General features: G+C 42.6%; 2 protein-coding genes, 1 long non-coding RNA gene, 2 other non-coding genes and 2 pseudogenes across 12 annotated transcripts; 5 read left to right on the forward strand and 2 right to left on the reverse strand.

The window, feature by feature from the left end:
* Window positions 1-3,533: 3,533 nt before the first annotated feature.
* WDR37 (WD repeat domain 37) lies at window positions 3,534-93,544 on the reverse strand. Of its 6 annotated transcripts, none has more exons than XM_066233286.1 (14): window positions 92,671-92,864; window positions 74,548-74,725; window positions 67,482-67,578; window positions 52,797-52,892; window positions 52,388-52,452; window positions 49,238-49,373; window positions 47,889-47,960; window positions 46,335-46,379; window positions 44,947-45,023; window positions 37,668-37,902; window positions 35,891-36,032; window positions 18,096-18,230; window positions 17,363-17,477; window positions 3,534-4,044 (listed from the first exon to the last, which is right to left on the reverse strand). In XM_066233286.1, the coding sequence occupies exons 2-14, from the start codon at window positions 74,683-74,685 to the stop codon at window positions 3,955-3,957; spliced, it is 1,443 nt and encodes a 480-aa protein (XP_066089383.1). In that variant the 5' UTR covers window positions 74,686-74,725; window positions 92,671-92,864; the 3' UTR covers window positions 3,534-3,954. The 6 variants fall into 6 exon arrangements, with proteins under 6 accessions (XP_066089383.1, XP_066089380.1, XP_066089382.1 ...); XM_066233283.1 differs by lacking the exons at window positions 3,534-4,044; window positions 92,671-92,864 and adding exons at window positions 7,809-15,103; window positions 93,301-93,544; XM_066233285.1 differs by lacking the exons at window positions 3,534-4,044; window positions 92,671-92,864 and adding exons at window positions 7,809-15,103; window positions 92,927-92,946.
* LOC136306757 (tetratricopeptide repeat protein 21B pseudogene) lies at window positions 9,277-13,112 on the forward strand (annotated as a pseudogene).
* TRNAF-AAA (transfer RNA phenylalanine (anticodon AAA)) lies at window positions 60,228-60,303 on the forward strand. Its single transcript has one exon. It is a non-coding gene; the product is annotated as a tRNA-Phe (tRNA).
* On the forward strand, window positions 61,294-64,242 carry LOC136338007 (F-actin-capping protein subunit alpha-1-like; annotated as a pseudogene).
* Window positions 93,545-98,342: 4,798 nt separating the features above from the next.
* Window positions 98,343-98,418, forward strand: TRNAS-GGA (transfer RNA serine (anticodon GGA)). Its single transcript has one exon. It is a non-coding gene; the product is annotated as a tRNA-Ser (tRNA).
* Window positions 98,419-113,560: 15,142 nt separating this feature from the next.
* Window positions 113,561-115,432, reverse strand: LOC136337493 (uncharacterized). The gene is made up of 3 exons (XR_010731840.1): window positions 115,351-115,432; window positions 114,947-114,998; window positions 113,561-113,661 (listed from the first exon to the last, which is right to left on the reverse strand). It is a non-coding gene; the product is annotated as an uncharacterized lncRNA (long non-coding RNA).
* Window positions 115,433-121,459: 6,027 nt separating this feature from the next.
* Window positions 121,460-129,807, forward strand: LOC136338518 (isopentenyl-diphosphate Delta-isomerase 1). Of its 3 annotated transcripts, none has more exons than XM_066280973.1 (5): window positions 121,460-121,805; window positions 122,896-123,068; window positions 123,693-123,785; window positions 125,813-125,943; window positions 128,354-129,807. In XM_066280973.1, the coding sequence occupies exons 1-5, from the start codon at window positions 121,684-121,686 to the stop codon at window positions 128,669-128,671; spliced, it is 837 nt and encodes a 278-aa protein (XP_066137070.1). In that variant the 5' UTR covers window positions 121,460-121,683; the 3' UTR covers window positions 128,672-129,807. The 3 variants fall into 3 exon arrangements, with proteins under 3 accessions (XP_066137070.1, XP_066137072.1, XP_066137071.1); XM_066280975.1 differs by lacking the exon at window positions 121,460-121,805 and adding an exon at window positions 121,827-122,079; XM_066280974.1 differs by lacking the exon at window positions 121,460-121,805 and adding an exon at window positions 121,827-121,995.
* Window positions 129,808-144,179: the final 14,372 nt, after the last annotated feature.

Below are 144,179 nucleotides of genomic sequence, written 5' to 3' on the forward strand. Positions count from 1 at the left end.
AAAGAATATCTGAAGTGAATAAAACATAGCTTATATACTGATAAGTTTGTAGTCAAAAATATTACTGTAAACCCCCCTTTTATCAGCACTCACTCTATCCACCTTTAGAATAACACATACTTTCTCTTTAGAATCGTGTATATTACTCTTTTAATGATATAAGATAGTAAGGATAAGAAGTATGACCACTGGAACAGATCTGTGTATACTCATCATCCAAATGAAGAATCGGGCGTGGCTAGTTCTGGGCTCTTACTGATCCCGCCCTCTGCCTGTCGCTTCCCACCCTTTGCTCCTGGCCAAGACAACGCCCCGCTGAACTTTGGGTTTTCATCCCCTTATCCCAAAATACATGAACATAATCAGACATGCATGGTTGGGCTTGCATGTGTTTCATAAAAACAGTTTCACACTGTGCATACTCTCAGAAGCTTTTGTCTTCACTCAACACTGTGTTCCTAAGATCAACCCTTGCTCACAGCTGTGTGTCTTGTCCATTTTGCTGGTATGCAATGCTCCTTGTGTGGATGTACCATAGTTTATGGACCAGTCCCAGTCAATGTACTCAGGTTATCTCCAGTTTGACAGCATGACCATTGCTGTGTCCCCTGTGAACATGTGCAAAAGAGTCCTCAGACAGCAGCTCTCCAACTGGACAGCAGATGACCTGTGGGAACTTGTCTGCAATGTAGATTCTTGCGTCCTATCAAAAGATGCTGGGCCAGCAGCAATGAGGTCAGACCCAGGAACCTTCATTTTAACAGGCTTGCAAGGTCTCGAGACACCACACTTTAATAAGCCATGTTCTAACTGTACCTTTAGTATTCACAGGAGCAGGAAGCACACACATGTCCAGACTTACAAACAGCACTTTCCAAATTTGCTGTATTATTTTATATCCAAACCAATATTACATATAAATGTTCCAACAGACTATATCAGCAATTTTCAACTTTTTTTTCCTCATGGCACACACATAATTACTAAGGGAAAAGAGGTCAGTGTCCTTCTTTTCCCTTAGTAACTGCATGCTTTAAAAGTTCTTGGTGTGCACACTGGCTGAAAATCACTTGTCTATATGCTTGACAGAACTTCTCCCAATCTAATAGTTCTCAGATTTTGGCCTTAATTTTCATTTTCTTAATTTCTATATTTATTTATTGATTATTCAGTTTTCTCTTTTGTGACATACCTACTCATATCAGTCCTATTTTCCTAGAGACATGTACGATTTTGTTTTACTACCCTGAATATTAATCTTTTGTGGATTATATATGTTGCAACTATAATTTGTGGTTTATTATTTCACCCTAAGGTGTCCAATATATTTTAATTTTAATATGCTGGAACACATCAATCTTTTCTAGTATGTTACTTCAGTTTTAGATAGCTGTTTAATAAACTCAAAGTCAGGCCTGACCTGTGGTGGTGCAGTGGATAAAGCGTCGACCTGGAAATGCTGAGGTTGCCAGTTCGAAACCCTGGGCTTGCCTGGTCAAGGCACATATGGGAGTTGATGCTTCCAGCTCCTCCCCTCCTTCTCTCTCTCTGTTTCTCCTCTCTTTCTCTCTCTCTCTCTCTGTCTCTCCCTCTCCTCTTTAAAATGAATAAATAAATTTAAAAAAATAAAAATAAATAAACTCAAAGTCACAAAAATAGTTTTTAAAAATATTAATATTTTTTTCTTCAACAGATGTGGAATTTTCTTTTGGTGTGAGGTAGGCAATCCAAGTTCTTTTTTATTTTTTTCTCCCAGATGGATAACCAGTAGCACTAGAACCATTACTTAAATAGGCCACTTTCTTCTAATGATCTGTGATTATATGAATGGAAATATTTCAAGTTACACATTTGCAAGAATCAACTTGGTTCTCTGTCCCACTGGTTAATTCTTCCATTCCCAGAGCCAATACCACACTTTATGGAACACAGCCCTGCCGGGCCTAAGGTAAATCTACAGTGTGTCCGTAAAGTCATGGTGCACTTTTGACCAGTCACATCAACACAACACAAGACAATAAAAATGTGAAATCTGCACCAAATAAAAGGAAAACCCTCCCAGTTTCTATAGGATGATGTGGCAGCATGTGCGCATGTGCAGATGATGACATAACACCGTGTATACAGCAGAGCAGCCCACGGCCATGCCAGTCGAGAGGTGGACGGTACAGAGGAAAGTCCAGTGTGTTCTGTGGCTCGCTTAATTTGAATCCGTGACCAAAGTGCAATGTGAATATCGGCGCGTTTATAATGAAGCGCCACCACATAGGAATAACATTACTCGGTGGGATAAGCAGTTGAAGAAAACTGGCAGTTTGGTGGAGAAACCCCGTTCTGGTAGGCCATCAGTCAGTGACGGGTCTGTAGAGGTTATATGGGATAGCTACCTAAGGAGCCCTAAAAAGTCTGTGCATGAGCCCCATCGAACTGCACTGAATAGATATGAAACTGGGAGAGTTTTCCTTTTATTTGGTGCAGATTTCACATTTCTATCGTGTTTTGTTGCTTTCCTGTGACCGGTCAAAAGTGCATATGACGCCCTGGCCGGTTGGCTCAGTGGTAGAGCGTCAGCCTGGCGTGCAGGAGTCCCGGGTTCGATTCCCAGCCAGGGCACACAGGCGAAGCGACCATCTGCTTCTCCACACCTCCCCCTCTCCTTCCTCTCTGTCTCTCTCTTCCCCTCCCGCAGCCGAGGCTCCACTGGAGCAAAAGTTTGCCCAGGCGCTGAGGATGGCTCTGTGGCTTCTGCCTCAGGCACTAGAATGGCTCTGATTGTGGCAGAGCGCCCGTCCCAGATGGCGTGCCGGGTGGATCCCGGTCGGGTGCATGCGGGAGTCTGTCTGACTGCCTCCCTGTTTCCAACTTCAGAAAAATACCAAAAAAAAAAAAAAAAAAGTGCACATGACTTTACAGACACACTGTATATTCCCACGGCCTTTCCCTTTGACAGCTAGCTGTTCCCCACCAGGTACCTTATGTTTTTGCAACTAGCCTAAAATGGGAACTTTTCAGATATTGGGTAATGCATTTCAATAGTTCTAAAATTAAAAAAACTACAAGAGATGCACTAAAAAAAGTCACTTCTGCCCAGTTCTTATTTATATTTTGCAACCGCTTTGCATTAGCCACTTTTAATCTTTTTTATCTTTCCAAGGTGTTTCTCTTCTTTCTGGTTACCCTCGAAATTTTACTATAAATATATTTGATAACTTAAAGGACTAAAATGACTCATTTTACTCCCCTGGCCAAACAAAAATAGAAATTTAAACCACTAACCCCAAGCATGCACAGATTAGAGAACTTTGACCTGCAGCTCAACTCAGAACCAAAGTTATCAGTGGCCCCTCCCCGCCCTGCCGACACACACACCCAAAGGACCAGGACATAACCAAAACTTGAACACCAGAACCCTTTTACAAGGCAAGAGGGTCTTTGTCCAGGAAGAGCCGGAGCCAATGCCCCTTAACATAAATGGACAATTTCTAGGGTCTTCCACTTAAAATTGCCCCACCAGCACTTCCACATAAGTGTTTCCCCTAAACTCTTAAAAATCTTAGTCCAATGAGCAGGGTACATTTGAGAAGCACTATTAGGTCTGCCATCTCCTCGACTGGTGCCTTCTCAATCAAGAAACTTCCTCACTTCAACATAAACCACTAACTCCAGTCAGACACTATTTTATATGGCTCTCTGCTGGCAAGAGAGAATATAAAAGGGGTTGTCTATTTTGAAACCATTCCTTCACGATTTGTTCTCCTTAGGGTATCTCAAGAAGCTCTGTCAGCAAACACATACTGGTGAAAACTTGATCCCCACGTTATCTACACTCAACACATTCTTGAAAGGCAGATGCTGAGCACACAGTTCGAGTTATTTTCTCTTAGTCCATCTGCATTATTTTCACTCATACAAAGCTATTGGAGACTGACTTTCTCAGTTCTAGTTCCAAAATTTTCAGATGAGGATCTTGAAGGTCCAGTTGGGTTGGATGGAGCAAAAAATACCGTATTTCCCCATGTATAAGATGCACCTTAATTTTGGGGCCTGAAAATGAAAAAAAAAATTAGTTACTAAACTCAAGTTTTAGTCATCATAAAATTCATACAACTCCTCTTCACTGTGAAAACTCCCATCCATTAGCTTGTACTCATCTGTGTCTGATGACAGTCTTCAACAATGAGCGCAAAAACCAGCATGAAAAAGTAGTAAATGCAAGTAAAAATATCTACAACCACTGTATAAGACGCACCCAGTTTTAAGACCCCAAATTTGATGGGAAAAGGTGCATCTTATACATGGGGAAATATGGTAACCACTAACTCAGAACCCACTTGAGGGGCAGGCATGGCACCCAGAGTGTGTGTGTCATGGTGGTGACAAAATGCCCAGCAGTCAGGAAGTAAACAAATTTAGCTATGGTAACTTAAACCCAAATGTTTCTAATTAGTGATTAACATTTCCTACCACATCCAATTGCCATTTTTGGTGTTTTTTTTTAATCCTTCTCATACATTCTTGGTTGTGCTTGAAACATCCTTTAGGTGCCAAGGAGTGTCTGAGGTCAAAGCTGTGCACTCCCAGTGACGGCAATTTCTATACTACCTGAGTTGTAGAATAAACGGGCCCAAATTCCAGCAGAACTGCCTGGTCTCCTTTCAAGTCAAACCTTAAGACCATGCTCTTCCTCCACCATGCTGCCACCAGCACACCCTACGATGACATGATCCATCTGCATGACTCCTCGTGACCCCTCCGGGCGTCCCAAGTCGGTGAGCGCCTATGGGGGCAACCTGCTCTCCTCAAGGCTGCCGCATGACTCAGGGCCCCACCCTCACCCGCCTCACCCAATGTCCTCCCCCACTCTGAACACCACCACACTTTGTGTGGCATTCCCTTGCTCCTCTTGTATGCCTTCAATTCCTGACACCCCTGCCAACCTTTCAGCTTGGATTAAACCTCATCTCTTTAGAGATGCCTCCTGGACCTAACTAAGGTAGCTCCCCTGTTGCTCTCAACCCTAGGCCACAAATCAAATGGACATCACTTGTCAATCATAGACAAGAGTTCCAAAGATGTTTCTTTTTTTTTTCTTTTTTTTTTTTGTATTTTTCCGAAGCCGGAAATGGGGAGGCAGTCAGACAGACTCCCGCATGCACCCGACCGGGATCCACCCGGCATGCCCACCAGGGGGCGATGCTCTGCCCATCTGGGGCCTTGCTCTGCCACAAGCAGAGCCATTCTAGCGCCTGAGGCAGAAGCCACAGAGCCATCCTCAGTGCCCGGGCAAACTTTGCTCCAGTGAAGCCCCAGCTGTGGGAGGGGAAGAGAGAGACAGAGAGGAAGGAGGGGGGGGGGGTGGAGAAGCAGATGGTCGCTTCTCCTGTGTGCCCTGGCCGGGAATCGAACACAGGACTCCCGCATGCCAGGCCGACGCTCCACCACTGAGCCAACCGGCCAGGGCCCAAAGATGTTTCTTCTATTGTTAACCAGAAGCTGCTTAACGATGTTTAATTAGAATTTTTAAATTACACACTTTTATCTTATTTCATTTTTAGCTTCTTCTCTCCAAAATATGGACTATCTAGTTGCATATAATAACTGAGGTGTTACCAATTTTTGAAGTAATTTAACTTCTAATTTCTTAAAGGAAAACAAAATCTATGGACAGTGAGGAGACACTAGAACAGGGGTCCCCAAACTATAGCCCGCGGGCCACATGTGGCCCCCTGAGGCCATTTATCCGGCCCCTGCCGCACTTCCAGAAGGGGCACCTCTTTCATTGGTGGTCAGTGAGAGGAGCATAGTTCCCACTGAAATACTGGTCAGTTTGTTGATTTAAATTGACTTGTTCTTTATTTTAAATATTGTATTTGTTCCCGTCTTGTTTTTTTACTTTAAAATAAGATATGTGCAGTGTGCATAGGGACTTATTCATAGTTTTTTTTATAGTCCAGCCCTCCAACGGTCTGAGGGACAGTGAACTGGCCCCCTGTGTAAAAAGTTTGGGGACTCCTGCACTAGAAAGTGGCATGTTGATGATATTACAGCAATACTAGTCTTGCCTTCCTTGATTCTTTATAATAGGTAAACTTGAAATGTAACTATGAAATTTCAACAATCACCACATTTCTGAAGAGTAAGGTAGAGAGTTAAGTAAGTAGTGAATTTCAGTCCTTTGGGGACTGAATGTACCCCCAATGCCTGTGCAATGAGGGCAGAGCCTCCCATCTCAATAAAGGGCCACTGGCAGGCAGTGGACCCCGCAGTGTTACCACCTCCTGCAGTTCCTGCAACCAGCACATTTGACTCACGTGGGTAAGGACAGGAGGGAGAGCAGGCAGCAACTGCAGATCGTGGTTTGCACTTTCCCACAGAACATGTGGTCAACTTTCTACAAGTGCAATTTTTAAAACTTTCAAACAAGCTAGCCTATGATAAGAACCAGACAAGCATCTTATGAGACTTTGAGGAACTTTGAAAAAATGCTTGAGCCTGACCTGTGGTGGCGCAGTGGATAAAGCGTCAACCTGGAAACACTGAGGTTGCCGGTTCAAAACCCTGGCTTGCCTGTTCAAGGCACATATGGGAGTTGATGCTTTCTGCTCCTCCCCCTTCTCTCTCTCTCTTTCTCAAGGAGGAAGGGAGGGAGGGAGGGAGGGAGGGAGGGAGGGAGGGAGGGAGGGAGGGAGGAAGGAAGGAAGGAAGGAAGGAAGGAAGGAAGGAAGGAAGGAAGGAAGGAAGGAAGGAAGGAAAATGCTTGAATTATATCAACTTGTTTACTCCCTTCAGAAATTTTTGGGCTGGGGATGCAGGAATGGAGAAGCATAATTATGTAGCACTTAGTAGTAGCCTAACAGGTATAACACAATTGATCTTTCTGGTCAAAATAAAAAAATTTTGAAGTGGGCAATACTACAGTTAGAAACTTGTTCAATTCCTACATCATTGTGGTGTTCTGTAATTATCAAACAAGTTGCACCAACACAAAACAAAAAAGATAATACTAACAAAAAAAGAGACTCCTAACAAAACTTTTATAATGGCAATTATGGACTTTTTAATGAATTTCATATTGCAATGAAGACACTGAACACTTGAAAACAATTACATTAATACAATAAAAACACTTGCTTTTCTACACACCACTTACAAATGCATACTTTCTCCAAAAGAAACATGTTTTTCACAGATTTAAGCAACAAATAATTTTACATAGGATTCTTCAGATTGCAAAATATGTACAGAATCTTTGACTCTATAGAAATGGATGTGCAGTGTTGAAAAAAGTGTTGCTTTGTCCAACAATGTATCTCATATGAAATTCTCTATTAAGACACATTTTTCAGTAACCAGGCATTCTCCTTCCATTATTAAGTGAAATTCTGGACATGTCAGCATATAGATCAAAACAACTCCCATTTCAAAATACTATTTCAGATGAGATCATTGTGGCTAATCAAATGACAATTTTAGCCACACACATACATGCATGCAAATTTGCACACACGCACATTCAGGCTCACACACACTATCCCCAATCTCCTTCATGACCCCTGAAATCACCAGCACTATGACCAGAGCAGCTGGAGGTATCCCATCAGAACATGCAGCAGCTAGCAGGAGCATGCCCTGCTCCTGGGAACCCGCTCCAGCACCATGAAGCCTTGCGCCCTCAAGGAGAGGAGTGAGGCTAGCCCCTCCACTTGGTAAGGTGAGCAGCTGCCAGCCATGAAGGGTGCTGGTCTACACACAATTAAGTGGACATCACAAATATATATTTAAAAGCTTCAAATTTTTTAATCTGGCAGAGATTTGGTTCTTTAGTTTGATTTAGCTATCTGTATACATTTTTCAATGTTCCTAATGGTGATTCTAAGACACCCAGATGTTCAAATTAAAACACAAGAGAAACACAAGAGTATGGTTATGCAGCTTATTAAGAACTCATCCTGCTCATGCCTTTGGGGCTGTGGTGCAGCACAGAGGGCACGGCCATCAGACTGTAAGACCACTCAGGAGAGCAGGGCCGGAACCTGACACTCAGGCCCACAGTGACAAGCAGATTTTGTTCTCAAACAGTGCGCTCAGGGCAAATGTTACACTCTAAAAATACAACCCATTACTGAGCTTTAAAAATAGTCACTCTAAAACATTTGTCCCTTAGTTAGCAACCTCAACTCTATACTGTAATTAATGGATTTTCCTGGTCCCTCTTCCCTTCCAAACTCTAAATCATTTCAGAATCACCAATGAGTCAGGGCTGAAGTTTCGAAGATTAGCTACAGCAGGACCTGAGCCTTGGGCCCTCCACCCAAGGGTAACCTGCATAGTCACACTGCATTGCACCAAACGGCAATGCAGCCTGTGTTGCTACAAAACAGGAGACACAAGGAATGGGGTCACCCATGGTCATTTTCAACATTACCCTCTTGTACCTCTCCAAAGGGCCAGTCTCCAAGTGGACAAAGGATTAAAAATATAAGGAGCAGGCAAACACAGTCCAGAGGCCCGCGGCCCAGGGCGGGGAGCCATGGACTCGCAGGGGCTGAAGTACTCACAGGGTCTACAGACTACTCAGCAGGCTGTGCAAAAGACTGAAAGGCGCTTCCATCAATGCCAGGAAATCTGGTACATCCCTTCTAACCTGGGGACTCAGTCTCGGTAAAGAAGTACACCACCCAAGGACTGACTTCCACATGGATGAGTCCACACACCGTGATCCTGACCACTCCCACTGCTGCCAAGGTAGAAGGTATACCTGCCTGGGTCCACCACAGCTGTTGAAGCCTGCAGTCCCAGCAGAAACACCCTCGTGGACAGCAGAGACTGACCCCGCCAACCCTTACTTTGATTAATTAATATTGTCAGGAGAGGTATTTCCATCATGTGTCACTCGCCAGTAAAGGAATGAAGAGGTACAGTAGTGACCCAGTCTTCAGGTTTTACCAGACCTGTGGTATATTAATGGAAGGTAAAACTCAAGATACACTTCAAGAATTTGAGGCTATAAAAAATAAACCAGGCCCTGGCCGGTTGGCTCAGTGGTGGAGCGTCGGCCTGGCATGCAGGAGTCCCACGTTCGAGTCCCAGCCAGGGCACACAGGAGAAGCGCCCATCTGCTTCTCCACCCCTCCCCCTCTCCTTCCTCTCTCTCTCTCTTCCCCTCCCGCAGCCGAGGCTCCATTGGAGCAAAGATGGCCCGGGCGCTGAGGATGATTCCATGGCCTCTGCCTCAGGTGCTAGAATGGCTCTAGTGGCAACGGGGCAGCGCCCCAGATGGGCAGAGCATCACCCCCTGGTGGGCGTGCCGGGTGGATCCCGGTCGGGCACATGCAGGAGTCTGACTGCCTCCCCGTTTCCAGCTTCAGAAAAATACAAAAAATAAAAAATAAAAAAATAAACCAGACATTTCACTGTTCTCTGCTTGCACTGATACATGCCCATAAAATGAGCCCTAATCAGATAAAGAAGCTATTCTGGAATCGGATGCCAAAGTGAAGGAGCTGCGTAAAGCAGCAGAACAGAAAGCTTTGTACCACGCAGGCTTATTCTTATGGCACATTGGCTATCACGCTAAGGCGAGAGAGTACACTGACAGAATGATCAAAATGTCAAATGGTAGTAAGGTGGGACAGGTTTTGAGAGCATGGCTTGATATTATAATACAAGAGGAAAAGAATCTTATACAAAAAAAGCACTGAGATCTTTTGAAGAGGGATTAGAAAATGGAAATGATATTTTTGCTTTGCTGGGTAAGGCACAATGCCTTGAGATGCGCCAGAATTATTTAGGTGCTCTGGAGACAGTAAACCAGATAATTGTGACCTTGCCAAGTTTCCTTCCTGCTTTTGTACAGAAAATGAAACTACAACTAGCCTTGCAAGATTGGGACCAGACGACTGAGACTGCACAGAGGTTAATGCTTCAAGATGAACCGAATGTGGAAGCACTAGGAATGCTGGTTCTTCACTATTTGTTCCGGGAAGGGGACACAGAGAAGGCTGCAGCCACTCTGGAAAACTTAGCAAATGCACTGGATGCCATGGAATCACAGAATGCTCAACTTTTTTTGTAAGATCACAAGAGCTTTCAGCAGAACTTGTGGACGTAATCAACTCATCCTTCAGAAAATTCAAACTTTACTAGAAAGAGCTTTCAGTTTAACTCCTCAGCAATCAGAATATGCTACAGAACTTGGATACCAAATGCTTTTACAAGAAAAAGTTAAAGATGCAAAAAAGTGGTATAATATTGCCTTAAATCTTGAAGAAACTAACATCACTACTTTGATTGGATTTATCCAATATCACTTAATAGAAGGGCAGCTGCAGGGTGCAGGTCATCAGCTAGAATCCCTTAGTGAAGTTCAGCAGTCTTTTGGAAAATATGCGGAACTAACCTATTTACATGCAGTTCTTGCTATGAAGAAAAATAAACAAGAAGAAATTATTAACTTGTTAAATGATGTCCTGGACATTCATTTTTAACAATTACAAGATTTACCTGTTGGCATAGAGCATTTTGAAAAGTTAAGTCCTGATTTCTTGCTAGAAATTATTATAGAATATCTGAATTTCTGTTCAATGCAGCCTGCAAGTCCTGGGAAACCTCTTTCTCCATTTCTCAGACATCGTACCACAGTCCTGGAGACTACAGTAAGAACTGCACTAGGTCTCTCGCAAGCTCTCTTCCTAAGAGCAACAGTGAAATATTTGTCAGGTAATACTGAAGCAGTTTAAAATATCCTGCAACATTGCCTAGAGCATAATTCTTCTTATGCAGATGCTTATCTCCTGATGGCTCAGGGTTGTCTCCGGAAAAATTTAAATTGTGTTCTCCGTCTCCTGAACTTTGAGCTATCATTTTAAGCTAAGAGAAAATCCTGTGTATCATTTGATAAAACCTCAGTCACAAAAGAAAATGGGAGAAACAGAAACAATTAAAACTCTGCACATGGCAATGAGTTTATCAGGAATGAGAAAAACTGGAACTTCCTCGAAATCAAAATTCAAAACACTGAAGCCAATGCAAGCCATCGTTTATCAATCTTTCTTGAGTTGGCTGAAGTTCACCGCTTAAATGGAGAACAGCATGAGGCAGCAGAAGTGTTACAAGATGCCATCCATGAATTTTCTTGGACATTTAAAGAATTGCATGTTACTATTGCTAATGCAGACCTCGATCTATCTCCAAGGAGCTACTGAGCAGGCTCGAAACATGCTTCGGAATGTTACATCCGAACAGCCTTATTTCATAGAGGCCAAAGAGAAAATGGCAGATATATACCTGAATCATAGAAAAGAGAAAATGTTATATATCACTTGTTATAGAGAAGTTGCTGAAACAATGCCCAGTACGTGTTCTCATCTTCTCCTTGGAGATGCATTTATGAATATTCAAGAGCCCGAAGAAGCTATAGTAGCATATGAGCAAGCATTAAATCAAAACCCAAAAGATGAAACACTGGCAAGCAAAACTGGGAAAGCACTTGTGAAAACTCAGAACTATTCAAAGGCAATCATTTACTATGAAGCCGCACTGAAAAGTGGACAAATTACCTTTGCTATGACCTGGCTGAGCTTTTATAAAAAATGCAATGCTATGACAAAGCAGAAAAAGTTCTCAACATGTGCTGGCTCATGAACCTGTAAGTGAACTGTCACCTCTAATGGAAGACGGACGTTCTCAAGTTCTTCTAGCAGAAGTTCATAGTAAAATGGAAAGACCTGGTGATCCAGTCACTTCATTACAACAGGCTCGAGAATTACAAGCTCGGGTACAAAAACGTGTTCAGATGGAACAACCAGATGCAGTTCCTGCACAGAAACAGCAGCTGAAATTTGTACAGAGATGGCAAAACATTCTGTTGCTCAGAGAGACTATGAAAAAGCAATTAAGTTTTATAGAGAAGTGCTTGTTCATTGTGAAACAGATAATATTGGAGCTGGCACGACTGTACCTGGCACGTGATGACGACACCTTCCTGCGTCACTGTACTCTACTTCTCCAGACTGACCAGGACAATGAAGCTGCCACCACGATGGCAGCAGATATCATGTTCAGGAAGAATATGAACAAGCAGCGTTTCATTTACAACAGCTTTTAGAACACAAACCAGATAATTATATGACATTATCTCATTTAAGTGATTTCCTAAGAAGATGTGGAAAACTTGAGGATGTTCCAAGATTTTTCTTATTGGCTAAGAAACATAACTTCAGAGCAAAACTGGAGCCAGGATATCAACATGTATCTTTGGTATACGGGAGAACCAAATGATGCCCTTCGACATTTTAATAAAGCTCGGAAAGACAGTGAATGGGGCCAAGATGCCCTTTATAATATGACAGAAATCTGTTTGAATCCAGATAATGAAACTGTTGGAGGTGAAGTATTTGAATATCAGGATGGAGACGTAGGTAATTCAACTGAGAAGCAAGAGTCTGTGCAATCAGCATGAGAACTGCAAAAAATTCCTTAGAGAACTAAAACCTCAGACTGTTGAGGGTCATGTGCAGCTTCGCATACTGGGAAACTATTGCCTCATGTCTACCAAACAGAAATCGAATGTTGAGCAAGCATTGAACACCTTCACCAAAATAGCAACCTCTGAGAAGGATCATATTCCAGCACTTCTGGGGATGGCAACAGCTTATATGATCTTGAAACAGACTCCAAGAGCCAGAAACCAGCTGAAGCGGATTGCAAAAATGAACTGGAACCCTATTGATGCTGAAGCCTTTGAGAGGAGTTGGCTGCTACTTGCTGATATTTATATTCAATCAGCCAAATATGACACGGCAGAAGAACTGCTAAAACGGTTCAGATGGAACATAATAGGTCTTGCTGCAAAGCTTATAAATATATGGACTACATTATGGAAAAAGAACAAGCATATACAGATACTGCCTTAAACTATGAGATGGCATGGATACATGGCAGTCAGGAAAATCCAGCAGTGGGGTACAAACTGGCATTTAATTACCTAAAAGCAAAAGGATATGTGAATGCAATTGACATGTCACCAGGCTCTACAAGCACATCTAGATTATCCAAAACTCAAGAAGGATATACTTGATAGGGCTCTCGCAGCTGTAAGACCTTGGAAATAATTTTAACTTAGTTTTCTGGTAAAGCGGGAAATGAATCTGAGTTCTTCCAGTTCCATAGGTTTGAACTAATCCTTTGTAATACAAGCATACTTTTCTCCAGCAGAGGCCGCTGTTGTATATAAACTGAAATGCTGTAGCAAATGGTTGTTTTCAAAACGAGAGCTGGTTTCCTTGACTCCTGATTAGATGCAGATTTGGTGTCTCTGTGGTCAAGATTATAACCCATTTATGTTAAGAATATTTTGTTGAAATCTAGGTAATTAAGTATCCTATATCTTTCCTAAGGAATATGAGTTCTTTATTTCAGAAAATATATTTAAAATGCAACTGTTCTCTGTTAAAATTTTTGTAACATAATTTATTGTTACAGAGATCTGAACAATTTTTTTTGTAAATAACAGGGACAAGAAAATGTATATTTTAATAAATATTTTAGATATGTATAGTTTGTATCCTCTTAAAACTCAAAAGACATGGTTTTACAAAATTAGGGTAAACTTTTAATATAGTCTGAAATGTTAATGTGTAGTATTGCAGAAAATGTGACTTTCCTGTAAATAAATCTTTTTGGAATAAAAAAAAGTATATATATATATATATATATATATAAGGAGCAGTACAATGAGATGTCTCTATCAAAACTGTAACTCAACAATAACACAAACTCACAGACATCAGAAACAGTAACTGCTAAGAAGGCAAGAGTGACGGGCCCACTCTGGCAGTGGGAGGGTTGGCACTGAGAGGTGTCCCAGCAGCTGAGACAGAAGCATCTTGTCACCTGTGCACGATGGCTGCGGCTGCCACCCTGGAAGCTAAAGGATGTGCCCTTCATCTTCAGGATATATTTGCTGATTGTCTTTCTTGCCTTCTGAACTGAATTTTGTCAGTATTCCAGCTAACAGCTGAAGTGCTTGGTTAGCTAGGCACAGTGAGACACCAAGTTTTCCAAACATTTATTTTTGAGGTAGTGCTCATTTATTTGCATTGTTGGCTCTCAAATACCACCAAGGAAGTGAACCCATGCAGAAATATGCAAACCAAAGGTGTAAAAAATAAATAAGGTTTTGTCTTCAGGTAGCACAGCCTTCTTAAAAAGGTCAAGTCACATTCAATGGATAAGTCATTTGAAACTTCTAAAAACTGTTTATAACCATAGCTATAAACTAAAGTGCTTTAAATTTTCCTTACAATCTGAAATTGGTGATTAGAATCATTTTATTTTAGAATTTGCTAATGAGACCTCAGGATATTAAAATGATTTTCTATAAAAAAGAAGAGAAATGTTTTCTTTTCAAAAGAAACTCTATGAATGTTGCAAACCCAACATTCGACCCTACTTTTTTAACTTCTAAGATCCAGGTAAATTTCACAGACCAGTAACAGAGTAAGAGCTGAAGCTGAATTACACGACAGTACACGCTACAGCTTCACACAGAAGTAAACACATTTCCCAACTCTGCCATTCCTCCACCAATGCAAATGCAGCTCTGCAGTCTCCCCAGGACAAGGCAGATAAGTAGGGTTATTCCAGAAATGCCACAGACCTATGCTCACAGTACGTACACAGGTTCACATTGAATTCATACAAGTGTGATGCCCTCCTGTCATCTGTCAAATGCCACGTGCTACAGGGAGGGGCTCATTCCCACTGACCAGAGGATGCCAGCACAGACATGACAGAAAAAAACATAACCACAGTCTGTACACTTCATGCAAGCTGGGTACAGTGTGAAAAGGACACATACAAACCACCCTTCTCAGGGTCCAGCTCTCACAAAAATGGCTAATCAGTATGAGAAAAGCCTGCTCCAGTCACAGGTCCATGGCAAACTACGAAACGAAGGAATGCCAGCGCCTTATTTTTCTTGTAATAACGCAGGGATGTTGATGTTCCAGCCTATGGCCTGCCTGTCGAACCCACAGGTGAACAGATTGCATGTGGGGTGGTCCTCGCTCCACGCCGAGCAGCACACCATTCTTCTGTGGCCCTAGTACCAATCACACAAACCAGAATTAGTGCATCATTCCTCAAGCATAAGAGGTATAAAACCTCACCCAAGTTAACAACTACACCACTGAAAGTAACTGAATTGAGAGGGAAAAAATTAACACACAAGATCCAAAGTGAGCCAAAAATACTGTGTACGGCAATGGGCTTCCAGGGATGAGTGCTGATGGAAAAGCCAGGATGAAAGACTGAGGTCAGGCGTAACATGAATTTAGTGAGAAGCACGCCAAAAGCACTTACGATTCTTCAAGAAATGAGTAAGATTACAGTCAGAAAGGGGAAAGAAAATCAATTTGAAATGTTTTAATGACTAAATGAGGCTAGGTAAATTTGGGAATAAATTCAATGAGACTCAATCAAATATCATTTTAACAAATAACTTGGTTCAGGTTAAAGCAACTATAGAAAAACATTTGCTGCCTTAAAATAAAAAAAGGGAAAATAAGTGGTCTTTCAAGTATATTCCTGCTAGCTTTAGGAATTCCAGTTCAATACCAGAATGTTGGAATAAATTACTGCAAAGCTTATGCAAAGGTGATAGTGTGACGTCTGGTGTACACATGCGAGACACAAGCAATGCCTTACAATAGTCATACACCACTCTAGGACATGGCTGCTACTATATCATACAATAAGTACAAGAGGCAGGATTGGGAACAGCTAACAGAAGTTTAATCCTTTGAGTAGTCAGTTTTTTTCATGCTTGCTGACCCCCAGGAGTGAGTATTTTTCAAAAAATAAAGTAAGTTCCAGTTACAGTTTTATTAACTTAAAATCATGTTTGATAACCAATTTATGCCAACAAGAACATACACTTGCCTTTTTTTAACATTGCCTTACACATTTTTTAAATAAATCGATCATACTCTGGGTGGTCAGGAGGCACAAGGAAATACATGAACGTTCGTTCGTACAGCTCAAAGGGTTAAGGAAGTAAAAGAAACCCTTAAAAGAATGGCACAAAAGTTCCCTGTAGAAAGCATTCGCATATGAATACTGCCAGCTACATTTTAGGAGACAGGCCACAAAATGAAAGCACAGCAGGAAAGGAGAAAAGGGTTAGGAAAGCAATCTTCTACACTTTTGTTAGGATCCTGAGAAGAGAGAATGAAAAAGCACTCATTAGTTGGTAGTAAAAATCAAGCCTCAGGAAAGAACTAAAGCTGATAAACTCAAGGCATTCACTGGACAATGAAATCAGGTTCTACTGACTGGGTGAGGGAAAAGACCTGGCAGCATGTACGAATGTGAGTCTAATCCAGGAGCAAGGTCCAGACTGAGCTGGAAGCCCACACTACATGAGTCACCCTTTCATCTCACATACGATTAAGTGGCTGTATGAGGGGGCTCATTTAGGCACAAAGACTGAAGGGGGGAATGTAGGCTGGCTGTTATTAACTCCACCTACATCCATTTCCCCCAGGGAAGGAGCTAGTACGTCACTCACTCTGGAACTCTCCCTCAAACTTGGAATCACCCAGGGAATGAATCTGAACAGAGGTTTCTGGGCACCCCTTGGAGATCAAGTCAGCAGGTCTGAGCTAGTACCGCAGCCCAGGTGACTGTGACAGGTGGTGCAAGCACCTCAGTATTGGACCCAATGCCCTTACACTGCATGCACCATTTGAGCTGAATGCAAGCAGTCCTAGGCTCCCAAAAAAAGTCACATCTACAATGAAGTCTGTCCTGGCAAACGCCATGGAAAGGAATTTCCTGGCTGAGGTTGGAGGGTCCTTTCTTAAGGAGCTTCTACAATCCACAGCCACCACTCCTGCTTGACCACACAAATACATATCCTTTAATATTTCCAATTTGTGTAAGTGCAAATGCAAATATCTAAAACTGTGCTTTCCAGTACGGCAGCCACTAACCCATGTGCAAATGAGCTCCAGAATGTGGCTGGTTACACTGAGGAAGTGAAGGCTGGATTTCACTTAAGTTAAACTTTAAAACTATCAATAATACTCTATTCAGGCATTGGGAAACATTTTCCATGATAAATTTTAGGAATTCTAAATACAGATCAAGTACTTCCAATTAAAATCTAGCACCCAAAGATTTAGTAGGAAGGTAAAGAGTATAAATTCGCTAATATTTTTAAATTGATGGCATGTTCAAATAGTATTATTCTGGGGGCTATTAGGAAACTGAAAACACATGTGCAGCTCACAGTGTTTCCATCAGCTGCTGATGACCTACAAAGCCTGAGACTCAGAACGCGTGTCACCAGCACAGTTACCTGACGACTGCTGCGAGGGAGCCGCGCCAGCCGCACGCCGGACATATCAAACAATCTTACTTGTCGATTGTCATGGGGGAGGGCAATGATTTTTTGGCCAACACATACATTGATTCTGCAAGTAAGAGACAAAATAGGTTTCGTATAAAACAGTGACAGCACCAGTGTCTGAGTTTACAGATTACAATGCATTAGGGCAGTGGTCCCCAACCTTTTTTGGGTCACGGACCAGTTTAATATCAGAAAATATTTTCACGGACCGGCCTTTAAGGTGGGACAGATAAATGTATCACGTGACAGAGACAAGCATCAAGAGTGAGTCTTAGGCGGATGTAACAGAGGAAATCTGGTCATTTTTTAAAAATAAAACATCGTTCAGACTTCAATATAAATAAAACGGAAATAATGTAAGTTGGGGGTTGGGGACCACTGCAGTAGGGTATTCTATGCTATTTACTCCATGGCAAACACAACAGTGAATGCAAGCATTACACATTGACAGCTTTAGGATGCAGAGACCAGGTCACTTATATGTAACCCACATGTACAGCATGGTCACTGAAACAGAAGTGCTATGACATTAGGCCATGCCATAACTGCCTCATGCTGATTCTCAAGGCCCACTACACTAATCTGATTCTATACTTAGTGTTTGTCACATAGACAAGACACTGCACTACAATCAACCTTTTCAAGTCAAGCAAACATCTAAGCAAAGAGAAGCTTCCTTTACCTGTTGATGGCAGAGTCCGTACGAATGGTCGCAATGGGGGACCTCATGTTCTTTAAATCCCAAACCTTCACGGTGCGGTCATCACTGCCTGAAACAACGTTATCTCCCACAGTGAACACAGCAGAGGTCACAGTGCTACAAGTAAAGGACATAGAGTCAGAACCTCATCTAGAATACAGGATGGTGACTGTAGTTCATATTGTACTATGTATCTGAAACCTGCTGGAAGATTGGATCTTAAGCACTCTCACCACAGACACAGAAAAAGGTAACCATGCCAGGTGATGAATATGCTAATTAGCTTGACTGATCACTTCAGTGGATATGTATATTGATACATTATATACCTTAAATATACTCAATTTTTATTAGTCAATTATACCTCAATAAGGAAAATATTTTAAAGAAAGGGTAGAGGAAATAATCTCACCATTCCTGACAACTATGGCCCTGACAGCCCCCCAGAATAAATGAGCCATATTTTTTTCAGAGGTATAAAAATTAAATACAAATAAATAACACATTATACATGTACAACCATATTATTTCTCACAATTTCAAACTACATTTCACTTAAGAGTCTAAAACAAGAGATAAACTTCTCAAGTTCAAAAAAACCAGGTCCAAACCAGATTTAGACCTAAAACTGCTCCATCATGTTAAATCCGTACTGAGCTCCTGCGAGGTGGGTCTCAACCCAGCAGTGCCAGCATCCGGGCGACCACTGCCCTGTACACCTAGGCTGAGCACTCCCTGCCTCTGCCCACCTGGCATCAGGCCTGTCGCGCCCCCCCCCCCCCACGTCCCCATTGTGCTACACCCAGGACGCCTGTGTGACACCAGCCAAAGGGGGAAATGGGGGAAACCTGGAGCATCGGCCCAGTGACCCATCTGAATTCCCTATTTAAAAAACAGCACAAGGGCCTGACTAAAACAAGGTGTTGCTCCTCATCCATGCAGAGGTCATAGCAAGGTTTAAAGAATCCAACTGCTGGCAGAACTCTGGGAGCAGCTCACAATACCAGGCTGCTCTGCAGAGTCTAGTCTCTAGGAGTTTGGGCCAAGTTAAATTTCAGTTAACGTTCTGTTAAATTAATGGAAAAAGTCTCCACAAAAGACCATCGAACCCTATGTTAATGAAATGCTGAAAGACATTAGGTTTTTAATAAATCACAGTCCTGACAGGTATTGTGGGCCATCAAAGGGAAAAACTGGCACAGAGGCAGTCGTCTGACGGCACCCTCAACTTGGGTCCCACGGGGAGCAGGGCGCCACGCCGCATGCTGGAAAAGCTCAGACTCTGCCAGACTCCAGTAGACTCATTTATCTTGTCGCCGCGAGCAGCCGAGCATGTGCTTCCAGCTGACAGCGCGGTACCTCCTCACCGCACACCACTGCCTGATCTGGAACATTCCGTTCCCTCCGAGGGTCTCAATCAATGGAAAGACAGTAATGCTAGCACTCCTCATTAGGACTAACAGCTGTCTTCCCAGTCACACAGAGACACAAAACTGTTTTGCATAACAATCTGCCGGAATTTCATGGCTAAGAAAAAAAATATATGATGTGGAAAACGCTGGCCCATGAAATGCTGAAGCAGGGTGCTTTCCTGGCTCCACGTCAGAAACCAACTGCAGGCACCCATTTCTTACTGTAAGGTGTAGTTTCCTACAAAACACAGTCATCCTGCTACATCTGGGAACAGACCAGAGGGCAAGCACTCCACTCTGGGAACAGAAAGGGCAGGGCACCCTTCCCTACAACACAGGCTGCGTCTCAGGTCCACGGAGTCATCTGTGAAAAGCTATCAAGAAGCAACTAGTGTCACCTTCTCGACAGCCACCCACCTGTTCAGGTGTGCTACAGTGTTCATGTAAATACACAGGTCCAAGACCTGTGTGTGCAGCACAGGCTGATGTAACAAATGGACCACAGCCCTCCCTATCACCTAAGGCAGAGCTCTCACACACCGGTAAATGCCACCTGACCCTGTCATGACCACAGCCTCTGTGTACAAAGCCATCGTCACTACAATCCTTCCCAGGTCATTACCACTTCCCAAACTGTTTTAGAAACTAAGTGTCTAACAGATGACACTGCCTTCAGGAGAAACGGCAGGGTCCTGGAGAGGATGATGTCCTGGGCCTTCCTTTCATGTGCATTTGGCAGAATTTAAGTCACTCATGTCAGCCTGTACTGTACAACCTCAGATGTCTCAAAGAGGAACAGGAAACTTCAACTCCAAATAAATATATTTCTAAATATCATATGATGGCTAACCCCCCCCAAAAACAGATAAAAAACATATCCCCTACGATAAAAAACATTCAAAGGAAATCAAACTTGTATCACACATGATTTTTCAAGATTGAAAATTCTACTGTTCGCCTGACCTGTGGTGGTGCAGTGGATAAAGCGTCAACCTGGAACGCTGAGCTCACCGGTTCAAAACCCTACACTTGTCTGGTTAAGGGCCATATGGGAGTTGATGCTTCCTGCTCCTCCTCCTCCTCCTCCTCCTCCTCCTCCTCCTCCTCCTCCTCCTCCTCCTCCTCCTCCTCCTCCTCCCTCCCTCCCTCCCTCCCTCCCTCCCTCCCTCCTTTCTTTCTTTCTTTCTTTCTTTTCTTTCTTACTTTCTTTCTTTCTTTCTCTCTCTCTCTCTTTCTTTCTCTCTCTCTCTCTTTCTTTCTCTCTTTCTCTCTCTCTCTCTCTTTCTCTCTCTCTCTCTTTCTCTCTCTCTCTCTTTCTCTCTTTCTCTCTTTCTCTCTCTCTTTCTCTCTCTCTTTCTCTCTCTCTCTCTCTCTCTCTCTTTCTCTCTTTCTCTCTCTCTTTCTCTCTCTCTTTCTCTCTCTCTCTCTCTCCCTCCCTCCCTCCCTCCCTCCCTCCCTCCCTCCCTCCCTTCCTTCCTCCTTCCTTCCTTCCTTCCTTCCTTCCTTCTTTCTTTCCTTCCTTCCTCCCTCCCTCCCTCCCTCCCTCCCTCCCTCCCTCCCTCCCTCCCTCCTTCCTTCCTTCCTTCCTTTCTTTCTCTTTCTTTCTTTCTTTCTCTCTTTCTCTCTCTCTTTCTCTCTCTCTTTCTTTCTTTCTTTCTCTCTCTCTCTCTCTCTCCTCTCTAAAAAATTAATAAATAAATTTAAAAAAAAATTCTGCTGTTCCTTTGAAAAAAGATGTTAAGGCACGTACCATGTACCAGCTACTCAACAGTCTCACTTGGCTGCTCTCCTCTCCACACCTCCCTCTTCAGGACAATGGAGAGCTTTCCTTTCTAAATTACTGACAGAACTGAGCTACCAAACTGTCCATTTGACAAAGATTTGTGAGCACTACTGTGTGCCAGGCCCTGCTTTGTGTGAGAGAATCCCCAACAGCAAGGGGGTAAGAACCACTCCTGGTGATGCGTCCATTCTAGTGAAGATGGCAGCGGTCACAGCTTGGATGAACTGCACTGCAGTTTGAGGGCATACAGTCTATTTCCAGTGGCTGGAACTGCTGCTATACTTCTCTCAAAAAGCCCCTACAGTTACCAGCCTCACCACTGGCCAGAGAGAAAGGCTCCAAAAGTAGCTTTAAGAGTGTCACAACAGCACGTTCAGTTAACCTGGCTAAATTCTCTTCCTTCACATTCTATTTAAGAAATCTTTTCCCACAGATTATTCAAAGATGCCAGTCAGTTCCACGCAACCTGCTTTAAAATTACTACAGAGAAGTTAAAATGACTAAGATCCAAACACTGACTTCCTGCTTGCAATATCAAAGACTCAGACTTCCTTTCTGTGAAACTTGGTCCTTGTTTCATTCTTACTGAACAATGTAACAGTCCACCACAAGTAAGTTTTGAATATTTGTAATGACTGAAATAACTTTACAGAAATTTGAGGGGGGTGCATTCTATTTAAATTAGGTGAGGGCCCTAGCCAGATAACTCAGCTGGTTGGAGCATCAACCCGAAACATGGAAGTTGCCAGTTCAATCCCTGGTCAGGGCACATACAGTAACAGATCGATGTTCCTGACTCTTTCTCTCTCTCTCTTACTTTGCCTTCCTCTCTCTCTAAAATCAACCAATAAAAAAAAAATTTTTTTAATAAATTAGGTGAGAGATGATCTCTCTCTGGTTTTTTTTTTGTTTTTGTTTTTGTTTTTCCATTTTTCTGAAGCTGGAAACAGGGAGAGACAGTCAGACAGACTCCCGCATGCGCCCGACCGGGATCCACCCGGCACGCCCACCAGGGGCCACGCTCTGCCCACCAGGGGGCGATGCTCTGCCCATCCTGGGCGTCGCCATGTTGCGACCAGAGCCACTCTAGCGCCTGAGGCAGAGGCCACAGAGCCATCCCCAGCGCCCGGGCCATCTTTGCTCCAATGGAGCCTTGGCTGCGGGAGGGGACGAGAGAGACAGAGAGGAAAGCGCGGCGGAGGGGTGGAGAAGCAAATGGGCGCTTCTCCTGTGTGCCCTGGCCGGGAATCGAACCCGGGTCCTCCGCACGCTAGGCCGACGCTCTACCGCTGAGCCAACCGGCCAGGGCCTCTCTCTGGTTTTAATCACCTGACTTTCTAATCCCATATTTTCTGAATCCATGACTGCTTGTTACATGCTCATCAATTAACAACAAAACCATGTTTCAACATCACCATAAAGTGACTCTGTGTATAAAAACTGGGAAGGCGGTCCTGGCCAGTTAGCTCAGTTAGAGCATCATCCTGAAACGACAAGGTTGCAGGTTCTATCCCCAGTCAGGACACACACGGGAAACAACCAATGAATACACAACTGAGTGGAACAACAAATGAATGCTTCCTTCCCCCTCCCCTCTCTTTCCCTTCCTTCCTCTCTCTGTCTCTCTAAAAATCAATCATTCTATAAAAAAATTAAGTCCTGGCCAGATGCTTGGTTGGCTGAAACATCATCCAGAAATGCAGAGGTTGCTGGTTCAATCCCCGGTCAGGGCACATATAGGAACAGCTCAATGTTCCTGTCTCTCTCTCCCGGCCTCTCTCTAAATAAAAATAACAATAAAATGAAATTAAAAGTAAAAGTAAACAAATAAATAAAAACTAGGAAGGCAAGAACTTCAAAGGTTTCATTTTTTTTAAGTCTTCCAAAAGGAAAAAATGTTTGTATCAGCTTTCAAGCTAATGTGATACAGACAAGCCCTATTCATCAGAATAGTTAGTTGAGGAAGGTCACTATTGCTTTAAAAGGTAAGAGAGATGTCTCATGAAGCCGCATACCCAACCTTGGGTGTTCAGTGACCCCTCAAAGGAGAACCTTTCCTTCACTGGTAACAGAAGGAACTGAACCTGACGTGTTGCTCAGACTCGAATATGGGATGACCACCTAACACTGCACTTCCAGAGGCTAAGGACCCGTACAGCCCAAGATTGTGTGCAAATGTGCTCCAAAACTGTATGTGAGCATATCCATCAGAAATTACTCAGGCTACATGAAACATGACACATATATATGTGTGTGTAAGCATGCCCACAAGAAAAGGCACAGGCTACAAAGAATGCAACACGCATGCAGATAGGTATATACGTGTGTAAGGGTGCTCATCAGAAGTGACATGGGCTACACGAATTGTGATGTACGTACAGATATGTATATGTGTGTGAACATGCCCATCAGAAGTGGCACTGGCTACATGGAACGTGAAATGTATGCCATAAAAGCACATACATACGTGTATAAAACAGCGTAACTGACCTCCCAGTGACACAGAAGCGACTGCTACTCAGTAACAGAGTTGCTCAGAAACAACTGTTTCACAAATCAAGCTATAGGACTTGCTCACTGAAAGAGACTAAAAGGGGCAGAGTCATGTGGCCCGGGAAGCATTCTTGGGTTCCACAGGTAAGCTGGGAAGGTAAATGAAAGTCAAATTTCACTTTAAAAAGTTCAGAATTATTATCATCACAGCCCTTCAACACTGTGTTTTATTCATTTAGGAGAAGTGCCCGAGTAGTAGCTGTATGGTGTTTTCCTAGCTCCTGTGGTTCACACATTTTACATGTTGGTCATCTGAGGACTGACTTTCAAGGGGCCCCGCATGGTGTCAGTCAGAACCCTGCCGCACCCACGCGTGGCTGAGCAGGAGCAAGCACAGACGCCGACCAGGTGAGACAAGCCCGCTCAGCTCTGAGAGTGCCGGCCCTGAGCACACAGACTAAGAGCACCCCATCCTTCCAAAGAGAAGCTTCACCTCTGGCAGCTGCTTCCTTCCCCACTCTGTTCACTGCACAGCGCAGCTCAGTGGTTTCTGCCAACACATGGAACCTGGTCCAGACACAGCTCATGTTTGTCTTCATGAGTCTGGAACAATACAGTTAGCAAGGTTTTAGTCTGTTAATAACCTGACAGTTCTTTTCTAGCTCATGTCAATGACAGAAAAGCAACCTGATAGCTCCCAATAAAGCTGAGGAGTAATTTAATCGCATTGATTTTCCTAAAGTACTTATTTTATGAGGTTCTAATCAGCCCTTCTTAAAAGAGAAAGTTTCAAAGAATAAATGAAGTATTAAACTTCCTCATATTTTATAAGTTATACTCTGAGTTGGAAACAACTTTTAAAAGTATCAACAGGGAAAGGGGGGGAGGCTGACCAGGTGGCTCGGTGGATTAAGGGTCAAGTCAGCATGCCAGAAGTCACGGATTCAACCCCCCCGTCAGGACACATACGAGAAGCAATCAATGAGTGTACACTAAATGGAACTAAGTAAAATGAGTTGATACTTCTCATTCTGTCTCCCTCCCCCCTTTCCTCTCTCTCAAATCGATAGAAAAATTAAAAGCATCATCAGAGGATTAAGTAAATTACTGTAGTCTAAACCACAGGCTCCCTGAAGCAGACATGGAGGGAATGAGGCGGCTCCAAGGGAGAGACCAGAAGGACCTCAGCCCTCTCTCAGTGAAAAACAATGAGACCCACAAAGTGATCTCATTTACAGAAAATCACCATTGTGTCCACGTATGTGAGGTGCAAATGCACAGTCCAGCAGATGAAGCTGTACACTATGTCTCCTTACTCATCTCCACGATGACAAGACAAATGTCCATTAATTAATCCAGAGCGAACTTCCTTACCACAACCACCTCAGTTAGTCACATTTCTGCCAGCACCGCTGCCATTCCTCTAAGAACCTGGGTGGTGCGTTTATACTCATGAAGCTGGGAAAACCTGAAATGGGGCCACACTGGGGTTTGCTCTATCAACCTAAGTCCTTGGTTTTATAACCTTAGATACCAACCAATGCCAAAAACTATGTAAGCCTCTAAACTTTCTCAAATAAAATGATCCCAACTAAAAAGAAGATAAAACCAGACTTCCAGGTATATGGGTAAGGGGACAGGAAACTGGACGGGCTTTAGGTTCTGTATAGTTTTGAGGCCTGCATTCCTACAGGTCCTTTTCTTTCTCAGGCAGTAATTTCCACCCCTGGGACACTTCTGAAGCCGTCCTCCAGGGCCTGCAAGAAACCTCATACTACAATACCGTACTCCTCCCACAAGCATGGGCTTAAAAATGATGACCAAGAGTAATGGGTTTACAAACACAGTGCAGTCTACCAAAAATCTTAAAAGTCAGTAAGAAACTATAAGGATTGCTTTAAAGTTATGACATTTTCATATGCTTTAATTGCTAAATACCCAGGGGTAATATTTAGTACTAAGTACAAAACCTCTTGAGGTGGTGTGCCCATACACAACCTGACTCACTGACCAAGCACAGAACTCAATACAGTGAAAAATCAACCACCACCTGCCTATAAATATCATGCTGTCAAAATACATTTTCTCTTTAAAAGCATACAAAAGACTTAATTAGTACAATACAAAATTCAAAATACATGATCTAAACTTTATTATTTAGTATTAAATATCTCTCCTGGCTATTTGGCAATAAAAGCATATGTTATCATTTTAAAGCAACTATTTAAATTTTAACTGATTTTTTAAACTGTTGTCTTGTTAGATGTGTTTTGTTTTCTTCAGAAGAAAGTGCTGCCCTGGTGGGTTGGCTCAGTGGTAGACCGTCAGCCCAGTGTGTGGATGGATGTCCTGGGTTCAATTCCCGGTCAGCGCACACAGAAGTGTCCATCTGATTCTCCACCTCTCTCCCTCTTCTCTCTCTTTCTCTTTCTCTCTCTCTCTCTCTCCCTCCCTCCCTCCCTCCTTCTGCAGCCATAGCTCAATTGGAGCAAATTGGCCCTGGGTGCTGAGGATGGATCCTCCTCAGGCAATAAGAACAGCTTGGTTGCTGAGCAACTGAGAAATGCCCCAGATGGGCAAAGCATTGCCCCCTAGTGGGCTGGGTGGATCTCAGTCGGGCACATTCAGGAGTCTGTCTCTCTGGCTCCTCTCACAGGGAAAAAAAAAAAGTGCTGAAGTTCGTATGGGAATGATATAAAATTACAAGCATGTGGAAAGAACTGAAGAGAAATAACTTGGCATTCTCAAATATTTTACCCACGTTGAGCTAATTTCAGATTTTTCTTAATGCCACAGTTTGTTCACACTTGTAAATATCATTGGTTGGATATAAACTAGAGTCATCAGCCACTCGTAGGGGAAGCTTAATGACCCAGTGACAGTCTCAACTGTCTGTCACTCTTTTATAGTGATTCAGATAACACAAAACTGAACTAAAAGAAGGGGTGAGGGGGACACTCTACCAAGCTCCACAGTGAAGATGGTGCTTCCGAGAGGCAGGAATCTGGGTCCTCCTATTAGAAAACAATCTTAACGGGCATTTCTCCTTTCAAAGGACCGTAACTGGATATAACCTAAAAATAAATTTTATTACATTAAGAGGTTCTTGTAGAAATGCCATGTATCCACAGCCCGCAGGGCAACAGTCCTGGAATGACCTGTGCATGGAGTACCACCCCAAAAGACTGCACCAACATGCAGCAAGGGGGCAGAAAGGCTACCTGACTACACTCCTTCAAATAGTCGGCAACATACTGAACAATGGTATCAAGTGAAAGCAATGACTATATGAGGGTTTGGCTTATTTCAGATGAAACCACTAGATTTCAGTCCCAGCTCTTAAAGATAAAGACAGAAACATATGAGAAATTAGCTACCAACAACTGAAGAACTCCAGGAATCTATGACATTCCAACATTTCCCAATTAAACATTTCTATTATCTCCAAGAACAGTACATGTTACAATTTCTCATTCCTATTATGGAAGCCGTTATATAAAGTATCTAAAGTTACTTTTCATATAAACTGGTAATTCTTGGGCCACTAAACAGCTAGTCAAATAATAATAGCCACAGTTACACAAGTAAATCCTATTATGGTAAAATTCCCATTATAATAAAGAAATATCACAATACAAAATAAAAATAAATGTAACACATCAAAGAAGAATGAGACATGTTTGTGCTTTCTAACAATCTACCATGAAAGCCTAAACAGAGCTTAATCAAGGAGCTTCCATCTCTGTCCAGCAAAAACGACGTAGTGCGGATTTCCAGGGGACCTGCTTAACAACAGATTTTCATCTTAAACCAAAGTGTTAAGTCTCAAACCCTACTTTTCAAAAAAACCCATAAAATCCATGTAAAAGTACAGAGAGAACAGTGAAAATGAAGGCAAAAATCACCTCCCGCCCAGCTCCTAGAGAAACTATAATGCTCACAAAAATTGGGGGATATTTCAAAATATATAAATATGAAGCGATTAAAATATTCCCTAATTTTAGTGAGCAGTATAATTATAAAACTAGGCCAGAACCTGACCTGTGGTGGCACAGTGGACAGAGCGCCAACCTAGAATGCTAAGGCCGCCAGTTTGAAACCCTGGGCTTGCCAGGTCAAAGCACATATGACAAGCAAGCAATGAACAACTAAAATGACACAACTATGAGTTGATACTTCTCCCTCCCCGTACCTCCTCTCCTTATAACATCAATAAATAAAATCTTTAAAAAAAACAAAACACCTAGGCCAGTAATGTTGAAACCTGTCCAACTGCATCTTGCCTTATGAGAACCCAACACACAGAAATCCAAATGAATTAAACAGTTTATTGAATTACATCATGAAAGAAATAAGATTTCTTACATACATCATTAAGGAACTTGTGCTAAGTTCCTGGAAATTAAAATATGCACAGATAAAGTTTTCCAAAGTATGTTCTACATCAAGTTAACATGAAATACATGGTCACATAATTTTAAGAAATACTGCCTGTTTAAGCAACGGTCCACTAAAAAAACAATCCACATGAAGCTTTTCAGGACAATACCAACATGAACAGCAAAGCCCTAAGAACTGGACATTTGAGTTTCAAGTTTAATACTCAGCAAAGAATCAGGTTAGGAGTCAGGAAAATCACCCAGGAATGCAAGAGTCCACCTAAACGAGGAGGCTGAACCCCCGAGAGAAGGACCAACTTGCTCCCTGCAGTGGAAATGCGACAGTACAGTTCAGCCCAGCCCAGCCCTGGGGAGGGGGGAGGGTTGGTAGTACAGTGACCTGGCTGGTGAGCGTTCTCCGAGACAGAGAGAGACCCACAGGCCTGAGAGGAACTAGAAGATCCTGGGAGGGCTGCCTAGAGAAGCCACACTCAGATTGTCAGAGATGAGTGTTGAAGCTGAACACGTATTCAAGATCAGCCACTCCTCTGTTCCCGTGAGAATTAGGCTCTCGTGTTTGGTTTTAAGAAAAGTGTGCTCTTCCCCTGAAGACACAAACAACAAACCGGTATATGAAAAAATCCTCCTTTTTACTAGCTATTAGGGAAATGCAAATCAAAACTACAATGAGATACCGCCTCATACCTGAGAGATCGGCTATTATCAACAAGACAGGTATTAACAAGTGTTAGAAAGGCTGTGGAGATAAAGGAACCCTCATTCACTATTAGTGGGAATGTAAATTGGTACAGACATTGTGAAAAATAGTATGGAGGTGCCTCAAAATATTAAGAATAGTTACCTACCGTATCACCCAGCAATCTGTCTACTGGATATCTACCCGAAAAACTCGAAAACATTTGTCCACAAGGCACATGCACTCCCATGTTCACAGCAGCATTACTCACAATAGCCAAACAGGAAAACAACCAAAGTGTCCCTTGGCAGAGGACTGGGTAGAGACGATGTGGTACAGCCTGACTAGGTGGTGACGCAATGGACAGAGCGTCAGCCTGGGAGGCTGAGAACTAAGGTTCAAAACGCTGAGGTCACCAGCTTAAGCACAGGGTCACCACCTTGAGTGTGATATCATAGACATGACACTATGGTTGCTGGCCTGAGTGAGGGGTCACTGGCTCAGTGGTCAAGGCACATATGAGAAAACAATCAATTTACAACTAAGGTACCACAATAAAGAATTAGTGTTTCTCATTTCTTTCCCTGTCTCTCTCCCCACCCCACTTTAAAAAAAAATGAAAATGTGGTAGATATATACAATGGGATAGTACTCAGCCATAAGAAATGATGACATAGTATCACTGATGACAACATGGATGGTGAGAATATCATGCTAAGTGAAATAAGTCAGTCAGAAAAAGCTATGAACTATATGATTTCACTCATCTGTGGGACATAAAACTGATACTCATAGACAATGACAAAAGTAATCATTACTGGGCAGGGGGTTAGTGAGGGTAAAAGAGGCCAAGCATACAGTGACAGAAGGTGGTCTGACTCTGAGTGAAATGTGTAACTCATGTGCCATGGAGATGAATACCTGAAACCTATGTAATCCTACAGACCAATGTCACCCATTAAATTTAATTTCTAAATTAAAAAAAGAAAGAAAAGCGTGCCTTTACATGGGGACACATATCCATTTGTAAAGGTAATGAATTCTTTAGGTTTTATTGGTCACATGGGCACAAACCTACAGAAACCATGCCAGAGATAAAAAAAGCAATGGTTACGGACTGAGTCCTCAGTAGAATGTCTTACTTCTTGCTTTTCCAAACTGCAGTTATTTCTGGAGGCTTACTGCTGACAGAACACAGGAAGGTGCCTTAGTTGGGATAAAGCAGCCTGCAGCCTCACCTACTGACCATGAAGTGTGTAGTCTCACAAGGCAAAGGCCCTGGCAGAGAGGGCAGGCAGCCACCCTTGTGGTCCTGGTACATCTGTGGATGGGTGAGCAGAGCAGAGACAAAGCAAACCAGCCCCTAGCCAATCCCTGCCGATTCTCAAAGGCTTATAAAAAGAACCCTGACACACTGCAGTAAATTAGTGCCAAAATTTTTTTTTAACTTATTTCTGTACTTACACATGCTAGTTCATCCTAATGCGAGTAAGAGAAAATGTAAATAATCTGAATAACACTGCTGTTAATGCAACATCAGCTTATATCTTGGGAGACTCGGATGGCAGAAGCCCCTGGAACAGACTCAGCTCCACATCTACTGTGAGCAAGTCCTGATTCCATCAAAGAAACAAACCTAAGAAACTGCTACAGGTCCATGTTAGGAATAGGAACTCCTTTGCAACCAGTTATATTCCTCACAAGCATCTCTCTCCAAAAGCAGCCATTATTTCCTATATGCACCAAGTGCAAAAATATGCCACAAATTACACAGATATTTTAAAAACGACATCAATATCACCTATACTCCATATTCAGAGACAGATGAACACACAACCTGTTAAAATACTTTTAAAGTTAAAACTGGCACTTCCATCAACTTCCAGTGACATACATAATAAATTCTTGTCTCTCTGAGCACAAAAAGATAAATAAAATCTTTCAGACAAATAAAGCAAGTGAAAACAAAATGTGACTAAATGGTTCCTTAAATAATACCCAGAAAGACTCCTCTGGAATCACACCTAGTCAAGCCCCACCTAGGACCCAGGCAATCTTCAGGAAGTTATCTGATCTCCCTGTGCCTCAGAATAGGGACAGATTTGCTGTGAGAATTAAACAAGTCAAACCCAGTTTTCACTGAGCCTGGTGCACAACAAGGACTCAATAAAAGCAGCTGCCATCATTCTCTCTTCATTCTTGCCTCCCTTTCCAGACACAACTCCAGTCCTCTCTGGTTCTCCACCCACAAGTCTTTCTGTTGCCTATCCATGCTGCACAGATGGTCAGGTCAACGCAGCAGAGTACTGACTGCCCTATCTCTACACCCAACACTCTTCTCCACAGTCCTCAGACCTCTGTCCACATCTGGCTTGGTGCAGTACTGGAGAGCAGTTTAGTGAGAAGACTGCAGGCACTTTCCATATTGGGTAGAAAAATGCACAGTGAGGCTAGGACAGCCTACTACTGTACCAAAGCCAGTGCATAACAAAAATGAGAGGATCCCGTTGAAAAGGAAGAAGCCACGAGAGGGTGTACTCGGCAGCTGAATCTAGAACTTGAGCATTAGATACACTTATAACAAAAGCTTAATAATCATTGAAATAAAAATGTCCTCAAATCTATACTAATCATCAACTACAATAATAAAGAATGCCAGGTAATGAGTATAGAAAGATAACAGAATTACCAACATCACCCTTTTGCAACACTCAGTAGTATAATAACTGATTCAGGCAGGGATCACTGATGATGTTAGACACTTCACTGGATGAAAAGTGCTGGGAAAAAAAGACATTTATATATCACAAAGTGTCACTTCACGCATTTCAAAGTGGAAAAACACACTTCTGGGGGGGAGGGGGAAGCCATGAGAAAAAATCAGCATTTTGTGGGCATTCCACAAAACAGGCTTGGATTCTTCACGAAAAAAATTCAATGTCATAGACCCTGGCCAGGTTGCTCAGCCGGTTAGAGCATCATCCTGATATGCAAAGGTTGCAGGTTTGATCCCTAGTCAGGGGACATACAGGAACAAGATCGATGTTTCTGTCTCTCTTTAAAGTCAGTAAATAACATTAAAAAAAAAAAAAAATGCCATAAAAAATAACATCAGATGAATGAAGGATTGTCTTAGATTAAAAGAGACCAAAGAGCCTGACCAGGCGGTGGCACAGTGGATAGAGCATCGGACTGGGATGTAGAGGACCCAGGTTCGAGACCCCGAGGTCACCAGCTTGAGTGTGGGCTCATCTGGTTTGAGCAGAGCTCACCAGCTTGGACCCAAGGTTGCTGGCTCAAGCAAGGGGTTACTCAGTCTGCTGTAGCCCCATGGTCAAGGCACATGTGAGAAAGCAATCAATGAACAACTAAGGTGTCACAACAAAAAACTAATGATTGATGCTTCTCATCTCTCTCCGTTCCTGTCTGTCTGTCCATATCTGTCCCTCTCTCTGTTTCTGTATTAAAAAAAAAAAAAACAGACCAAAGAACTTTTCAACAAGTCTATAATATATATGTCTTAATATTATTTTTATAATTTAAACTACTTAAAAATCAGTAGTAAAATTTAGAAATATAAAAAAGAGAAATAAAGGGGTAAAAAAGAGACCAAAGAATATAGTATCTAAATGTAATTAATGACTCTTGATCAAATCTTTTAAAAGTATCAAAGATTGACACGCTCTCCCTTCCAGGAGGGGAGCAGGCCTACGCCTTTCCCTTCCTTTCTCCTCTTCTTCGCCCAGGCACCTATTCCTTGGCCCCCTCTTTCTCTTAGACTCCAAGGGATCCCATGAGACTTGCAACCAAAGGAGCAGTGGGCAGAGGCAGCTAGCTCATCCTGGCCTAATTCTCTGAACCTGTCTCCAAGATCCCCTCTTCCCTTTCTTCCTATACAGTCAATAAATTGTTCCTTAACTTGATGCAAAAAAAAAAAAAAAAAGCATCAAAGACATTTGGAGACAAGATAAAAATTGATATGAGACAGACCTCAGGTGGTATTACAGAATTTTTAAAAATGTTCTTAGGTGAATAATGGAACCGTGGTTATTTCAGAGAGCATGTTTATTCTGAAAAGATGCATCTGAAATATCAGGGCAAAGTGTGATAACATGGACACTTCCTTTCCAAGGACTCAGCCAAAGAAAGTGTATATATGTACTGTACATTCATACAATAACATGCGTACCTGTATGTATACAAACAGAAGTGTGCATAGGCTGTGAATATACCCATCTACAGAGACAGAAGTGCATGTGTGTGCTGTGCAGTCACACATATCTGTAGATACAAGTGTGTGTGCTGTATATTCATGCACAGGTATCTAGAAGCACACACACATGCTAAATATTCATACATGTACACAAACCTAAAGAGATACGTATGCACAAGTGCTCTGCATTTGTACAATACATGGGCACAGGTATCTACAGACAGAATTGCATGTGGGTACTATATATTCATACAGTACATATGTATACATCTAGACAGAAGTACGCGTACTGTGTGTATCATCCAATACACATGTACCAGTACCTATACAGAAACAGACATATATGGTTAAATAAAAACAACTGTGCTTCTACAAGGGTCAGTGGGTTTGCTGCACTCTTTATTTCAACTTTTATATAAGCCTGAAACTTTTCACAATAAAAACTTGGAAGGCCTGATCAGGCGGTGGTACAATGGATAGAGCATCAGCCTGAGATGCAGAGGACCCAGGTTCGAAACCCTCAGGTTGCCAGTTTGTACATGGGCTCACCAGCTTGAGTGTGGAGTCACTGGCTTAAGCCAAAGATCGCTGGCTTGAGCAAGGGGTCACAGGCTTGGCTGGAGCCCCCTGGTCAAGGCACATACAAGAAAGCAATCAATGAACAACTAAGGTGCCGCAAAAAGGAACTGATGCCTCCATCTCTCTTCCCGTCTCTCTCAAGCTTTAAAAAAAAAAAAAAGCAAACTTGGAAGAAAAAATGTGCAGATTACAGGATAAGGATGTATAGGGATCCTGTTCACCTTGCCTATAGGATGGGGCAAATGTAAGTTTGCGTATACAAACTAAGAGGTCATTCCTGTATTATTATTTGTTAATTACTGTATTATTTTCCATATGAACAACAGTAAACCCACTTTTATCTCACCCTGTATGGCCCGTATGGTAGGCACAAATGGTTCCTTCTGCTCTAGGCCTTAGTGACTCTACCCTAAAAGCAAATGAAGAAGAGCTGTTGGCCCATCCATGGCCCCCTTCCCAGTGTGCTCATCTGGGCTGGCCCAGTTAGAAGCTGTCCCTTCCATGATCTCCAGAGTAACTACCATTACTAGACCAACAGGGACACAGGAGAACACATGGGCCCTGCTTAGTCCCTGGTACCATATGAACCCTAAGAATCGGGCATTTTCTGTTTTGGGACTATAGGTACCTAGATGGTGAAGAAATGCTTCCTTTGTCAGAACGAAGGAATTTCTCATGTGGATATTCTCAAGACAGAGCCAGCAGTATGCTAAGATCTCAATATATTCTGGCTGCTGCTTATTCCTAACCGTTCCGTGCACCTCAAGTGCAAGATGCCAACTTGTTCTCCAATCTCAAGCTCCTTAAAAAAATCAGTCCTAGTTCTTTTTTATATACTTTATGGATTTTGAACATTAAAGCTAAAACTTAGTATATAACATTAAACACATAAAACAAATCTGTTTGCTGTATCACATGATGGAATAAATGAAATCCTTATTTTGGAGCAGCCAAATAAGCAAAAACTCATTCATAAAAAAGTGTTTACTGAGCACTAATTATTGCCTGCAGGGATTTTTCTAGAATTGCAGAACACACATTGCCATCTAGGAGAGAGACGGGGGATGTTGCGAGCCTGAAGAGCAGGTGACAGGTACATTAGTAGGTATTACTAGACAGGAGACGCCTGCTCAGGTCTGAATGGGAGGTTTGTGGGACAAGTAACTGGAAAGATGGTCACATCACATATTGGGAAGGGTCAGACTGGGAGAACAATTTGGTGAAAAGAACCAAGTTCTATAAAGATAAGATTACATGCCTGACCTGTGGTGACACAGTGGACAGAGCATCGACCTGGGACACTAAGGTTGCCGGTTCTAAACCCTGGGCCTGCCCGGTCAAGCCACATCCAACAAGCAATCAAAGCAATGAACAACTAAAGTGAAGCAACTATGAGTTGATACTTCTTGCTCACTATCACTCTCATTCCTCTCTCTGTAAAAACCAATAAATAAAATACTGGGGGGGAAAAGGAGAAAAAAAAACATGGATACAGTTACACCCGAGCTGCTCAACAGAGGGCCAGACAGAGAAAGGTGAGAGAGTATGTCAGTGTGCAGAGTGCCTTCTCCCGGAACAGACCCTGCAAAATATATGTAGTATCAAAAGCAGATGGCCTCAGTGCAAGGACTTAGGAGTGGCTGTAAACAGATCCCTTCACACTAACAATGCTGAAGCCCTTCCTGTTTCCTCTCAAATCCTTTCTTCCACTGTTCCATTCTGTCCCCATCCAATTTCTTGAGAGAACTCAGTGACTTCTCTTAGTATCCAAAGTTCTTTGAACTCTCCAAAATGAAATTAAATGTTTAGCAAAAGAGTAGCCATTTTGAAGGACAGTGGAGTTGAAAATTATGAATAAAATTTTCGGACCTGGCCAGTTGGCTCAGCACTAGAGCGTCCTCCCCCCCCTCTCTCTCTCTCTCTCTCTCTCTTTCTCTCTCTTTCTCTCCACCCCCCCTTTCCCGCAGCCAAGGCTCAAATAGTTTGAGTAAGTTGGCCCCAGACCAGGCACTGAGGATGGCTCTATGGCCTCGCCTCAGACGTTAAAATAGCTTAGTTGGGCTTGCCGGGTGTATCCCGGTCAGGGCGCATGCAGGAGTCTGTCTCTCTGCCTCCCGCCACTCACTGAATAAAAATTGAAAAAATAAAAATTTCATAACTGCCCACAAAACCTTTTCCATTAACAGTTAAAAAAAAAGACATATGAACAATTGCAACTCACTCTGTATGGCCCTGGAAAACATTCACAGAATGGATGGACGGGTCCCTGAAATCCCACAGACGGAAAGTCGTGTCACGGGAGGAAGTCACCACGAGCCGCTGGGTGGGGTGTGTGCAACAGTGTGTGAGCTCCTGGTCATGCCCTACAATACAACCAAAGACAACAAAAGCACAAGGTCACCCGCCTGCAGATACAGTTACAGTTACAGTGAAGCTTTCTTAAAAATACTAGAATCAAAAAACGTTCTTTGTAGTCTCTGCTGCTAATAAAAGAAAACACAAGGAATCAATAATAGCACCTGTGGTCACAGTGGGACCAGGAACTGAAAGTCCTTTCACTTGTAAATTTAAAAGGAGCATGACAATGATTGTGAGTGTAACCTACTTCCTGACCCTAACAATTAAAATGTCTAGCAAATTTAACAGGTACAGCATGTGAACAAATTCATTCTGAGTTCTTCACTTCCAGAATAACCTCTAACAATGTCATCATATGTGGAGCCTTCAGTAAAATATAGTCTTTAACAATCAATCAGGAAATATACTTACAAATTTGCAAAAACACTTGTGGTAGACACAATTTTAAAATGGCCTGGAGACCCTCAATCTGGTATACACACCGTGTCTGATACCTTCCCTTGAATTTGGGCAGAACATACAAATGTGATGAGCTACCACTCTGGTACTCTCAGTATGTTATAAGGCAAAACAAATTTTGCAGCTGTACCGAAGGCCCCCAAATGAGCTGGCTTTGAGTTCATCAAAGGAAAGAATGTCCTGGGTGAGCCTGACCTAATCAGATGGGCCCTTGAAAAGGGCCCAGACAGAGTTGCTCTCTTGCTGGTACTGGTCTGGAAGAAATCCAACAGCCATGGGGAATATGGCTCTAGATCAGGGGTCCCCAAACTACGGCCCATGGGCCGCATGCGGCCCCCGGAGGCCATTTATCCGGGCCCCGTCGCACTTCCGGAAGGGGCACCTCTTTCATTGGTGGTCAGTGAGAGGAGCACATTGACCATCTCATTAGCCAAAAGTAGGCCCATAGTTCCCATTGAAATACTGGTCAGTTTGTTGATTTAAATTTACTTGTTCTTTATTTTAAATTTTGTATTTGTTGTTTTTTTACTTTAAAATAAGATACCTGTAGTGTGCACAGGGATTTGTTCAGTTTTTTTTATAGTCCGTCCCTCCAACGATCTGAGGAACAGCGAACTGGCCCCCTGTGTAAAAAGTTTGGGGACCCCTGCTCTAGATGGAGCTACTAGGGACACAATGGCATGCTAGATGCTAAAAGCAGTCCCCCGATGACAGCTAGAAATAAAATGGGGACCACAGTCATTCACCACAAGGAAATCAATCCTTCCAACAGTAAAAAAGAGGACCTCAAGCCTCAGATGAACCCACACTCCAGGCAACACCTTGAGGCCCTGAGCAGAGGGCCAGTAAGCACGTGCCCAAAATTCCTGACCCAGAGAAGCCGTTAAGTTACAAACTCATGTTATTTTAAGACATCAAGTTTGTGGAAATTTGTTACAAAGCAATAGAAAACTAATAAACCAGCCTATTTCAAATATCTAGGTACTATATGCTATGATTAAATTCCCTAAAGATAAAATTAGCTACCAATCATTCTAATTAGAAAGGACCTCTGAAAAATCACAACCTGAACGCCCAGAGTGCACTAAAAATAATTCTGGACAGAAAGGAATTTTCAAGGTGAGACATAAACACATGCACATAAGTCACAAGCACACACTGGGAGACCAGGGCTTAAGTACCTGTCAGAGAGTGAACGAGCTCCGCCGTCTCCACATCGTACAGGTTTGCTGTTCGGTCCCAGGAGGCCGTCACCGCCTGCTTCCCCCCAACCAGCCAGTCAGCAGCTATAACCACTCCCTGGTGACTCTTAAGAGAAGTTAACGGTACCCGGATGGTCGGACAGTCACTGGACATGTCCCCGTCCACATCAGGCTCATCCTTATCGGAGCACTCAACTTCGTCCTCACCACATATCTGTCGAAGGTGAGAGCAGAAAAGAACTCCTGAGAATCATGGGTCTTTTCTGACACAGCTACACAATCAGACTGTTGTCACTTGCCTTTCTAAACTCTGATCATTGTTATGACCAATACTGGTGCAGTACCTGGTACATAATTGGTGTGCAATATATGTATCACCTTTGTAATTATGTGCTTGGCTAAAACCAAGGGCCAAATATAGCCTGACCAGGAGGTGGCGCAGTGGACAGAGCGTCGGACTGGGATACAGAAGGGCCAAATATAAGTAGAAAATAAAAATTAAGGCCACTATAACATCAAATAGGCTTACTCTCCATTTCCACTAACCAATAAAATGGAAAATAACATGATTTTCTATATTTTCAGTTTTTACCATGTATTAGAAATATAAAAGTTAAACAAATACAACTGAAAGTAAATATTTATAATTTATTTCAATATAAAAGGAACATTCCTATTCTCAAGAACCTGCTGAAGATACACTTAGAATTCTATTGCTGTAACAATTGACATGACTTTATTTTCCTACAAATCAATACGCCTTTGTCAAAAGCTAAAGATAAAACAAAAAACATAACTAAGTCACCATAGGCTTCAGCTCTTTAAGAAAGTATGTATGCACCCTGGCCAGCTGACTCAGCAGTAGAGCATCAGCCCAGCGTGTGGAAGTCCCAGGTTCGATCCCCGGTCAGGGAACACAGAAAAAGCACCCATTTGCTTCTCTGCCCTTCCCCCTCTCCTTCCTCTCTATCTCTCTCTTCCCCTCCCATAGCCAAGGCTCCATTTGAGCAAAGTTGGCCTGGGCACTGAGGGCAACTCCATGGCCTCTTGCCTCAGGCACTAGAATGACTCCAGTTGCAGCAGAGCATCGCCCCCTGGTGGGCATGCCGGGTGGATCCCAGCAGGGTGCATGCAGAAGTCAGTCTGACTGCCTCACCATTTCTTACTTTGGAAAAATACCAAAAAAAAAAAATGTGTGTGTGTGCGCGCACGCGCAGGCATATATATTCATTCATCAGGTATTTACACAGTGCCAAACCAAAGGCTGGCCATGGCAAAGAAGGAGAGACAAACTCTGACATGTACACAAGGAACAATACACAGCAAGGTGAGGAGAGCAATGAAGCCAGAGACTGCCTAAGCCCCCACCTCGGGAAGTTTACATGCTAGTAAGGAGGGCAAACCAAATACACACAATATGGGAATATGTCATAATGCAACACACTGGTATGGAAACATATGTTGTATAAATATACACACACAAGTGTACATACATTCATAAGTAATGGGATGTCACAGGTACATACTCATAGTACAGGAATATGTGTCACATGTACAACATAGTATAGGGATATCTGTCACGTGCACATACTCATAGTATAAGGATATGTGTCGTATAAATACACAGATTCAGGCAGTAAATGCTAAAAAGAAAATCAAAGCAGGACAGTTGTGAGGGCTACTCTTTCATACAGAATTATCAGGGAAAAATTCTCTGCTAAAGTAACATCTGACTCGGTATGCGAAGAAAACAAGGGGGGAAGGCACGCAAACATTTAGGGGACCAGTGTTCCCAGCCAAGAGAGCAGGATACAAGAAGGCCCGAGAAGGGAGAGGTGAGCTACAGGGGAGGAGGGCGCAGAGGTGGATTCAGAGGCGTCACACTGGTGTAACTCACGTAAAACCTGGAGAAATGGCAAGGACTCTGAATTTTATTATGTGTACTAGGAAATCACCAGAGGGTTTTGAGTAATGGAGAGTCTGACTCATGCTTTAAAGAACCACTGTTTTGTGTGAACATTTCAGAGGTTTAAACTATGTCCCCCAAAATTTATGCTGAATCCTCAAACCCCCAGTACTTCAGAATGTGACTGTACATGGAGATGAGGTGTCTAAAGAGGTAATTAAGATAAAATGGGGCCACTGAGGTAGGCCTTAATCCAGTATGACTGGTATCCCTAAAAGAGGAGATGAGGACAGACACACAGAGGAACAACATGTGAGGACATGGGAAGACAGCTGTTCACATGCCAAGGACCAGGCCGCAGGAGAAACCAGCCATTCTGCCAAGTGGACCTGGAACTTCCAGCCTCAAGGACCACGAAACAAGAAACACCTGATGTTTAAGCCACCCCCTCTGTGGTGCTTTGGTACAACAACCTAAGCACATTGAACACCAAGACCGACAGAGGCGATCATCGAGAACAGGTAGAAGGGAACCTGGACTCAGGTAGCCGGAAAGATGAGAAGAAAGGCTAAATTAAGATATCCTTTAAGACAGTTTAGGATCTGCCAATATCCAGATGGGTGAGAGAAAATCTTGAATGATTTAACAGGTATTTAGTCTAAACAAAAAGGAAAAGGGTAAAGGATAAAGGCTGAGACAAGGAACAAACCAGAGCTCAATTTCAGACACGTTAGTTTTACAGTGTCTATAAGACATCCAAATAGAAACTAATTAGTTAGGCGTCTACAGAAGTCTGGAATTAAATTCGGGGACAGGATGTAAACTTGAGGCCAGCAGCAAGGGATGGTCCTTAAAACTGTGGGTCTGAGATCGCTAGGAAGTACTGTGGGAGGGGAACAGGTGAGAAGGTGGAGGTGACCCACACACGGGCGTGAGGGTAAAGTGTCAAGAGACTGAGGAGTCATTGGGAAGAGGAGGTGACCCACCCAGTGAAACTCAAGAAAAGAAAGAAAATAAGACAACACATAATATGTGAGAAGGAGAGAGGGCCACACTGTGATAGCAAGTTAGGAGGAGCCTAAGGAGCAACTTAAAGTGTCTGCTGGGTGGACAACACAGATGGGATGCTGACAGAGCTGCCTCTAAAGAGAAAAAAGTGTGGGAGATAAATCTGAGGTCTACGTAGGAAAACCAATGCTACATGGCTCCAGGTGGGACAGAAGGCTCAGCTGGGTTAGGGGAACTAGTACTGCAACATGTCTGCATACTGCTGAGAATGACACAGAAAGGCGGCAGGTGGATATCTGCAGAAGGGAGAGTGTGAGGACGTCACTCAGAAATGTGGCATAGTCACAGCCTGGGGAAGTGTGGGAGGGAGTATCACAATCCAGAGTCACCTAATGGTGAGGCCAGTCACAGGGCACTAACTGACTGGTAAGTGCAGAAGGGACAGAGGAAATGCCACATGTAACCACAGGTGGATTTGTACAGATAGAAGACTCAAAGTCTAGTGGAAAAGTTAAACATAGATAATTACACAGAATTATTTCATATGATGCTAAATGCTACAAAGCAAGTGCTAGATGCTCTGAGAGCAGGGCAGGCAGCCTCCAACACAGAGAGGCACCTGCAAGATGAGGAGTGGAGTGAGGGGCTACATCCCGGAGAAGACCAGCAGGGAGGGCGACAGTAGTGAGTCAGGGCAGCAAACTCATCCAGGGGCTGGAGCAGGGAGTGAACGCAAACCACGACTAAAAGTTTGCAAGGGCTCACTGAGGTGACTCACTGCCATATGATTTCATAGAGAGGTTAGACATGACCAGTCAGATCTGAGACAGGGAAACTAATCAGGAAACTAGTTAGTGATCTGGATTTGGGATGGTGACAGCGAACAGGACTGGTCTGTGTCCCACGGAATGCAACCTGCTCGAAGTAAATCATCCCACCTGGTAAACAGCATCTAGACAGGAAAAACAACACAATCACTATACATTCCTGATGGAAATACTGCCACCCGAGCTCTCCTTCAGGGCACATGAGTTCCCGGTGCACAGGGATTCTCAGCACCTTTGCTCTGTACTGAGCCAGCAAATGGGGGGTCTGGAAGGCTCTGTGGAAGGTGCAGAACAGGGCGCCAGTGGGGACACTAAGCAGAGACCTCAGGGTGGTTGTTATAAAAGGGGTGCCACACAGGGAGACAAAAGTGGATTCAAGAATTATTTAGGAACAGAATCAGGAAGATGTCATGTGTTAACTAGAAGTGGAGGAAGGGAGATGACAGGAGGAAAGAGTCAAAGATAAGTGACATTTCTGTTCACCATTACACCCAGACCGGCAACAGGGAGCCTAATGGGCTCTTTGCTAACTATTCTAATGGAAGAAGTGACAGATGGGCACAGAAAGCAGCAATTTCTACCAGGGAACTGGGGCAGTCTGGGTGAGGCGTGTGCACAGGGGACCGTGCACTGGAGAACCTTGCTGTGGGAAGAATGCAGGAGCACAGAAGAATGGCCTGCAGCTCCTTTGTAAAAAAGCCCCAGTTACCAGGAGCCACATTTGAAAGGTCAAATAGAGTCACACATTTACAGAAGTCATTTTAGAAAACTACACAAGAAGTTAAAAGATATTTAAAACACAAATGTAGTAAGTCACATTAAAGGATAATTGCAAAATCTTAACCCTAAGTTGGCAAACAGCAGGAGGTAGAAGGGTGAGAATTGTTTGTGGGTTTTGCCACTGTCTTCATTAACCTACTTAATTTGAGTTATTTTTACTGCCAACAACGTTTGAACAGAAACATCCAAGAAGTGCCGAATTTCTACCAAGTAAGTACCTACTGAACACCAGTTGTCCACAGAACCCCAAGTCCCAGATCACATTCTCATGCAGGAAGGACCACTGGAAGCATATACGTAATTCTTTTTGATTTTCACTTACAAATGAAGAAAATTCACCCCACTAAGTTAAAGGAATTACTCAACATCATACAACTAACATGGTACAATGATCGAACAGGCAATCTAAAACTGTTTACACAATATCCTCTAAATATTTCTTTATCAACATGGTGAATGCTAAATTAAAAGGAGAAAACATCTGTCCAAAAGCTGTACTGATTCAAAAAGAACAAGATCTTATCAGACTACAGTTTATTTCAGAATCCAGGAAAACTGCTAAGAAATTCAATAGACGCTTAAGAACACAAGTGGCCAGCGCCTGAAAAGCCTCCTGTGCACTGGGTGGACCTACAGAGGGGAACAACAAGGCCTCACGAGGAAGACCACAAAGAACCCTGTTTGGCAGAGCACTTGAAGCAGTTGTAGTCACAAACTGTGATGAAGGCTCCTCTCTAATTCAGCGTGGGCTTCCCTCAGGTGACCCAAACCTAAGGCAGCACCTTCCAAGTGTAAAAAGTCCCTGTGCCAAATGCAAGCAAAATCATAAAGAAGAAAAACTCAACTTAATATTTTAAGTAAACTATCAAGTTTTTTAAATGTCAGTACTATATACATAATTTCCCCTCTAACAAGATGGGTGTTTTCTTACTTATTTAGGGGGAAAAAAGCCCACAGTGTTACCTCACTTTCTGACCTTTCTAAGCATTAATCTCACCCTTGTCTCTGCCTTGTCCTCCATCAGAGCCCAGTGCTTGTCTCTTGAATGAATGAGCCTGTTAAGTATGGCACATAATACACAGTTTGGTAGCTTCACATGGGAACTGTTAAAAGTACATAATACGCTCAATAAATACGAGCTGTTTAATAAGATCTCTTAACTAAAGAAAACTCACTCACTAGAATTTATTCCTTAACCAATCTTCAAATAGAACAATATTATTAAAACAGAGAAAGTAAAGGAATATTCAGAAGCAGAAACATCAAAACCAGAGAGTTGCCATCATCCAACAATTATGACCAAATTTAGACACTTCATGTTTATGGTGACTGCGTAACATCACTGAATTCTCTCTCCCTGGTACCACCTCCACCTGCTTCCACAGGCAGGGAACGGGCTTACCACATGTGAGGATAAGACAGCAAAAAACTAGATCATTTCACTCAAATGGACAATTAAGATCTCTGCGTGATTATAAAGGTAGTCAATATTACAAGACAAACTAACTGAAGAATTTACATTTTAAATCTATCGATTCATTCCTCTTTTCAATATGCAAACTCTTTTGTTACTTAGAAGTTTACCCACATAAAAATGTTACACATGCCACTGATTTTAGAAAGCTGTCTAAAATAAAATATGCAAAACATTAAGAAATGCAACCTAATCATAAGTATTTTTTTAAAAAGTATAAGGTCTACCGGAAAGTTCTGTCCGTTTTTATCACAAGTTTCGACACATAAGCACGTTTATTTGGCGCATGTGTGCCTCTCTATTTTAATCACTTAACGTATACATACTGACGTAGCAAATTAACTAAAACAAAGTTGATTCATGTTAGTCTTATGTGTGAAGCGATAGTGTACCCATGGCTACTAATAAAGTTCATTTACACCACTGTAATTTTTACGAATTTCAACAAGGAAGAAATGCTACAGAAGCATGTCTGTCGCATCCACCATATTCCCTGGACTTAGCACCCTATCACTTGTTTTTGTCCTTACAAAATTTTTTGAAGGGCAAAAAATTCAAAAATGAAGAAGATATCAAACAAGCACTGGTTCAATTTTTCGTATCAAAAGATAAAACATTTTTCAAAATGGGATATACAAATTTCCCTCACGCTGGCAAGAAATCATTAATAATAATGGCAATTATATTATTTAATAAAGTTTATTGACGGTAAGAAAACTTTGTATTTTGTTTTATTCCAAAAACGGACAGAACTTTCCGGTAGACCTTATATTTATTATCTGTGGAAAGGGAGGTTAAAGCAAGCACATGAATATATAAATAAAGGTAATTCTTCTTAGACACCACCTGGTCTACTTAGGTTGCCAAGATGAAGCACCAAGACTAGTGGCCAAAATCAAGGGGTGAAAGATACAATTTCTGGAGGGCTTTCCTCCTAGCGTGCAGGCCTCTCATTACACTCTCACATGGCCTCTCCCAGGCGCATTTGGGGAAAGAACTCTTTGGTTCTCTTCTTGTAAGGGGACTAATCCTGTAGGACTGGGACCATGAGGTAGGCCCCCACTTAACCTTAATTTCTTCCTTAGAGGCCCTATCTCCAAATACAGCCACACCTGGGGTTACAGCTTCATTCCCTGAATGTTCAGGGGACACAAACATTCAGTCCATAAAATATTAAAAAGTTATTCTCAAATTTGCAGACATCTATAATCCCACCAACATAACCCAGGTTGCATTTTCAGGGTAAGTAAATGTGCTGCTTACACTAGTGTCAGCCACAGGCTGAGGTGCTGGCAGCTGAACCGCGTATCTCCAGATGTGAGCAGTCTGATCTCCAGAAGCTGAAGAGAGAAATTGGGGGAAAATTACCCAAAGTGCAAGCTATATGTAAAGAGTGCCTTTGACGAGGCTCTGAGCATCATCAGACGTTATAACTTAGTGATCTTTAATGAGATGAATGTACTTCACTCAAAGTAGCTATTTCTGAAACCACATAATGCTGAGAATAGGGTAAATGCAAAAATTTAAGGTAATTACTTATAACAGATTTTATTCTCCAGCTACCTAACCTAAGTAAAGTGAAACCCAAATATACTCTAACTTGTGCCTATAATAGGTGTTAAGGTATTTCAGAAAAGTAAGTAACACAAAAATACATAGCTCCACCCACCCCACACTGATAGACCTCACAATCTGCCAGGTACCCATGAATCCTAAGACCTCACTCTTTCCAGCCATGTCTGCAAGCTGATACAAAATGACTCTCAAAATGACCTTCCCACCGTATTCCACTCACATGTAAAAGCACCCTATTAGAAGAACTACTTTTGTTTTTAATCCCTGGGTCAGCAAAATTGTGCCCAGGGACCACATCCAGGCAGCTACCCATTTTGTAAATGTTTGCTGCACAGAGCCATGTCCACTCCTCTGTATACATACATCTCCGCCTCTTTCCCACTAGCACAGATAAGTAGTTATGACACAGACCCTACGGCCATCAAAGATAAACACATTTACCTCTGGTCCTTTACAGACAAAGCCTGCTGACCTCTGGTCCAGCCAAACACTTACCCTTCAAGATTACTGTCAGTGCCCCCAAACACCACAGGGGTCTACAGCTGTTGGACATTTTATAGGAAAACTTCTCATTATAATAATAATTGTTTTTAAAACTTCTATAAATTATGACAAACCCAAGCCACCACAGCTTAGGAGAACTACCTACAAAAAAGAAGCATTCGGACTGTCATGATCTGGAACTAGTGTTTTTCTCATTTTGGTATTTGAGGTGCAGATAGAATTAGGAACTCAGCAGTAATAACAGGTCACAGTCTGCAGAGAATCGCCACGTTGCAAGCAGGGGAAGTGAGCAACCATGCATTTCTTCATAAAAGACTCCGAGAAGAACACGGATTGATGTTAATCTCATAATAAAGTCAAGCTCAAGTAATTCACAATCCACTACTGGTTAAAAGAAATACTATTCAATGTATTTTTCTTTACTGATTTCTAACATAATTCATAAAACATCTACTAAAAACTAACTTTTGTACAAGACATGGATAATCCTGAGGTTACTGATAAAGAGAATGATTACAGCTGTTTTAAGATTATCAATAACTTTGTTCAATAAAGAAAATAAATCAACATACCAGTGAGAGCCAACTGCTCTGATGGATGAAATTTTATAGAATTTACTGCAAAACAAAAATATTATACACACAGGTTTAAAATAAAACATCATCAATATCTATTATATATGCTACAGCACATATTGCAAAGTTAAATTTAAAAACTAAAGGAACTATGATAGTTTAATGTTAGATCTTCCCATTCAGTTAAACTGTGGATAAATGTGTACGTTACAGAGAACCAAGATACAATACCCACATCAGCTAGCAAACAAATTGCTGAAGCACAGGACATAAGGAAAAAGAATAATAATAACCCATTTCTTTTTATCCATAGGTAAGGCATCTGAAGTTAAAGATAATATGCAAAGTCTAGTGGGCCACAGTACTGACCACTCAGGTGCCCCTAGGCTCTCAGAACCCCACTGTCCAGTCACCCAGGGAAGCCAGCCCTCACTCACACCGGAAAGGACATGTGGGGCCCACACATGAAATGTACGAAAATATTATTCTTCAACAAGTTCTCTCCTGCAGTGAGATTCAGTTGGCTACACCATTAGAATAATATTTTTCTAAGGCACTGAAAAATGCTCAAAGATGCTTTTTTACTGTTTAGACGACAGGCAATTGTGGGAGGAGCTGGTAAAACAATGAACTGTATGCCTAGATCATCACCACACTCCTGATAAATAGTATAAACGTTCCCCATTTCAGTAAGGCCCTCCCCTGGAGAGAAGAATGTGGAGCAGCCAGAACTTGCCTGCACTGCTGGTGGAATGGAAGCAAAGTGTGGAAACACTCGGGAACTGTCTGGGGCTGTGTGCTCGTGTGCTCATGCTGACCACCATGACCTGCCCACATGGATACGTGCACCACACAGAATGACCACCCATGTGAGCAGCCTGGGCCCCACGGGCAGCACTCAACAGAAGCTCAATGGATGCCAGGCCCCTCCTGCCCTCACCTTCACCTCCTCACTCCAGCAGAAGACAGGCTCACTTTCTTGACAGGTCGGTAGCTATGGACACTTCTAACTCTAGAAGCGAAAGGCAGATGCAATCTAGAAGTTTGTCTACAAGGGTTCAGGAGGTGGCGATGACTGGTTAGGGGCAATGTACCCGGAGTCCACCTGACAGAACACTAGAGATGATGCATTCGAGATGGAAGGACCCCACGAAGAGAGTAGGACAAGACTGGGTGAAACTCAGTCAGAACATCTGAAGACGCAGGGTACACAGAAAAGGCAGGGAAGAACTGCTAAGAGCAGGTAAGGGCCCAGGATACACAGGGGCCTGCACTGGGCCCGGACACAGGAAAGTGAATCTCTAGAGTGAATATATAGTTTTTGATAAATAATGCACACATTTCAGTTTCAAAACTGTCTATGAGTGCCTTTACGTACAACACTAAATAAAATACAGACAACTCCTATCTGACACTTTAAAACTCAGCTTTCCCTTTTTGAACCTCATACTAAAAGGCATAGTGTCTTTCTCTCTATGAAAATATCCCACTGTCCCAACACTGACTCAGCAAACCTCCTGTCTGGAGACCTGTCCATGTTATGGCACTCACCTGACCCCACATGGCCCATGTATTTGACTAGGCACCTCCCTGTCTCGATACTCCAGAGCAAAGCCGTGTGGTCTGCAAATTGAAACAGACAAGAGGAAGTGAGCCAAGGTTGACTGCATGGTCTTTTTAATAAAAGAGTAAGATAAATATTTTAAAACTGAAAAGTTACATTACTGCTACTGTCTCTTACAACTCTGATTATACTACTCTGTAATTCAACCAGTCAATAAAAAAACTTCCAAAAAAATGGGAGAAGCCAATGACTTGTCAGAAGTCATTTATGTGCAAGTCGAAAACCAGGGTCCTAAGGTCCTGGCTCACTGTTACATTGACAGCACACCACTGGAGACTTAAACACAGAGGCCACTTACATCCTGGGTTCATTTTTTTTGGTGAAATATTAAAATTTTCAGAACTTCATGTGATATTCAAATGCAAATAACAACCAAATACAATCCTAAATTATTTGAGATATAATAAATATTCCTCTGGACCTTTCCACTTATGGGCATAACAAAAAGATAAAAAGATTTATTGGAAAATCTGAAAAACAAATGCCAACTACCCAAATGAGATTTCAGAGACAGAAAAGGACCTTTTTATTCTCCCTTATTAGTTGTAATTTCCATAAAAACAATCTGGAGGTACTCATGTATGAACAGAGTTTTAGACAAGAGAAAAAACTTTCTTCATCATTCCATCCAATTTTATATTTTCTATTTTCATTTGAAAAGGCAGAATCTAATGAGTAAATTCTCTCAGTGGGAAAAGTCATTTCCAACAAGTGAACATCATTTTTAATTTAAGCAATTTTATTCTGAAGCAGTATTAATTAGATAGCTTTCTAAAAATGCCTTACCCTTAGTGAGAACACAGGGGTTCCTCTAATACCCACCCTTTGAATCTCAAAGGCAAAATCAGGTGGCCACTACCCTAAACCCCGGGACATTGCCCCTCCTTCAGCAGTCACAGAGCACTACTTCCCTCAGCCACACCTCACAAGTGGGAAAAATATGTGACTTGTAATTGCAAAAGCAGATACATAGTTAGCTATGAATAACAAGAAAGCCAATCAAAAAAATACCTAATATGTCTAAAAGACATTTCACCTTCTGCTGACTCAAATAGTAATTCCTTAACACAGCTGGCGTGGAGACAGATGTGGCATCACACCCAGGGGCTGCAGAAGGCCCGACAGGAGCATCAGAACTAGTGCTCTGTCAAGGCTCAGCACTTTGTTTGAATGACTGCTCAGACACATATCTGCTCCCAACACCTGAAGGTCAGTCATTCGCACCAGCTGTTGAGCAGTCGTGCGTGACAAGCAGTGGGGCTAGCTTTGGACTCACCAGCAGATGCGGTCCCCAGCACCACAGGCTGTGTTCTCGCCACACTGACATCCCAGATGCCGTCTCTGTGGCCAATATACTCCCTCACAAGCTGGCACACAGCCCTCGATGTGGTGGCCTTGAAGCTGGAGACAATCTAAAATTGTGACAGGAACGAGTATTGTAGATGAATGACTAAGTGAACATTTTCAAGTTAAAAAGGATGTCTTAAAAATGCATAAATCATTGAACCGAATATATTTAAAACATTAAAAGAATATAACATAGGTGCAAACAGTGGCACTCATCCAGCTGAATATCATAAAGCAGGAATGAAGTCCTTACTAAGGCCCCGGAAGATGCCCCAGTCCCCTACTTCCAATAAGCATGCCCTATGATGAAAAAAAAGCGCCTATTTATGCGTTGCAAGTCAATCCTGCAAAAATCCAAATTATCTCACAAAATTTTCAAATTCTGGAAGGTATACCCTAACCCAGGGGTCCCCAAACTTTTTACACAGGGGACCAGTTCACTGTCCCTCAGACCATTGGAGGGCCGCCACATACAGTGCTCCTCTCACTGACCACCAAAAAAAGAGGTGCCCCTTCTGGAAGTGTGGTGGGGGGCCGGATAAACAGCCTCAGGGGGCCGCATGTGGCCCGCGGGCCGTAGTTTGGGGAAGCCTACCCTAACCCCTTTAACACTAATTATTATTAGGGATTTTTGTTCGTTTGTTTTTGATAACTGACGCCAATTTCATGTTAACAGAAAAACAAACCAAGATAGGGAAAAATCAAAAGATGTTCCCTCTGAACAAGTGAGATTTCTCCAACACTGCTTGTTGAACACGTGCTCGATAAGCACACCACGCCTAGGAGGTGGCACAGGGCAGCAAGAGCAGCCTGGGCACGAGCAGCACACAGTGTAATGGAGACAAACCCAAGCACCACACAGGCCACAGGATGGTGCAGCAGGATGGTGCAGCATCATCTAGTATGACATACACAGCAAACAACTCTCCCTTTACTTGCAACGGAAAGTAGAAAGTACATGAGAATGACACTAATTAAACACAAGAACGCTTCAGAGTTTGGCTTTTAAAATGTTCTCAGATATTAAGAAGGTTTTAAGTAAACCGGAATAATATATCACAAGACTAAAACTGTAAAATCAAGTGAAAAAGAAAATTGGTGGTATTATATAGCTGTTTTAAAACTCTGATTTAGCCCTGGCCGGTTGGCTCAGCGGTAGAGCGTCGGCCTAGCGTGCGGAGGACCCGGGTTCGATTCCCGGCCAGGGCACACAGGAGAAGCGCCCATTTGCTTCTCCACCCCTCCGCCGCGCTTTCCTCTCTGTCTCTCTCTTCCCCTCCCGCAGCCAAGGCTCCATTGGAGCAAAGATGGCCCGGGCGCTGGGGATGGCTCTGTGGCCTCTGCCTCAGGCGCTAGAGTGGCTCTGGTCGCAACATGGCGACGCCCAGGATGGGCAGAGCATCGCCCCCTGGTGGGCAGAGCGTCGCCCCTGGTGGGCGTGCCGGGTGGATCCCGGTCGGGCGCATGCGGGAGTCTGTCTGACTGTCTCTCCCTGTTTCCAGCTTCAGAAAAATGAAAAAAAAAAATTAAAAAAAAAAAAAAAAAACTCTGATTTAGCAAAACCTGGTGACTGAACACATGCGTGAGGAGATCGCCTCTCACCAGCACTGTAGCCAGGCTCTGTCTGGACTAAGCTTAAGTATACATGGAATTACAAAAGGACCTGGACACCTCAAACCCATCATCACCTTCCTCTTTTTGAAAGTTCATACCCTAATCAACCATGTGCCACAAAGGGGTTCCACCCAGCAACACCATCTGGGGCCAATGCTCAAATCAACAAAGCTATCATCAGTGCCTGAGGCCAACGCTCAGACCAGGGGTCCCCAATCTACGGCCCATGGGCCACATGCGGCCCCGAGGCCATTTATCAGGCCCTCGCAGCACTTCCGGAATGGGCACCTCTTTCATTGGTGGTCAGTGAGAGGAGCATAGTTCCCATTGAAATACTGGTCAGTTTGTTGATTTAAATTTACTTGTTCTTTATTTTAAATATTGTATTTGTTCCCGTTTTGTTTTTTACTTTAAAATAAGATATGTGCAGTGTGCATAGGGATTTGTTCATAGTGGTTTTTTTTATAGTCCGGCCCTCCAACGGTCTGAGGGACAATGAACTGGCCCCCTGTGTAAAAAGTTTGGGGACCCCTGGCTCAGATCAACCGACCAAGCTATCCTCAGTGCCCAGGGCTGATGCTCAAACCAATCGAGCCACAGGCTGCAAGGAAGAGAGAGAGAAGGAGGAGAGGGAAGGAAAGAGAAGCAGGTGGTCGCTTCTCATGTGTGCTCTGACTGGGGATCAAATCCGGGACATCCAAATGCTGGGCCAACACTCTATCCACTGAGCAAACTGGCCAGGGCCTTAAGTAGAAATTTAACAATAACTATTTATGCCTTCAGAGCAGACTCACCATAAACTTAAACTTTCCCTTGGTTTTAGAAAAGGAATGTACATTCGTTAAAGTAGGTAATTAATTCACCTTTTGTATCTTCAAAATACTCTGAAGCAAAGATACACATAAATTACCTCAAAATATTACTTCATAATAGTACTCCCTGGTAGATAAACTAATTTCCAAATGAAATCCTTCCAAACGATTAATTCCAAACTTTACGGTCAGAACAATTTAAGAAAAAGTAAAATACATACTGCAACTGTCCTTTTTGCCTTGGACATAGACCTTCATTTCCTAACCATACTTGGAAAATTAGAGGTGAACTAAAATGTAACTATAGCTCCGAACATAATTTTCATTGCTTTATACTCACTTATTAGCTTTCTCTGAATACAGAGTCTCTATATATCAAGCCAAGTAATAATACAAAATGTTATTTCCTCAGAAAAAGACCTATTTACTGACATATAATGTATTAATCTCAACAAGTATTAATATCTAGGTCTCTATATATTGTGGCCATTTAACAAATCTATAATATTCCTTCTAAAACTTGAATTGTCCTAAACACCAGAAGTTTATTTTTTTCTATCATACATTTTCAATTGAAAAATATGCAACTTAGAGTACACATCTGCACACCTTAAGTACCACATGGCTGGCCCACAAGCCAGTGCCTTGCATACCTTGCTGGTAGAGGCCTTGTAAGTGGTCTTCAGCTTCTGAGAAAGCTGGCTGGTACTGTGACTGGCTGCCACGACAGAGAATTGACAATCAGTATAGTCATACAGCCAACAAGCCACAAACTTTCAGAGCGGGGACAGACTGCAGACATTAACGCAACTGTCCATTTCACATGGGAAGATGGTGCAACTGAGAGGGTTTGTGTGTCCGCACGGACACGGGGACAACAGCAGGGCTGGAACAGAAGCCCAAGCTTGGGGTGCTTCCTTTTTCCCCTCTGTGCCCACACCTAAGTTATGGATTCAAGTAATGCTGACCACAAATATCAAGTAAACTGTGTCCTGCATTAAATTCCCAGTTTCCTCCCCATGTGATCTGTGAGCACCCTTCATGAGCATCCATCCCCCTTACCTTTAGTTTTCAGCTGACCCTTACTCAGCTCAGCCCCATCGATCACTTGTCCTTCAGCAGCTAAACGCTCATTAAGAGTCTCAATTTCTCTACGCACTGGAAATAAAAATTTTTCAAAAGGGTAAAATATGTAATTTTATGTTTAAATATATTCACCACTTTCAAAGCTGAGCAAATAAAAATATTACATACTGGTATTGTCTAAACAAAGACATAAATGATATTCTATCATTTATCAACAATATCACAGTTTATAAAATTCTCAAAAACCTCAAGACATCATTCCAGAAACAGACATTCCAATGCTCTTCCTACACAGAAAAGACATAATGCTAATCAGTTCTTAACAAGCAGAGCTCTTGGATTTCAATTAGTTCCTTTCCTTTGTACTTTATTCTACTATCTATTTATATTATCTTAACACTGTCCAAAACTCAATGTAATATTTACAGTCTAGCTAAGAACACTGAAATCAAGGGGGGGAAAAAAACACAGCTATTGTTACATGACACCAGAGTGCCCAGTAAAGATTATATATAAGAAAGATTAAGCCTGACCAGGCAGTGGCGCAGTGGATAGAGCGTCGGACTGGGATGCGGAAGACCCAGGTTCGAGACCCTGAGGTCGCCAGCTTGAGCCCAAGGTCGCTGGCTCCAGCAAGGGGTTACTCGGTCTGCTGAAGGCCCATGGTCAAGGCATGTATGGGAGAGCAGTCAATGAACAATTAAGGTGTCGCAATGCACAACGAAAAACTAATGATTGATGCCTCTCATCTCTCTGTTCCTGTCTGTCTCTCCTTGTCTATCCCTCTCTCTGACTCTCTCTCTGTCTCTGTGTAAAAAAAAAATTAAAATTAAAAAAAATAAAAAATAAAAAAAAAGAAAGATTAAAACTGAAAGTTAAGAAAAATGAATAGAAGTAGAGGTGTATGGGTACTGGGTACTGTAATGAATGAAGAGGAAGGACATTAGCTATAAAAAACAGAATGAGGCCCTGGTCAGGTAGCTCAGGTTAGAAAATCATCCCAATGCACTATGGTTGCAGGTTCAATCCCGAGTCGGGACACATCCAAGAATCAACCAATGAATGCATAAATAAGTGGAACAACAAACCGATGTTTCTCTTTCTCTACCTTCCTCTCTCTAAAATAAGTAAATAAGAGAATAAGCAGAGATACTGAAGGGAGGAAGAAGACATGGCTATGCTTTAGACAGATGCTGGTATCCACCCTACACAGATGAGAAAAAAGGTCAGTTGGGGGAATGGACTAATCCAAGGCCACAACCTCCTACAGCCATGCAGCTGGTCCCCACATGACACAGATTCACCCAGCACTAAGGCTATGTACCTGCCACGCTGCCACCCAGATCTGGACAAGATCTGTTCAGGCTACAGTGAAGCCAAGCATCTGAGTGAAAGTACAAATGAAATCAATTAGAAAGAAGGCCTAGGGCCCTGGTCGGTTGGCTCAGCAGTAGAGCATCAGCCCGGCATGTGGAAATTCCAGGTTCGATTCCTAGTCGGGTACACTGGAGAAGTGACCATCAGCTTCTCCAACCCTCCCCTATCTCCCTATCTCCCTGTCTCTCTCTTTCTGTCTGTCTTTCTCTCTCTCTCCCCTCCTCCTACAGTCATGGCTCAAATGGTTTGAGCAAAGTTATTAGCCTCCGGGGCTGAGGATGGCTCCATGGCCTCGCCTCAAACAAATAGCTCAGTTGCTGAGCAACAGAGCAAGCAGTCCAGACAGGTAGAGCATAGATAGCCTGGTAGGGGGATGCCAGGTGGATCCTGGTCTGGACACATGCAGGAGTCTGTCTCTGCCTCCCCACCTCTCAATAATTAAAAAAATAAAAAAGGAAAGAAAGAGAAAGAAAGCCAAGTACAAAAGGTTCTGAACAGACCAGTCTGAGCAATTCTGACTAATGGGCAGCAGAAAGCCACTGAATCTCCAGCTGTAATCCTACAGTATTCCTCCCTTCCTTCCTCCTTTTCTCTCTCTCTTTCTTTTTAATTATCTCCCTGGGAGCAACCAAGAGAGACTTTTTTAATTTATTGATTGTAGGCTGCACATCAAGGATTGTAGAGACAGGAAGAGGAAGAGAGAAAGACAAAATCATCGATCTGTTCCTGTATGTGTCCTGACCCGTGGGGGGGAGGGGGGGACACGACGACAAACCAGCAACCTCCACGCTTCGGGATGCAGCTCTAACCAACTGAGCTATCCAGTCAGGGCCCTACAGTTTTTCTTGAACAAATTACACGAAATCATAAAACACAAGGCCTTAGATCACAATGGAAACTCAATAATACTTGGGTCCATACAACTTTAATACTTAAAAAAAAAGTGCTTAAAATTCGATGCAGTACACAGTACCTAGTTTTTATTCTATAAAAAGTTGGAATAAGCCCTTAGCTGGATAGCTTGGTTGCTTAGAGCAGTGGTCCCTAACCCCCGGGCCGCGGACCGGTAGCAGTCCGTGGGCCATTTGGTACTGGTCCGCAGAGAAAGAATAAATAACTTACATTATTTCCGTTTTATTTATATTTAAGTCTGAATGATATTTTATTTTTTTTAAATGACCAGATGCCCTCTGTTACATCTGTCTAAGACTCACTCTTGACGCTTGTCTCGGTCACGTGATACATTCATTCATCCCACCCTAAAGGCCGGTCCGTGAAAATATTTTCTGATATTAAACCGATCCGTGGCCCAAAAAGGTCGGGGACCATTGGCTTAGAGCAGGGGTCCCCAAACTTTTTACACAGGGGGCCAGTTCACTGTCCCTCAGACCATTGGAGGGCTAGACTATAAAAAAAACTATAAACAAATCCCTATGCACACTGCACATATCTTATTTTAAAGTAAAAAAACAAAACAGGAACAAATACAATATTTAAAGTAAAAAACAAGTAAAAAAAATTTTTTTTTTTTTGTATTTTTCTGAAGCTGGAAACGGGGAGAGACAGTTAGACAGACTCTCGCATGCGCCCAACCAGGATCCACCCGGCGCGCCCAACCAGGATCCACCCGGCGCGCCCAACCAGGATCCACCCGGCACGCCCACCAGGGGCAACGCTCTGCCCACCAGGAGGCGATGCTCTGCCCCTCCGGGGCGTCGCTCTGCCGCGACCAGAGCCACTCTAGCGCCTGGGGCAGAGGCCAAGGAGCCATCCCCAGCGCCCGGGCCATCTTTGCTCCAATGGAGCCTTGGCTGCGGGAGGGGAAGAGAGAGACAGAGAGGAAGGAGGAGGAGGGGTGGAGAAGCAAATGGGCGCTTCTCCTATGTGCCCTGGCCGGGAATCGAACCCGGGTCCCCCGCACACCAGGCCGACGCTCTACTGCTGAGCCAACCAGCCAGGGCCAAGAACTAGTAAATTTAAATCAATAAACTGACCAGTATTTCAATGGGAACTACGGGCCTGCTTTTGGCTAATGAGATGGTCAATGTCCAGTTCCATATTTGTCACTGCTAGATGTAACAAGTGATGTGACGTGCTTCCGGAGCCATGAGGCGTGCATCCCACGTCACTGGAAGTAGTACTGTATGTGAGCGATGCCATGCTTTGCGTCTCTCACTGACCACCAATGAAAGAGGTACCCCTTCCGGAAGTGCGGCGGGGGCCAGATAAATGGCCTCAGGGGTCCGCATATGGCCCGCAGGCCGTAGTTTGGGGACCCCTGGCTTAGAGCATCACCCCAATACACAAAGGTTGCCAGTTTGATCTCCAGTCAGAACACATACAGAAATAGACTAATGTTTCTGTCTCTCTCTCTCTGAGATGAATAAATTAAAATATTTTTTAAAAGTTGGAGTAATTTCTCCCTCTGTAAATTTATAAGGAAAATACAATATCAAAATATTACATTTGCCAATAGCAAAGTTTAAACAACACAGGATTACATTCTCTTCACTACTGATCCAACCACACCACTTAGTTCTAAAGTGAAAATATTTAATAATGCAAAAGCTGTTTATTAGTATTCAGTTTTTATAATCAACTTATAAGGCATGAAAGGCCCAGTTATGGTTAAAATTTTTATAAATACAAATACTATAAAATAACAGAAACTGGAAATGGAGCAAGGATAAAGTCATCTCCTAACACTTCACAGCAAAGTATGACAACATGTTGCCTAAAGTTGACAGAGTGAAAAACAGAAGTAGATTTAAGTTTTTAAAAATAAACACTAGAAGAACTAAAAGCAAACAATGCAGCAAAATGTTTCCTTTGCAGAAAGGAATGGGTCAACATGTGGGATGATAACAGGTATCTTTCCTTTTTATATTGCTTGATTCTTTAAAGCAGCTATTTTGAAGTGGTGTGCCACAAGAGGCACACTATTGGTGCCACAAGAATTCTTAAAACATGCAATGCCTGATATTTAGTCAGGGGCACTGACCACTTTTCCCCTAGATTGTCAAACTGAAAAATGACAATAGCCAACACAATAGCCGCCTAGTGTGAATGAATCAAATTCATACCTATTTTTCTGTCAGACTGGCAAAAAAAAATTTTTTTTGTTTTGCCACAGAATTTAGTAATTAGTTTATATGCACCATGAGACAAAAAAAGGTTGAAAACCATTACTTTAACACATTGTGGACCAGTAGTTTTATTGCTAGCTTTACCCAGTGGCCAGGTAAGCTTCTGTTGAACAAGTACAAAAACATTTTACATACATGTTAAAGGCACGCTTTAAAATTAAACACCCGCCCTGGCCGGTTGGCTCAGCGGTAGAGCGTCGGCCTGGCGTGCGGGGGACCCGGGTTCGATTTCCGGCCAGGGCACATAGGAGAAGCACCCATTTGCTTCTCCACCCCCACCCCCCTCCTTCCTCTCTGTCTCTCTCTTCCCCTCCCGCAGCAAAGGCTCCATTGGAGCAAAGATGGCCCAGGCGCTGGGGATGGCTCCTTGGCCTCTGCCCCAGGCGCTAGAGTGGCTCTGGTCGCGGCAAAGCGACGCCCCAGAGGGGCAGAGCATCGCCCCCTGGTGGGCAGAGCGTCGCCCCTGGTGGGCGTGCCGGGTGGATCCCGGTCGGGCGCATGCGGGAGTCTGTCTGACTGTCTCTCCGTTTCCAGCTTCAGAAAAATACAAAAAAAAAAAAAAAAAAAAATTAAACACCCATTGCATTTTGAAGTTATTTATTACATGTTCTTACAAGCTAATATCTTAAAAGAAAGTCTTTGTATTTTACTTGGCTTTCTGGATTGAGCGTTTGATAAATTCTGAATGAACTGAATAGTCCACAATTAATCAGGTAAAGCACTACTTTCTCCGTCCATTTATTGTTTTTCTAAGGATACTACATGTTGAAAGATACTGGTCGGCAAGATCAACACCTTGTATATAGTTATTACACCGCACAATGGAAACTGGCTTCTTTATTTCCTCTCCAGTATGCCAATTTGTCTTTTCTGTTTCACAAGAGGAAGCATCATGGATAAGTTCAGTTGAAATAACTCGAACTTCTCTTTTATCCTTCCAAATCAATAAAACGTCACCTTTTCTACAGAAGGCTATTTCACCTCTTTTAAGCGTAGATGCTTCTTCATCTTTCAAAAATTTTGCCAAGCCTCGGCCCTGGCTGGTTTGCTCAGTGGTAGAGCCTCAGCCTGGTGTGTGGAAGTTCCAGGTTTGATTCCCAGCCAGGGCACACAGGAGACGCGCCCATCTGCTTCTCCACCCTTCCCCTTCTCCTTCCTCTCTCTCTCTTCCCCTCCCGCAGCCAGGGTTCCACTGGAGCAAAGTTGGCCCGGGCGCTGAGGATGGCTCCATGGCCTCCTCCTCAGGCACTTGAATGGCTCCATTTGCAATGGAGCAATGCCCCAGACAGCCAGAGCATCGCCCCCTAGTGGGCTTGCCGGGTGGATCCTGGTCGGGCACATGTGGGAGTCTCTCTGTCTCCCAGCTTCTCACTTCAGAAAAATAAAAAAAAATAAAAAAAATTTTTGGCAAGCCTCTATTTGTTTGAATTGTTTCGCAAACTCTTTGTTTTATGTAGTACCAAGGTTTCTGCAATTGAAACACTATTGTAATAGTTATCTTGGTATATGTGATGCCCCAATTCCAGATACAGCAGTAGTAGTGACAGGTTAGAGTCATTCATTTCCTTCACCTGCATAAATTTCCATATTGCAAATGCAATCTTGCTCCCACGTCATTCTTATAGGTAAACCATATTTAATAATTTTAGCTGGGTTGTAAGTTTGAAATAGAAGATGTCCCCTTCAGGGAATCATGCCTTCATCTAATGATAATTCTCACATAGGTTTATATATTGTTTGAAATGTACTAATAAAGTGGTCAAATACAGACTGAATTTTAATAGCCTGGGTGATTTTGTCATGTTTGCATTGTCATTGAAATGTCAGTAAGTTTAGATTTGTTCAAAAGCGATTTTGACTCAACATCTGAGAAAATATTGGAACAGCTAGAACTGGATTTGTAGACCAATATTCTTTCCAAGTATCCTTTCGAGTATGCCCCATTAGCACTATTTAAGTCCTAATAATTTTTTCATATCTGTTGGCCTAACAGGAGACCACTTTATTGTTTTTGAAATTTTGTGCATTCTCAAATCTTGGTTATAATATATTGATAAGAAAATAGTCCCAAAAGAGTATTGTCAAAAATCAAGTTGGTGACTTCAGTGATGTTCTTAGAATCAAGACAGTATAACTGTAACCCCAAAATTATCTTCAAATTTTTCCAAATTAGAGCCCTGGCCGGTTGGCTCAGCGGTAGAGCGTCGGCCTAGCGTGCGGAGGACCCGGGTTCGATTCCCGGCCAGGGCACACAGGAGAAGCGCCCATTTGCTTCTCCACCCCTCCGCCGCGCTTTCCTCTCTCTCTCTCTCTTCCCCTCCCGCAGCCAAGGCTCCATTGGAGCAAAGATGGCCCGGGCGCTGAGGATGGCTCTGTGGCCTCTGCCTCAGGCGCTAGAGTGGCTCTGGTCGCAACATGGCGACACCCAGGATGGGCAGAGCATCGCCCCCTGGTGGGCAGAGCGTCGCCCCTGGTGGGCGTGCCGGGTGGATCCCGGTTGGGCGCATGCGGGAGTCTGTCTGACTGTCTCTCCCTGTTTCCAGCTTCAGAAAAGTGAAAAAAAAAAAAAAGAAAGAAAGAAAAAAAAAAAAAAAATTTTTCCAAATTAGGCTGAAAGTCCTCTTTTAAACAATCATTATCTCAGCAACAAGACACAAATTACACCTAAAATTATTTGTGAAATAGTTCACATTTTCAGGTTTGGAATCACTTGAAATTACTAATTTTTACCTTTTTCAAGGAATAACTATATCACTGCCACTGTTTAAGCTTTCATCAGTTTCACTTGGAATATCTGATAAATTGTTAGCAAATTATCTAGAATTTTATCATGTTCTTCATCACTATCCATGATTATTGAGCACTTTAAAAATATCAAATTGCGGCCCTGGCCAGTTGGCTCAGTGGTAGAGCCTCGGCCCAAACTGTGGAAGTCCTGGGTTCGATTCCCAGCCAGGGCACACAGAGAAACACCCATCTGCTTCTCCACTCTTCCCCTTCTCCTTTCTCAGTATCTCTCTCTTCCTGTCCTGCAGCCAAAGCTCCACTGGAGCAAAGTTGGCCCAGGTGCTGAGGATGGCCTCTGCCTCAGGCACTAGAATGGCTCCTGCCATAACAGAGCAACGCCCCAGATGGGCAGAGCATCGCCCCTGGTGGGCATGCCGGGTGGATCCCGGTCGGGTGCGTGTGAGAGTCCATCTCACTGTTTCCTTGCTTCTCACTTCAGAAAAATACAAAAGTATATATATATATATATATATCAAGTTAATAAAAAAGGTTATTTTATTATTAATGACAAGAAACTAATCACTTTTCATTCCTTTTGTAATTTTTAACTTCGGCGAATGCATTTTCTGTTACAAAATTTCTCTCTAAATGATTCAATGAAAAGCGGAGAATTCTCATGACTGGCCACAAGCCTTAGAACAGAACACACCAGAATTCTTGTGATCCATCTACAATGTGTTGAAGAAAATGAAGGCATTGTTTCTAAAATAAATTTATTTTTTAACTAGTGGCTCAGTCTGGTTAAATGGAAAAGAGAAAGCACACGTTTCCAGTATGTTTAATTTCACAATGCTTGTGGGGATAAATATTTTTTGTAGTTCCACTGCCTGTGCAGATATAGAGATTGTCTGCTTTGCCGACTCTAGAACACGCAACATGTAATTGTCCATGTGAGAAGCAATCTGTGTCTAGATCTAAACTGCACAATTCTAAAGATTGGCCCTGAGCTTTGTTGATGGAGATTGCAAACGCCAATCGAATTGGGAACTGCAATCTCTTAAATCGAAATGGCATATCCGTTGGAATCATAGGGATGCGAGGAATGAGGACATCTTCACCTTTGAAAGGTCCTGTCAAGATTGTTGCTTCTACAACGTTGCTCATTAATTTTTTTTACTGCAAGCCGTGTGCTGTTGCAAAGCGGCTGGTTGATATTTCGCAACATGATAATTGGCACGCCAATTTTCAACTGCAGTACGTGCCGTGGCATCCCTGGCAGATAGAATGAATTCAAAAATTCTGTTGGATAATTAACTGTTTTATCTGCTTCCACAACAGTGTCGACAGACTTGTATGTGACTGCCTCGCTTTGAGTGTTAGACTGAATAATATTGTTAAGTCTGTAGATGTCTTTGTTCTTGGCCACAAGAATAGCTCGTTCACTAAGCCAATCATGATTCTTATAATTGGTTTGAATATTGGGAAATACTTTTTCAACCAATTCTTCTTTTGACGTCACTAAGTTGCAGAAGTTTATAAGGCAATGAAATTCATCCTGAGGTGAGATCAACCGGCACCTTTCTGTTCTCAATTTCCAGCAATTGATGTGAGAATATCTCAGTTAATCAATCGTTTTGCAGCTGGACACACATATTTGTAGTTAATTTTAATGTCTTTATGTGTCGCCACAAAGTAGAGTATTTCAGGCAAGCATTTATTTAATTGGCTGGTGTCGATCAAGGAATTATAGGTAATGTTTGCCTGAAATCTCCTGTAAGCAATATTAATGCGTTCCCAAATGGTCTGATGTTTCCACGCAAATCTTGCAATGATCGATCAAGAGCCTCGAGCCATTTTTTGTGTGCCATTGTGCATTCATCCCAAACAATAAGTATGCATTTCTGCAATACTTTTCCCATGCCGGATACTTTGGAAATGTTGCACGTGGCAGTTTCAATGAATTGCATGTTCAATGGCAATTTCAAAGTGGAATGAGCAGTTCTTCCACCTGGTAGCAATGTTGCAGCTATCCCAGACTACTCAAGAGCTAAGGCTATGTCATTTTGGGATAAAAACACGCGTATTCAAATGCAACGTTTTGTCAAAATTTCAAAGCAATCAGTGAAGAACTTTCAGAGATTTAAGATTTTGTACAAACATTTACACTTTTATTTATATATAGTCTTAAATTTTTTTTTCAATTCAGTTTACAGTCAATATTATTTTGTATTAATTCCTGGTGAATAAAATTTTTTTTAAAAATAACTAAAAACAAAGCCCTAGCCAGGTGGCTCAGTGGATAAAGCACTGACCTGGTATTCCAGAGGTCATGGGTTCAATCACCAGTCAGGGCACTTATGAAAAGCAATCAATGAGTACACAACTAAACAGAACTAAGTAAAACAAGTTGGTGCTTCTCTATTTCTATTTCTCTTTCTCTCTCTCAAATCAATAGGAAAAAAATTGTTTTCTTTAGTGAGAGGAAGGGAGAGAGTTGAGAAGCATCAACTTATAGTTGCATCACTATAGTTGTTCACTGATTGCTTCTCAAACGTGACTTGAAGCAGGGGCATTGAGCTGAGCCAGTGACCATGGCCTAGCTCAAGCCAGTGATCTCGGGGTTTCAAATCTGGGACCTCAGCGTCCTAAATCAGTTCAATGCTGTATTCACTACATCACCACCAGTCAGGCATAGAAAAAACTTTTTAATTAAAAAAAAGAAACAATTAAAAACTAAAGACAAGATGACTGACTTTAGATCAAGTGTTGGATAAGGAAAAGGTACACCCAGCTGCTAAATTCATCATTCGTGCAACCCCAGGAAAATTTAATGAAATATTCAACAATGTCTGCTTACAGCTTAATAATAGCAATTTCCTCAAGGAAGGGGCAGGCTATGCATTTGCCCAGTATAACATGGATCAGTTCATGTCTGTGAAGATAGAAGGGCATGCAGTTCTAACCCGTGATGGTGCAGCAGATACAGCATCAACCTGGGACACTGAGGACCCAGGCTCAAAACCCCAAGATCGTCAGCTTGAGCACAGGCTTACCAGCTTGAGCATGAGATCATTGACATGATCTGATGGTCGCTGGCTTGAATCCAAGGTCACTGACTCAAGTAAGGGGTCATGGCTTGGCTAAAGCCCCCACTCAAGGCACATATGAGTAACCATCAATAAACAACTAAAAAAGCACAACTACAGGTTGATACTTCTCATCTCTCTCCCCCCTTCCTGTCTTTCTCTCTCTCTCAAACATAAATTAATTAAAATTAAAAGTACAAAAGGAAAAAAAGAATATGAAAATTAGATCTTACATTACAGAACATGGCTAATAGCATATGTGTTTTGATTCAAGAGACAAAATTTCCTTTAAGCTTGATCACTTATGAAAAGAAGCAAGTTGCCCCTAGTCAGAGGAAACAGATGAAGATATAAAGTCTTGAAGAGAATCCTGTGACAGCACTTTAAGGACCTATGTGAAAGTTCATTATTCCAATGGCTTCTGTACTGCTTATGCTAAAACTATAGACGAGCAACAGACCATTGTTGCATGTACTGAAAACCACCAATTTCAGCCTAAAAACGTCTGGAATGGCTGCTGGAGATCAGAATGGAACTTCACCACACCACCTAGAGCTGTGGTTGGCAAACTCATTAGTCAACAGAGCCAAATATCAACAGTACAACTGAAATTTCTTTTGAGAGCCAAATTTTTTAAACTTAAACTATATAGGTAGGTACATTTCTTATCGAGGTAGCACCAACACGTGGTATTTTGTGGAAGAGCCACACTCAGGGGGCCAAAGAGCCACATGTGACTCACAAGCCGCGTTTTGCCGACCACTGGCCTAGAGCTCAGGTAGTTGGAGGACTTAATACTCAAGATGCAGATTCACTATTAGAAAGATGGATGACAATGTTCAACTGGTTAGTCATAAAGACTTACAGGATTCAGTAACTGTTTTGAACTAAGTCCAAACTTCCAAGTTTATTAAAATCACAGAGCATGCAGAAAATGAGTATCAGATAGCAATTAGTGAAAACTATGAAACACTATCAGACACTAGATTCAAAGCCTTGTGCCTGCAGCTTCTGGTTACCCAAAACAAAATCAACTGGAACAAGATACTCAGCTACAATACTGGCAAAAAAATGCAGAATGCTTAAAGGCTGAATGTAGGATTCTTCAGTATGTGGAAAGAAAGGTTTCAATGTATGGTCGTATGATAAGTGATTTATAAATAGGAGTGACATCTTGCTAGGGCTTTCAAATTTAACAGGTTTTCTAGCCTCATGGAACACTGTTGAACTTATAACATTATCTTGATACTTTTATATTCTCTGCCTTGTAGTTTTTTATTTTTATATATCTACTTGTAAATCTTTTTTCTTCAATTCTGCCACTTTAATGATAGAGAAAGATCTATTGTGGAGTCATTTTACTGCCTAGACAATTTTCTTAACCATGAAGCCTTGTTACTGATTTCGATGGGTAATATGTTCATTGGCTTTCTACCCCTGTCCTTCAAAACACTCCTGGTATCCCCATGGTTTATAATGATCCGCCAACAGTCAGGGGCTGTGCTACCAACTGTAGCTGAATGGAAGACACATTCATCCTTCTCCTGCCGACTGCTTTGATCATTTATTGCACTGCCTAACTGTAGTTCTCAAAAGTTTGGATTATGGTTTTTAAGGTCCTTTTCTTGGGCAAAGGAAGTTTTCTGGAAATTCTAGTATAGCCAGCTTCTCTGAGGAAGTTTTGACATCTGAAGACTTGAACTACACTCTCTGTACATGAACATGTTTGCTTATTCCCTTCCCTCATTATCTCCTTCCCATCTAGGACCATTATTGTTATAGACGTCTGCATTTTTAGCACTTTTACCCATTTATTATTACTTTTTTACTATTCAAGAACTGCTGACATATGAGGTATGTAGCCGAGTATCAGACTTGAAACATGCAGATGTTGAAGAAATAACAGCTATCTTGTGCTCTAATACATTGTGGCAGGATTGTACTATAAGCAAATGAATCAATCAACTATGTAGATAGCAAACAAAACCTAAAAATGAACCAAAGTGAAAAGAATACTTTCCAGGCAGTATTTTTATTATTTTTTAAGTGAAAGCAAGAAAGAGAAAGATAGACAGGAAGGGAGAGAGATGAGAAGCATCAACGCATAGTTGTGGCACTTTTTAGTTGACTGCTTCTCATACATGCCTTGACTGGGGGGTTCAAGCCAAGCCAGTGACCCCTTTCTTAAGCCAGAAACCTTAGGCTCAAGCCAGCGACCTTCGGGCTCAAGCCAGCAACCATGGGATCATGTTGATGATCTCACACTAAAGCCTACAACCCAGCGCTCAAGCTGGTGTGTGCGCACAGCCGGAAGAGCCCACACTCAAGCCAGTGACCTTGGGTTTCGAACCTAGGACCTCAGCGTCCCAGATCGAAACTCTAGTCACTGCACCACCCACTGGACAGGACAGGCAGTATCTTTCTATTGTAACCTATTATTTAAGGTAATACTAGTGATTTGTTCTAAGTAGAATACAAAACTTAGTTCCCAAGTTCTTTTCCTCAGTTCTGCCAGCCAAGAATTTAAATGTAACTGTGATATAGCACCTCTTCCCAGGAATAATGGCATGTATATGTGTGATCTCAAAATACACAAGTGACATATATGACAACTGAAATTATGGATTCATTTACATTATTTACACTCCTATGACCAGACCTTAAGGAAAGGTCAGTTTTATAAAAACCAAATAGTGTTTTCTGACGTATCTCCATATACATGTCAAAAAAAGGGGTATTTGTGTTTCAGCTTTGGTTTTGTTCAGTAATACAATCAAGTAAGATTTTGTTTTCCAAGTGACCTGATGAGCTAAGTATTTTTATTTCAAATAAATATATATATTTATATTATACCAAAAAAAAACAGAAATAAAACACTAAAGACAAGCTAATTAAAAAATTCTTTTGACCGCTTTAACTAATAAGTCAAAGAGATGATACATTTCAGGAAATCCTCAAAATATGGTACATTTTAAAGAAAAACCTGAATCAATATTTTTATCATTTATAGCATACTTTGTGTAAGATGCATTTATTTTTCATAAAATTGTAATTCAAATCAGAAGGTGTGGTTGGCAGAATACTGCCCACTCCAAAGATAACCTGTCAAGGTGTGACCTAAGGCAAAGGGGCCCTGCAGGTAGGACTAAGGTGAAGAACCATTAATGGGAAATCAACCTGCATGACCCAGGTGTCCCTTCCTTCCCACATGCCCTTTGAGTGGTCAGAGAGGTATTAGGAGGTCTCCACGCACTGACCAAGGAGGGAGGAAAGGCTTCAAGCCAAGGCGCACAGCAGGCTCTAGACCAGGGGTCCCCAAATTTTTTACACAGAGGGCCAGTTCACTGTCCCTCTGACCGTTGGAGGGCCAGACTATTAAAAAAAACTATGAACAAATCCCTATGCACTCTGCACATATAAAGTAAAAAAACAAAACGGGAAAAAATACAATATTTAAAATAAAGAACAAGGGCCCTGGCCAGTTGGCTCGGTGGTAGAGCGCCGGCCTGGTGTGCAGAAGTCCCGGGTTCGATTCCCGGCCAGGGCACACAGGAGAGGCGCCCATCTGCTTCTCCATCCCTCCCCCTCTCCTTCCTCTCTGTCTCTCTCTCCCCCTCCCGCAGCCGAGGCTCCACTGGAGCAAAAGATGGCCTGGGCGCTGGGGATGGCTCCTTGGCCTCTGCCCCAGGCGCTAGAGTGGCTCTGGTCGCAATAGAGCGATGCCCCGGATGGGCAGAGCATCGCCCCCTGGTGGGCATGCCAGGTGGATCCCGGTCGGGCGCATGCAGGAGTCTGACTGCCTCCCCGTTTCCAGCTTCAGAAAAATACAAAAAAAAATAAAAATAAAATAAATAAAATAAAATAAAGAACAAGTAAATTTAAGTCAACAAAATGACCAGTGTTTCAATGGGAACTATGCTCCTCTCACTGACCACCAATGAAAGAGGTGTCCCTTCCGGAAGTGCGGTGGGGGCCTGATAAATGGCCTTGGGGGCCGCATGCGGCCCACGGGCCGTAGTTTGGGGACCTCTGCTCTAGACACTGGGAATGCCAGTAAGATGGTGGAAACCTCTGAGCTCACTTCAAGTAAGTGAAATCTGCCACAATCCAAACAAGCAGGAGAGTTCTTCTCAGTTCTCCAAAAGGAACACAGCTCTGCCCACACCTGATTTTAGTCTGCAGAGCTGTAAGATAATAAATTGTAGCCACAAATTTAATAGAGCAGAAAAGAAAACAAATATAGTGTTGAATGTCCACCCACAAACTGACTCTCAAAGATTTTTAAGTGAAAATTATAAAAGCATATTAACACAAGAGATACTCACATTCTAAGTTTTCAATATAAAGGTTTTCAAATTCTCTCTCTATTTGACCAAACAGTTCCAAAAGTGTACTGCGAACTGAGGAAGGCAGTTTAGAATCCTGTAGAAAAGGAAGATTTTTGTTTACAATGCATGAATGAGAAACTCTGATACCAACATACTTTTTACAAAGTGAATTACTTTTCATCATAAACTCATTTTATCTTTACATGTTTTATTTCTTAAAATGTGTAAAGAACTTTAAAGCTTCAAATTTCTGCCCTGGCTATATAGCTCAGTTGGTTGGAACACTGTCCTAATGCGCAAAAGGCTGCCAGTTTGATCCCCAGTCAGGGCATATGCAAGAACAGATCGGTATTCCTGTTTCTCTCTCTCCCTTACTCTCTCTCTAAAATCAATCAATAAAAAAATATAAATTTTTTTGGTTTGTTTCACATTTCTATCAATAAAACTAAAATCAAATTGTACAAATCGTTAACCAGGACAACATGAAATTCAAGAATAAGCACTTCTTCAAAACAACATAACTTTTCTTTTTATAAGGGAGAAAATAAGCCTATCTTATTTTAAAACTTCATAATCTGTAGAGAAGGTGTGTATTTCTCATAAATAAAACTATTATAAATACCCTGTAAGCTCTATAATAGTATTATAAATTAATTTTAATAAGTTAAATACTAATAGAAAATGTGCCTTCTAGCAGTGGTTTTCAACCTTCTTATACTTGGAGACTGGTGAGAATAGAAGAATTATTTCGGGGACTGCTAAGGCAGAAATCACCCTGAGCATAAATGAATTCAATTAAAATTATTGGGTCTAAAATATATATATTATATATTTTTATATATATTATATATATTATATAATTTATATTTATTATCTAATTTATATTAATATATAATATATATTTTTATATATATATAATTATATATATATATATATATAAATAATTGGGTCTATAATTTTCAAACAACATCAGGGAAGTTAACTAACTCTTTCACAGACCAGCACAAAATTTCTGGCAGACCAGTCTGTGGACTAGCAGTTGAAAACCACTGCCTTATAGAGACCTCATGTCCACAGTGCTTCAAGCAAAATATTTCCTGTAACTCTACATAACATGTAAAAGATTATCATGGAGAAAAAAATTTTTTTCACCTGTAAAAACAAAATATGTGTCAGTTAAAAGAAAGCACTGCCACATTAAGTTCCCAGTAAGCTCCTGGTGACTGCATGCCTCACATACTCCGCACACCCCCAGTCCCATCTAAACCTTACAGGAAGTCGATAGAAAGAAGCAACATTTCAGTTAAAATTTTAGGTGTAGTCATAAAAGTAAGAGATGTCCCAGGCACCAACTGTTCACAAGCATTTACCTTCCAGACATTACTAACAGGGAGACTAACACAGTCTACATTCTAATCTCCTGAGGACGTGGCCTATATACACTGTGTCCGTAAAGTCATGGTGCACTTTTGACCGGCCACAGGAAAGCAACAAAAGACGATAGAAATGTGAAATCTGCACCAAATAAAAGGACAACTCTCCCAGTTTCTTACCTATTCAGTACAGTTCGATGGAGCTCACGCACAGATTTTTTAGGGCTCCCTAGGTAGCTATTCCGTATAGCCTCTACAGACCCGTCACTGACTGATGGCCTACCAGAACGGGGTTTCTCCACCAAACTGCTGGTTTCCTTAAACTGCTTAGCCCACCGAGTAATGTTATTCCTATGTGGTGGCACTTTTGTTATAAACGCGCTGATATTCACATTGCACTTTGGTCACGGATTCGAATTTAGAAAGCCACAGAACACACTGAACTTCCCTCTGTGCTGTCCACATCTCGACTGGCATGGCCGTGGGCTGCTCCACTGTATTCACGGTGTTACATCATCATCTGCGCATGCGCACATGCTGCCACATCATCCTACAGAACCTGGGAGGGTTTTCCTTTTATTTGGTGCAGATTTCACATTTCTATCGTCTTTTGTTGCTTTCCTGTGACCGGTCAAAAGTGCACCATGACTTTACGGACACATGTAGTGTAGTATTTTCTGTGTGACTCCCTTCCAGAACTTATTTTCAAACAAAATTCTTAACAACTATTTCTAAAATAATGATTTAATACTTAACTGCCATCAGTGCAATTTTCTAAGTGACTTGTCAAATTTATATGCAGCACAAACTTTTTGATGTTTAAATAGTTACAAATAAAAAGATATATATAATGTTTATTTTATTCCTCTCAGATTAACTTCTTAAGTAGACAGGAATTTTAGGCAAAATCATCTCTAATGACATAAGTATTTTAGCAGTATGTTTTGAAGTAATCACAGAATGTTCAAGTAAAGTTTACAAGCTACTTGAAAATATATGTGAAGTCACTTGTTTACAATCTGGAGGAACCAAATCACCCAGCCTCTCTCAATACCCTTCTAAAATACCAATTAAAAACATGAAAAAAAGAATGAAAAGCTTAAAAGTAACAATAAAATATAAATTGAACCATCACAAGTAAAGTTTAACACACTGTTCGCCCCACCTTAAAGCCTTTGCCTAGTCCAGGGGTCCCCAAACTTTTTACAGAGGGGGCCAGTTCACTGTCCCTCAGACCGTTGGAGGGCCGGACTATAAAAAAAACTATGAACAAATCCCTATGCACACTGCACATACCTCATTTTAAAGTAAAAAAACAAAACGGGAACAAATAGAGTATTTAAAATAAAGAACAAGTAAATTTAAATCAACAAACTGACCAGTATTTCACTGGGAACTATGGGCCTGCTTTTGGCTAATGCGATGGTCAATGTCTGGTTCCATATTTGTCACTGCTAGCCATATCAAGTGATATGATGCGCTTCCAGAGCCGTGAGGCGTGCGTCCTGCATCACCGAAAGTAGTACTGTACGTGAGTGACGCCGTGCTTTGCGGCGCCACCACAAACAGTACTCCAGGATCCTGTGCTCCTCTCACTGACCACCAATGAAAGAGGTGCCCCTTCCAGAAGTGTGGCGGGGGCAAGATAAATGGCTTCACGGGGCCGCATGTGGCCCGCGGGCCGTAGTTTGGGGACCCCTGGCCTAGTCTCTTCGCTTCCATGCCATGTTCTTCCTGAACCCCTTATTCAGTTAACCGTTCTCACCATATGTGTCACTTGTTGGAAGCTTTTCTGACTCCCAAGGCCAAATCTCCTCTTATGTTTATCAATTCCAACTCACCTACACCCATGTTTAAGATCCTTATTCAGCCACTGAAATGTTATATTTACTTAAATAGTAACACTTCTTAGTCTAAAATGCAAGTGTAATGGGAGACAAAACTGAGATGTCACTTGATAAAATAAAGCCAATCAAGAAACAATATGCAACTTGACCAGTGGTGGTGCACTGGATAGAGCGTCGACCTGGGACACTGAGGACTCGGGTTCAAAACCTCAAGGTCACCAGCTTGAGCACAGGCTCCTCCGGCTTGAGCACGGGATTGCCAGCTTGAGTGCAGGATCACAGACATGACTCCATGGTCGCTGGCTTGAGCCCAAGGTCACTGGCTCAGCTGGAGCGTCCCCTTCAAGGCACATATGAGAAAGCAATCAATGAACAACTAAGGTGCGGCAACAAAGAATTGATGCTTCTCATTTCTCTCCATTCCTGTCTGTCTGTCCCTCTCTTTCTGTATGTATATAAAAAGAAGAGAAAAGAGACAATGTGCAGTGAAATGAGAACTCTTCCTCTAGAGCAGGGGTCTCAAACTCAACTCAGCATGTGGGCCGCAGAGCAAGATCACAGCCGTTCAGCGGGCCGCACTAGGTCTACAAAAGGCAACTGTTACGCAACACTTTTCTCACTGCAGTTGAAAACAAAAAAAAATCAGTACAACAAGCACAATCGTACATGCAGTTTACTCAATGTCACAAAACGACCAGAAACTGTAGTTCGCATCACAAGTGCTATTAACTAAGCTAATATCTAGCTAGGATGCTAGAGAATGAAAAATACAAGTAGGCCCCTAGGCTTACTTAATTTTATCCAAAATATTTTGAACTTCGTGGATTAGTCTGCGGGCGGCCCGCCCGCGAGTTTGAGACCCCTGCTCTAGAGGGCAAGTGAGCACTCCTGACAGAGCTCCCCCGACCTTTCCTAACAGCTCTCCTAAGTGCCATTTAACTTCAAAGCCCCTGAATTGACAAGCTGAATTTCTAGTACCACTTGAGAAAACTTGTAACAGAAAAGCTACTATGATTCCATAAAGATTATAAAGAGATTTGCATTTTACCAGAGCTGCATGTAGCCAGATACAGGACCATCAGCACTCCATGCACAGTTTCAGTATACCTCTGCAACTGCAGACTTCCCATCCCTGCACTAAGCACTGTTTCCTAAACTACTTCCAACTCATGAATCTAAATGGTAACTTAGTATATAGTTCCTTTACAATAATCTTCACTGTTGATACCATTCCCCAACAACTCAAAGAACATGACCAACCTAGGGAGTGATGACCTATTCCACTCAAACCTACCGGTAATCAACCACCTGTACTCTCAAATCCAGGGGCCCCCAAAGTGCGGCCCCCCGAGGCCATTTATCCGGCCCCCACCGCACTTCCAGAAGGGGCACCTCTTTCATTGGTGGTCGGTGAGAGGAGCATAGTTCCCATTGAAATACTGGTCAGTTTGTTGATTTAAATATACTTGTTCTTTAAATATTGTATTTGTTCTCATTTTGTTTTTTTACTTTAAAATAAGATATGTGCAGTGTGCATAGGGATTTGTTCATAGTTTTTTTTATAGTCTGGCCCTCCAACGGTCTGAGGGACAGTGAACTGGCCCCCTGTGTAAAAAGTTTGGGGACCTCTGCTCAAATCCCTCTGCTTACACCCACCATTCCAACTGCTTGCACCCACACTATCACTACCATCCTCCCGCTGCCGAACTAGGCAAAGCACCTCACACCAGTCCTCCAGGATGCTGAACTCACTGACAGGTAGCACCACCAAGGAACGCTGGAAACACCATGACGAGAGCCGAGGAGCAGTGCTAGGCTGTGCAGCTCAGAGGACTCTATATAGCCTTCATAAAGGGTACCCTGAGATGTAATTAATTACCCACTTGTGCTACATCACAATGGAGGGCAGGTGCTCAGAAGCCAAGAGAAAAACACATGTACCTCACATGCAAGCTCATGCTAGGAGATGCTAGTCAAGGTTGTAGAATTTTCACTGCTAAAAATATAAGTAAATGTAACAAAAAAAATCTTAGACTGTTTACCTATACTGTCCAATATGGTAGCAAATAGACACATTTGACTATTTAAATTAAGTTAATTAATTTTTTTAAATTCCTCACACAAAACACACGAGGCTTGTGGCTTCCAGATCTGATAGCACAGACCTAGAAAACTCCATCACAAAAGGTCCACTGTAGAGAACTGATTCAAACATTCACTTTCCTGAGTTGTGTTCCCCACAGTCATATGTGGAAGTCCTTACCCCTACCTCAGAATGTGACTATATTTGGAACCACAGTGATTAAAGTAAAATAGGGTCACAGGGGTGGCCCTAATCCAATCAGACTGGTACCCTTATAAGCAATGAGGATACAGTCACACACAGAGGGACAACCATGTGAAGACACAAGTAGGAAACCATCTACAAGCCAATTAGAGAGGCCTCAGGAAAAACCAGCCCTGCCCATACCTTGATCTCCAACTTTCTGCCTCCAGGACTGTGGGAGAATAAAGTCCTGTTAAGTTCCCCCATTCCATGTCTTCCTTTGTTACAAACACTCAAGCTCTTTTACACACTAAGAATATCAAAGCCATTTTGGAGGCTCCTTAAAACCTATGGTTTTATTTCCAATATTAAGTTAAAATGTAATTCCTTTTAGAAAGCAGAACCAAGTCTTCATCCACTCAATGGGGTTCTGACTGAATATTTACTACATGCCAGCCAGCAACTGCAGTAGGTTCTGAGTGTGCCCTGCTGCCCTCCTACAAGCTACGTCCCAGAGGCCCAGAGAACAGAGTCCCAGGCACAGTTCTAACAAGATCCAGTATTCCAATTAGCCTATTTCTCAAATTTCAGCCTTACTTTCCTGTAACATTATGACTGATGAATTAGTTGTAACTGTGAAGGAATCATCATTAAACTATATGTATTTATGAAGTTTCTATAATCTAATATGAACATATATTAGATATGTCTATAATTTACTTTATCAAATACACTTTTATTTAGTTTTTTCAATTTTTTTTTTTTTACAGAGACAGAAAGAGTCAGAGAGAGGGACAGATAGGGACAGACAGACAGAAATGGAGAGAGATGAGAAGCATCAATCAACAGTTTTTCATTGTGACACCTTAGTTGTTCACTGATTGCTTTCTCATATGTGCCTTGACCGCAGACCGAGTGACCCCTTGCTCGAGCCAGCGACCTTGGGTCCACGCTGGTGAGCTTTGCTCAAGCCAGATGAGCCTGCGCTCAAGCTGGCAACCTCGGGGTCTCGAACCTGGGCCCTCTAGATCCCAGTCCGAGGCTCTATCCACTGCGCCACCGCCTGGTCAGGCGCAATATTCTTTCAAACTAACACACAATAAAGGAAAGAGAAAAAGTGAAAAAAACTTATCTTTATCAATAAAATATTAATTCATCTTACCATAGGGAACATTAAATTATCAGAAAGACATATAATGTGACAAACAACAGATGACACATCCACTATAGCCAACTCAGGATAAAGCCAAGAAAATTTACTGAAAAATCTAATTCTAGATACTCTCCAGAGAACAGAAAAATCACTGAAATGATATCTGGTTCTCCTTTTCCTGAAACTATTAGACAACCAAACTGCACTGCAGAATGGCACAACAAATAAAAACTGACCCAAACTGTCACACCCAGTTTTTTTTATTATTATGTATTATAAAAACATTAACCTGCAGATTGAATCCTGTCACTGTGTAGGCTGCTGTATTTGACAGTAATTTTATTGGGGACCTTTTCTCTACTTTGGAGACCTATGTATATTTGGCTATTCCTGTAACATTACAAACATGCTCAGCATAACTTACCTGTCCTTCTAACATTTCTCTTGGCATACCCGTCCTCTCCTGCTCTGAGCTGTTAGTTCTTCGTATAGAAAGGCTATGAGATTTGCGTTTCTGTTTTGCTTGGCGAGCAGTTGAACAACTCCCGCTTTCTGTGGGCATTACTTCTACAAGATGTTATCCTGGTCACTCCTGCAATAAGCTAGACAAAAGCAGGAAAAACAAGTACTTTATGTCTGATTATAGCAAACTGAAATGATGGAAAAGTAGTGGACAGCACAAAGATTACTTTTAGTTCCAAACTTCCTTACTGTAATTAAAATTTACTATGTAATTTAGAATATGAAAAATTAACATATTTTCAGGTAGAGACCACAGCCTTTGTTAAAGAGGGTATTTTTAAACAAATTTCATTAACATGTTTTAAAGATCAAATAGCAATAAACAGCTTTTAAAATACAGAACCCGCCCTTAATCAACTTTCCCCAGGCACAGCCTACTACCTAGGGAAACCAATTCTAACAGCATATCCTAGATTATAATTATAGAGTCTAGAGCAGCGGTTCTCAACCTGTGGATCGCAACCCGTGTTTTGGTCGCAACCCACAGGTTGAGAACTGCTGGTCTAGAGGAATACAATGCAAGCCACACATTTAACTGCAAATTTTCTAGTATCTACATTTTTAAAAAGTAAAAACAGGTGAAATTATTTTCAATGACTTATTTAACCCAATATATCTAAAATATCATTTTCATCAATGCAAAAAACACTAATGGGATATTTCAGTTTGAATGCCTCAAACTTCAATGTGTATTTGAGATTCACAACACGCCTCAACTGGAATCAGCCATGTTCCAAGTACTTGTGTGTGGTCACAGCTGCCACAGCTTTTCATTTACCCAATTTGGGTATTATCTACTCATTTCATGCTACTATCAATTCTTCCTCCCAATGCAACCACATCACTGTTAGTTAATATGATTTTAAGTAACATACACATGGTACTATTTTCTTCTTCAACTACAGATTCACTTTTCGGACATTTTTTGCTCTTACTGATCCTTCCTTCTCCCAATATATGTTAGTTCATATGATTTTAAGGAATACACTTACCTACCTTCCTTCTTCAATTAATAACAGTATCTTCTGATCCTCTCCATTCCCCACTTCACTTTGTATGTAAGGTTGTAAGAATCCCACCTTTTCTTGAGCTCTGCCCTCCCCCATGGGCACCCATCTCCCAACTTTTGCTCTATCATTTGAGAATGTTATATCAATATGAACACAGAATGTCTTTCTTACTCATCTGAGAGAGAGGAGGGGTGAGGAGGAAGCACTGAGGGGGACAATGACGGGGGCGGGGCATTTATTTGCTGTTCCCTAGTTATGCATTCACTGGTCACTTCCCCTATGTGCCCTGATGAGGAAATAGTATTATTTCTTCTTTCTGATCTGTATGCTAGTATTTCCTTTTATCTCACTTATCTGGCTAGAAATTCCAGTACAATGTTGAATTAAAATAGTGACATCAAACATCCTTGCTCTGTTCTGATCTCCAGGTAAAAATATTCAGCCTTTCACAATTAAGTATGATGCTAGTTGCAAGTTATTTCGTAAATATTGTTTATCAAGTTGAAAAAGTTCCCCTCTATGGTTTGTTTTCTCAGCATTTGAGGAATGAGTACTGAATTTTGTCATGTTTTTTCTGTATCAATATAATCACATGGTTTTTCCTTTTTACCTAATAAGTCAATTATACTGATATGATGGAATATAACTTGATATGTAAAATCAGTTTATCCTCTGAGGAAACCCACTTGATCATGGTGCACAATTCACTGTTTGTTTTCTCATTTTGTTTTATTTTTCCTACCTCCTTGTCAATTACCCGAACATTTTTTAAAATATCACTTTGATTTATTTATAGTATAGTTTGAGTATATCTCACTGTTACAAATTTTTCTAGTAATTGTTCTAGGTACTACATTATATTTTCACAATGTATCACAGTCTACTGGTTATCAACATTTTACTAGTTCATGATCAAGTGTAGAAACCTTACTTTCCTTTATGTCCCTCTGCCCTAGCCCCATTTCCAACATAAGCATCTTAAATTCGTCCTCTATATACAAAAAAAAAAAAAAAAAATCAGAAAGTTATGTTTCAATCTTCAAACATAACGTAAAGAGGGGTGTCTGTTGATTTTACCAGCATGTTTCTCTTTCCATTGTTAGTTCTTCCTGTTATTCCCACATTCTTTACGTGATTTTTCTGTTTAGAGAACTTCCTCTACCTATTACATTAGGGTCCATCTACTGGAACAAATCATGTGAAGGATGTTTTCCCTTGACATATTATTCTAAGTTGAGAGTTCTTTTCCTTTCAGGACTTGGAAAATGTGCCACTTCATTTATCCATCCATATTTCTGATGAGAAATCCACTATAGGCTCTGGACGGTTAGCTCTGTGGATAGTGTTAGCCTGGTGTGCAGACATCCTGGGTTTGATCCCCAGTCAGGGCACACATGAGAAGCAGCCATCTACTTCTCTTCCTCTCCCTCTCCCCCTTCTCTCTCATCCCCTCACTGCAGTCAGTGGCTGACTGGTTCGAGGGTCAGCCTCAGGCACTGAGTAGCTCGGTTGGTCTGAGCTTCGGCATCAGGCACAGAGGACAGCTTAGTGGATTAGAGCATAGGCCCCAGATGGGTGTTACCCAGGGATCCTGGTCGGGGCACATGCAGGAGTTTGTCTCACCCTCTCCCCTTCTCAGTTTAAAAAAAAAAAAAAGTTACCTCCTCGAAAAGGCTTTCCTTGACTACCACTCTTTCCTTGACTACCAATCTTCATAACTCATCACAGCACTTCATGATCTTTGCCACATTTGTACTTATGGTTTTCTCACTCAATAACTGCTTCCCTCCTATGCTACCAATAACATGAGGGCTGGGATATGGCTATTTGGGTTCACTACTGTATTTGTAGGGATTACTATGTTGTCTGACATAAATATATCTTCAAATAGTTGATGAATGAATATGTAGTTTTTTGTTTGTTTGTTTGTTTTTGCCACAGAGATAGAGAGAGAGGGAAAGGAACAGACAGACAGGAAGGGAAGGAGATGAGAAGTATCAACTCATTGTTATGGCACCTTAGTTGTTCATTGATTGCTTTCTCATATGTGCCTTGATGGGGAAGAGAGGGGAGGAATCTAGTCAAGCCAACAACCCGTTAAGCCAGCAACCTTGGACTCAAGCCAGTGACCATGAGGTCACATCTATGATCCCTGCACTCAAGCTGGTGCATCAGCGCTCTATCTGGATGAGCCCATACTTAAGCCAGCAACCTTAGGGTTTCAAACCTGGATCCTCAGCATCCCAGGCTGACACTGTCCACTGCCTGGTCAGGCTAGTTTAGTCATCTTTAAAACAAGAATGATAACAGCACTTATTTCATTAATTCATCAAATTTTATTTGTTTGTTTCAAAGTAAAAGTGGTTTTATTTTTTATTTTTTTACAGAGAGAGAGAGTCAGAGCGTTGCGACACTTTAGTTGTTCATTGATTGCTTTCTCATATGTGCCTTGACTGTGAGGCCACAGCAGACCGAGTAACCCCTCGCTCGAGCCAGCGACCTTAGGTCCAAGCTGGTGAGCCTTGCTCAAACCAGATGAGCCCACGCTCAAGCTGGCGACCTCGAGGTCTCGAACCTGGGTCATCCGCATCCCAGTCCAATGCTCTATCCACTGCGCCACCACCTGGTCAGGCTCAAATTTTTATTAAGTTTGCACATGCGCTAAGTACTAGAAATACTATAATGAACAAAATAACTTGGTTTCTACTTTCAGATTGCATAGAGTTGGGTTTTGGGCCAGACATTAAACACAGAATCTCATTAACTTATTACAGAAATTATGATGACTACTATCAAAGAGATATACAAATATCATGAAGAGGCCAGATATTAACTAGTTAAGAAGGTCATTCTGGCCCTGACTAGTTGGCTCAGCGGTAGAGCATCAGCCCAGCGTGTGGAAGTCCCAGTTAGATTTCTAGTCAGGGCACATAGGAGAAGCAACCATCTGCTTCTCCACCTCCTCCCCTTCTTCTCCCACAGCCATGGCTCAAATGGTTCAAGCAAGTTGGTCCTGGGTATTGAGGATGGCTCCATGGCCTCACCTCAGGTGCTAAAATAGCTCGGTTGCCAAACAACAGAGCAGTGGCCCCAGATGAGCCCCATCGTCCAGTGGTGGGGGCGGGGGGTACATGCAGGAGTTTGTCTCTGCCTCTCAGTTAAAAAAAAAGTTATTCTGAGATACTTTATTTAAATTGAGACTGAACAATTAGTAACAGTTAACCAAGTGGACAGGGAACAGTGCATACAAATGCCCAAAGCTGGAAATGAGACTAAATATAGGCAATTTGGCTACAACATGGTAAACAATGGAGGGAATGGTGCAAGGTAAGTGGGAGAGATAGGCTTAGATTCTGTTCTTTACTTAGATTTTATCCTAAAATAAAAAGACACTTACAGGTTTTAAGCAAAGAAGTGACACTAGACTTGCATTAAAAATCAATCTAGTCTGACCTGTGGTGGCGCAGTGGATAAAGTGTCGACTTGGAATGCTGAGGTTGCCAGTTTGAAACCCTGGGATTGCCTGGTCAAGACACATATAGGAGTTGATGCTTCCTGCTCCTCCCCCTCTTCTCTCTCTCTCTGTCTCTCTCTCTCTCTCTTTCCTCTCTCTCTCTCCAATAAAAATGAATAAATAAAATTTTAAAAAAAATCAATTTAGTTGCAGTGTGAAAATACATGGGAAGAATAGGTGACTAGGAATGAGGAAGCTACTCAGGAAGTTACTGAAGTAGTCTAGATGATAAATGATAACAGTTTAGATCAGAGGGCAGATTGGCTGGTTAGATCAGTCAGGTAAGAGGGTTGTCTGAAATGACAAGGATGCAGGTTTGATCCCCCCAGTCAAGGCCCACACGGGAAGCAACCAAAGAATGCACAACTACAAATGAATGTTCTCTTTCCCCTCCCCTGTCTCTCTAAAAATCAATAATAATAAAAAAAAAAATTAATATTAAAAATAAAAAAGATTATGGGGCAAATGAACAATTTGGGGGGAAGGGAGCGGGTGAGGAAGAAGAGAGAGGATATCAAGGAGCACCCTCATTTCTGAGGCAAGAAGTAGGTGAAATGTAATCAAGGCAACTAAGATCAGGCCACAGATTTGGAGAAGAAATAAAGAACTAGTCTTACTTTGCCTGGCCTATGGTGGCACAGTGAATAGAGCCATCGACCTGGACCACTAAGGTTCAAAACCCTAGCCTTGACCGTTCAAGCCATGTACAACAAACAACAAGCAAGCAATGAACAACTAAAGTGAAGTACCTGAGTTGATACTTCTTGTCTTCCCCTCATAAAAATCAATAAATAAAACATTAAAAAAACCTAAATATTGAATATATCATGCTTGCAATACCATTGAAGATCTAATATACAAGGAGGCAGAAGGTATACAGATCTACACATAAAAAGAGAACTGAACTGTATTTACAAATCTGGCAGAGGTCTACAGTAAAGAGGGGCATTTTTGACACCATCATGATGCTAGATCCAATGTCTGGCCATACCACTTTCTTTTCTTTTCTTTTATTTACTGTTTCTTAAGAGAGAAAGAGAAAGGAACAGAGACAGAGAGATAAAGAAAAGAGAGATCGATTTACTGTTCTACAAATGATGTCATTTATGCCATCACTGGTTGATTCTTGTCTGTGCCCTGTCCAAGAGTCGAACCTACAATCTCGGCATGTTGGGATGACACTCTAACCCAGTGGTCCCCAACCTCCGGGCCACGGACTGGTACCGGTCCGTGGGCCATTTGGTACCGGTCCACAGAGAAAGAATAAATAACATGAAAAGTTGTCAGAATAACAAATTTAAATACAGCCTGAATAATGAGGACATGCTCGTTCCTCCTTTAACTTAGCCCAATAAATACCGTAAGTTCAACAATTATATTTTAAAATAACACAATTTTTACGCCGGTCACATAATTTTATTTTGAGCATTTATCCGTCCCACCCTAAAGGCCAGTCCTTGAAAATATTTTCTGATTAAACCGGTCCATAGCCCAAAAAAGGTTGGGGACCACTGCTCCAACCAACTGAGCTACCCAGCTAGGGCCTGGCCATATTATTTTCACTGCAAGAAGCATAAAATGCATATTACTGGTGAAATAGGTAACACAAAATAAAACTGACAGTTCTTTAAATGACTTACAGAAACATTCTTTTTTACTGAAATATGACAGAATAAATCTTTTAATGAAATTTAGACCTGAATATTTTTGAGCTATCGAAATTAGAGATGGTCAAAATAAAAGCATAAAGAAAAACACACAATGGCAGAATATGTACTTGTAGAATTTTATATAGAAAATAAAAGATTCTATTGATACTGCCCTGGCCAAAGAGCTCAGTTGGTTGCAGTGGTCAGCAAACTCATTAGTCAATAGAGACAAACATCAACAGTAAAATGATTTAAATTTCTTTTGAGAGCCAAATTTTTTAAACTTAAACTATACAGGTAGGTACATTCCTTATCGAGGTAGAGCCCGCATGTGGTATTTTGTGGAAGAGCCACACGCAAGGGGCCAAAGAGCCGCGTGTGGCTCGCGAGCCGCAGTTTGCCGGCCAGGGGGTTAAAGCATTGTCCCGAAGCGCAGAGATTGCCAGTTCAATCCCAGGTCAGGGCACATACAAGAACAAGTGTTCCTAACTCTCTTTTGTGCTCTCCTTTCCTCTCTCTAAAATCAATAAAATAAACATTAAAAAAGATTCTACTGGCCTGACCTGTGGTGGCGCAGTGGATAAAAGCGTCAATCTGGAAATGCTGAGGTTGCCGGTTCAAAACCCTGGGCTTGCCTGGTCAAGGCACATATGGGAGTTGATGCTTCCTGCTCCTCCCTCCCCCTTCTCTCTCTCTCTCTCTCTCTCTCACTCTCTCTCCTCTCTAAAAATTAATAAAAAATAAAAAGATTCTACTGATATTTAATTCAAAAAATTGAATCTAACAAAACTATATTGTGAAATAATTCATATGACCCCTACCAATGAAACATTTAGAACTATTCAACTGTGCCATATATAAAAGTTGGCCAAGAGGAGGGGTACACAGCACAATCAAATGTCAAAATAATCTAGAGATGTTTTCTCTCAACATATGTACCCTGATTTATCAATGTCACTGCATTAAATTTAATAAATTTTTTTAAAAAGGCACTACAAAAAAAATTGGCCAAGAAATTAAACTAACTTTATGAAATCTCCGGAGATTACATTCTTCATGAAAATATAGGAAGATGTCTACTATTCTCTTCTTCAGTGATTACACACATTAATAAAACCATAAAGCATCTCAGTTTCCAAAATCATTAACAGCGATTTACAAGTTACCTTGAAGTTTATAAGTTATGTTTTGTAAGGAATGAAAATAATGAAACTGTATGAAAGCTATCCTGATAGGGCCTGAAAGGAAAAAAAGAAACTTTACATTTAGAAATTTAAATCAAGAGTGACGTCACGGAAATGGCGCCGTGAGAAGCGCGTCCGACAGCTCTCCCCTAAATCACAACAAATTTATCAACTAGAAACAGAAAAATTTATCCTCGGAGCATTCCGGAGTTCCACACAAACTGAAAGCAAAAGGACTGTTATCACTTGAATCTGAGAGACGAGGGTGTGGAGGAAGCTACCACAGCGACGCTCATTCAAGCCGCCAGGGAGTGCGCGTGCTATCAATAAGACTACCCTCAGATGCCGATAAGAAAGAGGAAATCGAATATTATGGATACAGAAGAAAGAGAGGTAACACAAATAGATGTGGAAAAATCAATGGAGAAAAGACTTAACATATTGGAAGCCTTGGAGCTAAATGACAGAGAATTTAAAATAGAAATCTTAAAAATACTCAGAGATATACAAGAAAACACAGAAAGGCAATATAGGGAGATCAGAAAACAACTCAATGAACACAAAGAATATATTACCAAGGAAATTGAAACTATAAAAACAAATCAAACAGAAATGAAAAACTCAATTCACGAGCTGAAAAACGAGGTAACAAGCTTAGCTAACAGAACAGCCCAGATTGAAGATAGGATTAGTGAAATAGAAGACAAACAACTTGAGGCACAACAGAGAGAAGAAGAAAGAGACTCAAAAATAATAAAAAATGAGAAAGCTCTACAGGAATTGTCTGACTCCATCAGAAAGAATAACATAAGAATAATAGGTATATCAGAGGGAGAAGAGAAAGAAAATGGAATGGAGAATATACTCAAACAAATAATAGACGAGAACTTCCCAAGCCTGTGGAAGGAACTAAAGCCTCAAATTCAAGAAGCAAACAGAACACCAAGTTTTCTTAACCCCAACAAACCCACTCCAAGGCACATCATAATAAAGATGACACAAACCAATGACAAAGAAAAAATTCTCAAGGCAGCCAAGGAAAAGAAGAGTACAACATATAAAGGAAGGCCTATTAGATTATCATCAGATTTCTCAGCAGAAACTCTACAAGCTAGAAGAGAGTGGACCCCAATATTTAAAGCCCTGAAAGACAGGAACTTTCAGCCAAGAATACTATACCCATCAAAGCTATCCTTCAAGTATGAAGGAGATATAAAAACATTCACAAATACAGAAAAGATGAGAGAATTTATCAACAGAAAGCCCCCACTCCAGGAAATACTAAGGGGGGTTTTCCAACCAGATTCAAAGAACAAAAGAAAACAACACCACAAGTAACAGCTCCACCAAGAACACAATAAAACCAAACTTAAACTGTGACAACAAAGGAAAAAAAGGGGGGAGAGGATGGAGATTAACAGTAGCAAAGGATGATGAAGTGCAGAAATACTTATAAGATAGGGTACTACAATGAATATGGTAGGTACCCTTTTCATTACTTAATGGTAACCACCCTTAAAAAAACCACCACAAAAACACTTGACTTAAAAAAGGTAGCAACAGAGGAAAGAAGTATGGAACACAAACAAACAAAAACAAATGATAGAAAAACAAAAGAGAAGAATCAAACTAGATACAAAACTAACAGAAAGCAATTTATAAAATGGCAGTAGGGAACCCACAAGTGTCAATAATTACACTAAATGTAAATGGATTAAACTTACCAATAAAAAGACACAGAGTAGCAGAATGGATTAAAAAAGAAAATCCAACTATATGCTGCCTACAAGAAACACATCTAAGCAACAAGGATAAAACCAAATTCAAAGTGAAAGGCTGGAAAACAATACTCCAAGCAAACAACACCCAAAAAAAAGCAGGCGTAGCAATACTCATATCTAATAATGCTGACTACAAGACAGAAAAAGTACTCAGAGACAAAAATGGTCATTTCATAATGATTAAGGGGAAGTTGAATCAAGAAGACATAACAATCCTTAATATATATGCACCAAACCAAGGAGCACCAAAATATATAAGACAGCTACTTATTGACCTTAAAACAAAAACTAACAAAAATACAATCATACTTGGAGACCTCAATACACCGCTGACGGCTCTAGATCGGTCATCCAAACAGAGAATCAATAAAGATATAGTGGCCTTAAACGAAATACTAGAACACCTGGATATGATAGACATCTACAGGACACTTCATCCCAAAGCGACAGAGTATACATTTTTCTCTAGTGTACATGGAACATTCTCAAGAATTGACCATATGTTGGGCCACAAAGACAATATCAGCAAATTTAGAAAAATTGAAATTGTACCAAGCATATTTTCTGATCATAAAGCCTTGAAACTAGAATTCAACTGCAAAAAAGAGGGGGAAAAACCCACAAAAATGTGGAAACTAAACAACATGCTTCTAAAAAATGAATGGGTCAAAGAAGAAATAAGCGCAGAAATCAAAAGATATATACAGACAAATGAAAATGAAAATACGACATATCAGAATCTCTGGGACGCAGCAAAAGCAGTAATAAGAGGAAAGTTCATATCACTTCAGGCCTATATGAACAAACAAGAGAGAGCCGAAGTAAACCACTTAACTTCACACCTTAAGGAACTAGAAAAAGAAGAACAAAGACAACCCAAAACCAGCCGAAGAAAGGAGATAATAAAAATCAGAGCAGAAATAAATGAAATAGAGAACAGAAAAACTATAGAAAAAATCAATAAAACAAGGAGCTGGTTCTTTGAAAAGATCAACAAAATTGACAAACCCTTAGCAAGACTCACCAAGGAAAAAAGACACAGGACTCAAATAAATAAAATCCAAAATGAAAGAGGAGAGATCACCACAGACATCATAGAAATACAAAGAATTATTGTAGAATACTATGAAAAATTATATGCCACCAAATACAACAATCTAGAAGAAATGGATAAATTCCTAGAACAATACAACCTTCCTAGACTGAGTCATGAAGAAGCAGAAAGCCTAAACAGACCAATCAGTAGGGAGGAAATAGAAAAAACTATTAAAAACCTCCCCAAAAATAAAAGTCCAGGCCCAGACGGTTATACTAGTGAATTCTATCAAACATTCAAAGAAGACTTGGTTCCTATTCTACTCAAAGTCTTCCAAAAAATTGAAGAAGAAGCAATACTTCCAAACACATTTTATGAAGCCAACATAACCCTCATACCAAAACCTGGCAAGGATGGCACAAAGAAAGAAAACTACAGACCAATATCTCTAATGAATACAGATGCTAAAATACTAAACAAAATACTGGCAAACCGAATACAACAACATATTAAAAAAATAATACATCATGATCAAGTGGGATTCATCCCAGAATCTCAAGGATGGTTCAACATACGCAAAACGGTTAATGTAATACACCATATCAACAAAACAAAGAACAAAAACCACATGATCTTATCAATAGATGCAGAAAAGGCTTTTGATAAAATACAACACAATTTTATGTTTAAGACTCTCAACAAAATGGGTATAGAAGGAAAATATCTCAACATGATAAAGGCCATATATGATAAACCATCAGCCAACATCCTATTAAACGGCATAAAACTGAGGACTTTCTATCTTAAATCAGGAACAAGACAGGGTTGTCCACTCTCTCCACTCTTATTCAACGTGGTGCTAGAAGTTCTGGCCAGAGCAATCAGACAAGACAAAGAAATAAAAGGCATCCATATCGGAAAAGAAGAAGTAAAGCTATCACTTTTTGCTGATGATATGATCCTATACATCGAAAACCCGAAGGACTCCACAAAAAGATTATTAGAAACAATAAACCAATATAGTAAGGTCGCAGGATACAAAATTAACATACAAAAGTCCATAGCCTTTCTATATGCCAACAATGAAATATTAGAAAACGAACTCAAAAAAATAATCCCCTTAACGATTGCAACAAAAAAAATAAAATACCTAGGAATAAACATAACAAAGAACGTAAAGGACCTATATAATGAAAATTACAAAGCATTGTTAAGGGAAATCGAAAAAGATACAATGAGATGGAAAAATATTCCTTGTTCCTGGATAGGAAGAATAAATATAATTAAAATGGCCATATTACCCAAAGCAATATATAAATTTAATGCAATTCCCATCAAAATCCCTATGAGATTTTTTAAAGAAATGGAACAAAAAATCATCAGATTTATATGGAACTATAAAAAACCCCGAATAGCCAAAACAATCCTAAGGAAAAAGAATGAAGCTGGGGGCATTACAATACCTGACTTTAAACTATATTATAGGGCCACGATAATCAAAACAGCATGGTATTGGCAAAAAAATAGACTCAGACCAATGGAACAGAATAGAAAGCCCAGAAATAAAACCACATATATATGGTCAAATAATCTTTGATAAAGGGGCCAACAACACACAATGGAGAAAAGAAAGCCTCTTCAACAAATGGTGTTGGGAAAACTGGAAAGCCACATGCAAAAGAATGAAACTCGACTACAGCCTGTCCCCGTGTACTAAAATTAATTCAAAATGGATCAAAGACCTAAATATAAGACCTGAAACAATAAAGTACATAGAAGAAGACATAGGTACTAAAATCATGGACCTGGGTTTTAAAGAACATTTTATGAACTTGACTCCAATGGCAAGAGAAGTGAAGGCAAAGATAAATGAATGGGACTACATCAGAATTAAAAGTTTTTGCTCAGCAAGAGAAACTGATATCAAAATAAACAGACAGCCAACTATATGGGAACTGATATTTTCAAACGACAGCTCAGATAAGGGCCTAATATCCAAAATTTACAAAGAACTCATAAAACTCAACAACAAACAAACAAACAATCCAATTAAAAAATGGGAAGAGGACATGAACAGACACTTCTCCCAGGAAGAGATACAAATGGCCAACAGATATATGAAAAGATGCTCAGCTTCATTAGTTATTAGAGAAATGCAAATCAAAACTACAATGAGATACCACCTCACTCCTGTTAGATTAGCTATTATCAACAAGATGGGTAATAGCAAATGTTGGAGAGGCTGTGGAGAAAAAGGAACCCTCATTCACTGTTGGTGGGACTGTAAAGTAGTACAACCATTATGGAGGAAAGTATGGTGGTTCCTCAAAAAACTGCAAATAGAACTACCTTATGACCCAGCAATCCCTCTACTGGGTATATACCCCAAAACCTCAGAAACATTGATACGTGAAGACACATGTAGCCCCATGTTCATTGCAGCACTGTTCACAGTGGCCAAGACATGGAAACAACCAAAAAGCCCTTCAATAGAAGACTGGATAAAGAAGATGTGGCACATATACACTATGGAATACTACTCAGCCATAAGAAATGATGACATCAGATCATTTACAGCAAAATGGTGGGATCTTGATAACATTATAAGGAGTGAAATAAGCAAATCAGAAAAAAACAAGAACTACATGATTCCATACATTGGTGGAACATAAAAATGAGACTAAGAGACATGGACAAGAGTGTGGTGGTTACCAAGGGTGGGGGGGGAGGGAGGACATGGGAGGGAGGGAGGGAGAGAGTTAGGGGGAGGGGGAGGGGCACAGAGAACTAGATAGAGGGTGACGGAGGACAATCTGACTTTGGGCGAGGGGTGTGCAACATAATTTGATGACAAAATAACCTAGACATGTTTTCTTTGAATATATGTACCCTCATTTATTAATGTCATCCCATTACCATTAATAAAAATTTATTATAAAAAAAAAAAAAACATAAAAAAATAAAAAATAAATAAAACAACCTTGCCAAAAAAAAAAAAAAAAAAAAAAAGAAAAGAAATTTAAATCAAGCAAATAAAACAGTCAAGAGCTTCTCTTTTCTCACTCAAGAACTTCAGAAGCATTCTCCTAAGTACAGTTAATGCATTACCAAGAGTCTACCAGTTGGTTATAAAAAAATACAAAAATTGCCCTGGTCAGATAGGTCAGCTGGTTAGAGCACCATCTATATATGCCAAGGTTGCAGGTTAGATATCCGGTCAGGACACATATAGGGACACATAGATGTTTCTGGCTTGCTTTCTTCCATTCTTTCTCTCCTCTCCCCTTGATGTTTCTGTCTGTTTTTCATTCTTTCTCTCTCCACCCCCACCCCCACCTCTCCCTAAAAGCAGTAATTTTTTTTTTAAGTGCAAAGTTTACAATACCAACCTTCTTTTCACCTTACAGTGGGTTTTCTCCTACTTTCACCCCTCTGGCTTTTCCAGCCACTATATCTTCAGTAGGAAATTAGCAATCTTCTTCACAACTAATTTTAAAAGCCCTCACCTTCTGCCTTTCACTGAGCTTTTTAACCTAACTCTTCTCTCATCTCCATGAATCACATATTGTTCTGGGCTTTAGCCTACTTTTGTCACTTCACAAAGCAGTCCATACACCGGTAACCTTTCCCAATTGATTGATTTCCAACCATACACACATTTCAAACTATTATAAATGTAGAAGAGGTTCTGGTTCTCCAAAACCTGGCAATAAATGTAGACTTTTGTACTGTTAGATTTTATCTTTTTTTAACTTTCTAAACTCTGTGCAGCCCTTGCCGGTTGGCCCAGCAGTACAGCGTCAGCCTGGCATGCGGGGGACCTGGGTTCGATTCCCGGCCAGGGCACATAGGAGAAGTGCCCATTTGCTTCTCCACCCCCCCTTCCTCTCTGTCTCTCTCTTCCCCTCCCGCAGCCAAGGCTCCACTGGAGCAAAGATGGCCCGGGCGCTGGGGATGGCTCCTTGGACTCTGCCCCAGGCGCTACAGTGGCTCTGGTCACGGCAGAGCGACGCCCCGGAGGGGCAGAGCATCGCCCCCTGGTGGGCAGAGCATCACCCCCTGGTGGGCGTGCAGGGTGGATCCCAGTTGGGCGCATGCGGGAGTCTGTCTGACTGTCTCTCCCCGTTTCCAGCTTCAGAAAAATACAAAAAAAAAAAAAAATTAACTCTGTGCAGTCATATCTCAGAGATTGGTTCATATGCCTATGCTGTACACTATTTTTTTTTTGTAACAGAGACAGAGAAAGGGACAGATATGGACAGAGAGACAGGAAGGGAGATGAGAAGCATTAATTCTTCATTGTGGCACCTTCATTGTTCAGTGATTGCTTTCTCATATATGCCTTGACTGGGGGTCTACAGCAGAGCCAGTGACCCTTTGCTGAAACCAGCGACCTTGGGTTCAAGCTGGTGAGCTTTGCTCAAACCAGATGAGCCCGTGCTCAAGCTGGCGACCTCAGGGTTTCGAACTCGGTCCTCCGCATCACAGTCCGAAGCTCTATCCACTGCACCACCCACCGCCTGGTCAAGCTATGATGTACACTATTAACACTAAAAGATTACCTAGCAAATTCAGGTTCTGCCTAATTTCTTCAGCTATAGTTCACCATTATTTCAAAATTAGACCTGTAGGTTCATCTAGTCCTAACCTCTTTTAAATTTCTTATTTCCTGTTGTTAATCTGTTCGTTTTTCCTGAAACTTTTTTAAAATTTTACTTGTCTCTTCATTCACATCCTCCACCTTTTCCAAACAGGCACCACTGCTCCTAGTACCACTTCCTTCCTTTCACCACTGACACTCATTAGGAAACGAGCCCTTGGCCCAGGAGCTAAAGTATCTACTGTCTTCACCTCATACCATAGGTCAATGTTAGTGTGAATTTTATTTAAACATTTCATAACCGGTTTAGGGGTTTTTTCAGGTTGATACAGAAAGAGGTGCAAAGAAGTTGCAAGTATTTGTGAAAAGACTATTAAAATGATGCAGCATGGAATCCAGGCTGGAGCAGGAGAAACTGCAGACAGAAAGAACTAAAGAAGATACCAAGAGTGGGCAGCTGCCTGACCAGGCGGTGGCGCAGTGGATAGAGTGTCAGACTGGATGCAGAGGTCCCAGGTTCGAGACCCGAGGTCGCCACCTTGAGCACAGGTTTATCTGGTTTGACCAAAGCTCACCAGCTTGAGCCCAAGGTCGCTGGCTCGAACAAGGGGTTACTCGGTCTGCTGAAGGCCCGCGGTCAAGGCACATATGAGAAAGCAATCAATGAACAACTAAGATGTCGCAACGAAAAACTGATGATTGATGCTTCTCATCTCTCTTCATTCCCGTCTGTCTGTCCCTATGTATCCCTCTCTCTGACTCTCTCTCTGTCTCTGTAAAAAAAAAAAGAGTAGGCAGGTGACATGAAGTGGAAGAACTTCTACAAAAGGAAGTCACTAATGCTCACAACACCCCTGTGAGGTAGTTTACAAATATTTAACAGGCTAAACAAATTGGTAAAAGAACTGTAAAGAGAAAGAACTCTAAAAATCAGCTACTTTAATCACTAGGCACTGTTTCACCTAAATATAAACCAACACCAAAGCCTGAAATTTCAAAAAATAATTACTCTCCTTCAAAATATTCATACTAACCCAATATTATAGGACAGATCACTATACTGAACAGATGGTTTATGTGAATAAAATGTCCTAGCAGTTTTTTTTAAACATTTATTTTCAATAAAATATAGTCCTCTCCAAAATCCAATCTCCCTAGCCTATCACTCAAATAAGTGGATTCCATAGAAACTCTCCGTCAGCCCAACCATTTTGCCTTGGTATATGCTGCCATATGTGTACTACCCCCTACAACCAAATCGCTACTCATAATTTCATATCTAGTGGGATTTTTAAACAATTTTCTTTTAGCAAGAGAAAAACATTTGCTTACCTAGTCAATTTCATGAATGTTAATCATATGCAAAAGAATGGTTAAAGAATATAATTTTCATGTGACATTTAAAAATATAAAATTTGAATTTCCACTAAATGTTCAATGCAGTTTTTCGTAACATTTTATCCTGAAAACCATTAGGTCAATTTCCCGCAGGCTGAAACACCAAAGTCAACTAACTGCTAAAGCAGTATCAGCAAAGAGACAACCTCAAAAATCTGTCAGCAGTCTTAACCTGCTTAGAATACTTTTGTTACTGATTTAGATAAAAGCATAGGGCACGTCCCTATCAATTCTATTAATAACAATGAACTACGGGACATCACTAAAAGGAAAATAACAACAGCCTGACGTGCGGTGGCGCGCAGTGGGTAAAAGCGTTGACCTGGAACTCTGCGGTTGCTGGTTCGAAACCCCGAGCTTGCCTGGTCAAGGCATGTATGGGAGTTGATGCTTTTTGCTCCTCCCCCCTTCTCTCTATCTTTCTCTCTTTCTCTCTCTCTCTCTCTCTCTCTCTCCCCCTCTCTCTGTCCCCTCTAAGATGAATAAATAAAATCTAAAAAAAAAAAAAGAACATTTTTTTTTAATTCTAAATAGTTTAAAATTTAAAAAAAGAACTCAAAATCAAGAATGAAACTTAATAAACATAAAATTTTGTCTTTGGAAAAACCAATGCCCCTGGCCAGTTAAGAGCTACGTGGGCAAACGTTAAGGGTTCGATCCCAAGTCAGGTTACATGCAGGAAGCAACCAAAAAATGCACGACTGAGTGGAACAACAAATTCTTTATCCCTTTCTTTGTCTTTCTAAAAATGAACAAAAATTAAGCCCTGGCCAGGTAGCTCCGTTGGTTGGAGCAGCCTCCAGGAGCAATGAGGTTAGCCCATTGGCTTTCCAGGTCAGGGCACACACAAGAGCAGGTCGATGTTCCCGTCTCTTAAAACAAAAACAAAAACAGCAAAACACCCAAGACAGAATATTCAAAGAGCTCTTAGTATCACTGGGGGGAGTGGGAGGTGGGGTCTGACAATGCTATCCAGAAAAGATTATATCACAACATGATCTTATCAATAACAAGACGATGCTAGGAATGGAAACTGAGGAAGTTCCTTGCCTAAGACCATATATATATATATATATATATATATATATATATATATATATATATTTTTTTTTTTTTTTTTTTTTTTTTTTTTTTTTTTTGTAGAGCACTAACAGAAACGAAGGGTGACAGTCACTGCGTTATTCTACCAGTCAGACACTTCACAAGGGATTGGCTGGCCAGCCTTGACCCGGGTTGCCCCAGACAGCAAAGGGAGTACAGAGGGTTGCCCCAGGAACACGCGAGAAGAAAAAACCCGGGTTACGTGACTACCTGGAGAATGTTTACTCACAGGTAGGTTATTCCGAGGGCGCCTTTAAGGTCAAATGTGTAGACAGGTTTACTGCACTTAAAGGGCACCCGTTTAAACCTAAGTTAAGGAAATTTCCAAACCATCAGAGCACTCCCACGTCGGCGCAGGTTCCTCAGGATAGACCAAGGGGCACTGTGGGGGAGCCGGCTCCCCAGGCTCTCGTCACCTGCATTCCCCACGCGTGCAGTGGGGGTGCGGTCACTCCCGGAAAGGCAACCCTAAACGACACCCCCGGCGCCTAGACGCCGGACATCGCTGTACAGCTCAACGCACCCTTTTCAGCCTTCACCCACGATGGGACTGAGAGAGCGGAATAGAGTACACGAAGTCAGGGGCACGTGGGCACAGACGCAAGCAATAAAGTTCGGGGAAGAGCTCCAAAAGGCGTGGGATGATCGAGCCCCCCACAAGCACCACAAGCACTCCCCATCCCAGAGCGAAACCGCGGACGCCTTCACCCGGGCAGCCCGTCACGGAAGGAAGATGGCGGCCCGGCACTCACCAATCACGCCGCCGCCAAGTCCGTTGCCCAGTGCCTGCTGCGCGATACGCTGCCACCCGTCGCTTCCCAGCCACACTGCACCCGGGACAGACGCAAAAATACAGAACACCCACTCAGCCCAGACGCGTCCCCACAACCCGGCAGCCAGACGACCCGCACTTCCGGCGCCGTCGGAAGTTCCGGCCTCGCCCCGCGCAGGAAAAAAAAAAAAATCCGAAAGTCCCGCCCAGGACGCCGGAAGCCCCGTCGGCCTCACCCTCTTCCGGGCTGCAGGAAGTACCGCCCAGGCCCAAAAGTTCCACCTGGCGTATCTGCGCCCGTGCCGCCGGAAATCCCGCCCAGCTTCACGCAGCGCTCTCGTCACCGAAAGTCCCGCTCGGGCTCCTCCCCTCATCGAAACACCCGCCTCGGCCTCCGATTAGCACCGGAAGTCTCCTCTCTCTTCTATGTCGCGCCGGAAGTCTCGCTCCACCACCTGCGCTGGTGGGGCAGGGCTTTCGATGGGAGGCGAGGGTCGTTCGCGACGTAGGCGTAATTTCGAAGTTGCTTGTTCCCAGTGGTCCGCGGCCCTCGCTCCCGCGTCGGCGCTTGTCTGGGGAAGCCTTGCGTTGTAGAGTGGAAGATACTCACCGCTGCTTGGTCCCTCGGCGCCCCGGCAGCGGACGCTCCGGTGCATCGTCCCGCAGTCCCCTGGACCCGGGGCCGGTACCGACCGTACGGCCAGGCTGCGGGCGGAGGTTGTGAGTGAAGCTAGTTGCTCTTCGGAGCCCAGCCGAGATACTATTAATATTTCAGCTTATCTGCAGCAGGTGACTCAGCTAGCGTCCGTTCTGAAATATCCGTTCACCATTGGCTCACGAGAGAAACGAAATCATCGGCTCACTGCGAAAGGCTTTCTTGGCTTTGAGCCAGGCTGGGAAATCTGCATAGCAGATGAGTCCAGCTCCCACTGGGCGTGAAAAGCTTGCCGCAGTAAATCAACAACATGAAAGCATTTCTCTCCTCTCTGGGTTGCACCTTTCTTGAAAAACTAAAGCTCAGCGTTCGAACTCGAGAAGCACTAATATGATTGTTAGACAAAAAATAAACTTAACGTATTTGGTGATCCAAATAACCAAAAAGTAAGAATAAAACCCTTGTGTAGTAAAAGCTTATTGCTGTGCACAATTAGGTAAGATGAAACAAGGCCTTCACACTCTGAGGTTGTGGAAAACACTCGTTTTATTTGTCACCTAATGTGCACAAGGACTTCAGCTAGGCATAGTCGCTGATATGAAAGCTTTATGAATCACAGTCTCTTCAGCTAACTCATGTGCTAACGTGGATTTATTTTACAACACAGCATCCACAGTTTGGATGAAACAGGATATTGTTAACTGAGGTAATTTTTTTTTCATACTTAGGATTCTACAAAAATCACTAAATAAATGAGGTGTCACAAAACTAAGAAGGGAAAGAAATCACCACTTTAAGGGCCTATTGTGTGCCAGGCACTTATATTTGCTATCTGGTTTAATCCTTAAAACAATAACATGAAGTGGAAATGTTTCTAAATTGAATTCTAATTAAACATGAATGTTAAAATTATTTTTCAAAAGTCAAAAAGGCACTATGCAATGGAGCAAAGATTAGATCAAAATCCAGGTCTACATCAAAGCCCATGTTCTTTCTATTCTGTATTCCTTTGATAGGGCTGCTGAAACAAAATACCACAGCTATGTGGTTTAAGCAATAGAAATTTATTAGAAGTCCAAGATCAAGGTGTCAGCAGAGTTGGTTCCTTCTGAGGGCTGTGAGGGATACTATTCAATGCCTCTCTTAGCTACTGCTAGCAGTCGCGCATTCCTTGACTTGTGGCAGCCATAGCTCCAGTCTTCACATTATATTTCCCTGTGTGCAGTTCCCTTCACTTGGCATTCCTTTATAAAATCATACTGGTTAGGGGCCCATCCTACTGCCCAGTGACTTCATTCTAATTATATCTACAACAACCGTGTTTCCAAAAAGGTCACGTTCTAGGCCCTGGCCCGTTGGCTCAGCGGTAGAGCGTGGGCCTGGCGTGCAGGAGTCCCGGGTTAGATTCCGGGCCAGGGCACACAGGAGAAGCGCCCTTCTGCTTCTCCACCCTTCCCCCTCTCCTTCCTTTCTGTCTCTCTCTTCCCCTCCCGCAGCCAAGGCTCCATTGGAGCAAAGATGGCCCGGGCGCTGGGGATGGCTCTGTGGCCTCTGCCCCAGGCGCTAGAATGGCTTTGGTCGCGACAGAGCGATGCCCCAAATAGGCAGAGCATCGCCCCCTGGTGGGCATGCTGGGTGGATCCCGGTCAGGCGCATGCGGGAGTCTGTCTGACTGCCTCCCCCGTTTCCAGCTTCGGAAAAATGAAAAGGAAAAAAAAAAAAAAGGTCACGTTCTGAGATGCTGGTGATTAGAATTTCAACATATGAATGGGGGGGGTAGACACAATTCAACCATAACACACTGTATCCTGAAATTACTATAGTTAAAAGAAAAAGTCTCAGTTGTAAAAAGTTGTGGTTGCCATTCTGGCATCCAACTACATACTCTTAGAGAAACTAGAGAGTATCCTCCTAAAATAAGTTCCTATTGTGTCACATATCCATCCATGCAAAACACACATGACTTATCTCTATCATGAGGGATATAAAGCTGAATTTAGTAAGATTCAGTTATGAGTGGTTTGATAGGTAGATGAGGTTTGCTGGGTATTAAATCATGTGCTTCATCACATTTTTTATCTGTGCCTCAAATACCTGGGGATACTATAGGGTTGAGCTGATTGATACATTGTTTCATTTTCATTCTCAAGTCATTTTATATATGCGTGTTATATGAGATATATATATATAATAAACATTTTTTAAGAACTCCATGTTTAGCACTTATTCAGATCTCTGCTCAGAAATCACACCTCAGTGATGGTCTCTGTATCGCTTAAATCTTTAAATTACATAGTACATTAGTATCCCTTAACTGTATTTTATTTTTCTTCATAGTACTTACAACCTCTTGACATTATTTGTGTATTTGCTACTGTTTACCCCACTAGCATGTAAACTGTATAAAAGCAACTTTTTCTATATTGTTCACTGCTTTATTCTCATTACCTAGAAAACTACCTGGCACAGTATGCACCCAAAAATGTTTCCTTATAGTAAATAAATACTAGTATATAGACTCTTGAATGCCATAGGTCAAGTTTCACAGTTCCCTTTATGTACCAAATTTATCTAGCTCGGTGCAAAAGGAAAACTAAGAAATAACAATTAGCTGGCATGTGAATTCAATCACCTAAACAACTACTCAGTCTCTCCTATTCATAATTGCTCACTAGGAGAGAAGGAAAGTTAATTCATAGTTTTGTGGACCAGAGTCCAATCCCTACAATAAAATTTTACCAAGACTGACTTACTGCCCCATGTCACCTGTGCCTCATCCATGACACTGGAACAGGTACTGACTTTCTTGCCCCCCCCAAAATCACAGTCTCTATACTAGGTTTCACCCAGTACATACTTATCTTTTCTCTCATTTTTGAGTGGAACTTGTTACTTTGTGTGCTGTCCGCATGCTAAACAAAAAGGGACAATTATTCTAATCTCACAGTGAGCATTATGTTTAGTCTTCAAGCTATCTTTAGAAATATGTTTGGTTCAGTTCTAGAAGAGGAGTTTTAATCATTTTGAATAAAGAAATCTGCATTGTTATTGTGACACCTAGATTCTTACAAAGAGAGGTAATTATTTGAGGGGAAAAATGTCGGGAAACTACTTAATGAACAACAGTATACTGTAAACCTGTTCCAGAGGGCATTAGAAAACTATCTCTATTGATCAAAAGTATATCAGTGAAAGTAAAATAACTCTAAGGAGCTTTCTACTGGTTTCTAAGCCACACAGTTCATATCCTTTTATTTCTTTATCAATACCACATGACTTATAATCCAAATATCATTCACATTCATAATAATAACAGTGCCCAGTTACTGTTACCAGAAAAGCCAGAGCTTGTGCTGCCTGCAACTGTGAAGCCAATACACAGAGACAAGGACTGAAGTGAATATGAGTGTTGCCAGCAAAGCCAAGAAGGCACAGGGCTTCAGACACAAAGTCTACCTTAACACCCTCAGTTTGCAGGCCTCTTTTATAGGGTGATCAGTGCTCATTAGGGATGGGAAAGGAATGTGGCCGCATGCTCTTTCTCAAGTCTAAATTCTATTCTTCATTACGCCTTAGCATGTTTGCCATCCTGGGGTTAAGTTTTCTGGCTTTGCCGTTTTTTCTCAAGAACTTGGATCAGGTCCAAGAGTTTGGCAGTCAGGGCTGTGAACTCCTGCATTTGATCTGGTTCTCAAGGCCTGACATCTGGGCTAGGGACACAGTCCAGCTGGCATCCCTATGACTGAGAAAAAAACAGACAATTCTATAACATAGAGTGTAAGATCAATGTATTGGGAATATGTCTACTGTACCTTTACATTCCCCACTGTTAGTTTTAACTATCTTGTATCTATAAGATCAGTTTCATATGGAAGTAAATATTTTGCTGTTTTCTGGGCCTGGAACTGAAACATAACTGAGGCCTAGATGTTATTCCCAGGGGTTAAGGCTTAAGTGCTATTCTCTGGCCCCCTGGTTCATTCCCCTGCTAAGGGGGTCTAACTCACATGACTAGCAATATGTGAGAGGAAGAAAGGTTACCCTGAGGGCAACCAAGTAACCGTTGTTTTCCCAGTTTGCCCATTGTTTGGTACCTGGGGTTTTCTACCCTGGTGGCCTCCTGTACCCAGCCTCTAGTTATTACTCTGTTCATGTCTGTCCCAACTGCCTATTATATTCCCCCCTCAAGAATTGTGGCCCAACCTGACCTGTGGTGGCTCAGTGGATAGCATGTCGACCTGGAACACTGAGGTCGCCGGTTAAAACCCTGCACTTGTCTGGCCAAGGCACATGTGGGAGTTGATGCTTCCTGCTCCTCCTCCCTTTCTCTCTCTCTCTCTCTCTCTCTGTCTCTCTCTCTCTCTCTCTCTCCTCTCTTAAATGAATAAATTTAAAAAGAAAAAAAATTTTTAAATAAAAATAAAGAATCATGGCCCAGAATTCTTTCAGGGAAAAGGAGCACTGTGTCTCTTCTGTTGCTGCTTCCTGCTGAAGAGGGCTGACATTTTCTTCAGAGCCAAGAGATCCTTGCTTCTCGTCAGAGAGATGATGAGCCTGGGCACAGAAGGAGGTGGTGTTCCCTGAGTAAGAACAGGGCTTGTAACCTGGCGGAAACAAACTGTGTTAAAAATCTTAGTATTATTGGGGGAAAGCTTTAATGACAGAATTATGAAAAAAAAATTAGTTCTTAATAATTATAAATCAAAGGATGAGAAAAAAACCAAAACATTAGTTCAGAGGGTTGTAGCGAAAACATTCAAAAAAGTTAGAAATATTCAGGATCCAGTCTAGTTTCTGATATTCATAACAATGTGTTATATATAGATTTTACTGAAACATAAATTTTTCTCTGAAATTACCCTCATTTTTATTAAAAAGCCAAATTAAAGCAACTTTATTTATTGTGGTAAGTCTAATTTCAATTTGGCCTGACTGTTTGCATAAACAACAGGAATAGCAATTGACCATATAGGCTTTCTTAAATCTGCTTTGCTGGGGCCCTGGCCGGTTGGCTCAGTGGTAGAGCATCGGCCTGGAGTGCAGGAGTCCCGGGTTCGATTCCCGGCCAGGGCACACAGGAGAGGCGCCCATCTGCTTCTCCACCCCTCCCCCTCTCCTTCCTCTCTGTCTCTCTCTTCCCCTCCCGCAGCCAAGGCTCCATTGGAGTTTGCCCGGGCACTGAGGATGGCTCTGTGGCCGCTGCCTCAGGCACTAGAATGGCTCTGATTGTAGCAGAGCTACGCCCCAGATGGGCAGAGCATCCCCCAGATGGGCAGAGCATCGCCCCTGGTGGGCATGCCAGGTGGATCCCGGACGGGCGCATGCGGGAGTCTGTCTGACTGCCTCCCTGTTTCCAGCTTCGGAAAAATACACACACACACAAAAAAATCTGCTTGCTGGAATTTTATAATCTTCAGATTAAGCTTTAATTAGCCCCTCAGGGCAAAAAAAATGTTTTTAATTTAGAAAGCCAAGCCACACAGTTGCCAGCAGGCTTGGCCTGCAATACCTGAAAGTCTGGGTGAATTCCTCAAGCTCTTGAGGTCTCCCAAAATGTCTTGAGGCTCCTTTCTTGCCATCTTTCAGGAAAGAAATCTTCACTCCTTACCTAGAGAGATGCCGTGACCATGTGTAAGTAAGGTACTAGGCCCTGTCTCCAATGGGCGTTACCAGCTTTCAAAACTCAGTCTCAATTCCACATGACTTTCTGGTGACATCCAGAGTCCAGGCATGTCCTTTCCAGACGTACAATTCCAGTCAACGTCTTGGTTAATAAAATCAAAATTGAAAATTGGCTTTATGTGACTTATAAAGAGAACAGATTCTTATTGGATTTATGTAAACAAATATACTATCATTACAATATTACTCATTAAGAGTTGCCAGATTCTGGGGGGATCAAGTAGAGAGGAAAACATATAAATGCCCTAATAATGCTTATAAAGATATACTTCACTAAATTATTTTAAGAAACAAGTTTTCTTGTATCTGAAAACCAAAAAGATTCAGAAATCAATATTTTTGTTTTGTTTTTGTATTTTTCTGAAGCTGGAAACGGGGAGAGACAGTCAGGCAGACTCCCGCATGCGCCCGACCGGGATCCACCCGGCACGCCCACCAGGGGCGATGCTCTGCCCACCAGGGGGCGATGCTCTGCCCCTCCGGGGCGTCGCTCTGCCACGACCAGAGCCACTCTAGCGCCTGGGGCAGAGGCCAAGGAGCCATCCCCAGCGCCCGGGCCATCTTTGCTCCAATGGAGCCTTGGCTGCGGGAGGGGAAGAGAGAGAGACAGAGAGGAAGGAGGGGGGTGGGGGTGGAGAAGCAAATGGGCGCTTATCCTATGTGCCCTGGCCGGGAATCGAACCCGGGTCCCCCGCACGCCAGGCCAACGCTCTACTGCTGAGCCAACTGGCCAGGGCCCAAAAATCAATATTTTTAACAGAATAAAGAAAATACTAATTCTCAGTTCATCTAGTCTCAATCAATATCTGTTTATCCTGACTATTCATCAGTATATCTATGAATCCAGTTATTTCTAAGAGTTCCATAAATCTTCATCCAATTTAGAGGTATGGCTTGAAATTTATCTTCAGAAATCCATATTTTCTGTGAAGAACTTTAAAAGACATTAATTAAACTAGTAGTAATATCAAATGTTTTTCCAAACCACCTGATTCTAATAACATATTTGAAATTATTTTTATTTTATTTTATTTTATTTTTTAAGTGAGAGGAGGGGAGCTGGAGAGACAGACTTCCACTGCACCCTGACTGGGATTCACCCGGCATCCCCTGTCTGGGGCCGATGCTCAAATCCACTGAGTATCCTCAGTGCCCAGGGCCAACACTCGAATCAGGTGATCCACCGGCTACAAGAGAGGAAGAGAGAGAAAAGGGGGAGAGGGAGGACAAGAAAAGTAGATGGTGCTTCTCTTATGTGCCCTGACTGGGGATCAAACCTGGGATGTCCACATGACACACCGACGCTCTAGCCGCTGAACCAACTGGCCAGGCCCTAATTTTATAAACCATACAAATTAACAGTATTAATAGTTCTAGAAAAGGCAAGGTTTTTCATTTGTCTTTGATAACTTTTCAAGCGAGGCTGGAGGAAGGAGGGGAGATACCATGTACAAGCTACTAGGAGCCACTTACGTTTTTAAAAGGACACATTTTTCCCTTCATATGAAGGTTGTGCTATCACCCCATCTATCCCATAGCCTGCATAAGGTTTGGGGTGGTATTAAATAAAGCCCCTATTGTGCCCAGGACCACAATAATTTCTGGACCTCCAAGAGAAGGCTCTAAGATGCTTAAAAGACTCCCTCTTTCTTTTTTTCCTGAGTTTTACTGTGTGGAAAGGGAATGAGATTTTTTCCCCCCATTTTTTAAATGTTTATTTTATTTTATTTTATTTTATTTTTGCCATTTTATTTTATTTTATTTTTTTCATTTTTCCGAAGCTGGAAACGGGGAGGCAGTCAGACAGACTCCCGCATGCGCCCACCGGGATCCACCTGGCACGCCCACCAGGGGTGAAGCTCTGCCCACCAGAGGGTGATGCTCTGCCCATCCTGGGTGTCGCAATGTTGCGACCAGAGCCACTCTAGCGCCTGAGGCAGAGGCCACAGAGCCATCCCCAGCGCCCGGGCCATCTTTGCTCCAATGGAGCCTTGGCTGCAGGAGGGGAAGAGAGAGACAGAGAAGAAGAAGAGGGGGAGGGGTGGAGAAGCAAATGGGTGCTTCTCCTGTGTGCCCTGGCTGAGAATCGAACCTGGGACTCCTGCGCGCCAGGCCAACGCTCTACCGCTGAGCCAACCAGCCAGGGCATTATTTTATTAATTTTAGAGAGAGGAAGGAAGAGGGAGAAACAGGAACACCAATCTGTTCCTGTATGTGCCCTGACCAGGGATTAAACTGGCAACCTCTGCATTCCAGGATAATGCTCTAATCAACTGAGCTATCTGGCCAGGGCTTTTCCCCCATTTTAAACCACTGATTTATTTCCTTTCTGAGTACAATCCTCAATATGGAACAACATGAAAGCTGGTGCATAACACAGTTTTGATTAGTCATTTACTTATAGCTATAGGTTGACCAGTCTTATTCTCTGCCAAAGGTGAGCTACCTATTTTAAAACCTGAGCAAAATCCAGCCCTGGCCAGTTTGCTCAGTGTATAGAACATTGGCCTGGCATGTGGACATCCTGAGTTCAATCCCCAGTCAGGGCAGATATGATAAGCGACCATCTGCTTCTTTTACTTTCCCTCTCCCCTTTCTCTCTCTCTCTTCCCCTCTAACAGCCAGTGGCTGGATTGGTTTGATCATCAGCCCCCGGCTCTGAGGATAGCTCAGTTGATCCAAGCGTCATCCTCAGGAACTGAGGATAGCTCAATTGATTTGAGCATCAGCCCAAGAGGTTGCCGGGTGGATCCCAGTTGGGGTACATGTCTCTATTTCTCCTCTGCCCCCCCCAAAAAAAAGAAAAGAAAAAAGAAATAAAACCTGAACAAGGTCCAAAACAAAGGCAAAGCTCAAACAAATAAGAATGTACAAACCAAATTCTCCAGAAGCAGGAACTGAGACACTAGTCTTAGAATCTTACTTCACACCAACTAGTGTTGCAGAGCCTAGACAGTGGAACCAGACGATTCCTGGTGTGCACAGAACAGCAAGAATTTCAGACAGACAGATTGATAGACAGATGAGAGCTCTAAAACTGAAAGTGACTCCTCCTATAAATATTTTACAGACATGAGTACAATTCCACATAGAAACAAGACAAATTCAATACAGGGACACAGGCATGACACAAAAATAAAACCTAACCAAGCCACATAGCAGAGTTGCTATTCCGCCCCACCCCCACACTGAAAAGAACAAACACAGAGCATAAATAACACTTAGCATGGCAAGAACTTAAAGGACATGAAAATAAGAAACAAGTTCAGGATCTAAAATTCCATTCTATTTAAGTATAAATGAGCACTCCTCAATTATTACGATTTCAAAGCAGCGATGTCCAGAGTATCTAAGTACAGGAATGCGACTCCTTTACAGAGTATATATAATCAGAATGCTTTCCATTTATTTACTTTAATTTTAAAGCCAGCGTTTTCTTATTTTGCATGCAAAAACATTAATTTAGGCCTCAAAAAAACTACATTTTGGGTATCCAAAGTTGATATCACTCCATAGATTCATAAGCATTGGTCAGCCAATCAGCCAGAATTTGCCCCAAAAGGCTGTTTGCAGGAACAGAGGCTTTATTCCATTCTTACCAGACAGAGCCCGGTAAAACCAAAAACCAGAAGGCACCTTAACCTGATGACCAGCCTAGGTCATAAACACCAGAAACCAGAACACAGAGAGGTACTTCTAAATTCCACACAATAACTCGCAACCCAGGAATTAGCATGCAACCAGACCAGACAGGCACTTCTCAGTTTAGTCTCGAGCAGTGGTGATGGAGGAAACTGGGAGGCAGAGATGGCTAGATTCCCGAGTAAATATGGACTCGGCAGCTTCAGGGGAATTCCACGTTCTCAGTCTCAAGGCCCCCCATCCAGGCAGCCTACTGGACCCTGCCAATAAGAACTTACCAGAGGTCTTGCAGTTGTCCCATCAGTCACCGGAAATTGTCACCAGAACAAGACAGAACTCATGCATCTTGTCGCTATGAAGCTAATACACAGAGACAAGGACTGAAGTGAACTGAAGTGTCTGTAATCAAATTGCCAGACAACCGGAAAAGACAGAGGGCCTCGAACACCAAGTCTGCTTCAAACCCTTGTTTACAGGCCTCTCTAATAGGGTGCTCAGGGCTAGCTAGGGATGGGACAGGAATGTGGCTACGTGTCCTTCTCAGCTTCAAGTCCTATTCTTTACTGGGCCTTGGTACATTTGCCATCCTTAAAATAAGGTCTCTGGCTTTGCCCTATTTTTCTCAAGGACTTGGATTGGGTTTGAGTGCTCTGCAGCCAGGGATGTGGTCTCCTGCATTTGATCTGGTTCTCAAGGCCTGACATCTGGACTAGAGAAGCAGTCCAGCTGGTATCCTTATGCCCAAGGAAGAAAACACTCAGACAGTATAAGGTTAATATTTTGAATGTATTAAGGAAAAGGTGCTCCAATATATGTAGTAACTAGCCCAAGGTCACAGTGTAAGAAGCTAAGCCAGAACTAACTCCTATTTTTTCTCTTCTTGTTAATATTAACCGTACAGAAACCAAATACTCAAACAGCTCTGGAGTGAACTTAAAACTAACTAAAAACCAAAACACTATATGAATCTGAATTTCATAAGAAGGCCTAAGCATATACAATAGATTTCCATTCATGGGCAGTCTGAATTCTGAATTTTCCCACATGTATCAAGATGATATACAAAAATTTCCTGATAGCGCCTGACCAGGTGGTGGCGCAGTGGATGGAGCATCGGACTGGGATGCGGGGGGACCCAGGTTCGAGACCCCGAGGTCGCCAGCTTGAGCGCGGGCTCATCTGGCTTGAGCAAGGAGCTCACCGGCTTGGACCCAAGGCCCCTGGCTCCAGCAGGGGGTTACTCGGTCTGCTGAAGGCCCACGGTTAAGGCACATGTGAGAGAGCGATCAATGAACAACTAAGAAGTCACAACGCGCAATGAGAAACTGATGATTGATGCTTCTCATCTCTCTCTGTTCCTGTCTGTCTGTCCCTGTCTATCTCTGCCTCTGCAAAAACAAACAAACAAAAAAAACAAACAAACAAACAAACAAAAAATTTCCTGATAGGAACATCATTGTTACCACTATGATGTCAACATTTCACATAACGTGAAATCTTCAAAGTAAAGGGCTTCAGGAAGAAATACAAATGGCCAACAGATATATGAAAAGATGCTCATCTTCATTAGTTATTAGAGAAATGCAAATCAAAACTACAATGAGATACCACCTCACACCTGTTAAATTAGCTATTATCAATAAGACAGGTAATAGCAAATGTTAGAGAGGCTGTGAAGAAAAAGGAACCTTCATTCACTGTTGGTGGAAATGTAAAGTAGTACAACCATTATGGAAGAAAGTATGGTGGTTCCTCAAAAAACTGAAAATAGAACTACCTTATGACCCAGCAATCCCTCTACTGGGTATATACCCCAAAAACTCAGAAACATTGATACGTAAAGACACATGTAGCCCCATGTTCATTGCAGCATTGTTCACAGTGGCCAAGACATGGAAACAACCAAAAAGCCCTTCAATAGAAGACTGGATGAAGAAGATGTGGCACATATACACTATGGAATACTACTCAGCCATAAGAAATGATGACATCGGATCATTTACAACAAAATGGTGGGATCTTGATAACATTATACGAAGTGAAATAAGTAAATCAGAAAAAAACAAGAACTGCATTATTCCATACATAGATGGCACATAAAAAACGAAACTAAGAGACATGAACAAGAGTGTGGTGGTTAGGGGGGGGAGGGAAGGAAGGAGAGGGGATGGGGAGGGGGAGGGGCACAAAGAAAACTAGATAGAAGGTGACAGAGGACAATCTGACTTTGGGTGATGGGTATGCAACATAATTGAATGACAAGGTAACCTGGACATGTTTTCTTTGTATATATGTACCCTGATTTATTTATGTCACCCCATTAACATTAATAAAAATTTATTTATAATAAAAAAGACAAAAACAATAATAAAAAAAAGTAGAGGGCTTGAATGTGAACACTGTGCTATATAAGCTAACTCTAGAGTTTTGGTAACATGAGCCTAGTTATGTTATAAAGGGGAACATAAATGAAAGTCATCTCTGAACTTCAGTTTCTTCATATCAGTGGGGATACCATTTACGGGTAAGGATAATGTGAAAAAATATAGGTAAAAAGCTCCTAACACAGTAAATAATGCAGGCAGATTTAAACTGGAAGAGAACTAAAGACTAGCTAAGCTCTCTTCTATTACAGACTAAGTCAGGGGTCGGGAACCTATGGCTCGCGAGCCAGATGTGGCTCTTTTGATGGCTGCATCTGGCTCACAGACAAATCTTTAATAAAAAAAAGTAATAACGTTAAAAATATAAAACATTCTCATATATTACAATCCATTCATTTCCTACCGCTCATGTTCATGGTTGCGGGTGGCTGGAGCCAATCACAGCTGTCCTCCGGGATGTACACGGGTCGTTGTATGGCTGTCACAGAATTACATTTTAAAATATGTGGCATTCATGGCTCTCTCAGCCAAAAAAGTTCCCGACCCCTGGACTAAGGTGATGAGTAATTCTAGCCATCCATTACTCAGCAACAAGTAGCAAAGTCAATATAGAAACAAAGTCAGGTCTTCTGTATTTGATGGGCTTCCCACTACACCAGCAGTTCTCAAGAGTGGTCTATAAACCCATGACACTTTCAAGACCCTGCAAAGGACTCCATGAGTTACAATTAATTTCATAACAACACTGTTCACCAATAAAGATCTGAGGCTGTAAAACAGTCTGGACCTGTGGCCTAAATCTGGCCCCACTGTATGTTATGTCCTGTGAACCAAGAATGGTTGTTCAGTTTTAGTGGTTTGCAGGGCCAGAGAGAGAAGAAAATATTGTGTGGTTTGTGACAATGGTGTGAAATTCCAGCCTCACTGCCCATCGGTGTAGTTTCCTTGAAACAGTTCACACGAGATCCGTGGCTGCATTTGCTCTGCCAAGGTGACCGAGTCTCACTGTCTACATCAGCAGTGGTGTCAATCTCTGTGCTGCCTTTGGAGAAGGGACGCTGCAGTCACAACCTTATTAGGAGCCCAAGTTGATAAAAATTGGGTTAAATCTTCCTGGGATATTGGCAAAAGTTTCATGAGTGTTGGGCACATAAATTGGACCTTGAAAAATGGATTCTAACAGAAATCAGAATGAGGCAAAGGAGGGAATAGCAAAACATTTGGTATGGTAAAGGTTACCATGTAATCCACATTTATATATGTAATATAAAATATGGGTTATCATAGACAATCCATAAATGTTGAAAAATAGGATGAAAATTGAGGTTGGGGCTCGATCATAGAGGCACAGACTCCTAAAAAGAAAAGTGTACAGAGGGAGAGGATTGACTGTCAAGTGCTGCAGAGGGTCACACAGGGCAAGAATTTAGAGAGGACACTGAGCCTGCCAGTTAAGAGAGAATGGCTGTGATTGAAGGCCAGCTAGTGGCCTATAAAAAAATGATGGCATCTCATAATGAAATGACATAATTCAAGAACTTGCAGTATATAGCAAAACACTAGAGGACTGTCATGCACAGGTATAATTAGGCAGAAAGTGCTCCGAGAGAACTTGTAGCTTCATACAAGGAAAGTGGTAATAACAGCACAGTTTTGTGGTCAAGAAGTGATGTTTTAGACACTTAATATTCTAACATGTTGATTTCCTACATTGTACTTGCATGGGGGTTTTGATATGACACGTACCTCACAATAATTTCCATTTAATATAATTGGAAACAGACCCCCAGGAGATGCTTTTGCAGTAGTAGGGTTGGAGTGTTTGTGTTTTACTCAACACATGATTTTCAGCAACGGACTACTAAAACAGGAGATGCCCACATGTAGTTGCTGTAGAGCCTGCCTTAGGCTACATTTTACTCCACACAAAAAAAGTATTTTTTCTTTATAAAAAACAAGTCTTACTCCATTTTTCCTTGGCCAAATTGAGAGTAATTTGTAACTAAACCAAACTAGAAAAAAAAAACAACTAAATAATCAATACTACTTTCATTTAGAAGTTTATTTTGAATAGAAACAGTTGAAGACAGGTTACAATGATACATTGTACAACAGGACTAGCAAATAATTTAGTGCTGGCATATGACATCCCCACAACCTGTATTGCACAGCAGGGCCAGCGGCTTCTGCCCACAGCTACAAGCCACTGTCTTCGCAAGAAAGGACTATTCACAAGCAGGAACCAAACCAGTTACCTCTTGCTGAAGACAGTAAGATTTTCTGCATCAAAAACAACAATCACACCAATAAATCTTTCCAGTTCTACAAATCTAACACAATCAAAAGTCCCTAGGCCCTGGCTATGTGTTTAGAGCTCAGTGTTTAGAGCATTGGCTCAGCGTGGGAACATCCCAGGTTTGATTCCCAGTCAGGGTACACATGAGAAGTGATCACCTGCTTCTCATTCCCTTCCTCTCCCCCTTCTCTCTCTCTTCCCCTCTCCCAGCCAGTGGCTCAGTTGATTCGAGTATTGACCCCAGACAGGGGTTGCCAGGTGAATCCTGGTCAAGGCATATGTGGAAGTCAGTCTATGTCCCCTCATCTTACTTAAAAAAAAAAGTCCAGCCTGACCAGGCGGTGGCGCAGTGGATAAAGCGTCGGACTGGGATGCAGAGGACCCAGGTTGGAGACCCCCAAGATCACCAGCTTGAGCGCGGGCTAATCTGGTTTGAGCAAAAGCTCACCAGCTTGGACCCAATGTCGCTGGCTCAGCAAGGGGTTACTCAGTCTGCTGAAGGTCCGCGGTCAAGGCACATGTGAGAAAGCAATCAATGAACAACTAAGGCAGGGGTCTCAAACTCGCGGCCTGCGGGCCGCATGTGGCCCGCCCACCAATTTTGTGCAGCCCGCAGACTAATCCACGAAGTTTGATTAGTCTGTGGGCCGCACAAAATTGGTGGGTGGGCCGCGAGTTTGAGACCCCTGAACTAAGGTGTTGCAACGCGCAATGAAAAACGAATGATTGATGCTTCTCATCTCTCTTCATTCCTGTCTGTCTGTCCCTGTCTATCCCTCTCTCTGACTCTCTCTCTGTCTCTATAAAAATTAATAAATAAATAAAAATTTTAAAAAAATCCACCAAATGCAGAAATGAGTCTCCTCAAAATATCTGTAATGTTATACAGCAATAAAAATTTCTTACACCGGCCCTGGCCGGTTGGCTCAGTGGTAGAGCGTCGGCCTGGCGTGCGGAAGTCCCAGGTTCGATTCCTGACCAGGGCACACAGGAGAGGCGCCCATTTGCTTCTCCCTCTTCTTCCTCTCTCTCTCTTCCCTTCCCGCAGTCAAGGCTCCATTAGAGCAAAAGATGGCCCGGGCGCTGGGGATGGCTCCTTGGCCTCTGCCCCAGGCGCTAGAGTGGCTCTGGTCATGACAGAGTGACGCCCCAGATGGGCAGAGCATCGCCCCCTGGTGGGTGTGCCGGGTGGATCCCGGTCGGGCACATGCGGGAGTCTGTCTGACTGCCTCCCCGTTTCCAGCTTCAGGAAAATACAAAAAAAAAAAAAAAAAAAAAATCTTACACCTGTATCGTTAACCATAGTTTTGAGGAAGCAACAGGTGCTTTAGTATTTTTTCTATTATTTCCAGCTTGCAGATCACGGCTCCAAATTTCTGATATCATACCATATCAAGTCAGGAAACAAACAGTCTAGTCCAGGGGTCTCAAACTCACGGCCCGCGCGCGGCCCGCCCACCAATTTTGTGCGGCCTGCAGACTAATCAAACTTTGTGGATTAGTCTGTGGGTCAGTCTGCGGCCACACAAAATTGGTGGGCGGGCCGCATGCGGCCCATGGGCCGCGAGTTTGAGACCCCTGGTAGTCAAACTCTTTCAGCTGAGAAGGATCCACCCGGCATGCCCACCAGGGGGCGATGCTCTGCCCATCTGGGGCGTCGCTCTGTTGCAACCAGAGCCATTCTAGCGCCTGAGGCAGAGGCCATGGAGCCATTCTCAGTGCCCAGGCCAACTTTGCTCCAATGAAGCCTTGGCTGCAGGAGGGGAAGAGAGAGACAGAGAGGAAGGAGAGGGGGAGGGGTGGAGAAGCAGATGGGCACTTCTCCTGTGTGCCCTGGCTGGGAATTGAACCCGGGACTCCTGCACACCAGGCCAACGCTCTACCACTGAGCCAACCGGCCAGGGCTTCTCCTATCCTTCTTACCAGCTTTCCTCTTCCCAGAGACTAACTACTTAGGTTTCACATAAAACACATGTCTGTCTGCCTTTCCTTTCTTCCCCCAAGCGATTCATCTCTTCTGAGCACTCTTCATCATAGTCTTGGCTTTCATCACCATCTACAAAGGAGAAGAAAACATAAAACATGTTAGCTACTGAACAATAGTTAATTTCACATTAATTATTGGTCAAATGTTGTTTCACTTAACACAGCTGCTCTCTGTTACAAAGTTAATTTTACTCCTTTTTAAAAAATTTACCTAGGCTATGACCAAGTGGTGGTTCAGTGGGTAGAGTGTCAGCCTGGGATGCTGGGGAACCAGGTTCGAAACCTCAAGGTTGCCAACTTGCACACAGGCTTACCAGCTTGAGCATGGGGTTGCTGACTCAAGCATGGGATCATAAACATGATGCCATGGTCGCTGTATTGAAGCCCAAGGTCACTGGCTTAAAGCAAGGGGTCAATTGCTCAACTGAAGCCCTCCCCCCCCCCCCCCCCCCCCCCCGGTCAAGGCACGTATGAGAAAGCAATCAATGAACAACTAAGGCACTGCAACTATGAGTTGATGCTTCTCATCTCTCTCCCTTCCTGCCTGTCTCTCTCTTTTTCCTCTCTCTGGCTAAAAATAAATAAATTACTTAGGGCTGCCCTCTCAGCTATGTTTCCCTTTAACCTCAATTATTAGCTTATCACAATTTGAATTTCAGACATAGAATTCTCTCTTCTTTATTCCTCCATTTTGGGAGATTGTAATGCCGGTGGTTGAGGCCAGGCAGGTTCACACTGGATTCAGGCAGACAGAAGAGAGCCAGGGTCCGAGGGCCCCTTGGGAGGTGAGGTGGTGCCAAAGGAAAAGACTGCATTGAGGAGTCGACATGGGGAGAAAGGAGTACAGAAGCTGTTACGCACTTTATCTTCTAAGGTCAGTTTTATACAGTGCAGGAGGATTCGGGCATGCGCCCCTCCTTCTGCTGAAGTAAACTATAGATAAGTCAGCAGGTTGTATAACTGGGGACAACTGTGAATGTGCTCCCACGACCGGGTCATGTCCTTTGGCAGAGCTACTGAGCAGAGGCTCCAGGCTCTAGCACGCAGCAGGGTCCTCACAAAGAGGAACTGCAGAACCGGAAACTGTTGGGTCATTCCTGTTTAATAGATTCTCACAACAGTGGGCAAGCAAACAGGCAGGGAAAACCTCTCCTTGACAGCAGGCAAGCGTTCAGGAAAATGGCCCCTCACAATGGTGGGCAAACGATCTACCTCATGGTGGCCAGCCAGTGATCTGCCAACAGTGCCCTGAGGGAAAGTAGCTGTAGCCTTGCACTCATGCAAAATGCAAGTGAGCAAGACTTACACACCTGTTTTCACAACAGTAATATAGCTGAACACCGTGATGGCCTTCAGAAAGCTCTCAGCCCTGAGGGTCAGCAAGGACAACAAGCAGGTGGCCACCAACAGGTTCTTCTGTAGCCCCCACCCTGTTGTCAGCTCTGCTCCTGCTCTCTATGGGTGCGAGGGTCACCCTCCCCACCTGTCTGAAACTAAAGATAACCCAGCTCCCTCACACGGCAGGCAGGAGTAAGCCCAGCACCTCCCTCAAACGGCAGGCAGGAGTAAGCCCAGCACTTCCTAAGCCCCAGAAGTCAGAAGCTACACGTGCGTGCACGTTAACTAAGACTCCACGTGCCCAGAGCCCTCTCACTCTTGCTGATGAAAATACAAATCCTCTGAGCCCTTTGGGAAAGAAACTTCACCAAATGTAACCCTTTGTTTTCTTTATTCACTTCTGGGAAGCCATTTTGTTTCTTGGGTTCTTTTTTGGGTTTGTTTTTTGTTTGTTTGTTTGTTTTACAGGGACAGAGAGAGAGAATCAGAGAGAGGGATAGATAGGGACAGACAGACAGGAACGGAGAGAGATGAGAAGCATCAATCATCAGTTTTTCGTTGTGACACCTTAGTTGTTCATTGATTGCTTTCTCATATGTGCTTTGACCGCGGGCCTTCAGCAGACCGAGTGACCCCTTGCTTGAGCCAGTGACCTTGGGTCCAAGCTGGTGAGCTTTTTTGCTCAAGCCAGATGAGCCCAGCTGAAGACTTCGGGGTCTCAAACCTGGGTCCTCCGCATCCCAGTCTGACACTCTATCCACTGTGTGCCACCGCCTGGTCAGGCTATGGGAAGCCGTTTTGAGAAAATAATCCAGAATATGAAATGGTTCCTTTACAAAGGTATATATGTTCTGGTATAACTTACCAAACAAACAAAAAATTAGAATTTTAACAGGTATCTGAAACACCTTCTAATTGTCAGGCTTCCAGAAAAACAGCTTCAAATAATTTGCAGCCAAGTTCCTGTCATGTTCAGAGACTCAGTGGCACCTCAGGGTTATTTGAGAACTAAACTGAAGCTGATTAAAGCACCATGTAAAGGTTTTACTCACTAAAATCAAAGTTTAAGTAATAAAACTTTAAAGAAAGGATGACATGAATTTGTTTTGTTCTAACATTTTCCATTTGTATTTTTTACTGATGCAAATCCTTCTGTTTTTGTTGTGTATTTCTTACACATCAACATACATTCTTTGAGGCACAGCAAATAAATTTTTAAACTGCAAGCAATCCAAAGGATCTAAATAAAATTAAGAGACTAATTTTTTTTCTTTTTTTTTGTATTTTTTCTGAAGCTGGAAACGGGGACAGTCAGACAGACTCCCGCCTGCGCCCGACCGGGATCCACCTGGCACGCCCACCAGGGACGATGCTCTGCCACCAGGGGGCGTCGCTACGCCACGACCAGAGCCACTCTAGCGCCTGGGGCAGAAGCCAAGGAGCCATCCCCAGCACCCGGGCCATCTTTGCTCCAATGGAGCCTTGGCTGCGGGAGGGTAAAAGAGAGACAGAGAGGAAGGAGGGAGGGTGGAGAAGCAAATGGGCACTTCTCCTATGTGCCCTGGCCGGGAATCGAACCCGGGTCCCCCGCACACCAGGCCGACGCTCTACCGCTGAGCCAACCGGCCAGGGCCAAGAGACTAATTTTTTTTAAGATTTTATTTATTCATTTTAGAGAGGAGAGAGAGAGAAGAGGAGAGGAGCAGGAAGCATCAACTCCCATATGTGCCTTGACCAGGCAAACCCAGGTTTTGAATCGGCGACCTCAGTGTTCCAGGTTTAAGCTTTATCCACTGCGCCACCACAGGTCAGCTGAGACTAAATTTTTCTAAACTGTAACTGAAAATGCAAACACAGGTTCGTCTCTCTGCTGCAACAAACGTCAAAATTGTGAAACAAGTGCTGGTGCAAAAGGAAAGAGGTTTATTCAGGTGCTGTGACCTGATAGAATAGTGGACTCACAGCTCAAAGATCATCTTCCTTTCCTGCTCAAGTCTGGCAGTTCTTATAGGGATTTTTTTTCCTACCCAATTATCTTTCTAGCTTTTGGCACAATTGGGCCCTATCCATTCATATTTCTAGCTTTTCATAGGAGGATGTTAGAATTCCTCCCGCAGCCACCTTGGCCAATGGGGAAGACTCCCCTAAGCCCCCTGATTATCTAATATGAGAAAATGAAAAGTACCTATAACACACAAAAAGCTTGACTGAGGAAAGACAGAATAGCAACTAAAGGAGGACACAGGAGTTTTATTTTTACAGATGAGAAAGACTTGCAGACTCTCGTATGCTAAGGAAAAGCCACAGGGAGGGGACTGGAATACAAGGCAGACACTGGTGATGGAGCAAAGTGCACAAGACAAGAAAGCAGGCCTGAGGCGCTGCACCCACAGGCACTGCTGACCAGCACTGCGTGAGAACAGCCAGAGCAGCACTCACACCCAGGCCCCCACGTTCTCCACAAAGGCAGGCCGCCGCTGAGAAGGGCAGAGGGTGGGAGAGCAGGAGCCCGAGAAGGGAAAGGCCTCTGCAGGAGGAGAATGAGCAGCACTGCCAATGGGCAGGGAGGGGCGCGCTGGGACATGCGGCAGCAGCGGGCTGTCGTGACTGGGGGCAGCGAGGCTCCTGGGGCAGGAGGAGAATGAGCAGCACTGCCAATGGGCAGGGAGGGGAGTGCTGGGACATGCGACAGCAGGGGGCTGTGGGTGACTGGGGGCAGCGAGGCTCCTGGGTGCAGGAGGAACGACAGCGACAGACGCAAGAGCGCCAAGAGCGGTGCTCGAGTCACAGACCTGAGCACTGAGGCCAGCGGAAAGTTGTGCTTCTATCTTCTCGGGGTCATGTTGGAAAGAAATAAACACCATGGAATGTAACAAGTGACACAAACCTGCAAGATGTCAGGGTCGATGTAATCAGCTACATTATGGCCTTCCCAGATCTCGGGTATCTTATCATACTTTTCAGATGAATTTATTATGTCCCAGCACTCTAAAGTTAAAAAAATAGTTATGTTTACAGTCGTTTTGAGTAACAACTACCACATGCCCAAAATAACTTATAACTTACACACGTCATGCCACTCTGTAAAATCAGGGCATTTGTATTTAACACTACGTAAGCAAAACCCACCTGCTTATGAATGATTCACCCCCAAATATTTCACAATATCTAACAGTACCTCAGGATGAAGAGACCACAGAATAAAACAAAAATAAAACTGATAAAATATATGAAAAGTAAACTGTCATGAATGAGTAACAGATCACTGACCCTATCAGGCTGGCTTAATATTTATCTGCTGTGAAAGCTACAAAACTAATCCCTCAATCTGAGGTGATTGACAATTCCCAGAAAGGAGAAAATCTCAGCGCCCTGCCAGCATGCAACCTTCGATCTTTAAGAAATTAAATTGGCCCTGGCTGGTTGGCTCAGTGGTAGAGCATTGGTCAGGCATATGGATGTCCCAGGTTTGATTCCCAGCCAGGGCACACAGGAGAAGCACCCATCTGCTTCTCCAACATCCCCCCTCCCCTTTCTTTCTCTCTCTCTCTTCCCCTCCCACAGCCATGGCTCCATTGGAGCAAAGTTGGCCCGGGTGCTGAGGATGGCTCTGTTCACAACGGAGCAATGCCCCAGAGGGGAAGAGAGAGCATCGTCCCCCAGTGGACATGCCAGGTGGATCCCGGTCAGGCCCATGTGGGAGTCTGTCTCTCTGCCTCTCCACTTCTCACTTCAGAAAAATACAAAAAAGAAAAAAAAGGGAAAAAAGAAATTAAATTAATAAAATGCTATAAGACTTGTGCTCATTAAAGCCTTTTCACACTTTTCTTTCTTTCTTTCTTTCTTTCTTTTTTTTTCTTTTTCTGAAGCTGGAAACGGGGAGAGACAGTCAGACAGACTCCCTATGCGCCCGACCGGGATCCACCAGGGGGTGATGCTCTGCCCCTCCGGGACGTTGCTCTGCCGCGACCAGAGCCATTCTAGAGCCTGGGGCAGAGGCCAAGGAGCTATCCCCAGCACCTGGGCCATCTTTGCTCCAATGGAGCCTTGGCTGCGGGAGGGGAAAAGAGAGACAGAGAGGAAGGAGGGGGGGGGGTGGAGAAGCAAATGGGCACTTCTCCTATGTGCCCTGGCCAGGAATCGAACCCGGGTCCCCCACATGCCAGGCCGACGCTCTACCGCTGAGCCCACTGGCCAGGGCCTTTTCACACTTTTCTGAAACACTTACCACGTAACTGGCATTTAAAAGTAACTGTTACATGCAGGCCCTTACTCTGAAGATCCAAAGTATAATCATCTCCCAGTTCCAGTTCAATATCTCGTTCCTGCAATAAAAAAAAAAAAATGATATCATCAGCTCTATTTGACCCTTCATGTGCAGAAACACTGAGCCCGCTCCTTGTTCCTGTGAAAGAACTTCCTCTCCGACCAAAGAACAAAGCCTCTCCACACCTGGCGCTCAGCTTCTACTCCCAGAAGGAGAGCTGTTGTGACCACCTGGAGGGCCACGTACACGAGGACAGGGACCTTGGTCGGGTTCCATGACGTGTTCTCACAGAGCGTAATGGTGAGGACACCAGTGCTGTCGGTTGTTCATGCTCTAAGTCTCCAGCCCTCGTCACAAAGCCTTTCTGCCCGTCCTCAAAGGTAAACCCAGTGAGGCTGACAGTGACCTACCCTCTTCCTCTGAGGCTCCACAACCTCCATCCTCTTCCTGCGTGCCACCACTCCTTCTGGGATGAACAGGGGCCTCTCCTGAGAAGATATTGTGGGAAATGTTTATGTAAACCCCTTGCTGAATGGGAAACAAGCACAGAAATGAGAAATTAAGAGTACCCTGACCTGTGGTGATGCAGTGATAAAGTGTCAACCTGGAATGCTGAGGTCGCCAGTTTGAAACATCAAGCTTGCCTGGTCAAGGCACATACGAGAAGCACCTACTACAAGTTGATGCTTGTTGCTCCACCCACACTCTTTCTCTCTCTCCCCTCTCTCTAAAATCAATAAATAAAATCATCCTTGAATAAATTCTACATGTGCAAAGATATATTAAAAATCCACACCCAGACCAATTAAAAACCAACAGAGGAGGCCCACACCAGGTAACTCAGTTGGTTAGAGGGTTTTCCTGACATGCTGAGGTTACAGGTTCAATCCCCGGTTAGGGCACTAGAAGAGTTAAACAATGATAGAATGAATATGGAACAACTTGATGTTTCTCTCTCTTTATGTGCCTCTCTCTATATGTCTCTCTCCCTCTCTTACTAAAAATAAAAAATTAAAAACACCAGATGATTCAGGAGGAGCGGGGAGGGTGCCAGTCCAGTTTGGACAAAGAAGCAAAGAAACCAGGAGGAGTCCACTGGCCCATTCTAAAATTCATTTAGAAACAATAAACGTCTAAGTTACCAAGAACAATTATGAACAAAGGAAGTAATACAGAAGTAATAAAGCAGATCAATGAACAAAGGGTTTATTTAGACATAAACCTGAAATAAATGAGTAGCTAACTGGGGAGGTAGTAAAGGGGTCATATATATGGACAGAAGATTTGACGTTAGGTGGTAAACACACAATGCAGTATACAGATGATATAGAATTATATACCTGAAATCTATATAATTTTATTAAGCAATGTCACTCCAATAAATTCAATGAGAAATTTTTAAAAAGAAAAAGAAAACACATCACTGGCCCAAAATGGCATTAGTCAAGTAACAGTCCATGATAAACAAACCTAGATTTCATATCTGATTTAATTGCGATTTCAACCTGTCCAAGAAACACAATTTCAATCAACCAGTATAGGATTTCCTGGTCCAGCACCAGAAGGGTAATCTGTCACATGGACCCTCTTGTATCCTATTGAAATAAGAGGTAATCTACATAAAATCCTTTCCCTCTCTTCCCTAAACTTAAAGATGTTCCTGTTCTCCTTCACCAAAATCCTCTTTTCTTTCTCTAATAGCACTCTTGCCCCACCCTTCCTCCTATAAAATCCTCCATTTTATACAACTCCTGGGACCATCCTTCCAGTTGCTTCCAGCCTCATGAATTGTTTAATAAAGCCAAGTAGGCTGACTACAGTAGATAGAGTGTTGACCTGGGATGCTGAGGACCCAGGTTGGAAACCCCAAAGTTGCCAGCTTGAGCACAGGCTCATCCAGCTTGAGCGTGGGATCATAGACATGACTTCATGGTTACTGGCTTGAAGCCTAAGGTCACTGGATTAAGCCCAAGGTTGCTGGGGTCACTAGTTCAGCTGGAGCCCTTCAGTCAAGGCACATAAGAGAAGCAATCAATGAACAACTAAAGTGATGTAACTATGAGTTGATGTTTCTCATCATCTCTCTCCCTTCCTGGCTCTCTGTCTGTCTCTTTCTCTAGAAAAAAAGAAAAAAGAAAACCATGTAAATCTTCAAATTTACTTGGTTGAATTTTGTTCTTTAAGAGTTCGTATGTGTCCATACAAGGTGTAAGGGAACTCACTGTGGAGATGTAATATGACTCCAGCAGCAAAGGAGTCTGGGAAGAGCTTCACTTTCTGTGGGTGTTGAACTCTGTGATTCTGCAATGTCACAATTGGCCGACTGCACAGAAACTACCAGTGCTGCCCACACAAAGACAAATGTCATACCCCAGGGAGGTTAATGAATGTATAGAGTAATAACTGCCTGATGTTATTTTTTAACTCTTAACTTAGTAACACATTGTTCTTTTGGGTGGCCAGATGGTTTTACTGTTAACCCCCTATAAAGAGGGACCCTGTTCTGGGAGAGGTGTGGCTTTTTCCCAGCCTGCCACTACTGGGAGCAGCTGCTTTGCCTTTATGCATAAGTTTCTCCTTTTAAAGCTCTCATGAATTTGAAAAAACCTATGTGTCAGTTCTTTGGAATTGATCCTGAATTTAGGCTTTTGTGGCTTTCCTCCAACAGTTGTCACTGTAACCAGGATTTCCACAAAAGCCAGGGATGATATAAGGGAAAGATACACTCCATTGGGGGAAATCCCAGGTTGGGTTGGCTAAGTATACATGCTTTGGGCCAGCTGGTGCAAGCTTTGCAGACTTAAGAACAGGTGCGTGAGTACAAGGATGCCCTGAGAATAACTGCTGAGTCTTGGAGCTATAGGAGAGGCTGAGAATAGATAGGGAAAAGAAATATTTACAGCTACAGCGGCCACTGTGGCTTGGTCCCTCTTGTGCGCTTTGAGGTTCCTGTGGTCAGCGGCATAAGCACCGGCCACTAGGAACCATTATTTGGAGAAGGTCCTCCAGTTATAAAGGGAAGTCCACCTAGCACAGGCAGCTACTACTAAAAGGCTCTCATAATGTTTGCACAAAATTGAAGAGAAGGTAGAATCCTTAGCCGGCAGGGCAGCGAAACTGACAGGAAAACAGGTTCCATACCACGGAGTCCAGGAGGTCATGGTCAAGGCAAATTGGTATCCTACGGCTTGGGACCCCACAGAAGATTCATCGTCTTGATGGAGGAGGAAGAAGGGGACATGATAGAAGTACCAGACTCACAAGGACAACCAGTAGTAACAAAGATTAAGCAAAACAGTCACGCCTGCAGGGGGTGAACCCAGAGGATCTGCCAGCTCACTCAGCTGAGTTAGGAGAGTTAGGAAACAGATATAGGCAGAAAGAGGAGTCTGTAGTAGTCTAGGTGCTGTGTTTGTGGGATTTAGGTGCTGAAGGTGTCCTCCTGACAGGGGAGGAAATGTCTAAATTAGCCACAATGACCACACCACCAACTCTGAGACAGCATTTCTGTGGAGCTGTGAATGAAGAAAGGGTGGTTTCCTTGCTGGCATAGATACAGGGGGCATGCCAGGGAGCTTGGCCGAAGGTAGGTGATCTACTCTCCTCCTTACCCCAATGGCAGACCATAGAAAAGCTGCAGGGATTGATCAGTTAGGAATAAAAAATGCTATCTATGCACAGGATTTCCAGGGGCCTGATAATGAGTTCTTTACTTGTAGCATGAAAGACATTATTCTGCAGCCTGAATCATATGATTAGACAGCTGGTGAATCAGGTGGCCTAGGCAATCGCAGATTTAAGAGAAACTGAGAGAGCCAGAAGATGGGTCAATATTCGGCCAACAAGCAAGAAGAGTGAAGACTGGCAAGAAGTGCCCAATCGGGTCCACCAACAACTGTGGTTTGACTTAATGAAGCAGGCATGCCATTAAAGAAAATCAACAAACAGCCAAATGCTGTTTTAATACAACTGTGGTAGAAACTAAAGCTTAACAGCAGTTTCAAAAGCTGCCACCTAAGTAAGGATCTCACACAGATGGGAACCAGGAGGCAACGAACCACTCCTCCTTTAAGGGAGGAAACTGAGCAGCTGAACTAGGGAAATGGCTGATGTCCCTTGGTAAGGATGGTGCAGGGCCAAAGACCCCACATACAACTAACCACCCACTGGGCTCCACAGAATAAAAAATGGGTCTTGGCTCTAGTAGATACTGGGGCAGAATGCACTGTGATCCATGGTAATATCCATAAGTTTAAGTGCTATGTTTCTGCTATAGATGGCTATGGGGTTAGTTCTATAAAGGCAAAGTAAGTCTTGCTCTGCATGCAAATTGGATGGTTGCCCCAGAGGTCCTATCAGATGTTCATTTTGCCCCGACCTGAATATATATTGGGCATTGCCATCTTAGCTCAATTAGGTAAATATCCACAACAATAGGAGAGTTCCACTTGAGAATATGAACAATCAAGTCCATGCTCAGTGGATCTGGCTGGTTGGTTCAGTGGTAGAGAGTCAGCCTAGCATGTCCTGGGTTCAGTTCTCAGTCAGGGCATACAGGAGAAATGACAATCTGCTTCTTCCCCTCCTTCCCCCTGCCCCTCCCTTCTCTCTCTCTCTCTTCTCCTCCCATAGTCATGGGTTGATTGGTTCAAGCACATTGGCCCCAGGTGCTGAGGATAGCTCTGTGGAGCCTCCACCTCAGGCACTACAACTAGCTAGGCTGCGAGCATGGCCCCAGATGGGTAAAGTATCAGCCCAGACAGTGTTGCTGGGTGGATCCCGTTGGGGCACATGTGAGAGTCTATCTCCCCTTCTCTCACTTGAAAAAAGAAGGGGGAAAAAAAGAAATCCATGCTCAGGGGAAAGGTGAAATGGACATCTGTGAAGCTCTCCACCCTAAGGCAGGTAATATTCATGAGACAGTATGGCTTGCCTGGGGAACATGCAGAGATCACTGATACAGATAAAGAGCTGTACAGAGAGCACATAATCTCTCTCCCTACCCCCACTAACCCACCCCCAGACCAGTCTGTAAACCAGATGGATCATAAGAATGATGGAGGACTAACAGGAGCTTAATAAAGTAATTATCCTAATCCATGCCAAATGAAATCAGTGAATCTCTGGAAACACAGATCTTGTTAATGCCTTCTTCAGTATTCCTATAGACTCTCAAAGTCAAGACCAATTTGTCTTCAGCTGGAATGGAGAACAGAACATTTTGGGTGTTACCACAAGGCTATCTGCATAGCCCTACCATCTATCATGGTTTAGTAGCAAAAGATATATCTGTGTGAAAAGGTGGAGAAGGGGTAGCATTACATCATTATATTGATGACATTATGCTAACTGGTAATGACCTTGCTATTTTACTTAAGGCTTTGGAGAGTCTCTGGAGAACATGGAAGGATGGGGATAGACTGTAAACTACAACCATATGCAAGGGTCTGGGTCCTCTCAAATTCTTGGGAGTTGTCTGGTCTGGTAAGACAAAAGTCATTCCAGCTGCTGCACTGGATAAAATTCAAAATTATCTATGCCAGAGTCAGTGAAACAACTGCAAACATTTTTTGGGAATGCTTAAATAAAGGAGGTCTTTAATTCTTCATCTAGTGAAGCTGCTGTGCCCCTTGTATAGATTGGTTAAAAAAAAAAAAAAGGAGCAATTTGGAATTGGAGACAAGAAGAGCACTGAAATGCCTTTACCAGTGCCAAGGTGGCCATAAAACAAACACAGGGATTTTGGATAGCGAATGTAACCAATCCTGGTGAATTAAATGGTTTAGTCTATCCAGAGGGCTTATGGCAAAAACAGGATGGGAAGAAGGTGCCTTTAACATTTCTGATCCCAGTTACGGCAGAGAGCTGAACAGAAGTATAGCCCTATGGAGAAACAACTTTTGGCAGCATACCCTAGTTTAAAGTATGTAAAGACTAGTACGAAAGCCCTGCCAATAACACTAAGGAACCAATACCTCATTGCCAGATGGATCTGGGAATTTGCCAAACCCCAGTCGGGCGTGGCACCGCCCACTACTGGGTATGCGCACCTGAAGCAACCACGTGCTTTATCTGCTAGTCCACTCAGTGCTGAGCTGTATACCATATTGGGCCCAGTTACATATATTAGTGAAATGCCTGCGGACACTGACATGGGCCTACTGACACATCCAACATTAGAGTCACATATTAAAGATCAGGCACCAGTCCTTGCGACTGCCACCTGCTCAGTTCTATCCAAATGCAAAAGGCTCTTTCCCCGTTCCTCTCGCAGCCCTGCTGAACTGTCCCTGGTAACGGAGCTGCCATAGAACTTGAAGAAATTTCCCATTGGAGATACGCGCTTCAAGGATAACAATCAAACTCGGTGCATGGGGTCCCCAATATGGTAGAAGGACAGCGACTTCTAGCTAACTTCGTCTTCACACCACCCAAAGGGGCGAGGCGGAGCCAACTTCAGGGAGCAACACACTTCCCACTTAGTGAGCAGGACCCAGTGCGCAGGCGTGTCTGCTCGCTTAGCGCCAGCGCCCAGGGACATCCGCCAGCACGCAAACCTTCTCTAAAGCAGCCCTCAGTCAGGTGGCTCCTCAGCGGAGGGACCCAAGAAAAGAGTACAAGCCCCCTAGCCTTGGCGTAGAGACAACGCTGATTCCCGTGCGGAGACCCTGCACGAGCCGGGCGTGGCGCCATCGCGCGACCGTGACGTAAGGAGTGGGCCGGCGCGCGATTGGCCTTCGGACATGTGGAGCGCTCTGGCTCGAGCGCGGGCGATTGGGCGCGCGGCGTGGGCCTGGACTGCGGGGCAGGGCACACGGGAGGCGTGCGCCGCGGGCCGGCTCCCCACCGGAGTTCGGCGCTTCAGGTGCGTGGCGTTCGGAGGGGCCCCCAGATCCCGCGGGCCGGGGGACGGGAAGAGTTGGGGATCTCCCGGCGGGCCCTCAGGGGGAGAGACGCGGGCAGGTCCCCATGGGGTAAAGAGGGGTGGGGACCGAGGGGACAGACGAGAGGCAAGCTCACGAGACGCCCGGGGTCTCAGCGCGGAGCTGCGTTCGGTAAGCTTTGGCAGGGAGGCGACAGCCTCAGCCTGTGGACCAGAACCGGCCCCACTGCCTGTCACGCCCTGCGAGACAAGAATGGTACTTCAGTTTTAGCTGCTCGCGCGGGCGGGGAGGAGAAGAAAATATTCTGTGATTTGTGAACATGGAGTGAAGTTTTCGTGTTACTGTCCGTCAGTGTCGTTTCCTTGGGAGAGTTCACACGCAGGCTGCGGCTGCGGCTGCGGCTGCGGCTGCGTTTGCGCTGCGGGCGGTGGTGGGGGGGGGCACTGTCACCGCAAGTTATGGTGCTGCCTTTGGAGAATGGTCGCTGCAGTCACAATCTTATTAGGAACCCCTGTTGAGAAAAGTGGGGTTTAATCCTGCTGATATATTGGTAAAAGGTTCGTGAGTGTTGGGCACATAAATTAGTCCTTGAAACGGTTGTTAACAGATTGGAATGTGGCATAGGAGGGAATGGCAACTCATTTTGGGTGGTAGTGGTTACCATTATAACCCACATTTATATATTACATATATAAATATGGGTTATTATAGATAATACAGGGGCTTGGTACAGAGAGTCAGACTCCTAGGAAGAAAAGTGAACAGAGGGAGAGGACTGACTGTCAAGTGCTGCAGCAGGTCTTACAGGGCAAGAATTTAGAGGACATTGAGAGCTTGGCAGTGAAGAGAATGGTTGCGATAGAAGGCCAGCAAATCACCTGGTAGGAGAAATGAAGGCCAGGGTGGGGTTGCATGATGAGGAGTAAGCAGTGGGAAGGCAAGCACAGTTCTTACCCTTTCAAATGGCTTACTTGCTTACTTGGCTCATGAATTCAGAATTGACTTGTCTCTGTATTTATATGACAGTTAGAGAAATGTGAGCTAATGGCCTTTCCTTTTTGTTCCTCTTAGGATTCTGGGACAGATCAGACAGTCTGTAATGATGCCTGAAATCAACACCGACAATCTCGATAAGCAACAGGTTCAGCTCCTGGCAGAGATGTGCATTCTTATTGATGAAAATGATAATGAAATTGGGGCTGAGACCAAGAAGAATTGTCATCTGAATGAAAACATTGAGAAAGGTACTGTTTTAAATTACTCTGTGTGAAAGTGACTTGCCTAGGCATTTTAGGGTAGCTGAGAAAAGTATGTTGGTAAAAATGCGGTCTTTAATCAGGTTTTAGCTTTGGTTCCACTTGGTTGAGTGGTGTAATGGTAAAACCTGCCTTGCTACCTGCCCTACTTAGAAGCTGTTTCTTTCCATTTCATGTCTTTTACTCAGCTTCTTCAGGATTATTTTGGTTGGTAAAAGAAGGAATAGACTAATCCTAGCAGAACAGCACATTTCAAGCTTATAATGTTTTCCGTCTAGTGGATGGAGAAAGACAAGTGTCATGAAAAGAAACACATGCCTTCCCAACTTTCTCAGGAGGAGTCTCACCAACCTAAATATCCCAGGAGGGGACATTGACCAGTAAAAGATTGGCTGACAGCTCACCATTTCTTTCACTTGGTGGCCAACTTTCTTGCTGGTATCCCAGAGCTCTTCCCCATTGTAGCCATGCAGTGACTCATTAAATAGAAGACAACAACAACAAAAAAAGCAGAAATGCCAGCAAGTTTCTAACATCCTAAATCCCAAGTAATAAATCAGGCACATAACTGGTATTTTAAAACTAAATTAATAATACTGATTTTGCTTTCAGGGTTATTGCATCGAGCTTTTAGTGTTTTCCTATTTAACACTGAAAATAAGCTCCTGCTACAACAGAGATCAGATGCTAAAATTACCTTCCCAGGTTAGTGTGCCTAATGTACATTATTTTGTTGGGAACTATATTTAATTTGACTTTGTCACTTGGAACTTTCTGGTTAGCCGTTGTCAAAAAGGAAAATCCTCGCCTGACCAGGCGGTGGCGCAGTGGATAGAGCGTCAGACTGGGATGCGGAGGACCCAGGTTCAAGACCCCAATGTCGCCGGCTTGAGTGCGGGCTTATCTGGCTTGAGCAAAAAAAAGCTCACCAGCTTGGACTCAAGGTCGCTGGCTCAAGCAAGGGGTTACTCAGTCTGCTGTAGCCCCACGGTCAAGGCACATATGAGAAAGCAATCAATGAACTAAGGTGTCGCAACGAAAAACTGATGATTGATGCTTCTACATCTCTCTGCGTTCCTGTCTGTCTGTCCCTGTCTATCCCTTTCTCTGACTCTCTGTCCCTGTAAAAAATTTAAAAAATAAAATAAAATAAAAAATATTTAAAAAAAAGGAAAATCCTGTGAATGACATAATTTCATATTCTACATAAAAGAAGCTTATGCTATGAGTGCCACGTAATAAAATAGCTATAAAGGATTAAAACTGCTAGGTATGTATATATGCATACATACATTTTATAACTCTGTATCTTACACACAGCTTGATCTTTTTGGTTAAATAGCATTAACACAGAACTTATTCCCTGGTCGGCTGGCTCAGTGGATAGAGCATCGGCCCAGGGTGTGGATGTCCAAGGTTCGATCCCAGTCATGATACACATAAGAAGCCACCATCTGCTTTTCTTCCCCTTCCTCTCCCCTCTCTCTTTCCCTTTCCTGGCCAGTGGCTTGATGGGTTCGAGCATCAGCCCTGGGTGCTAAGGATAGTTGTGTTGGTCTTAGAATTGGCCTCAGGCACTGAGTGATAGCTCAGTTGATGAGAGCATCATCCCCAGATGGAGATTGCTGTGTGGTTCCTGGTCAGGGCACATGCGGGAGTCTGTCTCTCTATCCTCCTCGCACTTAAAAATCATATATATAAACATATATATAACATATATATAGCCTGACTAGGTGGTGGTACAGTGGATAGAGTGTCGGACTGGGATGCAGAGAACCCCGGTTCGAGACCCCGAGGTTGCCAGCTTGAGCACAGGCTCATCTGGTTTGAGCAAAGTTCACCAGCTTGGACCCAAGGTTGCTGGCTTGAGCAAGGGGTTACTCAGTCTGCTGTAGCCCTATGGTCAAAGGCACATATGAGAAAGCAACAAAAAACTGATGATTGATGCTTCTCATCTCTCTCCCTGTCTGTCCCTATCTATCCCTCTCTCTGACTCTCTATTTTTTTTTTTTACTCATTTTAGAGAGGAGAGGGAGAGACAGAGAGAGAGGAGAGACAGAGAGAGAGAAGGGGGGGGAGGAGCTAGAAGCATCAACTCCCATATGTGCCTTGACCAGGTAAGCCCAGGGTTTCGAACCGGCGACCTCAGCATTTCCAGGTCGACGCTTTATCCACTGTGCCACCACAGGTCAGGCCTGACTCTCTGTTTATTTAAATGTGTGTGTGTGTGTGTGTGTGTTTACATATATATAAATATATATATATATATATATATATATATATATATATAACATATCTACAGATCTACAGTGTGTCTGGTGGTGGTGCAGTGACTACAGCATTGACCTGGGACCCTGATATCTCCGGTTCTAAACCCTGAGGTTCCCTGGTTGCCAGCTTGAGCAAGGAGTTGCTGGCTTGTCTGGGAAGTCATCCCCCCCCACTCTACCCTCCCACCCCCATCAAGGCACATATGAGAAGCAATGAATGAATAACTAAACTGAAGCAACTACCAGTTGGTGCTTCTCATTCTTTCTCCTACTCCCCCCCAAATAGAACTTACCTACACATGTCTGCTTCACAAAGAGATGCCTAATAGTCCATCTGATTTTGAAATTAATCCTCAAGAATCATTTCATTAATTTTTTTATTCTTTTTAAAACTTTGGGTTTTCTTAATTTTTTAGGCCTACTTTGAAGAAGTTAATTTGCATTTTTATTAACATATTCCAGGTTGTTTCACCAATACTTGTTGTAGTCATCCCTTAAGTAACCCAGGGGAACTTGAAGAAAATGATGCGATTGGAGTAAGGCGAGCAGCACAGAGGCGTTTAAAGGCTGAATTGGGAATTCCCATGGAACAGGTAACCAGGTTGATTGCATAGCCATCCATACAAGATGAAATCTAAACATATGTACATTAAAACATCTTTCGGCCTGACCTGTGGTGGCGCAGTGGATAAAGCGTCGACCTGGAAATGCTGAGGTCACCGGTTCAAAACCTTGGGCTTGCCTGGTTAAGGCACATATGGAAGTTGATGCTTCCAGCTCTTCCCCCCTTCTCTCTCTCTGTCTCTCTCTCCTCTCTCTCCCTCTCTGTCTCTCTCTCTTCGCCTGACCAGGCAGTGGCGTAGTGGATAGAGTGTCGGACTGGGACATGAAGGACCCAGATTCGAGACCTCAAGGTTGCTGCTTGAGTGTGGGCTCATCGGGTTTGAGCAGGGCTCACCAGCTTGAGCCCAAGGTCACTGGCTCGAGCAAGGGGCCCCCCAGTCTGCTGTAGTCCCCCCCCCATCAAGGCACATATGAGAAAGCAGTCAATGGACAACTAAGGAACCGCAACAAAGAATCGATGTTTCTCATCTCCCTTCCTGTCTGTCTGTCCCTATCTATCCCTCTCTCTGACAAAAAAACAACAACAAAACAATAATATTCTAAATTCATGTATAGAACTCTCTGCTTTGTAACCTCTTGGAATTATTGGCCCCAAAAAGCACCTTGAATAAAGATTATTTAAATTGTGATTTCTTAATATTGTCAGAATTTAGCTCAGTACTAAAACAGATTGATTGGTTAACCAATGTATAAGTTGACTTTCTATAATTGATCGAATCAAGGATGAATATTTTCTTGTAGAGCCCTGGCCAGATAGCTCAGTTGGTTAAAGAGGCACCCTGGGCCCTGGCCGGTTGACTCAGTGGTAGAACGTCGGCCTGGCGTGCAGGAGTCCTGGGTTCGATTCCCGGCCAGGGCACACAGGAGAAGCGCCCATCTGCTTCTCCATCCCTCCCCCTCTCCTTCCTCTCTGTCTCTCTCTTCCCCTCCTGCAGCCAAGGCTCCATTGGAGCAAAGTTTGCCCAGGCGCTAAGGATGGCTCTGTGGCCTCTGCCTCAGGTGCTAGAATGGCTCTGATTGCGGCAGAGCGACGCCCCAGATGGGCAGAGCATCACCCCCTGGTGGGCATGCCGGGTGGATCCCGGTCGGGCGCGTGCGGGAGTCTATCTGACTGCATCCCCGTTTCCAACTTAAGAAAAAAAAAAAAAAAGAATCACCCTGAAGCACAGAGGTTGCCAGTTTGATCCCTGGTCAGGGCACATACAGGAACAGATTGATGTTCCTGTCTCTCTCTCTCTCTTTCCCTTCCCTTCTCTCTAAAATAAATAAAATAAACATTAAATATGTATTGCCTGACCAGGCAGTGGCGCAGTGGATGGAACATCAGACTGGAACATGGAGGACCCAGGTTCGAAACCCTGAGGTTGCCGACTTGAGTGCAGGCTCATCTGGTTTGAGCAAGGCTCACCAGCTTGAGCCCAAGGTCGCTGGCTTGAGCAAGGGGTCACTCAGTCTGCTGTAGTTCCCCATATCCTCCGTCAAGGTACATATGAGAAAGCAATCAATGAACAACTAAGGTGCTGCAACGAAGAATTGATGCTTCTCATCTCTCTCCCTTCCTGTCTCTCTGTCTCTATCTGTCCCTCTCTCTGTCTCTGTCACAAAAAATAAAAGTCATCTGCTTAAAAAAAATTTATTTTCTTGTGGAAATCATTAGAAATATGAACCACACACTGGATTAATTGAAATCATCTCCCACACTCTGAAATTGTCCCCTTTAAATAAGATCTGAATAAATAAAGTATCTCTCAACTAGTTAAAATGGTTAAAAAAATTAAGATGTGAAGGAAAAATGTCAATTCCAGTTTGAGTGACTGCTTTTTTAAAAATATAATTATTTCAGTAAGTCAACATATTTTTGGTCCTATGGAAAAAATGTAGATACTTGAAACAAGGTAGTAATATTTTCTTATATTACCAATAGGAAATTAATATTTTAAAAGTCGTAACTAAAACTGCCTGACCAGATGGTGGCGCAGTGGATAGAGCGTCGGACTGGGATGCAGAAGACCCAGGTTCGAGACCCAAAAGTCGCCAGCTTTAGCGCAGGCTCATCGGGTTTGAGCAAAGCTCACCAGCTTGGACCCAAGGTCACTGGCTTGAGCAAGGGGTTACTTGGTCTGCTGAAGGCCCACAGTCAAGGCACATAGGAGAAAGCAATCAATGATCAACTGAGGTGTCGCAACAAAAAACTGATGATTGATGCTTCTCATCTCTCTCTGTTCCTATCTATCTGTCCCTATCTATCCTTCTCTCTGACTCTCTGTCTCTGTAAAAAAACAAACAAACAAAAAAACTAAAACAAAACTCTACTTCAAGATAGTACTGAATGTGGTGGGTTAGACAACTTGTTTTGTTGATGTTTTTGTTTGCTCCTAGGTTCCTCCAGAAGAAATTAATTATCTGACCCGAATTCACTACAAGGCTCAGTCTGATAGCATCTGGGGAGAACATGAAATAGATTACATTTTGTTTGTGAGGAAGAACGTGACTTTGAATCCGGACCCCAATGAGATTAAAAGCTGTTACTACGTGTCAAAGGAAGAAGTGAAAGAACTGCTGAAAAAGGCAGCCAGCGGTGAAATTAAGATAACTCCATGGTTTCAAAGTATTGCAGAGACTTTTCTCTTTAAGTGGTGGGATAACTTAAATCATTTGAATCAGTTTGTTGACCATGAGAAAATACACAGAATGTGAATATACTAAAAAATTTCTCTACTTAGTAAACTTTAAATGATTCTTTAAAAATTTAGTTCCCCATTAGAACTTCCCTTGGCTACATTGGCTACATTAATACTTTACAACCAGAATTTATATGGAAAAGACGACTGACTTCTTAATCTTGTATCACACACCCCATATATATGCACTGCTGTTTGTAAAGGACATTTATGAGGTTATTTTTAAAAAGAGAGAGCAAATGAATTTAACCTGTCTAAACACATGGTCCTGACAAATTTGAACAAATAAGTGAAGCTCTTCATTTTCAAAGTGTTGTGATATGCATTTTCAGAGTGCTTGTAGAACCCTTTACTTGCCAGCTACTTTGCATATCACTAAATTTTTATCGTACAGAAAAACATGCAACAGAAACTGTTTACTTAGCTACTTGAAAACAGCTGAACTTTCCATATTAAGATATTAAACTAGGGGATGCAGATCCAAGGTGATTAAATGCTGTATGTCCTGATTTCTATCCAAGAATTAGAGGGGACAGACAGGCTATTAAATGGAAATTGGATCATATTCTTCCCACAGGCTTTCTTGCCACCGGTTCTGTTGGTGTTTCAGCTGGCTAATTCTTTGTTTTGGGGGTTCATCCTGTGCATTAAAGGATGTCTAGCAGCATCCCTGGGTTCTACCTATTATATGCCATCAGTACCCCCCCGCCCCATCACCGTCACAGTGACTGCGGAGATGCCAACTGTGTGCTGGAAGGCAGAGTTGCTCCCGTTGATAACCACTGTTCTACAAAGCCGTGCCATATTGCGGGGAGGAGAGAATTAACAAACAGGTTAATATTGGTGTTCAATGGAATTGGGGCATGGAATATGTGAATATTAATATTTAAACTGTATCTTGATTAATGCACTTTTATTTAAAACACTTGCATAGATTTCTCAGATTTGAAATCTCAAGACAGCTTTACTGTCCTTGAATGCTATGTAATAATAATGAAAAAGATAAAAAAAATTGTTTCTTAAAAACTAAATGTTCTATAAATTCAATAGAAGAATCCATTTCTTGTTAACTCTGAACAGTTAATTCATAATTTCAGGGAAGACTGTCACAAATACTAACTTTAGTGAAAAGTAAAATCAATTTAAAATTTACCTGTTTAATTTTGTTGTCTAGTTTGTTAAAAAAAAATTTTTTTATTTTTTTATTTTTTTCATTTTTCTGAAGCTGGAAACAGGGAGAGACAGTCAGACAGACTCCCGCATGCGCCCGACTGGGATCCACCCGGCACGCCCATCATGGGGCGATGCTCTGCCCATCCTGGGCGTCACCATGTTGCGACCAGAGCCACTCTAGCGCCTGAGGCAGAGGCCACAGAGCCATCCCCAGCGCCCGGGCCATCTTTGCTCCAATGGAGCCTTGGCTGCGGGAGGGGAAGAGAGAGACAGAGAGGAAAGCGCGCAGAGGGGTGGAGAAGCAAATGGGTGCTTCTCCTGTGTGCCCTGGCCGGGAATCGAACCCGGGTCCTCCGCACGCTAGGTAGTTTGTTAAAATTTTAATACAATAATAGCTTAACCTATCTATGGTAGCTTAAACATAAATGCCCTATAGCTTCAAAGTACATTCCATTTCTAGTTCTTATGTTTTCTTTTCCAGGAAGTTTTAGGCTGATAGCAACATGTTACTAGTTATTCAGCTACAGTGGCTAGTGGCTGCCATACTAGACAGCAGGCCCAGAGCTTGGCACTTTGTAAGTGCTCAGCAAGTGTTATATATTCCACTGTTACCTTACTAAAATACCCCTTTACATTTTTAAAAAAATGATTTTTAGAGAGAGAGAAAATCAGTTTGTTGTTCTACCTGTTCATGCACCCATTGTATCAAATCCACAACCTTGGCATACTGAGATAATGCTCCAAATGAGCTACCTGGCCAGGGCATCACTCAGCATAAAGTCATTTGAAACTAAAAACAGCTGCTGAAAGGGCCAGAGATGGCCTTTAAGTTCATTCTGTCCCCAAACCTTTATTACCCAGAGAAATAGCAAGAAAATATTGTGGGTCCAAGGAGGGTGCGTTACCCTCTTACTTGACACCTAGGATATGGGTCAGGCACCGGTGAAAGGACAGTTGGGTCCTATCCCAGTATGTCATCCTCAGGTGGAAGCTGTCCTTCCATCTTCCTCCTGGGGGATGCTTGACGGTTTCATTTCTCAGATGGGTCTGCCCTCCCCAGGATAAGAGCCCAACTCGGTGAGTTTGTAGATGACCATACCCACATTTGGGTGCCCTGGACCCCCTCTGACAGATGGGTGTGTTTACGTAATCTAGTACACCTCTTCATCCCATAAACGAGCACTTTTTGAGCTCTAAACTGGACTCAAGTTTTTTGGGGTTTTTTGTTGTTGTTTTTCTGAAGCTAGAAACGAGGAGGCAGTCAGACAGACTTCCACATGCACTCGACCAGGATCCACCCAGCACGCCCACCAGGGGGCGATGCTATGCCCATCGGGGGCGTCACTCTGTTGTGACCAGAGCTGGTCTAGTGCCTGAGGCAGAGGCCCTGGAGCCATCCCCAGCACCCGGGCCATCTTTGCTCCAATGGAGCCTTGGCTGCTGGAGGGGAAGAGAGAGAGGAAGGAGGGGGGGGGGGTGGAGAAGCAGATGGGTGCTTTTTCTGTGTGCCCTGGCCGGGAATCGAACCTGGGACTTCCGCACGCCAGGCCGACGCTCTACCACTGAGCCAACCGGCCTGGGCCGGAACTCAAGTTTTACAGTGAACTTGAGAGTGTTTTTGTGCACATTTAAGTATCCTGACAAATTTAAGTTTCTATAATTTTATACTTACCTATCATCTACATACTTCAGACTTCCAGATTTAAAATTTTTTTTTTTATTTTTTTTTTTTTTTTATTTTTTTAAGATTTTATTTATTCATTATAGAGAGGGGAGAGAGAGAGAGAGAGAGAAGGGGGGAGGAGCAAGGAGCATCAACTCCCATATGTGCCTTGACCAGGCAAGCCCAGGGTTTTGAACCGGCAACCTCAGCATTTCCAGGTTGACTCTTTATCCACTGCGCCACCACAGGTCAGGCCAGATTTAAAATTTTATGGAATTCTGTTTCATACTCATAACAACTGCCTGGGTGTGTAAATAGATCTCCCACACTTGGGTCCCAAACCAAGTCCTGACAGGCGCCCCTCCCCTACTTGCCTTTAGTTCTCCTTTTCCCTTTGCTCAGGCTAAACACTGGAGTCTCCCCTTCCCTTCCACACCATTTATCCAATTAATAAGTCCTTGGAATAAGCCTTTCCAGCTACTCTGAGTCCAGGCCATCCTTGAATTGTCCTGACTGGGTGACACTGCCACACTTGACTCAATATCTGCTCTCAACCTAGAAGCTAGAGTGGTCATATCTTTTCACCTCTCTGCTCAGGACACTTGAAACAGCCTCCAGGCTCCAGGACACGCCCAACCCACTGATCTCACTCCCCCACTGCTTGCTCTGCGCTGTCCTCTGTGAACACTAGGCTTGCTCCTACCCAAGTCCCACCTAAGTCTTCTGTTCTTTCTTCCTGTAGAATACCTCGGAAATTCTTTTTCCAGAGACATCCATAACTCACTCTTAATTTCTGGAGACTACCTATTATAAACTACTTCAGTGATGCCTAATTTGACTACTATGTAACTCAATTCTCCTGTACTTCACCCTCCTCTCCTGGAGATAAATCAGCAAATATATTGTTGCAAGAGATGTCAGAGAGCTTACTGCTTATGTTTTCTTCCAAGATGACTATGGTTTGACGACTTACATTTAAGTCTTATCCATTTTGAGTTTATTTTTGTGACTGGTATAAGTTGGTGGTCTAATTTCAATTTTTTGCAAGTACCTGTCCAATTTTCCCATTTGTTAAAGAGACTGTCTTTACTCCATTGTATGCTCTTACCTCCTTTGTCAAATATCAATTGTCCATAAAGGTGTGGGTTTATTTCTGGGTTCTCTGTTGTGTTCCATTGATCTGTATGCCTGCTCTTATGCCCGTACCAGGCTGTTTTGAGTACAATGGTCTTGTAGTATAACTTGATATCAGGAAGCGTGATATCTCCCACTTTATTCTTCTTTTTCAAAATTACTGAGGCTATTTGTGTTCTCTTTTGGTTCCATATAAATTTTTGGAATATTTGTTCTATATCTGTTGATATTTTAATAGGAATTGTATAGAATTTATAGATCGTTTGGGGTAATATAGACATTTAAATGATGTTTATTCTTCCTATTCATGAACACGGTATGTGCTTCCACTTGTTTGTATCTTCCTTGATTTCTTTTATCAATGTTTTATAATTTTCTGAGTACAAGTCTTTAACCTCCTTGGTTAAATTTACTCATAGGTACTTTATTGTTTTTGTTGCAATAGTGAAGGGGATTGTTTTCTTAATTTCTCTTTCAGACAGTTCATTGTTGGTGTATAAAAATGCCACTGATTTCTGAATATTAATTTTATATCCTGCCACTTTGATGAATTCATTTATCATGTCCAGTAGTTTTTTTTACTGAGACTTTAGGGTTTTCTATGTACAGTATCATGTCATTGGCAAATAATGATAATTTTACTTCTCTTTTCCAATTTGGATGCCTTTTATTTCTTCTTCTTGTCTGATTGCTGTGGCTAGGACTTCCAGAACTATGTTGAATAAGAGTGGTGAAAGGGAGCACCCCTGCCTGATCTTAAGAAGATTGCTTTTAATTTTTGCCCATTGATTATGATGTTGGCTGTGGGTTTGTCATAGATGGCCTTTTTATCATGTTCAAGTATGTTCTCTGTATTCCCACTTTGTTGAGAGTTTTGATCTTAAATGGGTGCTGGATTTTATCAAATGCTTTTTCTGCATCTATTGATATTATGTGATTATTCTCCTTCCTTTTGTTTATGTGATGAATCACATTGATTGATTTGCGAATATTGTACCAGTCTTGCCTCACCAGAATAAATTCCACTTGATCATGATGTATGATTTTTTTTCATGTATTGATGGATCCAGTTTGCTAATATTTTGTTGAGAATTTTAGCATCTAAGTTTATCAGGGATATTGGCCTATAGTTTTCTTTCTTTGTAGTGTCTTTGCCTGGACTGAGGATTATGGAATTTGCTTTGGAATGAGGATTATGCTCTCCTTACAAAAGGAGCTTGGAAGTCTACCCTCCTCTTGAATTTTTTGAAATAGCTTGAGAAGGATAGGAGTTAGCTCTTCTTTGAATATTTGGTAAAATTCGCCTGTGAAGCCATCTGGCCCAGGACTTTTGTTTATTGGGAGTTTTCTGATAACTGTTTCTTTTTTTTTCTTTCTTTTTTTTACAGAGACAGAGAGAGAGTCAGAGAGAGAGATAGACAGGGACAGACAGACAGGAACAGAGAGATGAGAAGCATCAATCATTAGTTTTTCGTTGCGCATTGCGACACCTTAGTTGTTCATTGATTGCTTTCTCATATGTGCCTTGACTGTGGGCCTTCAGCAGACCGAGTAACCCCTTGCTTGAGCCAGGGACCTTGGGCTCAAGCTCGTAAACTTTTGCTCAAACCAGATGAGCCCACGCTCAAACTGGCGACCTTGGGGTCTTGAACTTGGGTCCTCGGCATACCAGTCCAACGCTCTATCCACTGTGCCACTGCCTGGTCAGGCCTGATAACTGTTTCGATCGCATTTGTTGTAATCGGTCTGTTTAGGTTTTCTGATTCTTCCAAATTGATTTTTAAAAAATTATCTGTTTCAAGGAATTTGTCCATTTCACCTAGGTTGTCTAATTTTTTGGCATATAGATCTTCATAGTATTTTTTTACAATCCTTAGTATTTCTGCGGTGTCAGTTGTTACTTCTCCACTTTCATTTCTAATTTTATTTGAGTCCTCTCTCTTTTTATCTTGATGATTCTGGTTAAAGGTTCATCAATCTTATTTATCTTTTCAAAGACCAGCTCTTGGTTTCATTGATCTTTTGGTGTTGTTTTTTTTAGCCTCTATGCCATTTATTTCCACTCTGATCTTTATTATTTCCTTCCTTATACTACCCTTGGGCTTTATTTGTTATTCTTTTTCTAGTTCTTTTAGGTGCAGGGTTCAGTTGTTTTTTGTTTTTTTGTTTTTGTTTTGTTTTTTTTGTATTTTTTCTGAAGCTGGAAATGAGGAGAGACAGACAGACTCCCACATGCACCCGACCAGGATCCACCCGGCACGCCCACCAGGGGTGACGTTCTGCCCACCAGGGGGCGATGCTCTACCCCTCCGGGGCATCGCTCTGCCGCAACCAGAGCCACTCTAGTGCCTGGGGCAGAGGCCAAGGAGCCATCCCCAGTGCTTGGGCCATCTTTGCTCCAATGGAGCCTTGGCTGCGGGAGGGGAAGAGAGAGACAGAGAGGAAGGGGGGGTGGAGAAGCAAATGGGCGCTTCTCCTATGTGCCCTGGCCGGGAATCGAACCTGAGTCCTCCACACACCAGGCCGACGCTCTACCGCTGAGCCAACCAGCCAGGGCCTCAGTTGTTTATTTGAGCTTTTTCTTCTTAAGGTATGCCTATAATGCTATGAACTTCCCTCTCAGGACTGCTTTTGCTGTGTCCCATAAATTTTGAGTTGTATGTTCATTTTCATTTGTTTCAAGGAAATTTTTTTATTTCTTCCTTGATTTCATTGTTAACCCACTTGTTATTTAATTACATGCTTATTTAGCCTCCAAGTGTTTGAATGTTTTTCAATTTTTCTATTGTAGTTGATTTCTAGTTTCATGCCACTCTGATCAGAAAACATGCTTGATATGATTTCAGTCTTCTTAAATTTATTGAGACTTGTTTTGTGTCCTAACATATAGTCTATCCTAGAGAATGTATCAGGAGCACTTGAAAAGAATGTATATTCAGTTGTTTTGGGGTGAAAGGTTCTGAAGATATCTATTACATCCAGTTAATCTAGTGTGTCATTTAGGCCTCTGTTTCTTTGTTATTTTTCTGTCTGGAAGATCTATCTATTGATGTTAGAGGGGTATTAAACTCTTCTACTATTATAGTATTGCTGTTGATCTCGCCCTTTATAGCCATCAAAATCTGCTTTATATATTTAGGTGTTCCTATATTAGGTGCATAGATATTTATAATGGTTATATCTTCCTGTTGCATTGCTCCCTTTATCATTATGTAGTGACCTTCTTTATCCCTTACTATAGCCTTTATTTTAAAGGCTATTTTGTCAGATATAAGTATTGCTACTCTAGCTTTTTTTCCTTTCATTTCCATTTGCACGAAATACTTTTTTCTATCCCTTCACTTTCAGTCTTTGTGTATCTTTTGTTCTGAGGTGGGTCTCTTGTAGACAGCATATGTATGGGTCCTGTTTTCTTATCCATGCAGCTATCCTATGTCTTTTGATTGGAGTGTTTAATCCATTTACATTTAAAGTTATTATTGATAGGTACTTATTTATTGCCATTTTATTCTTTAAATCTACAATCCTCTTTTTCTCTATTTCCTTTTTTCCTTTGCTCTTTTTACAGAAGGCCCCTTAATATTTCTTGCAATACTGGTTTGGTTGTAGTGAATTCCTTGATTTTATTTTATTTTATTGTTTTGGTCTGGGAAGGTTTTTATTTCTCCTTCAATTTTAAACAATAATCTTGCTGGATAAAGTAATCTTTATCCAGGTTGTAGGTTCTTATTTTGCATTACTTTGAATATTTCTTGCCAATCATCTAGCATCAAGTGTTTCTGTTGAGAAGTCGATGTCATCCTTATGGGAGCTCTTTTGTAGGTAATTAACTGCTTTTCTCTTGCAGATTTTAATATGTTTTGTCTCTTAACTTTGGCATTTTAATTATGATGTGTCTTTGTTGGGGACCAAAAGACAATAGGGTCTTTGCAGTTTAGATTTTTGGGGGACTGAGGTGTGGGGAACTGGCAGTAAGCTGTCTGACTAACCCCCTACCTCACTTGTTCTGTGAAGTTGCTAAAGGTTGTTAAGTGGTGGTGCTGGATTGTTTATGTTCATCCTACCCCCCATGTCCCCTGGAAAGCCTGGAGGCAAGTTTCTTTTATCCTTTGTTTTGTGAAGTTAAGATGTTATGTATGGTGGGGGTTTTCTGCACTTGGTAAAATTCTTGGGTTGCCTTGGAAATGTGATCAGAGATCTCTGATTTGCTAATGGCCCACTTTGCCCTATAACTAAAACAAGAAGCAGGTGTGGAGCGCGCTCTGTTCTTGCCATCAGTATTGCAGAGGCCTCCCGAGCCCATCCTTTTACTCTAAGCCTATTTTCTTAATTCTGCACCATTCCCACTCAGGACCTGGAATTACTAGCCGTGCTGGTTTGTGGCATGTCTTTATGTAGGCTTCCTTGATTTCCTCTTTAATGGGACCCTCTGTGCTTCTTAAACTTGTGTGACTTTTTCCTTCATCAATTTAGGGGACTTTTCAGCTATAATTTCTTCAAACAGGTTCTCTATTCCTTGTTCTTTCTCTTCTCCTTCAGGAACCCCTATGATGCAGATGTTGTTTCTCTTCATGTTGTCACAGAGCTCTCTTAGAGTTTCCTCAGTCTTTTTGAGACTCTTTTTGTTTTGCTGTTCTACTTCTGTGCTTATGTTTATTTTGTCTTCTAAATCACTGATTCAATCCTATGTTTCATCTAGCCTGCTGATTCCTTCTAGTGAAGCCTTCATTTCTGATAGTGTATTGTCATTTCTGATTGGTTCTTTTTTATGATTTCAATGTGCTTTTTGATGCTTGATATCTCTTTATTTAGGTGTTCATTATGTCCATCCATTGTTGCTCTAAGATTCTTGAGCATCTTAAGAATCATTATTTTAAACTCTGCATCTGGTAGTTTGGTTACTTCCATTTCATTTAGTTCTTTTTCTGGGGATTTGCCTTGTTGGTTCATTTGGGTCACATTTCTTTGCCCATTTTGTCTGTGTATTAGGTAGTGCTGTCTGACTTTGAAATTTTTGTGTTGTCTTTATCAGGAAGATGGGGTTGGTGGTACTGACCTCAGGCCACCTGTTTTCCTTGTTCAAGGAATGCTTCTTGAGGGTACTATTTTCCCTCCTGTTGTATGTGAGTATTGAATACAGTTGGTTCTTTCATGGGTACAGTTATTCCTTCACGCTGGCTGGCTCTAAGGGTCAACTTTGATCACACTGGTTGATTCTTGTATGAGCCCTGACTGGGGATTGAATCTGCAACATTTGTGTATGAGAATGATGCTGTAACCACCTGACCTACCCAGCCAGGGCCTCTTTGTGCATCTTTAACAGTTGTTTTGTGTGGTACTGACACAAAGACATACAGACCAATGGAACAGAGCTGAGAGCTCAGAAATAAAACCACTTAAATATGATAGCCCTGGCCAGTTGGCTCAGTGGTAGAGCATTGGCCTGGCATGTAGATGTCCTTGGTTTGATTCCCAGTCAGGGCACACAGGAGAAGTGCCCACCTGCTTCTCTAACCCCTCCTCCTCACCTCTCTCTCTCTCTCTCTCTCTTCTTTTCCCCTTCTGCAGCCAAGCCTCGATTGGAGTGAGTTGGCCCCAGGTGCTGAGCATGGCTCCATGGCTTCCACCTCAGGCACTAAAAAATGCCTCCAGTTGCAGTAAAGCAAGGGCCCCAGATGGGCAGAGCATCACCCCCTGGTGGGCTTGCCAGGTGGATCCCGGTTGGAGTGCATGTGGGAATCTAGCTCTGTCTCCCCTCCTCTCACCAAAATAACAAACAAACAAAATAATCACTTATGTATGGGCAAATAATTTTTTTGACTAAGGAGCCAAAAACACAATAGAGAAAACAAAGCCTCTTCAATAAATGGTGCTGGGGAAAATGGAAAGCCATATGCAAAAGAATAAAAATGGACTGCTGTTTGTGACCATACACAAGTTAACTCAGAACAGATCAAAGACCTAAATATAAGACCTGAAACAAAACATGGTATCTTGGCCTTAGAGAAGATTTTATTAATTTGACCTAAAGGCAAGAGAAGTAAAAACAAAAATAAGTAAATGGAACTATATCACACTAAAAAGCTTCTGCACAGCAAAAGAAATTGCCAACAAAACAAAAAGACATCTGATAAATGACAGGATATTTGCAAACAACACTTTCAATAAGGGGCTAATATCTAAAATATACATTCATATAACTCTAGAAAATAACTCATTTATTTCTGTTTATTTTTAGAGAGGAATCAGGAAGGGGTGGCAGGGAGGGATGGGGAGCATCAAATCATAGTTCCTTCTCTTACATGCCTCGTCTGGGCAAGCCTAGGGTTTTGAACAGCAACTCAAGCGTTCCAGGTCCACATGTTATCCACTGCACCACCACAGCTCAAGCTAACTCATCTATAACCAAAAAGAATTCATACAACTCAACAACAAAAACAAAGAATCCAATTAAAAAATGGGAGAACCTGAACAGACACTTCTCCCCAGAAGACATACAAATACGGGCAACAGATGTATGAAAAGAGCTATTCACTAGCTATTTACAAAATGCAAATCAAAACTACAATGAGATAGCACCTGACACCTGTTAGAATGGCTATTATTATTTTTTTTTTTTCATTTTTCTGAAGCTGGAAACAGGGAGAGACAGACAGACTCCCGCATATGCCCGACCGGGATCCACCCGGCATGCCCACCAGGGGCGACGCTCTGCCCACCAGGGGGCGATGCTCTGCCCATCCTGGGCGTCGCCATGTTGCGACCAGAGCCACTCTAGCGCCTGGGGCAGAGGCCACAGAGCCATCCCCAGCGCCCAGGCCATCTTTGCTCCAATGGAGCCTTGGCTGCGGGAGGGGAAGAGAGAGACAGAGAGGGAAAGCGCGGCAGAGGGGTGGAGAAGCAAATGGGCACTTCTCCTGTGTGCCCTGGCCGGGAATCAAACCCGGGTCCTCCGCACGCTAGGCCGACGCTCTACCGCTGAGCCAACCGGCCAGGGCCAGAATGGCTATTATTAACAAGACAAGTAATAAATGTTGGAAAGGTCATGGAGAAAAAAAGCCATTCATTCACTGCTGGTAAGAATGTAAACTTGGTATGGAAAACAGTACGGAGTTTCCTCGAAACATTAATAGCCTGACCTGTGGTGGCGCAGTGGATAAAGCGTCAACCTGGAGCGCTGAAGTTTCCAGTTCAAACCCCTGGGCTTGCCTGGTCAAGGCACATATGGGAGTTGATGCTTCCTACTTCTCCCCCCTTCTCTCTCTTCTTCTAAAATGAATAAATAAAATCTAAAGAAAACAACCACCAAGAAAGCCCATTAAGAATAGTTATCATGACCTACTTCTGAGTATATCCCCCACCCCCGCATTTTTTTTACTTTCCAAGTGAGAAGAGAGGAAATAGAGATAAACTCCAGCAAGCATCCCAACCGGGACCTGCCCGACAACACATCTGGAGCCGATGCTCTGCCCATCTGGAGACATGCTCACAATCAAGCTATTTATAGCGCCTGTGATGGGAGCTCCACTGACCCATCCTCAGCACCTGTCCAAACTAGCCATAGTTGTGGAGGGGGGGAGAGAAAGAGAGACTGAGAGAGAGAGAGAAGAGGGGAAAGGGTGAAGTAGATGTTTGCTTCTGCTGTGTGCCCTGACTGGAAATCGAATCTGGGACATCCACATGCCAGGCCAACGCTCACCCACTAAGCCAATCAGGCAGGGCGCAAAATATTTGAAAACATTCAGAAAGATGTATATACCAGTCTGCAGCATTATTCATGGTGGACAAGACATGGAAACAACAGTGTCCTTTGAGAGATGATTGGATAAAGATGTGGTACATATATACCATGGAATACTACTCAGCCAGAAGATAAAATATTGCCATTTGTGTCAGGATCAATGGATCAGGAGAACATCATGCTAGGCAAAATAATTCAGACGAAAAAGTCAAGAACCATATGATTTCACTCATAGGACGAATATAAAACAGCCTGACCAGTGGTGGCACAGTGGACAGAGTATCAACCTGGAACATTGAGGTCGCTGGTTTCAAACCAGAGGTCAACATTGCTGGCTTGAGCAAAGGATCGCTGACAAAACCTCAAGGTCTCTGGCTCAAGCCTGAGGTTGCTGGCTTGAGCTTGAAGTCACCGCCTGATCTTGGTCAAGGCACATACAAGAGGCTGGCAATGCACAACTAAGTAATGCTTTTGTCTCCCCCTCCCTCTCGAAAAAACAAAACAAAAAACCCTAGAAAGCAAGAAATGAACAAACAGGACAGACAAAAAACCCCCAAACTCATAAACACAGTTAATAGTATGGTAATTACCAGAGGGAAAAAGGAGTGGGAGGAAGTAAAAGGGGTAAAAAATATGGTAACAACACTTGAAACCTGTATAATTTTATTAAAGTCATCCCAATAAATTTTAAAAGACAGCTGTTTGTTTTTTTGTTTGTTTTTGTAGACTTCATTTTAGAGAGAAGTGAGAGAGAGAGGAGGGAGGAGAGGAAACATTAACTCCAACATGTGCCTTAAGTGGGCAAGCACAGTTTCGAACAAGCAACATCAGTATTCCAAGTCAATGCTTTATCCACTGCGCCAGCACAGGTCAGGCAAGACAGCTGTTTTAAATTCTTTTGTCTAGCAAGGGGCCATGATTCAGCAATATTTTCCTATTTGTATACTTCTGGTATTTTTGTTGTTGAAAAGCTGGACATTTCTTGTATCATGTGTTAATTCTATACATCAGATTCCATCTCTCCACCTGGTGTTTGGATTTTTTTAAATTGTTGTGGGATATCTCTGCGCAGCCTGAAGTAAAAACTAAAGTTCTCAGTTCTTCTCTGAGTATGTCTTTCCCTGGGCATGTGTGTTTTCTAAATTTCTTTGAACAAGCAGTTGGTTTTTAGTCTTAATCCTTAAATGTCTGCTCCCAAAAAGGTACAGAAGAAAAAACGGAAAGTGAAAAATGCACTGGCCTTTTTAAATTTCCTGAATCTGAGTCATCTTTGAAGAACTGCAAGAATTGGGGGGGGTCCACTATGCCAGTGGTCCCCAACCTTTTTTGGGCCACGGACCGGTTTAATGTCAGAAAATATTGTCACAGACCAGCCTTTAGGGTGGGATGGATAAATGCACAAAGTAAAATTATGCGACCGGCGTAAAAACTGGTATTTTTAAATATAATTGTCAAACTTACGATATTTATTGGGCTAAGTTAAAGGACAAACGAGCATGTCCTCATTATTCAGGCTGTATTTAAATTTGTTTTTCTGACAATGTTTCATGTCTGACATCAATATGTAATATGACAGGTTCAGGCTCGCTACCAATCATGAACCTACGACAATAAAAATAAACATGCCTGACCAGGCGGTGATGCAGTGGATAGAGCGTCAGACTGGGATGCAGAGGACCCGGGTTTGAGACCCTAAGGTCGCCAGCTTGAGCACGGGCTCATCTGGTTTGAGAAAAAGCCCACCAGCTTGAACCCAAGGTCGCTGGCTCCAGCAAGGGGTTACTCGGTCTGCTGAAGGCCCGCGGTCAAGGCACATATGAGAGAGCAATCAATGAACAACTAAGGCAGGGGTCTCAAACTCAACTCAGCATGTGGGCCGCAGAGCAAGATCACAGCCGTTCGGCGGGCCGCACTAGGTCTACAAAAGGCAACTGTTACGCAACACTTTTCTCACTGCAGTTGAAAACAAAAAAAAATCAGTACAACAAGCACAATTGTACATGCAGTTTACTCAGTGTCACAAAACGACCAGAAACTGTAGTTCGCATCACAACTGCTGTTAACTAAGCTAATATCTAGCTAGGATGCTAGAGAAATGAAAAATACAAGTAGGCCCCTAGGCTTACTTAATTTTATCCAAAATATTTTGAACTTCGTGGATTAGTCTGCGGGCCGCACAAAATTGGGCCGCGAGTTTGAGACCCCTGAACTAAGGTGTTGCAATGCGCAATGAAAAAAAAAACTAATGATTGATGCTTCTCATCTCTCTCTGTTCCTGTCTGTCTGTCCCTGCCTGTCCCTCTCTCTGACTCTCTTTCTGTCTCTGTAAAAAATAAAAATCTTTAAAAATAAAAAAATCAAAAAAACAAAACATGAATTCATTGTGTACTCGTATGCAACTTTATTAGAAGCATCCTCTTAACATCACACCAACATAACATGAATAACATCCTCTCTGCCTCCAAACACTTGCCAGTAGCTTATGGTAATGTTTAAACATGCCTTAAAAATAAGATACAACACAAAAACAAATATAAAGTGCATGAAAAATACAACTCACCATTGTTATGAATATTGTAAGTTAAGGGTTATTTATTATAATGTTTATATAGAATGAGAGATAGTAGCCTATCTCTCAACAACCATAACACTAAATCAGTGGGAGCCCTGAGCTTGTTTCTCTGCAACGAGACGGTCCCATCTAGGGGTAATGGGAGACAAAGACACCTGAAGTGTGTTGCTTATGTCCAGTCTATTCCGTAATTTTGTTCTGGTTGCTGTCACTGCAGAAAATCCTGCTTCACACAAATAGGATGTCAGAAATGGCAACAGGGTTTTTAGTGCTTTTGTGGTGATCTCAGGGTATTCTGCCATGACTTTAATCCAGAACACTGGCAGAGTTGTAGTCTCGGACATATTTTTAAGGCCACCATCATTTGCGATCTCCAGTAGTTGATCCTCTTCTTGCATAGACACGCTGGGTTCACTTGGTTTGTTGACAAATGGATCGCGGATCCATTCCTTAGCAATTCGTGGGTCTTTTGTGGTTGGGAAGTAGCGTTCAAACTCTTTAAAAGCAAATACAGGTGATCGTTCACCAGCTGGGACAATGAAGGCTTGGGCTCAGTCTCTTCCAAAATTCCCGCGAATGTTTGAAACATGTCAAATATACCCCTGTTCACACGTCATCCCCACAAATCCAGTTTGGCTTTAAATGTAGCTACTTTATCTGCCAACTTGAAGACAGTTGTCATTTTCCCCTGAAGTGACCAAGTGAGTCCATTGAGGTTAAATATGTCGCACAAGTAAGCAAGTTTTGTGACCCATTTCTCTTTACTGAAATGTGCTAGCGGTGACTTTTTTTCTGAGAGAAATCTCTGCAGCAGCTCTCGTAATTCAAACACTCTAGCCAGGGACTCCCCCTCAGCATAACCATCTTATTTTTGTGTATAAGAGAAGGTGTCTGTGCTCCACATTCATTTCCTCACAAAGCTGCTCGAACAGGCGCGAGGGAAGGGCGTGTGCTTTGATGTGGTTAATAACTTCAACGACATCATTTAATACGCTGTTAAGTTCTGGTGGTATATTTAGGCTAGCCAGCATTTCTCTGTGAATGACACAATGTGTAGACTCGCATTCAGGTGCAACCCCCTTAATCCGAGTAGTTAAACCAGACATCCTTCCGGTCATGGCAGCAGCTCCATCTGTGCATATGCCAACACAAAAAGACCATTTCAGTTTTCCTGATAGTCATCCAGCGATTTAAATAGTTCTGCGGCTGTGGTTTTGGTTGGCAATCATAGTGCACATAAC

The sequence above is a fragment of the Saccopteryx bilineata genome, chromosome 5 (assembly GCF_036850765.1).
Source record: "Saccopteryx bilineata isolate mSacBil1 chromosome 5, mSacBil1_pri_phased_curated, whole genome shotgun sequence".
Classification (NCBI taxonomy): Eukaryota; Metazoa; Chordata; class Mammalia; order Chiroptera; family Emballonuridae; genus Saccopteryx; species Saccopteryx bilineata.

Bases quoted from the DNA above. Each gene is read 5' to 3' on its own strand.
- WDR37 (XM_066233283.1), bottom strand. From the start codon at position 74,685: ATGCCCACAGAAAGCGGGAGTTGTTCAACTGCTCGCCAAGCAAAACAG. The intron at 52,453-52,796 runs GTAAGGGGGATG...CTGTCGTGGCAG, and splicing joins GGGTCAGCTGAAAACTAAAG to CCAGTCACAGTACCAGCCAG. The intron at 37,903-44,946 runs GTAAGCAGCACA...CACCTTCGACAG, and splicing joins AGCCTGTGGCTGACACTAGT to ATATGTGGTGAGGACGAAGT.
- LOC136338518 (XM_066280973.1), top strand. From the start codon at position 121,684: ATGTGGAGCGCTCTGGCTCGAGCGCGGGCGATTGGGCGCGCGGCGTGG. The intron at 123,069-123,692 runs GTACTGTTTTAA...TTTTGCTTTCAG, and splicing joins GAATGAAAACATTGAGAAAG to GGTTATTGCATCGAGCTTTT. The intron at 123,786-125,812 runs GTTAGTGTGCCT...AACATATTCCAG, and splicing joins TGCTAAAATTACCTTCCCAG to GTTGTTTCACCAATACTTGT.